The 144,179-nt window shown below is 41.6% G+C and overlaps 1 protein-coding gene and 1 long non-coding RNA gene across 2 annotated transcripts; one reads left to right on the forward strand and one right to left on the reverse strand.

Annotated features, from left to right (window-relative positions):
- The first annotated feature begins 20,488 nt into the window (after positions 1-20,488).
- MTPN (myotrophin) lies at positions 20,489-78,984 on the forward strand. The gene is made up of 4 exons (XM_008150498.3): positions 20,489-20,809; positions 59,117-59,230; positions 60,135-60,218; positions 75,747-78,984. The coding sequence occupies exons 1-4, from the start codon at positions 20,738-20,740 to the stop codon at positions 75,831-75,833; spliced, it is 357 nt and encodes a 118-aa protein (XP_008148720.1). The 5' UTR covers positions 20,489-20,737; the 3' UTR covers positions 75,834-78,984.
- On the reverse strand, positions 59,186-62,202 carry LOC129151378 (uncharacterized). Its single transcript, XR_008558066.1, has 3 exons — positions 62,121-62,202; positions 60,744-60,939; positions 59,186-59,209 (listed from the first exon to the last, which is right to left on the reverse strand). It is a non-coding gene; the product is annotated as an uncharacterized LOC129151378 (long non-coding RNA).
- Positions 78,985-144,179: the final 65,195 nt, after the last annotated feature.

Below are 144,179 nucleotides of genomic sequence, written 5' to 3' on the forward strand. Positions count from 1 at the left end.
TTAATAAAATATATTTTGGAAAAAAAAGAAAAGAAAAAGAACTCAGAGGTTAGTTCCAGACTAAGAGAAAGAGAGAAACTCCATGTATAAAAAGTGTTAGTGGTTCTCGCTTTGAATACCTAATGGGAAGAAAAACTGTAACATATTGTCTCGATTCCATAAAAAAGTAATACCAAGTAATTTTAATGAATTGCTTATTTGCATAATTGTTATGTAGCATTAGATGATATATATATATATATATATATATATATAATTGTGTGCTGCATGAATATGTGTTTATATCAGATTAATTCATAAATTTAATTTGACAATGATGCTTATTGCTGCTTGCATTACTCATATTGCATTACTCATAATACAGGTTATAGGTTTGGAACATCATATCAGAAATTTTGTTATATGAGGTTTTAGTTTAGAAGTCCATTGTTTGATCTATAATATACCCAATTAGTGAAAACTGAATCCTGTTCCAACCAGTGATTCTTTATGGAGCTTTTTATAATATTCTGTCCAATAAGGTGCCTCTCTTTCTCTGTGACCTCATCTAGAAACAGGAGTGATTAACTGAATTATTTTCAGTACACTGCTAAGAGATAGGTATATAATATGCATTCTTCCAGCAGAGGGCTCTCTCACCATTAAAGTATAAATGGAAAGAGTTATAAAAAATTATCTACTCAGTTGTTCATTCATTTACTGATTCTCCAATATCACTAAGTTCCTACTAACTACCAGATTCTGTTATTTTCCAGGGATACAGTAGGGAGAACTTTGTTCTCAAGGAACTTAGAATCTGTCTAATTTTTAGCTGCCTCTACTAGAAATAATCATTGTTTCCTAAGTAAAAGCAGCTATCACCAGGACATTCAGGTGGAGAAAGGATGATCCTGGTTGATGAGAAAGTAAGTACTTTGGAACAGACTTTGACTACACATTAAATTTGATTTTGTTCTTCATGCTGTGAGTGATGTATTTCCTCCTGCACGTGGAAGAGAGGTAAAAGCTTCCTATGCCATTAATTCCAAACTTCTAGTCTTAGAATCTATTATTCTAAGAGTGGTGAAGGTATTAGAAACAATATTCAAGCTGCAGAGATAATATCATCTAAACCAATGGTAGTCAAAATTTTATACAAGGACCTACTCAAGAAAAATCAAGATTTTTCAGATTACTTTTTTCTCTCTTCCAAATGAAAGTGACATCGTTGCATTGAATGGAAGAAAACCACTCTTGCAACTTGGATTATCCACTTTAATGAATTTTTAAACTGTGAATGAGATGATTGGTACTGTTTTATGAGCCACTAAAACATTAACATCTGAACACACAAGAGGTAAAATATGGTGGAAGTTTCTAGGTTTCTTCTTAACACTTGAGGCTGGAACTACCCCAAAGGCCAATGGATATACTTTTCTGATCTAGTGTTCAACCATCTCATTTTGCAGATGGAGGATCTAGTACCCAGAGACGAGAAAGGACTTGTTTTTGTCACACAGTGAGCTCCAAGGACATCTTTTTTTCAGTAATTATTTTTAAAGATTGTGAAATCATAGCATCTTAAAGTTAAAATGAATCTTAGGAAGTCAACCAATCCAACCTTCTGTCCAAAGTGAAAGCCACTTTGGTAGCACCCTTGAAAAGGCATAACCCAAGCAGTGACAGATGGCTACCTGCCTTCTACCCTTCTAAGGGCCCCACCTCATCCTGAAAATTCTCATCATATAAAAGCCGTACATGGGGCCCAGTGATAATTTCTCATTGTTTCTGGTTTTGTTGTCTGCACCTATATTAAGAGTTGCACTGCAATTATTTAAGTACAACAATCATAGCTCCAGTTCCCTTGCCCACGCTAAAGCATCCCCTATTTTTCAGCTGTTTCCATATACCATGGTTTCTTCTGACATCCTCAGATCTCATTCAGATCCGAAAATGTGATGTCAAATGTGAAGTGATTTCCGATTAATCTGACAAGCAGTGAGCACAGTGGGGTATACGGTACAAAGATACAAAGCATGTTCATTTCCCAGAAAATGTATTTTACCTGTGGATGAGAGAATAAAGAGTACTCACTCTGAGCAACTGAAAGAAAAACTGTCTTTTGTGCCATTTCAATCTATAAAAGGCTTTTGCCGTTTAGCCAGTTCTCTAATCTAAGGAATGAATTTATTTAGAAAAGAAAAATCAAGATATTTCATTCATATAATAGCAGTAAAAAATCAACCAAGAAGTTCCTAGCACCATTCCTCTCACCCCAACATCCCAGGGCCTGGGCTCTGGATGAACTGGGTCCAAGTGGATGAATAAATACCTACAGGTTCAGTGCTCTCTTGATAATATATTACATTGTCATGAAACACATATCCTCCAGTATCCAGAGATGTAAATATAGGGCTCTTTGGGTTCAAACAATAAGCATACTAAGAAACCCACTAAAGAGTCAGTAATGCAAATTGCTTCTATTAAGAAATAATAGAGAACCAATATGGTGGCTTAGGTAAATGCTGGTACTTGCCGCCTCCCACAACCACATCAAAATTACACCTAAAATACAGAACAACCATCATTCAGGAAAGCCTGAAATTAGTCTGCATAGAAGTCTTACAACTAGGTAAGTAAAGAAGAAAGCACATGGAAACTGATAGGAGAGGTAGAGGCACAGAACGGGATGGTCCAACACCCACGTGTGGTATGTTGTTGTTTTTCAAATGGGAGGAATATCTTGTCTGTGGAGGCCTCCCATGAGGAGCAAGGCGTCCCAGCCCCACAACAAACTGCCAGCCCAGGGTACCAGAGCTGAGAAGAGAAGTTCCTATAACTTTTGGCTGTAAAAATCAGTGGGGATTGTGGCTGAGTGACACTGAGGCCGCTGGAGACCCAGGAAGTTCCTCTCAAACACGCAGCACATGAACCTATGCTGACTCGTTCCCTCTGACTTCCGGCACTAGGCAACAGCCCTGGGGGAGCCAGGGACATATAGTGAAGAACTGGATTGTCTGGCATTGGAGCAAGAACTCAGGGGGCAGCTTTCTCTTAGACAGGGTGCCAATAGGGATCATTGTTCCTATGCCGAGACCTCCCCCGTAGCAGAGCTGATTTGCAGCCATATCTGAGTTTCCATCAGCCTGGCTCACACTGTTTGCTCCACCCTGGCGATTCCCTGAGACCCCACACCATCCAATTTGCAGCCCCACACAAACTGCAGCTGCTTTGCCATATGAATGGCCTGTCCTGGCTCAGGCTTCAGACTTTCCTAAAATCTCGCAAATAAGCAGAAGCTGGTGTCAGCATGCCCCGTACCTATAATAAGAGGCCTAAGACAGCGTGGCCTTGCCTGGGTACAAGTAGCAGCTATCTGCAGATCTCTCTGTAGCTCCTCCAGGGTGGCCCGAGGCAGTTGCTGACTTTGCACCTCCCAGGAGGCCCCAGAGCAAATGCACCCAGTGGACAGCTTCAGACCATACCAGATTACAACTTTACATCCACAAGCAACACTCAAGGGGAAGACTTAGTGAACACTAAAGCCCCACTGAAGCAAATCCTGGCTCCATAGAGGTGTCTCCTGAACAGCAGCTCTTCCACTATAGTACTGTATTTCCAGCTGGTCCTCACAGGCAATTAGCCTGGAGGTCAATTCCTCTCAGTGAAACCAACAGCAATCAAAGTTCAACTACAATAAGAATGTGCACACAATCTACACAGGGGGACATGTAGAGTACCCAGCTCAGGCACTGACTGGGGAGACTGAACCACTGAGCCCTAAAGGACACCTACTACACAAGGCCACTCTACCAATTCCAGAAGACATAGCAGCTCTACCTAATATATAGAAACAAACACAGGGAATTAGCCAAAATGCAGAGACAAAGAAACATGTCACAAATGGAAGAACAGAAGAAATCTCCAGAAAAAGAACTAAATGAAAAGGAAGGAAGCAAACTACTAGATACAGAGTCCAAAATGATGGTTATAATGTTGCTCAATGATCTTAATGAGAGCTTCAAGGGACTTAGTGAACTTTCAGGGATTACAGTAGGTCCTCTGGTTACGTTGGAGATCCGTTCCTACGGCGCGATGTAACGCGATTTTCACTGTAAGTCGGAACACACCTACATAAGCACCTACGTCACTCACATGGAGCACATACACAGCAGTAATGAAGTGAAACAGTAAAAAAATTTTAAAAGAAAGATAACAATTCCTGACCTTTACTTGTGGTAAATAAATAATAAAAAACATAAAGCACATATGTATATATGTCAAAATGACGGAACTTTTTTTTTAATATATTTTATTGATTTTTTACAGAGAGGAAGAGAGAGGGATAGAGTTAGAAACATCGATGAGAGAGAAACATCGATCAGCTGCCTCTTGCACACCCCCTACTGGGGATGTGCCCGCAACCAAGGTACATGCCCTTGACCGGACTCGAACCTGGGACCCTTGAGTCCGCAGGCCGACGCTCTATCCACTAAGCCAAACCGGTTTCGGTGACAGAACTTTTTTATATATATAAATAAATGGGAGATGGCGACATAACCACACAACGACGTAAGTCGAATCCAATGTAACCCGAGGACTGCCTGTATTTTAAATATATTTTTATTGATTTCAGAGAGTAAGGGAGAAGGAGAGAGAGAGATAGAAACATCAATTATGAGAGAGACACATCTATTGGTTGTCTCTGTATGTGCCCCAACAGGCTAGGGATTGAGCCTGCAACTGAGGAACATGCACTTGACCAGAATCAAACCTGGGACCCTTTAGTCCGCACACCAACACTCTATCCACTGAGCCAAACAGGCAAGGGCTTTAAGGATCTTAGAATTTCAAAGACATGAAAAAGGACCAGTCAGAAATTAAGCATACACTAACTAAAATAAAGAATAATTTATAGGGATTCAAAGGTAGAGCAAGGATTTGGAATACGAGGAAGCAAAAAAAACACCCTATATATATATAATATATATAATTGAATTTCTTTCCTCTATGTATCTTCTTATCTTCATGTCTGGGGAAAAAAATCATGTTTGGGAAATGCTGTTTCATTTACACCAGTGGTGTTCTTTCCAGCCCTACATCTGATCCACGTGTTTGGGTGCCTCACACCCATTTCCTCTGATTTTACACTAGTCCTGAACTGTATTCTCAGAATTTCCTTACTCAAAGTCTGCTGTTATTTGTGGTATGCCTCTTATTCTGGCTATATCCCAGATATTAGCCTTGTGCATACAGTTATCTGTAGGCCAAAGTACTCCCTTTATGGAACTAATGAAAGGCCAGGCAGACAGGATATCAGTGATCTTTATTCGCAAAATAAAAATCTGGCTTTGAAGTCTTAGAATGCTCCCTGTCCAGCCTGGCTGGCATGGCTCAGTGGTTGACCATTGACCAATGAACCAGGAGGTCACTGTTCAATTCTGTGTGAGGACACATGCCCGGGTTCAATCCCCAGTGGAGGCAGCCGATCAATGAGTCTGTCCATTCACTGATGTTTCCGATCTCTCTCTCTTCCTCTCTGAAATCAATAAAGATATATTAAAAATAAAAATAAAACAGTGCAAAGTTTAAAAGAATAAAAAAGAGAAGAAAAAAAAGCAAGGGTGGTCCTTAGAACAATCTTTTGTGCATGTGTTCGTTCATTTAAAGGTGGTGCAGCAAAAGGTCTCTAGAACAACAGTCCATTCCCAACTCTGCCAGTTATCAGCTGTGTGACCTTGGGTCACCTGTCTGGTGAGACCCCCAGTCACCTTCTGTCCCCATTACTGCCATTGTCACCTTTGAACCTCTGATGTTATGGCTTGTACCACTGACACTGCCAGGCTCAGAGGCCACAGATGGCCCACTGCCCTGAGGACCTCAGTCTTCCTTTGGTGGTCACCAGCACACCACAGAATTCAAGTCTCACAACTACTGCATGATTGTTATGGCTCTAGGTTCTCAGCTGTCACCATCTGACTGACAGATTCTCAGTCTCAGAGAGATGCCAGAACAGCAAGGATTTGGCAAATTCTTCTTCTACCATTGTGAGAAGGCCTGCCTCCTTCCAAGATGCATTAGAAAGGGAGTTTACAAAAAAATAAGATGAGCATGCCAATGCTGGATAGCTAAAGTCCACTAAAGTGGTCATTAATAATTTCTGCATGATAAGCATGATATTTTTAATCCATACATTAAAAATTCAGTATGATCCAGCAGTGAAGTTTTCTCAAGGATTTACATCCCTCATTATATTCCTTCTTAGGTTGAAATGGTACTCCTGGAGCTGGAATAAAATATTGGTTAAATACTGGTTATTTGACTGATTTATTTGCATTATTATTTTTTCACTGATGGAATTTCCTCCACAAGAAAATCATAAATTGCATATTATATTTCTTCACCAAGCCTTGTGCTCTTCTAGCCTCAGAAGCAGGGATATTACAGGCCTCTTGTCCTTTAAGAATTAAGTTGTCGCTGTTCGTGATCTCTTGGAAGAAGTTTAAAAAAGTATTGTTTGTGCTATTTTTATTTCATTTTTCTAGGAAACAATCATGACAGTTTCTCTCATGAGAAGCTTCACAAAGGACAGCTCTGGGCCCTTGTGATTTGGTACCAGTGAGCTTAACATGACGTAGAGGCTCCTCTACATGCTAGACACAGAATCCTTGACACGAAGGTCAAGGCCAAATGGTCCTCCAAAAAGATTGCGCCATTTTGCATGCCTACATGTGATTCAAAAGAAGGAGCCTTGTTAAATTTCTGCTTCAGGTTATATTCTATTGGCACTATCTCAAGAATCTGGAATTTTTCTCTAGTCTTTTATCATGAGATCATAATCTCCCCTTTTATTTTACCCCAATACTACACATCTATAGAAGTTTACTCTATAAGCATTCATTTGGCAAGCTGATCTCATTGCTTTAAAAATACTTTACACCCCTAGCTGGTTTGACTCAGTGGATAGAGCATCAGCCTGGGGACTGAAGGGTTGTGGGTTCGATTCCAGTCAAGGGCATGTACCTCAGTTGCAGGTGCAATTCTGACAAGTGTGGAAGGCAACCAATCATGTATCTCTCTCACATCAATGTTTCTTTCTCTCTGTTTCTCTCCCCTTCATTTCACTCTCTCTAAAAATCAATGGAAAAATATCATTGAGTGAGGATTAACAAAAAATAAAAATATTTTACAACAGTGTGAGAAAAAAACATGTTGAGATGCAATCCATATGCAGGTAAGTAAACTTGCAGTATACAATAAGTCAGCTTGACCCCCCCCCCTTAAATAATGGTTCTCAATCAGGGTGATTTTGCTCCTTCAAGGACACTTGGCAATGTCTGGAGATATTTTGGTTGCCCAGGTTGGAGGGGGAGAGGCAATGCTACTGATGTCTATGGGGTAGAGGCCAAGAAATGTTGCTCAACACCCTACAGTGCACAAGACAGTTTCCCACAACATAGAATTATCCCACCCAAGATGTCAGAAATGCCAAGATTGAGAAACCCTGATATGAACACAATGACTTTCATTTAACTTCCAGTTTTTCTTCCTCCCTCCTTAGCTCTTTCCCTCTCTGGCCTAGAAGTATCTCTCTGGCTCTCAGGTCTTTAAAGAAGCAAGATTCTTTCTGAGTGATCTCCCCAGAGCTCATCCTCAAGCCTGAACTGAGGAAGAGGAAGCCACACCCTGCTCTCTCATTCTGAAAATTCTTTGAACAAATTTACCTTGGTAAGTACTCCTTGATTTGAGCTTTTTCAAAAATGCTTTCACTAAATGATGGATGTGTGAACCTGGAACTTTAACAAACCCAACTCCTATTCTCACCACAGTGTGCATGTCTGGTCCCAGTTTTGCTAAACAGTGTGGACCAAAAATCCCAATGGGCACCCAGCCTCTCCAGCTATAGTCTATGCAGCCTTAGAAAGTCTCAGAACCGCTTCCTGTTTCGTTTCCACATCTGCAAAATGACATAATAAAAGTAACTTAGCAGCATAGTTTGATCAGATGAAATTATATAAAATCTTTTAGTAATCTATAAAACAGTGGAATTATTATCCATCATTATCCTTTTTCTCCCCAACTCTTCCTTATATCCTACTCCCCTGTGGTTAATATGTATAGGCCTCCCTGATAAGGATATCACACATCATACCAGGTAAGCATTTGCTTTTAGCAACAAAGTCATCATATCTATAACATGCATTTTTATTACACTAGCTCCTACTCCATATAGACAGTGAATCTACAAAGTCCCATGTTTTGAAGAGTGGAGAAGGAGATACACTGCAATTGGACTCTCCTCAAATTCAGCAGAAAAAGGAATTAACAAATGGTTCAGGATTTTTACTATAAATAAAATGAATTATAAAAGACCATACTTTCTCATAAGAAGAGTCTTATAATTTGTGGTTGAAAAGATATGGCATTAAATAAATAAAAGAAAGAATAAAGTCCTATAATCTTTAAAATGAAAATATGCTTTGAGCCATAGAAAAGAAATATAAATGTGTTGCACACATTGATATATAATATTTTTATTATTCTTAACATTTATCAGACTTTTTGTTAATGACTTTGGATAGTTTATGTTTTATGAAAACATAGCTTGTGGAAGTTTGAATTGCTATCCTCCTTTTTCCCTTAGTAAATGTCGTTAAAGTTAGCAGAAATAATCGAAGTCTTTCCACCTACCTTGGAGGACCTAGCAATGTTGAAATCATTATTCCTACTGCGGGGTCTAAGCAGTTGAAGCTTTTCCAAAGCAATCGAGTTCCCCATTGCCTCTACCCTGCAGCATTGGATGGGTAAGCAAATCACATCAAGAAAGGAGTGGCGTAAAGGACAAGTACAGCCCTTCGGCTTTGAGCATTGGTAGGTGTTAATGGACATTGAGACACACTGTCTCTCCTCTACCTCCTCCCCTGAGTTATTACCCAGAGTCAATAACATGAGGCATTACTTCAGAGACTGTGGAATGAGTTAATCTATTCACAAAGTGAATTATAGGTGTTAATTATCCAGTTACACACACACACACACATACACATACACACATACACACACACACACACTACCATCTGTCTATATAATAATAGACAAATATGCAAATTGACCACACCTTCGCTACAGCCAAGCCATGCCCACCAGCCAATCAGGACGAGTATGCAAATTACCCCAACCAAGATGGCAGTTAATTTGCATATCAAGACAGCGTAGAAAGAAGCCAAGAGCTGCAGAAGGGAGCAAAGCTGCGGAGAAGCAAGCAAGCTGGCAGGGAGGAGAAGGGAGGAGCGGAGGCGGGGCCAGGGGAGAAGGGAGGAGAGCAGACAGGGGCGGGGTAGAGTGCAGCAGGAAACCCTATTGCAGGATTCTTCCTGCAATGGCAACGCTAGTCTGTCTATATTTCCTAGTCACCTACATTTCAGTTTTCTAAAATATGGTTTCTTAACTCTATATGTATTGGTTCCCCCCCCCTTTTTTTTATTTTAGAGAGAAAAGGAGAGAGAGAGAGAGAAACATCAATGTGAGAGAGAAACATCAATCAATTGCCTCCCACACATGCCCCAACCGAGGATTGAACCTGCAACCTGGGTATGTGTCCTGACTGGGAATTGAACCTGTGACCCTTTGGTGCATAGGATGATGCCCCAAACAACTGAACCACACCAGCCAGAGCATATATGTATTCTTTAGTCAGTATATATGAAGGAGAACATTTCAGAATTATTATAGTCAGGAATGTTATAAATACAGACATTTATATGTGTGAATATTGAATCTAAAATCCAGTTCCCTCAGCCCTGGCTGGGTAGCTCAGTTGGTTATTGAATTGTCCCAATACACCAAGTTTTCGGGTTTAATCCCCAGGCAGGGCACATACAAGAATCAACTAATGAATGCATAAATCAATCTCTCTCTCTCTCTCTCTCTCTCTCTCTCTCTCTCTCTCTCTCTCTTCTCTCTCTCTCTTTCCCCCCCCTCCCCCTTCCTCTCTCTCTTTAAAAATCAATTTCCCTCCTGCTAGAGGCATGTTTTTGGAAGTGATTCCTGATGCACATGATTAGACTTCATTCTGTCTCCATATTGTGACTGTCATAATTACTGACAATTTACTGAAGCCTGCCCTTGAAGGCAAGTTGCAGTTTAATAATTCAGTAAAATTTTGGCTCTTCCTATAAGGGGTCTTTAGTTGTGTCACAAACTCAATTCAATGTGGCAGATTTTGCAAGTTAAGTCAGTCTCTTCGTCCATCCAGTCTAGTATAGTTCCCTAAGGGTCCATTTGCTGCCTCTTGGGACAGTGTGACATTTGCCTTTTCTATTACAGGTTTAGGATTACAAAGCTAATATTTCAGAGACTATTCATTTCAACCCAGGGATGTGACCTAAAATGCAGGTACTGGCAAAGGTGAGTAATGGTGCCTGGCATGGGAATCCACAGAGGTATGGATAACTAAAAGGAAAAAAACAGCATACTTTTCAACTGATAATATTTTGTCTAAACAATACGTTTGTTTCCATAATTAAGGCAATAATGTTAAATCATTCTTAATCATTAAATCTAAAAAGTGGCACATAAATCAGAACAAAGAAGAAATTCAAACTTTTCAGTAGATTAAGTTCTCACAAATAAGCATCTACAATAAGTCAGGATCCCCTCTTATCACTGAACTAAACATCTCTGTTTGGTCAAGTTTAACTCATCATCTTCCTAAAATGGCTCATCTCCAATCAGCTAAGCCAGCCAACCTTTGAGTCTGCTGCTGCCATAACGACCCAATCCTTGGATGAAAATTTCTGAAGGATCAGAGCATAATTTCCTGTCCCCTGATGTTCTTTGCCTTCCACAGCTGAGGCTATTTAAGCTCAGCCTACTCCCATTCTACAACAAACCTAGATCCTTTGAAGCAGAAGTACCAAGGGAGACGTACCTAGCACCAGACTTGATCCAGCCCAAATGTTGCACCTCCCAGATTCATGGCCACCCCTCCCCCATACCCATACACACAACCTGGCCTGTAGGCTGCCCCTATGGCCCAACTCTGGCCTTTGACTGCTGCATGTGCTACCCGAAACTGTGTGTTGATAATCTGCATTAATTTTCGAGGGTTTAACCAGGGCATGGTGGAGAACAGGGTTCCTGAAATTGTTTAACTATAAGGTTCTTAGCTGTTCATAACAGTGCATCTGCATGAGGCATGGGACCTAAACGAGAACTTGAGAGATGCAAGAGAAATGGAAAATTGAACTTCATACTCACGTAGACTTTCTGTGTGATGTTAACACCAGTTTAGCACTGCATTGTTCTGACCAAATTTAAAAAGTTTGTCAGTAATATTCCATAGGTCATACTTTCTTCTCTCCCAAAAAAATTCCTACAGCACATTTAGCAAATCCATATTATTTTGTCAGGACTTGCCATGACTTTTACACATTGCTCCTAGCTGAGCCCACCCAATTCCTGACTCTGCCAAGCCTATACCTGCCTTGACCTTTGCAACTGCTGTTCCTTCTGCCTGGAATGCTCTCCCTGCAGAAGGTTGAATGGCTCACTGACTCCTCATTCAAGTCTCAACTCAAATATTCTGCTTTCAGAGAGGCTGCCTTTGACCACCCTATCTAGCTAATATTGTCCCCTCCAACAACATTCACTAAAGTAACATCCTTATTTAGCATTAAATACTATCAAAGTTATCTCATTAATTTACTTGTTTATTATCTGTCTCCTCCACTAGAATATTTATTTCCATGAAGACAGAGATCTTGTCTTAGTTACTGATCCTAAAACAGTGTCAGGCACTGAATGAATATTTATTAAGTTAATTATTTGTTGTAAATTCATATTATGTTTTAATATCTGGTAGATCTATGTCCACTTTATTATTCTTTCTTGTCACCTCATTTTGATAAATGTATAGCAATGACTGAAACTCCTTCAATTGAATTGGACATAAGTTCTGCTTTACACAGACTTAATAAAAATAATTTTATTTTCTGATTCTTAAATTAATATTTGTTAATAGAAAATTTAGAAAATATAGCATAGTATAGGGAAGAAAACAAGAAGTCAACCATACTGCCACAACTCAGACATGGCATAATTAATATGTGATTCCTTCTAGTATTTTTTCTAATTATATGTATACATGCATACAGGATGTCCCCTAAAAAATGTATACACCCTTTATAGCTGATAACTCAATTGATTTTTTTCATATTTGACCTATTAGAATTAATAATTATTCAAAGTGTGTATACATTTTGGGGGAATGTGTGTGTGTATATATATATATACACACATATATATATATATATATATGACACAAACACACAAAATTAAGGGTTCTATATCCAATTCCACTATGTATATATTGGAGAGGGAGAGTTCCCCATACCAGCAAGCAGTACTTGATCACCAGCTACATGTCCTACCATTACACTCAATTCTGACATAAGAACATGTGGGATAATGAAAGAGAACTCCCTTAGAAGGTGGAAGGCAGCATAAAGGACTACAGAATACAATGCAGTGAAGGGGATCTACTGTGGCTCAGAATTGGGGCCTAATCAAGGAATATCCCCACCTGGTGTAGAGATGCTTGCAGTGTCTGCCTGGTAGGATTCCAGAATTGCCACAGACAGTTGGTTGCTATCTGAATCCCATTCTTCTCCTTTTTGAATGAGAGTGTTTATGGTAGTTATCTTGTTCCTGTCTACCATTATATATTAGACTAGAGGCCTGGTGCATTAAATACGTGCACTCGGATGGGGGCGGTCTCTCAGCCTGGCCTGCGCCCTCTCACAGTCCAAGAGCCCTCGGGGGATGTCCGACTGACAACTCCTTAGTGCTGCTGCAGAGGCAGCAGAGGCTCCTGCCACCGCTGCTGCACTCGCCAGCCGTGAGCTCCTGCGTTTAGCGTCTGCCCCCTGGTGGTCAGTGTGGGTCATAGTGACCAATCATTCCATCACTCGGTCTATTTGCATATTAGCTTTTTATTATATAGGATATGGAGGGGGTGGAGGAGCACAGACATTTTGATTATTAGTTCATATGCCTCCATAAAGAGAAGATACATCCAGGCTCAACTACTATGAGATCATGAACTTTGAACTTAATACTGTGATAGGAGAGAACTTTTTGGGTTATTTTCCCAGAGGAGAGTATGCATATATTTTGTATGTAAAAAGAAAGGTAAACCTAATACCTAATGATCAGAAGTGCTGAGGGCAGTAGTCACTAGTCTTGCCTGCTCATGCTTCACTCTTTGGGGTACTTTCTAGGCTCCTAGTGAGTAATAAGTCTGGGCCATGTGACTAGTTTTAGCAAAGGAGTTGTGAACATAAGAGAACACTTAAACATGTATTTGCCATTGTAAGTTCCTCCAATACACTTTTTTTCTAATAAATAGGTTGGCAACCCTTAGCCCGGGTTCCTAAGTAATGATGAGAAGCAAATTCCCCTGCAACCATAATAGACAGATAACATCAATGAGATAAACCTTTTTGTTTTAAGCCACTATGATTTGGGGAGAGGGGGGTTGTATGTTATTGCAGAATATATTTTGTTCAGAGTAGCCTATCCTGAACAAAAATACCTATTTATTGTCTGCCTTTTGTATTAGAAATAGGCTTAATGAGGACCAGAATCTTATCTTTCTTGCTGCGGTTATATGCCAGAAATTTATCACTACTTGGCTCATAGTAGGTGCTCCATAAATATTTCTAGAATTAGTGGAGGGGTGAATTCTCTTAGCATAATCGAGGTTTTTGTTCTAGTAACAAAACCTGCTGACAAAAATTTCTGTATCAGTCAAGATTGGCTCAATTTTGAGAGCATTTGAGATCTTGCTCCCCAGCATATGTTACCAGTTTGACTCAAATAAACGTGTATATTAAGAGAGAGAGAGAGAGAGAGAGAGAGAGAGAGAGAGAGAGAGAGAGAGAGAGAGAGATTGGCTCAGTGTTGCTGCAGTAATAAACACCAAAATATCAGTGCCTCTAAACAACAAAAGCTTAATTATTGTTTTACTACACATCCATTATGGGATGGCAAGAAAGCTCTGCTCACGCTTGTCCTTCAGGAACCTAGAGTGACAGTAGCCACTTGTCTTGAAAGTCGCTGGTGGCCATAGCAGAGGGATTAAAGAGTTCTGTAGGGTCTTGCATTGACTCATATTACTTCTCCTCATCGCCAATGTGACTCATATTACTTCTGCTCATAATGAATAGGCCAAAATTAGTTACATGACATTACTCAACCACAAGGAAGCCAGAAAGAGCAATTCTCTCTTGTGCCCAGGGTGTCAGACAAAAGGAAACATTTCTGAAACACCATGAATGCCTAACAAAGTAGGTAAACAACAACAAAAAAAAAGTAATGAAAATATTTGTAATAAGTGAGATGAAGGGGAAAATAAAACTGAGCTATATGGTAGAAATAATTGAGGGATCTACTTAAAGTAGGTGGTTTGGGAGGTCTCTCTGAGGGAACATTTGCATTGAAACCTCAAAGGTCAGGAGTGAGCAAGAATTAAAAGAATATTCCATACAGGAAACAACAAGCATAATGGCCCTAGGGTAGAATGAACTTGGTTTTTACTGAAACTGGCAGAAGATGAGATCTATGGGAACTAAAGAAGCAATGTAGGTAGGAGGGGCATGTCATGAAATCAGAGAGGCCATCAGGGTCAGATCATAAAGGGCCTGGAGAACCATACAAATAATCAGGCTTTTATCCTAAATGCAATAGGAAGCCAATGAAAGATCTTAGGACAAGGAGTACATGTTTGATTTATGTTTTAAGAAATTAACTCTGGCTATATGTGGAATTTTCTGGGTGGAGACTTTCATTTGCATTCAGGGATGATTGACAGAAAAGGGTTATATGACTGCATCTCTTCTGTGCATGCTCTTACCCATAATGCATACAGAAAAACCCACAGGGAGGTCAAAACCATAATGCAAATTTTATTATAATTAGTCCAGGACCCTAGTAAGGTTGCATTGAGGTCATGTGGTTTTCCTCTGAGCTTGCATCAAGAACTGGCTCATTCCAAACTTGCCTGCTGGTGGTCTGCTGGCTGCTGGGCTGCCCATAGAGAGGGGGGTCTGAAGGCAGTGTTGGTCCAATCCCCCCCTAGGGCAGGGTCCACCCCAGCTGCTCATGTCTAACTTCCTACATAACATTTCCCCCCTCAAGTTATAGGAACCTAATTCTTTGGGGACTTTTGGGTGAAGACTACTCCGGCTGCTTCAAGCTGATCGGGGTCATTGTGGAACTTTGGGTTACCATACTTGCTAGCTGTCTGCTGAGGGAGGTGGCTGCCGATGTCCATCCAGGGGCCCAAAATAAGAAGTCTGTTCCGTGGGAGTGAGGGCTTGGTATCCTTCAGACAGTACCACTTGGAACTGTATGGCTGCTATATGAGAAGAAATGAATTGTTTTAATAAATTGAGTAACATGGGTTCACATATTAGTATTCTATGAAGATAATTATGAGCATAGCAAAGGGAAGCAAGAGGAAGAGAAACCAAGATTTGGTATTCCAGAAGGAATCTCTAGTAGTCTGTATGTTGCTTGCCCTTTCAAGGCTATCTTGTATGTTTTGTTGTATCTTTCCTGATTTATTAATATAAAGTCAACATTCTTCCTTCAGGTATAAACAGGTACCATCCTCTGCCACTGTAAGGAGGTCAAGAGCTGTTCTGCTCTGAAGGGCAACACCAGCTAATGAATCAAGTTGCTCTTGTAACATTTTTAAGGTTTCTCCTGCCTTAGAGCGACCGCTATCTCTTGGGATAAGCACTATTGGAGCCCCAGTGAGGTTTCTCCAGGGGAATGAGAGGTCCTGTTCATCTATTTAAGTGTCCTCTGGAATGGAGAGGGGAAGGGTGAGTACTATTATCCCAGGCTATGGAGATGTCAGAGATGACATAGCCTCGAGAGCAAATACCTCTCCATCCATGGGGCAAAACCAGGTAGACATGGGATCTGCAGATCTAGTAAATTCCTTTGGATGGGGAAAGTTCTCCAGTTGATTGGATATCAGTTAACTGTGTGAGAGTGCCTTCCCCTGAGGCATGTCTTCCCCTTCCCCTGGACTTCTGATTGTGCAATCCACGTCACAGCAACAACAAAAAATGTTACCCAAAGAGATTACCAGCTGGGACCTCAGTTCTTTTTGTCGACGCAGAAAAGATTTTAAGGTCAAAGAAAATGGAAGTAAAGCAAAGTGGGATTTGTTGAAGATTTATTTATTTATCCAAGCAAGGAGTAGGCCAGTTGAAAGAGACAATGGCCCCATACTCCCGGGTTATATGGCTTAAATGAGGGATTTTCTGGGTGGAGACTTTCATTTGCACTGAGGGATGATTGACAGAGGAGGGTTATATAACTGCTAGAGGCCCGGTGCATGAAATTCGTGCATGGAAGGGGGGTCCCTCAGCCCAGCCTGCACCCTCTCCAATCCGGAACCCCTCGGGGGATGTCCAACTGCCGGTTTGGGCCTAAACCGACAGTCAGACATCCCTCTTGCAATTTGGGACCACTGGCTCCTAACTGCTCGCCTGCCTGCCTGTCTGATCGCCCCTAACCCCTCTACCTGCCTGCCTGATTGCCCCTAACTGCCTCTGCTTGCCAGCCTGATTGCCCTCTAACTGGTCCCCTGCCCACCTGGCCACCCCCTAACTGCTCTCCTGCTGGCCTGGTCGCCCCTAACCACCTCTGCCTCAGCCCCTGCCACTGTGGCTTTGTCCAGAAGGATGTTGGACACCTGGAAGATGTCTGGTCAACCCGGTCTAATTAGCATATTACCCTTTTATTAGTATAGATATTTCTTCTGCACATGCCCTTACCCATAATGCATACAGAAAAACCAACAGGGGGGTCCAAACCACAATGAAATTTTTATTATAATTAGTCCAGGACCCTAGTAAGGTCACACTGAGGTCATATTGTTTTCCTCTGAGTTTGGGCCAGGAACCAGCTGGTTCTGAACCTGCCGACTGGCAGTCTGCTGGCTGCTGGGCTGCCCATAGAGAGGGGGTCCGAAGGCAATATTGGTTGACCCCTGTTCAGGACCCCAGCTGCTCTTGTCTAACTTACTACCTAACAGAATTACTTGGAAAAGGATGAGAGTGAAAAGGGAAGCCTAGCTAGGAGGCTATTATAGTAGTGCAGACAGATAATAGGGCCAGGAAGGGCGGTGTATGTGTGTGTGTGTATGTGTGTATGTGTGGGTGGGGGGAGGGGGGGGCGAGAAGGACGGGTATTCAGTAGTGAAGATGGCAAGAAGTCAAGAATATAAGATATATTTTGAAGGACTTATTGGTGGATTGAATAAGAGGGAATGGTAGGATTTGTTTATGACTCCCATTGTCAAAGATAAAGAAAGACAGTCACTAGTTTTTAATCAGTAATAATTACTACAGTAGGGAAAAAGAGTCTACTCTGAACTGAACTCAACTTTGATTCATACAAAGGTGATTGGGTGTTTTAAAGGAAAAATTAGGGAATAGGATGAGCGGGGTCTCAGTAGAATCAGGGAAGTGAAAAAATTTAAATGGTTAGTGTAAATGGAATTAGGCCAGCTGTGTCTGCTAGTTGGCAATAATCTAAGGTAGAATTCTACCCTCCTACAAAGACTGGGAGACAGAGGCACTATCCTCAGGTGTTGCTTGGAACAAATGGTAAAAAAATTTTTTTTAAATAACAATAGCAGCTTTGCATTTTCTGAAGTAGGAACTTTGCTGGGGCGGGGGAGGAAGGGGGGGAGGACAAGAGTCATCTTAGTGATGTGGTCTTAAGCTGTTAGGAGCTATGTTAGTGTTTGTTCAAGTCTTTATAGACCAAGGATGAGGCCTAGTTGAGAAGAGGGCTCAAAGGATCCTGGTTAGTGTTGAGTCATGCAGAGAATCTTTGTCACCACGTTTCTGGGGTGATTGGTGGTGTCAGTCACAGAGACAGGGAAGTCTAAGGAAAACTAGGTTTAGAATTTAGAGGAGACAATCCTATTTTGGGTATATTAAGTTTGAGACATTCAAATGGGTAAGAAGTTAAATATAAGAATGGATCACATAGGAGAAGTTTGGGCTGGATCTATAAATCAAGAGCTGTCTATACCATATTTTTCCATGTATAAGACACCTCCATGTATAAGACGTCGCCCACTTTTCCAACCCAAAATTAAGAAATCAATATTTAAACATAAAACAGAACACATCTTTATTTAGTAATTACCGCAGGTAATGTTTACATACCAGTACTATGATATTATGCATCATATCACTTTATCCAGCCTCTGTTGCATCACTGCTCTCTTCTTCATCACTATTAGTTCCAGATATATAAATTTCTTCAACTTTTATTGTATCACTGCTGTCTTCTGAGTCACTGTCTATATATGTGAGATCGTCATCATAAACTAGTGGCATTTTCTGAGCTACTTTTATTTGTGTTCTCATGGCCAACCCTTCTCTCCTCTTGAAACTGAAGCACCATTTTGCCTTTCCTGTAAAATCAACAACGTTCATTTCACTTGCAAACATTCTTGCCTGACATTGAAGAAGCTTTGTTGACACACAGAAGCCACTCTGGCGCTGCTCCATAATTCAAGTCTTCAGCCTCTGCACCAAGTTTGCCCATTTTGCTGGTTTTCCTCTTCAGGCCTTCTTCTTTTTTGGCGTCTTAAGGAGTTGTTCTTCCTGTTTTCTCCACTGTCTGATCATCTACTCAGTGGAAGGAGGTCCAAATTGTCTCTCTGCAGCTCTATTTCCATGCTCTTTTGCATAGCTGATTTCATTCAGTTTGAATTTTGCAGAGTAAGACAATCGCTTACCAGTATTTATCTTTTTATTTTTTGGCATTTTTATGGGCTCAGAACGCTCAGGTCCCTGTTGCATCTGCGCACTCTCCACCTCCACCTCCAATTATGGCATCAGCTGCTGTTGGTAACAATAAGGCTCCTGATTGGAGGAAGCCTCTTTGACAAGGTATGGGCAACTAGCACCTGTGTGGCTCCCTCCTTGGCTGACTTCCATGTATAAGATGCCCCTCCATGTTTAGTCTAACGATTTTAGAAAAAAATAGTGTCTTATACACGGAAAAATACAGTAACTCAAAGATCACACAGGTCAGAGTGGGAGACAGAGAAGAGATGGAGACTTGGGGGTTTGCCTAACATATTCCTCCTTGAGATTTGTTTCCATCATTGTTAGGTATAAAGTTGTACTTCTAAAGGTCACAAAGTAAAATGAACAGAATAACAATGGTATTGTTAAATGTTTGAAGATTTTTCTTCAGATTTCAAACCTACCTCTATTTGCTATTTCTAAATGGTAGTCCCAAAATTACATTTATTGAACACTATCATTACCCCCATTTTAATTGGAAAACTGAACATTCTTACAGGGAGTGTTGTGAAGTAAGTCAGTTTGCCAAAGGTGACACAAAATAAGTAAGGGTTGGGTCCTCTATTCAAAACTAAGCAACCTGGTTCCAGAGTCTGTTCTGAACCCTTATACTATATGGCAATAAGCATGGTAAAGTAGTTTGGTTTAATAAATAGTAGACTTTATATATGTATAATCATCCCAATAAGAGTTTTATTGGACCTCGCTATGGTCACGTGTGCACATCTGGATCATTAGGGTTGAAGCATAATTCCCCTGGTGTCTGTGCCTCGAGGTACTAGAGACAAATTCTAGGAAGAATAGACTGGCTTCACTAGACCAGTCTTGAAGCTTCAAATCCTTAAAAACAAATGAACATAAAATATTAAAAATGCAATTGTACAGGGCAGTTAGGTTTGCTGTGCCCTATGGCACCAAACTGAAATCCTAGTCATGGACATAACTGCTGTCAGGGAGATGAATCAAGTTTTCCCCCAACACACACTAAAGTTTTTCCCTCCACAGAAATTATACATAGCATTGACATGCTAAATACATTAAGCATTAAAGATTTCCTTGAGCACAGGAATTAGTTTATTTCATCTCTTTCTTTTTTTTCTCCTTCTTCCTTTACTTTTTTTATTTTTATTTTTTTCTTACTATATCCTAGCGGTCTTAGGAGCCCAAGAGATGCTGACAGCTCAGAAGAGAGGGAGAGAAAGAAAAGAAAGAGGGAACTAAACAGTTCTACTGGAGACTTTCAGGTGAGCAAGATGCCTTCCAAGTTTTTCTGTTGTTTTTACTTTTTCCCATTTATGGTGTGCAGGAACGTCCTGATCCCGCCAGCAATAGAGTACTCTTAACTCTCCCTTCACTCTCACTCTGGGATTCCTGTCCTCTGATGCCTGGCCTCCTGGCCCGCCCACCCCTCCCTTCACTCCTCTCTTCCACCCCCCTCCCCCCTCTCTCTATTCCCCTCCACCCCCGGCTCCTGGTTGCCGGCCTAGACACCGCGCCTGCGCACACAGGTGGCTCCGCCGGGGCCCTGGGGCGGGGTCCCAAAGCGCTAGGAGGGAAAAAGGAAGAGGAAGTTGTGGGAGGGCCCTAGTTGGGAGTGAACCGGAAGTGTAAGCGCTCCGGCTGCTTCTCGGCCAGGCGGAACCTGCTCCGTTGGGCCCGGTGGCTGCAAAAGAACTTTCTCCCGCCCCAACTGTCGCCTGGGCCAACTGCCTCGCCCTCCTGGCAGCCTCCCCCGCCTGCTCCTCTCTCCGCTCGGCGCGGCGCTCTCCCTCTCGCCCGGCAGTATCCGTTCGCGCCTGCCACCACCTCCTCGTCTTGTGCCCGGCCCGGCGGCCCGCCCCGCTGCAGTGATGTGCGACAAGGAGTTCATGTGGGCCCTGAAAAACGGGGACTTGGATGAGGTGAAGGACTACGTGGCCAAGGTGAGCGGGCGACGAGTGGCGGGGGTGGGATGGAGCGGAGGCTGCGGGAGCCGCTGGGAGCGGGGCTGGCGGGGGCGGGGAGGGGGAGGAAGGCGGCCGGGGTGGAGGTGGCCCCGGGGGGAGAGGCGGCCCCGGGGAGAGGCCGTCGGGGAGCGCCGTAACTGGAAGGAGGGTCGGCATCGCCGGGGCGCGCTCCGTGCCAGGTAACGGCGGCGGCTGCGCCCGGCGCTCCGCGCTTTCCGGGCCCTTGGGGGAGGGGAGGCGTGCTGATCGGCGTGGAGCCTCACTTTGGAGCACTGACCCCTTGAGTTGGGCCCTCTTCCCGGCCAGAGTTGCTTAAATCTTTCTTTGAATGAAGCCAGTCTCCATCTTGAACCTGCCCTTGACTGAATGAAGTGACTTAAGTGATTAGAATCAGAAGAACTTTTTTTTTTTTTTAAACCGTGGGCCGTTAATGAATTTAACGTATTCAGTGACCGTGAAAAAAAAAAAAAAATGGGGGGGGCGGGGAAGGGTACCAGAAATAGCAATGGTTAAACTTAAGAAACTTGGTATCACTTCACCATCGGGTCTTAACTTTGGGTGTGGCCTTTTCCTCTCCCCTCTACAGCAGATACTTAATTTGCCTCCAGTGGGAAGGTTTTCGGCAGGGTTGAAGATAATCTAAGCAGTTTTCAAACAAACATGTTAACTTTATTCTTTCTTCGTGATGCCATCTGAAATGCTTACACGGGTGATAGTCACGCAGTTTTAACCACGGTATGTTTGAGGGTAAAATCATGATGAAGACAGTTCATCTCAAAACTAAACTCAACACACAAAACAGAATCCACGTTGTGGTCGATGGGTAAGATTCTAAGCTGGCCTGTCTTTGGACCCCAAAATCGTGCCTTTTAATTATGAGAGAACTTACACGCGTGATTCTGATAGGATGATCATTTAAGAAGAAATCTTCTGAAACTAAAAGTATAATTTTATTACTTAACCGTGGAGGGCGTCTTGCTCACCTAAAAGTGTGAGAACCCAGTCCAGATTTTGGTTCTTCAGACGGTATGACCACTAACCAATGTGGTGCTGTGTTTTTGCTTCAGAGATCTGTTAGGAAGCAAGGAAGTGGAAGCAGAGTGTCTTAAACTTGTAGGCTTTGCGAGGTAAACAAACTACTGGTAGTTTTTACTCTCTTTACCACTACAATTCAGCCTTTTTGCAGGCAGCTTGCTTGTTGTTGGCAGTGGATTTTTAGGACACTATTCACCGCCTTCTCAGGTAGTGGCAGTCGGAAGCCTGACTTACTGGATATTTCAGTGTAAAATTCAAGGGGAGAACACTTCAGTCTGTGGTGCACTTTCCAGTGGCGGATACCGCAGTACTCTGGAAGTGAGTGGGCTTTGTGTTTGTGTTATTATTGTGGAACCTTGAAATATGGAAAGTTGATAAATACTGAGCTTACACTTACAAAAACTAGCACAGTTTATGTAGTGTCTTCCTGACACTTTGTTTTTATGTTAATCGTCCTGGTCAACCTTGTGAAGTAAGTCCTTTCATTAGTTCCATTGTACAGATAAGATTACTGAGATGCAGGTTACTTAAGAAAAAAAATTCAAAGTTACAGAGATTAATGATGCAGCTAGAACTGCTGACTCCAAAACGTAGCCTCTTTAACTGCTCCCTGCATTCTCTCATAATCTAAAGCAGGGGTCCTCAGACTTTTTAAACAGGGGGCCAGTTCACTGTCCCTCAGACCGTTGGAGGGCCGGACTATAGTTTAAAAAAAAACTATGAACAAATTCCTATGCACACTGCACATATCTTATTTTGAAGTAAAAAAAACAAAACGGCAAAAACACCTGCGTGTGGCCCGTAGGCCGTAGAGTTGCAAAGCATCTGATACCAAGATTTCTAGAAGGACATTCCCAAGGTCCATGTCCAGGAAGATAAATTGTACAGAGTTGTCAATCACACAAACACAGTTATGAAAAAATATGTGCCAATAACAAGGGATTCGTTTATTTTCAGTTTTTTAAATTAGGTCATTATGTTCAGTTTGATTTTGGCTTTTTCCTAATGCTACGTTACTGCCTACCCTCATTAACAAAAAAGATGTGCACGGAAAGGAGAATAGACATTCAAAGAAAAGTAAAAGGAAGTATTAAGAATTTTTTATCCAGAAAGGTTGGACTGTAATGTAATCCTATAAACAGATCATTGAGCTTTTTCCTTTCTTAGTTTTTGTTTTGTTTTTCCCCATATGGTTTTATTGATTTCAGAGAGAGGGGAGAAAGATAGAAACATCAATGATGAGGGAGAATCATTGATCAGCTGCCTCCTGCACACCGCCTACTGGGAACTGAGACCATAACCCGGGCATGTGCCCTGACCTGAAGCAAACCATGATTTCCTCATCTGGTTCATGGGTCGATGCTCAACCACTGAGCCATACCAGCCGGGCATCCTTTCTTAGTTTTTATTGAGTAACTTTAGTCTCTTAAAATATTTCTTGCTTTGTTAGTGAAAAATAACAAAAAACAAACAACCCAAACCTAACTCTTTAGTTTTTACTGACTGAGCTCCCTTACTGTACCTATTCACTCTCAAGTCCTTAGAACAGGGGTGGGGAAACATTTTTTCTGCCAAAGGGCCATATGGATATTTATAACATCATTCATGAACCTAAAAATTAGCCTGCTGTATTTGGTCAAACATTTAATTAACTCACATTATCCTGATGCCTTGGCAGGGCCAGATCAGATTATTTCTTTGGCCTTTTACAGCCCTGGGGCTGGACGTTCCCCACCCCTGCCTTAGAACGTGGTTTCTCCTGCTCAGAGCCATCTCCCCTGCTTATTCATTGACTCACACTTTTTATCCACCAATTAATGAACACTTGTTACCATTTTCTGAGTTTATGTATTGTGCATTTATCTGAGTCCTATGCAAAGGAATTATATTTTAAAAAGTTGAACTTGTCTAGTTTTCCTCCTAAGGGGTTAAGAGCCTTTAAAATACTCTCCTGTGTTCTCTTGTGAAGATCTCTCATTATTAAGTGAAATATTTTAATAGGCTCCCTTTTTTAAACTAATATTTTTTTAAATCAATAATTGTATTTTTCTACCTGCTTCTGACTTTTATACAGAAATGTAAAGTATGGATAAGCATAAGTTGTTGGTTTGGGTGAGTTCCTGCACTCTGAAAAATCAGTTCAGAATTCCGAAACCATTGAAAATTGTATAGTTCTAAATGGAAAAAGAAAAACAGCATATAAAGAAAACTCCTTATTAAATGTTCATCGGTAACATTAAAACAATACCTGAAACATTTTGGCTTTTTGATTGACCCAACGACCATATTTAGTTAACTTATTGGTCCAAGGGACTTTGATGGTAAAGAAGTTAGACACAATGCTTGGGAAGTTTAAGCAATCTTTATTCAGCAGACTATGTGGAAAAGCTATCATACTTTTAAAGTAGTATGCAAGTAATAAATAACATCCAACACAAAATTTAGTTTATCCAATTGGAAGAGGAGTGAAAGCAAACAATAATAGATATTCATAGCCCTATTTTCAATTTATATGCTTCCTCTGAGGGACATTTTTTCCTTCATCTTCCATTTCTGCCCTTATGTTAATTTTCCCATTGGAATTAATTCAGCTCTTGCCAGAGCTCCAGAATGGATAGTTCTTTCTGTTCGATAAATTCTAAATTGAGGGTTCATTTTCTTTTCAAAAATTATTTCGGTGGGCTCCATTTTGACTAATGGCATCATGACCTAACCATTTATGCCCAAACTAGAAATTGGGGGTATTTTCCCAAATTTCTGAGTGGTATCAAGACTACCTTCGTAGTCTCTCTCATTCACTCCTTATTCCCCATCCTTATTGCTACTATTTTACTTTAGTTGTTGCCTCTTTCCTGCCTGGACTCTATTTTCCTTGACTAATTTTTCCCTCCTTCCTGGTCAATTCACATGTTTTAGCTGGAGCAATCTCTCTACAATGTAAATCTGGGCATGTTATCTTTTCAGCCAATCTCCCTCAGTCCCTTAAAATACTTTTGTGACCACCCCCTCTTTTTTTAAATGGCCAACTCCTCCTAAGTTTGGCATACTTGGCTGTTCCAATCTGGCCTGTTCCTGCCTCTCTAAACTCTGCTCCAGACTCTGCCATGGTGTTTCTTGTACTGTATATGTGCAGTCATCCTCCTTGACCAAGTCTGCTCACCTCAATCCCTAACCCCCAACCTGGTGAGCTTCTATTTATCCTCTTAGCTTAAATATCACCTCTTCCAGAAAACATTTTGACTTCTAATGGTGTGCTGTGCTTTTAGTGTTTCACTTATCAAATTACTATGATTTTGTCTGCTGGTCTGTTTTCAATTAGGCTCGAGCTTCTGGAGGGTAGATGTTACATGCTTTTTCTTGTCTGTATCCCAGTATAGTGCCAAGGAATTTCACACATTAAAAGCATATGTTCCAAGTAAGAAATTCTTCTTATTCGTCACTTAGCTATAGTTACAACATACTTCATTAAGTTATATAATGATAATTACCATTGACAGGATGACTTATGTTGCCAGGTACTATAAAGTACTCTGCAAGATTTTTACCTAAGTTTTTATTTGCTTATTACCACAGCATTTCAATATAGGTAATAGTATTCCCATTTTAAGGATGAGGAGATTTAAGGATTGAATTTAGAGAAATTAAGTAACTTAACAAGGTCACTAAGTAAGTAGCACAACTGGGATTTAAACCCTGAGCTGTCTGAATTTACAGCCCATATATTTTTCACCATATCAGTCTACCTTGAAATGATTATCTGGTTTCTTAGCTCACAGAAGGTTAGAATCAGCACATTAAAAAAATGAAAAGAGCTTACAAGAGGCAGGCACAAGTTATCTCTGACTATGAATGAAAAGTAGAAAAATGGCCATAATTAAACACTTTTTAATGTAACTATACTAATAAAAGGGTAATATGTTAATTAGACCAGGTCAACTGGCCATCTTCCAGACGTCCGACTTCCTTCTGGACAAAGCCACGGTGGTGGGGGCTGAGGAGGCAGAGGTGGTTAGGGGCGATCAGGTCGGCAGGGGAGGGCAGTTGGGGGCCATCAGGCCGGCAGGGGAGCGGTTAGGGACGATCAGGCAGGCAGGCAGGCAGGCAAGCAGTTAGGAGCCAGTGGTCCCGGATTGCGAGAGGGATGTCCGACTGCCGGTTTAGGCCCCTCAGGGATGGGGGCCTAAACCGGCAGTTGGACATCTCCCGAGGGGTCTTGGATTGGAGAGGGTGCAGGCTGGGCTGAGGGGACCCCCCACCCACCGCATGAATTTCGTGCACCAGGCCTCTAGTTTGAAAATAATTAGCATAGAAACAACAGCTCTGTAAACTTTAAATCTCATCAGAGGCTTTCTTTGCTCACGATGTGTCTATAAAGAGACTATTTGATAGCTTATGGAAACTTTTGTATTTATAGTCATTCATAACTTATTGTTATAGTTTGTAATTGTGATTCTATACAGTACAGAAAAAGTCAAATTGTGTCTATTTGTCTTAGGAAGAAACAAGTACAGTATTGTGACCTGTTCAGAATGCTTTAAATTAAATAAATAGCACTGTTTGAAAAAAGTATCATCTTAAAATTTTATCTATTTGAGCACTGTGATACTATGCACAGGTATAATGTCATCTATCACATCAACCCATAAACATGATCCCATTTTAGAAATTTTAGAGATGAAGAGACTGAGACAAAGATTAAATAACTTGCCTGAGGTCATAAAGCTCTTGAGTAGTGAAGCAGAGATTTTAACTCAGTCTCTCTGACTTCTCAATAATGCTAGATAACTCAGGTATTGCTATATAATTGAGTACATGTGTTAAGATGGTAATTATCTATTGAGACTACTTAGAGGTGAGCTTTGTGGAAGATTTTGAGGCTCTAGTTCACTTACAGGTGAATGCTTATGAGTTGTATTGATAAGTAATTCCAGATAATCTCCACTAGGTCTGATATGTGTACTCTTGTTTATAATGTGCTTCTATTTCACTTGCTGTGAAATACTATACATCAGGTCTCTAACTTCCCTCTGTGGTTTCCTTTCCCTCTCCAGCCCCCATTCTAATTACATCCGCCTTTGACACTCTGATAGGTTTGAAAAGCAACAAGTGTGTACCCTTTGCAAGGATAGGATCTCTTGAACCTGAGTAAAGTGTCAACTCTAATCTTTAGAAATTGCAAGACTTATTGGAATCACTTTTCATTTCCTAATAAAATAGGCAATTTAAAAGGAGTCCCTATTCAATCTATTTTGCAAATAATTAGTTTTATGAAATTTCTCTTTTTCCCTTGAATATAAAATAAAGGCATTTTTTTTTTATATTGGAAGGCAAATGTTCACTCAGATGTCATAGGCTGTTTATAGTGTTTTTCTTTGAGATTTTATTTTTTTTCCTTTGAGATTTTTAAACATTATCCTTACACTAGTACAGACAGTTAAAGGTGTAATAAAGCTGATTTATATTATAAATAGAATATATGCTTATTATTTAAAAGATAAAGCTGAATTGAATAGAATAAAGTGAAACTAGTTGCCCATTGCCCATTCTCCTTACCCAGGTGGTATCTTTCTTTAAAATATAAAACTTAAAGGTATTTTTAAGACATGTAAAAGAAGATAAAAATTGGCCCATGATTTAGTTAATTCCTAGTAATTTTAAAAGATGAAATTAAATTAATTTAGATACAGATTAGAAAATGCAACACCTATGATTCTATTGCCCAGTCCCTGTGAACAAAGCGAGCCATTCTTAACAGGTTCGCAAAATTAATTTCAGGAAAAGATAGAAAATTCACTTATTCTTTTCTCTATTTAAAAAAATTCTGTGCATATTTTTGCACTTTGCTTTTTTAAATGCCTTAATAATACATCTTAGGTTACACATTGAAATTTATTTATCTGCCACCTCCTATCTATTATTTGTTAAAATATATTTTTATTGATTTCAGAGAGAAAGAGAGAGATATAAAACATCTATATATAGAAAAGCCTAAGCAACCGGCCAACCTTTCGACCAGCCAACCTGTAGCTATGACACGCACTGACCCCCAAGGAGAAGACGCTTAGGAGCTGCCAAGCTGCGGTGACTTGGCAGCTGTGGTTTTCGGGTGATGCACCCAGAACCAGAGAGGAGGGAGTCCGATTCTGGGGTGTGTCACTCGAGAACCATCCTCTCATAATCTGGGACCCCTCAGGGGATGTCAAAGAGCCAGTTTCGGCCTGATCCCCACAGGCCAGGCCAAGGGACCCCACTGGTGCCTCTGGTCAATGATAAGAGAGTATCATTGATTGGTTGCCTCTTGCACTTCTGGGGAATGAGCTTAAAACCCAGGCATGTGTCCTGACCAGGAATGGAACTGTGACCTCCTAGTTCATGGGTTGACCCTCAACCACTGAGCCACACCAGCCAGGCTGCCCCCTCCTTTTTAATGGTACATAGCATTCCATTTTATGGATAATTTATTTAACTAGTGCTCTATGATAAACATTTTATTTCTAGCTTATTTTTGTAATTAAATGGTATTATAGTTACTACCTTTGACAACTTTGAGACTACCGTATCTGTATTACCCTCCTGATGAGTTTTATCAACTTGGACACACAGCAGTGCATGAGACTGAGCATTCCCTCAAACATTGACAGCACTGGGCATCATCACAGTCTTTAGTTTTTGCCATTTGAATAGGTGGAAAATGATGTGTTACTTCAGTTTGCATTTCTTTAATAAGGAAATTGGTATCTTATTAAAACTTTATAAGCATTTGTAGTCTTTCACCCAATTTCTTGTTTATTTTGTTTATTTTTCTATTAGGAAATTAGTTGTTGCTTTTTATTGATTTGAATGGATTATTTACAAATTAAGGGAAATCGTTTTTTTATCATACTTAGCAAATATTTTTCAATTTGTGTCTTGACTTTATCTGTTTTGTCATAGTAGTTGTTCTACAACAGACTCTACCTTTAATGTGGTTAAATATATCATGTTTTCCCCCTTTTGTGACCTGAATTTTTGTGTCCTGTTTACATAAAATTTTTTCTCTATAAGATTACAAAAAAAATTTGGTCTTACAGAACTTTTGGTGTTTTTTTTTTTATTATTTTTTGCATTTTAGACATTTGATACTTCTGTTATTTATTTTTAAGTAAGGCATGAAATAGTAATATAATTTGTTTGTGTATTTTTAACAGTTTTCACACCATTTATTGTATAATTCCTGCTAATCTGAACTGTTATCTTTATCATGAATAGAATTCTGTTATGTGTTTGGATTTCTTACTTGTTTTATATCCATATTAAGCTGTTTTAATGATTATAACTTTATATGTTTTAGTATGGGATAGAGCTGTTATTCCTCTTATATTCTCTCTAGAATTTTTGCAGGTGGGTCCTCTAAATTTTTGCCCTTTTTTCTCTTGTCTCAGAAAAAGTATGAGGATTGTTTGGACCTACCTCACATTTAACCCATATATCTTCATAAGCATAAAACTTTTTTTCTTGAATGTTAGCATCATGTGATCTGAAGAACATAATGTGTTAGCTTGTCATTCTTTATGAAGTATTTAGGATAGGAAGATATGGTGCAGTGTGGGAAAATATTTTATATAAAAGTATTTGAAACAGAGAAATGGTCAGATATTAAAAATGTTTAGATAATTAAAAGTTATTTTATGGTATTACATCAAAGGCCACCTCGTAATGAGAAATACTGCCAAAAAGTAAATTTTTTGCAACTGTGTCTTTACTGTAGTTGGTCCTTGAACAACGTGAAGTGTAGGGGCGGCAACGTCCACACAGTGGAAAATTCATGTATAACTTTTTATTCTCCCAAAACTTAACTATAGTTGTCTCTCAGTGTCTATAGGGATTGGTTCCAGGACCCCTCACAGATACCAAAATCTTCAGATGCTCAAATCCATTATATAAAATCATGTAAAACCATGCATATAGTCGGCCCTCCGCATCTGTGGATTCCCAAACTCAGATCAAAAACAATGTTTTCAATCCACAGTTGGTTGAATCCGCAGGTGCAAAATTCAGGGAGATGGAGGGCTGATTATACATTTATTTTAAAAATTTGTGTAAGAGTGAACTTGCTCAGTTTAAACCTGTGTTGTTCAAGGGTCAACTATCTAATCTAATAATAGACGAATATGCAAATTGACCGCACCTTCGCTACACCTAAGCCACGCCCACCAGCCAATCAGGATGAGTATGCAAATTGTCCCAACAAAGATGGCGGCTAATTTGCATATCAAGACAGCGTCCAAAGAAGCCAACAGCTGCAGAAGGGAGTAAAGCTTCGAAGAAGCAAGCAAGCGGGGGGGCGGGGGGAGAGGAGAAGGGCGGGGCCGGGGGTGAAGGGAAACGCGGGCGGGCTGGAGGAGAAGGCGGGGCGGGTGATAAAGGCGGAGCGGAGGCGGGGCCGGGGGGTGAAGGGAAACGCGGGCGGGCTGGAGGAGAAGGCGGGGCGGGCGAACAAGGGAGGAACGGAGGCGGGGTAGAGTGCAGCAGGAAATCCTATTGCAGGATTTTTCCTGCAACGGGAAAGCTAGTATATAAATAGTTACGATTAGCTAAGAAACTTGACTTGTTTTTTTAAGTCCACAAAACATTACAGAGGTAGAGAGGAACTGTGATCCCTGAAATCATGAGAGAAGAAATCAAAACATAAGAAAATGAAGGGGCAAAAAGTCATGTTACCTTAAAGTTCCAGGAGCACATACAATAATTAATACATATAAATGCAACCTCAAGCTTCATGAAAAGTTTATATTTGCTCAACTTTTCTGTCATTTAAAAAGCTAGATACATGTGTGGAAAGATTTCTATTTGATTATCCTATATAATAAAAGTGTAATATGCAAATCGACCGAACGGCAGAATGATCAGTCGGCAAGGGGCGGGGCCAGCGAGCAGGCGGCATCAAGCCAGCCAAGGCACATGCCAGCGGGCAGAGGGAGGGGACGGCAATGGCAGCGGAGGGGTGATGGGGGCGGCGCCTTCCCCTGATTGGCCTGGTTGCCTCCTGCAGAGGGAGGCCTGCAGTGGCAGCGGGGTGATGGGGGTGGCACCGTCCCCTGATTGCCCACCCCGTCTCGGGCCTAAGCCATCAGTAGGACATCCCCTGAGGGCTCCCAGACAGAGGGCGCAGGGCGGGCTGAGAAACCCCCCCCCAACCCCAAGTGCACGAATTTTCGTGCACCAGGCCTCTAGTATAAAATAATGAACATTTTAATACTTAGGTCAAAACTCTTGGTTACTTGAAAATTTAGCCAAAAAAGGGGGTTATAGATAATAACCTTTACCCATAGTATAATTGAAGCTATAACACTGTCCTTTAAGAACTTAAAAGTGCATTATTGGTGAAACCATAGTGTAGAGCTTAAATATATTAGCTTTGGAATTAAATCCTCCAGCTTTGGCTCTTTAAGTGTATCACTTTGAGGTGAGCTAGTTAACTGCTCAGAACTTGAGTTTCTTCCGTTGGGAAAAATGAAGGTAATAATAATAAACTGTGTACCATTTTTACTCATGTGGTGAATGCTAATAAATATTAGCCAGTTACTGATATATAGTAATCATAAATTTGTTTAGAAGCAGAACTGCTTAAAAGATCATCTAATTCAACTGCCTTATATTGTAAATAAGGAAAAATTAAGTGTTAATGGCTTGACCAGGATCATACTGCTAATTGGGACTAGGACTTTAACCCTTTGCACTTGCCTGCTTTTTTCTCGATTCCTTTATTCTAATGCTAACCGTGTCGAGTCACACTGGACATCCGAGTGCAAAAGGTTAATTCCGTTTTCATGAACCTGAACAGATGCTTTTCACACTACAATATGGTGTTTTCTAATGAAATACTTATACTAGCTGTTGCTTCTATTGGAATATTCTTTTTTTTTTTTTTTTGCCCCACTCCTATCTGCTTGGTAAAATTCTCCTTATTTTTAAAGATTTTGTTCTGCATAGCATATCCTGACTGTGCAGTTAATCCCTCATTTATGCCAGTGTGGTATCTAATGTAAAGCTTTCCTATTGTTTCTATGCTCTAGTGTAGAGTTACTTAAACTTGAGAACTATGGGCTCCTGACTTTCCTGGCAAGTCACTAGACTTGAATTTGAAAAACAATGGCTTAAGAAACTCAAATCTGTGGAATATGGTTTTTGTGTGTGTGTGTTTTATGATTTGTAATTGATTTTGAGAGAGCAAAGGAGAGGGAGAGAGAGAAAAAAATATTGATGTGAGAAAGAAACATTGATCAGCTGCCTCCTGCACAGCCCCTAGGGGCATATGCCCTGACCAGGAATCGAACCAGCAACCTTTCAGTGCACAGGGTGATGCCCAGTCAGTTGAGCCATACCAGCCAAGGCATATGTCTTTTGTTCTTAATGGCCGTTTTTTTGTTTGTTTGTTTTTAAGTGCATGTATAGATGTGGATCATTTGTTTCCATTTAAATATGTGAACAGTGCCTTTCAATAGTCTCTGAGAACTCAGAGACTCTCCCCCCATAATATTCCAACAGATCTTGGCTTAAGATGGTGTTTGTGGTGGGACATCTGTCTTTTGGGAGGTGGGGGGTTTCCCAGCATTTGAAATCCCTCCCTGTGTTTGAGGAGTTCTCTGGTACATAGGGAACTGGTACATACATTTCATGAATCTTGGTGAAGTGCAAGGCCTGGCTCCTACCATAGCAAAGCCAAAAAGGGCAAATTAATGGCTTTCTCCTGCCTACACTTAGGAAATGGGCCCCTAACCCAAACATGGCTAATTGGGTGCTTTTATCTGGAGCTAAATACAAAAACTCAAGCACAGTAAAGGATGTAGTGGCTGCAATAAAACATCATTTCCAAAAACAGAAGTAGTGGGGTGCCCATTGTGGCATCGCTTCAGTGCCCACGTCATTCTTGTGACAGATTTTGATTTTCTTTCTTTTAAACCTCCTTGGTCTTACTCATTTACTGAGCCTAGTTCCTCAACCTTCCCAGCAATTTAGAGAGCTACTTTTAACATCTGGAGGGTTGTATTACATTTCTGTTCATCAATATGAATTGCTTACTATTCTTGTACTTAAGAACCCCATATTAATTTTTTAAAAATATTTTTACTGATTTTAGAGAGGAAGGGAGAGGGAGAGAGAGATAGAAACATCAATGGGAGAGAATTATTGATCGGCTGCCTCCTGCACTCCCCACACTGGGGATCGAGCCCGCAACCCAGGCATGTGCCCTTGACCAGAATCAAACCTTGGGACCCTTCAGTCCACAGGCCGATGCTCTATCCATTGAGCCAAACATGCCCAGGGCCCATATTAATTTTTACCTATCTCCCCTGTGAGCTTTTTGAAGATATAAATTAGTTTTGTATTCCATCCCATTGTCTCTTATCTGCCATATAGTTTAGTTAAATTTAGGTTCAATGGTATTTCTAGGAATTAACCCCTTTTGTTGATTTCAATGTTGTTTTACCATATACCTTTTTGTAACAAATGTTGTTAGTATAAATGATGTGTCATTGAACTTTATCCAACTTTTCCACATTGTTACAATAGTTGTGGAATACGGTTTTAACAACAGTTGTATAAATATTAACACCAGCTTTCAGTTGTAATTTCTCATGGCCAACATTTTAGAATTCTTTTTTTTTTTCTTTTTTTTCAGTTGTCACATGGTCTTTAATTGAAATGTTTTCCTTTGTAGTTCCTAACTAGCTGGGCATTCCACTGCACCACTGTTGATGTCATCTATGTTATGATGAAGAGTGAGGGTGGTGGCCATCAACATTGCAGTCCACCGAGGAGCAATCCTCAGGATCTCTTTAATCATTGCAGAAAGTTCTCTAGCTAAAGATCAGTGCTGTATCTATGGAGCAATGTTGACCATCTCATCAAAAGTTATATTTTCACTGTGCTTAATGTTGGGTTTCTTTTGCTTTTTTTATGTCTCTTGGCAGTTCTTTGATGGTCAGGGCAGAGACAGAAGGTAGTACCTCAGTCTGGACCTGCCTGTTCTGAATGATTAGTTTCACTGTAATAATCAGATCCTTACAATCACTGGTTGCATTGGCAATGTCATCGCCAACCTCTTGGAGACAGACCCAGGGGCTCCCTAGGTCCAGGACAGACATGGCACTGACTTTCCCACCAGTGCACCTCAGGTATATGACTTGGATCTCTTGGGGTTCAACTTCTGTGGCATGGTGGAAGTGGCTGGTGTCGGATGAACCTGGATTCATGACCAAAGAAAGTTGCACCTAAGCCGTCTCAAAGCTGAAAGCTCATTTTAGAATTTCAATTAATAATTTTTAAAACCATATAGTCTCAGTAAAAGTAAAGATAGTTTTTATGCTTGTTCCTTTGTGAAGAATAAGAATTATCAGTGCTTTTTATTGTTATTAATGGATAAATATTAAAAAACGCTACTCAATGCCACATTACTTATAACAGTATCAAAGAATGTTGAGCCCTAGCCAGTTTGGCTCAGTGGATAGAGCGTCGGCCCTAGGACTGAAGGGTCGTGGGTTCAATTCCAGTCAAGGGCACGTACCTTGGTCCTTGGTTACAGGTTCGATTACAGCCCTAGTCCCATGATCAGGGTGCAATGCAGGAGGCAACCAATCGATGTGTCTCTCTCACATCAATGTTTCTCTATCTGTGTCTCTCCCCCTCCCTTCCACTCTCTCTAAAAACCAATGGGAAAATATCCTCACCGAGTGGTGAGGATTAACCACGTGATCATCAACCCAATCCAACTGAAAGCGTTCTAGCTGCAAACTTAAAAAATACCTTTATTGTTTGTTTTTTTAAAGCAGTGGTTCTCAACCTTTCTAATGCCGCGACCCTTTAATACAGTTCCTCATGTTGTGGTGACCCCCAACCATAAAATTATTTTCGTTGCTACTTCATAACTGTAATTTTGCTACTGTTAATGAATCGTAATGCAAATATCTATGTTTTCCGATGGTCTTGGGCGACCCTGCTAGCGGTTCTCAACCTGTGGGTCGCGACCCATAGGTTGAGAACTGCTGCTGTAGAGCGGTTTTATCTGTGTTTTCCGATGGTCTTAGGCTCTACAAATATCTGTGTTTCCAGTGGTCTTAGGCTCTACAGCAGCGGTTCGCCTAAGACCATCGGAAAACACAGATATTTGCATTACGATTCATTAACAGTAGCGAAATTACAATTATGAAGTAGCAACGAAAATAATTTTATGGTTGGGGGTCACCACAACATGAGGAACTGTATTAAAAGGTCGCGGCATTAGAAAGGTTGATAACACTATTTTAAAGCCTTCTATAGAATAGTAATTATACTTTCACTTCAGATTCCACTAGACCTGGGATTGACTCCCAACCGTACCACTTATTAGCCTTAGCCAAGTTATTTCATCAAACCTCAGCTTTCTCATCTGCAAATGGGGATTGTACCAGTGTCCATTCACGTCTTATCTAATTTTTAAAAGAAATAGTAGATGTAAAATCCACAAAGCAGTGCCCAACATGTTACATTCAAACTGTAAATATTTTGCCATCTGTGGTTTTTTGTGTTTTTTTTTAATGTAGATCCCTTCCTCAAAGAGGTGAATAGTTGTGATAGAGGCTATATGGCTTTGTGAGCCATGTCTGCTGTTGTGCAAAAGCAGCCGTAGATGCTGTGTAAACAAATGAGCATGTCTGTGTTCAGTAACACTTGATTTACAAAAACAGACAGTAGGCTGGATTTGGCCAGTGGGTCCTTGTTTGCTCACTTCTGCATAACATTGAAGTTGCAAAAACTGGGTTATCTAATTTCTTTTCCCCTTGAGTTCTTCAGATAAAAAATAATTTAAATTGTATGAGCAAATACAAAACTTATTTTGGGGATCAGCATTTCCAAAAGTCTGATTCAGAAACCTTTATGGTTAAAAGATACTGAACTGTCATAGAAAGCCATGTGGGGATAGGGAAGAGAAAGAGAGAGTTTGAATGAAGATCTCTTTAAAAAAAAAAAAAAGCATAAAATTTTTACAGTAAATTTGAAACTTAGGGAAGAGGCCTAGATTATTTTGAAGTTAGGAATTGTTCCAGAATTTTTCTTTCCCCAGCCCTAGTGTTAGTCCTGAAACTCAGCTTGATTTTCAACTCCAGAAGTGAAAGAGGAGGCAGTTAGCACAGTTTTCACTGGTTCATTAATAATACATTCACCTAATATCATTTGAGCACCTACAGTGCCTTCCACTGTATTCAGTAGCCATGGAAATACAATAATGAATAATTCTTCTGAGAATAAGTTTTCTTAGGTAGGTTCAGTTAAAGGGTGTATAGAGCAAACAAGATAGTTGTATGGGTTCTGAATAAATCATTTCCCTATTTAATGGATAACATGAATAAAACTTAGAAGCAACTATACAGCTGTGTCAAGAAAACATACAACTAAAAGAATAGACTAAATGAACAAATAAACTGATGAACAAAAATAGATCCAGAGACATAGAAGCATCGAACAGACTGTCAAACCTCAGAGGGAAGGCAGGGGAGGTGTAAGATCAACCAAAGGACTTGTATGCATACATATAAGTATAACCCATGGACACAGACAGTAGCAGGGTGAGGGCATGTGCTGGGGGGTGGGAGCAGCCAGGGAGAGGTCAATGGGGGAAAAAGGAGATATGTAATTTAAACAATAAAGAATTTAATTTTAAAAAAAAAAGAATAGACTATTTGTAAAAGCCAAGAAAAAGTCACATTTGGTTGCAGTGTAGAGGAGAATCAACACCAAATCAAATTCAGATGAAAATTATATATATATATTTTTTTTTAATATATTTTTATTGATTTCAGAGAGGAAGGGAGATGGAGAGATAAACATCAATGATGAGAGAGAGAAGTATTAATTGGCTGCCTCCTGCACGCCCCCGAGTGGGGATCAAGCCCACAACCCAGGCTTGTGCCCTAACCGGAATCCAACCATGATCTCCAGGTTCGTAAGTCAATGCTCAACCACTTAGCCACACCAGCTGGGCAGAAATTTTAATAGAGAGGAGAGACAACACCAAATCAAATTCCAAATGAAAGATAATGAAAATTGAGTGCTTTCTCATTGAGTGCTCTTTTAGTATTTACTCTATGCCAGATACGGCCCTACGTATAAATTAATATACATATAGATATGCATATAACTTAATTCTCACAACTACCCAGGTAGGTTTTCTCTCTATTTTATAGTTAGGGAAATAGAAATTAAGTAACTTGCCTGAGATCCTATAGCTAAGAAGTGGAAAGAAAGGATTTGATCTGACTCATTCCAGAACTGTGTTACATTCTATATTCAATCATTTGCATTGAAATGTTTCAGAACCACAAATGAAATACCGAGATTTAAAAAAACTGAAGATTAGCTTTAACCGGTTTGGCTCAGTGGATAGAGCGTCGGCCTGCGACTGAAGGGTCCCAGGTTCGATTCCTGTCAAGGGCATGTATCTTGGTTGCGGGCACATTCCCAGTAGGGGGTGTGCAGGAGGCAGCTGATCGATGTTTCTCTCTCATCGATGTTTCTAACTCTCTGTCCCTCTCCCTCTTCTCTGTAAAAAATAATAAAATATATTAAAAATAAAAATCGAAGATTAAGTATTATAGTAGATAAAGCAGAGACTGAATTAGCAAAAGACAGGGAAGAACATGTAAGTTTATTTAAGAAATGTTTTTATTGATTTTTATGTTTTAGAGGAAGGGAGAGGAGAGGGAAAGATCAAGAAACATCAGTGTGAGAGAGAAACATCACAGCACCTTGACCAGGGATCGTGCCCTGACCAGGAATCGAAACTGCAACCTTTTGGTGCACGGGACAGTGCTCAACCAACTGAGCCACACTGGCCAGGTCAAGAATAACAAGTTTGAACTGATAGAAATAGAAGTTTTAAATTGAGGGTCTCCATACTTCTATTTAAATATTAGTAAACACAGATGAGGAGCAAGACATATGCTAGCTAAAATTATTAAATACAATTTTTTTTTTAACTTGTAAACTTTTGGGCAAAATAACAGTTTCGAGGAGTGAAATTGACTTACCTTTAGATTACTTTCTATGATAATACTGGAAAACAAGCAGTTCTGTTAGGAATAAAAGATGTGAAAAAATAATTCAAGCCCTGACCGGTTTGGCTCAGTGGGTAGAGCATCAGCCTGCGGACTGAAAGGTCCCAGGTTCGATTCTGGTCAAGAGCATGTACCTTGGTTGCGGGCACATCCCCAGTAGGAGGTGTGCAGGAGGCGGCTGATTGATGTTTCTCATCGATGTTTATAACTCTCTATCCCTCTTCCTTCCTCTCTGTAAAAAAAATCAATAAAATATATTAAAAATAAATAAATAAATATTAAAATAATAATAATAATTCAAGCTGTTATTCAACAGAAAAACAATCTTAAAATATGGGGTGGGACAAAAGTAGGTTTATAGTTGAATAGGTGAAACACTTTATTGTATTATTTACTAACTAGAGGCCCGGTGGACGAAAATCGTGCACGGAGCAGGGGTTCCCCCAGCTCTGCCTGCACCCTCTGCAATTCGGGACCCCTACACCTTTTTCTTATCTAGCTAACCTCTTCACATTTAAAAAAATTAACTGAAATATCACCTACTCTAGGAAATCCTCTTTGAACAAATGTCTTTACAATCTGTATTAAGTATTTTCATAATATACCATTCTTTTTCTTTAACAGCTACTTAGAGTAAATGCAATGTGGTTTTCATTCTTGCATCTGAATTTTTTCTTCTTGCTGTTGTAATAGCAAAGCTTATCCAATTTACACTTGCCCTTCAAGGGCTTATATTTGGTTCAGTTTCTAGTTGGCTCCCTGCTTTTTTTCAAGCAATAAATTTGGGTTGTGATAGTAAGCCTCACTTGTAATCAAGCCTGTAGGTCTCTCTATCTGAATATTTCTGTAATACCTGTCACTTTAGCATACCAGAGATTGTGTTCATTTATAGAAAATAACAATAAATGTCACCTGATTATTTGATCTTCTAGTAATATTTTATAGCAAGATGTATTATTCTAGTAATTTAACAATTACAAAACAGGCGTACAGAAATAAATTACCTTGAACAATAAAGAATGACTCAAATATCAAAGCATGGTACACTTAGGGCCTCCCTTGTCCTGTGCCTCAGATATCATAGCATAGTACACATGGAACTCAGCTTCCTTTAAAATAGGAAGGGACGCCATACTCATGAAGCAGCTGATTTTTATTTAAGGGCCTCACTTCTGCACCTTTACAGAGGGGTGAGTAGGGGCTGAGGGAATTTGAGGAAACCCAGACAGAATTCTCCTCCTAAAAGATTTTGCTAAGCTGGCCACCGGGACCGCCGGGCATTTGTCCAATTAAAACCCGGACACACAGCAATAACAAAGGCACTGGTCTCCTACTGCTAATGCATAAGGATCAAACCCCAGCCTGCAGGAACTCACCACCGCAGTCAGGACCAGGCCGCTGGGGTAGACCTGGGCTGGTGCTCCTAACTCTGGGGAGAGGGAGACTTCCCATGGCTGCAGGCTAGAGGGGAACAGGTCCATAGCGCAGGTTGGTCAGCAGAGCGGCTTCTTCGCCTGGGATTGCAGGGCAGCTTGGCCAGGTTCTGCCTGGCCTGTTCACCCCATGATCACAGGCAGCTCGGCCTGGCCTGTTCTCCCCATGATCGCAGGTCAGCTCGGCCTGGCCTGTTCTCCCCATGATCGTGGGGATCAGCTCGGCCTGGCCTGTTCACCCAATGATCACAAGTCAGCTCGGCCTGGCCTGTTCTGTTCTCCCCGTGATCGTGGGGCAGCTCAGCTTGGCCTGTTCACCCAGTGATTGCGGGGCAGCTTGGACCCGGGCTCTTCGCCCTGTGATCACCGGGCGGCTTGGACCCAGGCTCTTCGCCCCATGATCACGAGCGGCTCAGCCTGGCCTGTTCGCTCCATGATCGCGGGGTGGCTTAGACCCAGGCTCTTCGCCCCATGATCACGAGGCGGCTTGGACCCGGGCTCTTTGCCCCGTGATGGCGGGGCGGCTTGGACCCGGGCTCTTCACCCTGTGATGGCAGGGTGGCTCGGCTTGGCCTGTTCGCCCCATGATCGCGGGCAGCTTGGACCTGGGCTCTTCGCTTGCAATCGCAGGGCGGCTTGGACCACGGCTCTTCACCCCATGATCGCAGGGCGGCTTGGACCCGGGCAGGTGGTGTGGCACTGACGCTGCCTGCCCGGGTCCCCATCTCAGCTTGGATCCACCGGTGGCTTCAGGCACTGCCCCCCACTGCCTGCCCATGTCCCCAACTCCATCGGCCATATAGGGCCTCTGCCTCCACCGCCTGCATATGCAAATTTACCTGCCATCTTTGCTGGGTTAATTTGCATATCACTCCTGATTGGCTGTGGGTGTAGCGAAGGTACAGTCAATTAGCATTTTTCTCTTTTATTAGTGTAGATTATTGTATTACTTTTCAAATGAACAAATGTAAGCCTACTTTTGCCCCACCCTGTATATATCCCCCTTTCCACTCAATAGATTGCCATAGAAATCACGTCAGAAACTTGAGGGCTGAATTTTTCTTTCTCTTTCTCCTTCTCTTCTTTTGCCTCCCCCATTCTCCTCCTTTTTCTCCTTCCTACTTTCTCATGGGTTTATTTACAGATACAGCCTTTAGGAATGTAAACTGTTAGATCAGAACTTGAGATATTTCCCAGGCTACTTTAAGATTTTAGGAATAAATTTCAACTGTGGAGCCATGAATTATTTTCTTGACAATAAAGCTACTTTTTGTTCATATTAGTCTTTTGTCCAAATTGAAATACTATTATAGTGTTTTGAGTGGATTTTCTTAATTTCGGTAGTTTTTCTTTCTATAAATACATGTATTTTGGTTAAATTAGAATTTTAACTTTATACCATCAGTAGAAAAATTATTCAAATACTTCACTATTTTCAGTTAGAAAATGTCTATGACTAATTGCTTTTAAACTTTTCAAAGAAGAAAAATAAAGTATGCATTTAATAAGTAAAACAGTTATATAGAACTAATTTAAATCACTAAAGTAGTTATTTTGGGAGGGAGGGGAAGCTTAAGTTAAAGTTCTATGTAGATGTGTAGATGGGGGAAATATATCATAAGATTTGGGGCCTTAACTATCATGATTTCCATTTAAAAACTTTTTTGTTAGTAAGAAAAATAGATGCTTAACACTTTTTTTTTTTTTTTTTTTTGCTTAAAAATACAAAGAGGTATGCATTACTTTTGCTCTTAAAATTTTCCCTAGCTCATTTTTTTTCCCTTTGATTTCCATTAGTTCTGTGTGATACTGGTAAGTAAGTAAAAATAAGCCTATTATTTGTATACTAGAGGCCCAGTGCATGGTTGAATCATGCACGTGTAGGGTCCCCTACACGCTTTCGCTTTTCGCGGTGGAGCTGGGTGCCTGTCCGCTGGTGCACCAGGCCTTTCAGAAGCCTCCAGCTCAGCGGAGGCTTCTGAAAGGCCTGGTTCCGGAGCAGACAGGCACCCAGCTCCCCCACTTTTGATGGTCCGCGGCCGCTGAGGGGGGCTACCCTGCTTTTGAGAGGCGCAGCTGGGTGTCCGCGGCAGGCCCCCTCAGCGGCCACGGATCTGGCCGTTGGGAGGCACAGGGGGCGGGAATTCCGCCCCCTGCGCCTCTCAACAGTAGGGTAGCCCCCCTCAGTGGCAGTGGATCCGTGCCTCTCAATGGCCGGATAGGCCACCCCGAGTCCTGCCCCCCAGCGTCCCGCCGCCCAATCATGGGCATAGCGGAGTTATGGTAATTTACATGTTACTCTATTATTAGATAGGATGTATTTTAGACCTTGAGTAGTCCTAGGTTAAGAATCCCAGAAACAGAAATATGTAGTTATATGTATAATCGTGTTAAAAACACAGCATTTTGTTTTATTTTGCAGTTTTTATTCTTAATATATAGGCTTTGCTGTGATTTTTTTTTTTAAATGTGAACAATTTTTTTTTTGCCAAAGCCTCAGCCATCACTACCATTCATGTGTGTCTTGTAGTAATTTTGTTAGTGAAAAAATAACCCTCAATTGGGAACATGTCTGACATGACGTGTTTGTTTAAGGTGATCACTTTGGTCAGGATCAGCCCAGTATGGATTTTGGTGTGTTTTTTTCATTTCAGAGAGGAAGGGAAAAGAAGAGAGAAACATCAGTGATGAGAGAGAATCACTGAATGGCTGCCTCCTTGCACTCCCCCTATTGGGGACCGAGCTCAGAACCTGGGCATGTGCCCTGACTGGGAATCGAACCATGATCTCCTGGATCATAGGTCAACGCTCAACCACTGAGCCACACTGCCAGGCCCAGAATGGGTTTTAACAGCAATAAGAAACTATTCTTCAGAACACATTTAAAGTGTTTTATGAGCATACATTATGTATTTATTAAGTACATACTCATTAAATGAGTGATTGTTACACTCATTACTTTGAAATAGATTCATATTTATAACTGAGTTGGATGCATTCATTAAGACAGACCTTTCATATTAACTTTGTAGAAAACAGAGTAACAGCAAGTTGATTTTATACTTCTTAGACCTTCTGCCTTTTATGTTGTGCCATCCATTTGTTTTTTCTGTATTGTAAAGTTCCAGATAAAGTATTATCACCTTTTTTGCTTACTTTTCTCCTCAGTAGTAGTAACACAGTAGACTCCATCACTGTATTGTAATTTAGAATTCTGGTACTGTTTTACCCACTCAGGCCACCAGTTCAGTAATATGATTCTTTTGGCAAAGTTATATCCTAAGGTAAGGACTTTTACCCTTCAGGGCCTGGGTAGAGAGCAGGGCAGAGGCAGGATTGTAGGAAAGGAGGGACCATAGCATTCATTTGATTCTCAAAAGGATCTGTCATTTAAAAAATATGAAACATTGCCTTTTTTTTTTTTTTTTTTTTTTTTTTTTTTTTGAGTGAAAGCAGTTTTATTATAGAAAAGCTCCGTGCTGCAGGGAGGGGAACCCAAGCTGGTTGCCCAAAACACTGCATTCTTAAGGAATTCTGAATTCTAAGTGGCAAAAGGTAATACTGTAACTGAATTATTGGGGACACTATATAGAATTTGTTAAATTTAATAGTTTTGCTGCATTCTACTCTGTCTGTTATCCAGTATTAATTTACTTGCAGTGCTACAAAATGGTCATACATATGCTAATTTAGTCTCCTGTTTTGTTAAGTAGCTTTTGAGGACACTGGTTTCTTGTGACAGTACAGTATGTACTTATGCCTTAGAACTCAGTTGCAGCAACCTGTACATATCTTGGAGATCAAAGGAAGAGAATTGTTTCTTTTTGCCTGAAGAATGGCTTAAAGTTCTCTGCAGGAATCAGATGACCATTTTATTTAGAAATAGTATAAAGAATGCTTTCCTATCTGAATGTTTATTATTCAAAGGAACCATATTGTGTAATAAGAGTCCTGTAAGAAGTACTGGATCTAGTAAATAGCTTCACCACACTGCGTACACTTTTGAGAAAAATATAGAAGATTTTGCCATTAAGAGCAGGAAATCGAAAACTATTAAAATATACCTCATATTTATAAATGGGTTTTTATTCCATATTAAAACTATTTAGGAGAATAGCTTTGGGGGAAAACTGAAGATTGCAAAAAGCTGGGGGGAATCTACTAAAAGAAGAGTGAGACATCTAGAAAAATAGAAATACTAAGTACACTAGACTCTTTCTGACCTACTCTATATTTATATTATAGATGTTTGATCTAACACTTATCACAGAGCCCCTTGAAATGATTTCTTTTCTTCACTAGTGTGTACCTAATCTGTTGGTCCCTTGTTTGCCTTAAACTTCCAGAAGCTTGTACTTGCAATGATAGTAATAGCAGCCCATCAGAAGAAAATTTACTGTCTGGATCATATAAGTGATTAGAATAATAATGTCATAATACAGATAAAGCAAACCAAATCTAATATGTGCCCTGTGTTATGAAATAAACATAAAAATAATAATGATATTCTAATGGTCACCATTTAATGTTAGATTATTTGCTGAGTACTTTGTCTACATTTTTGTCACTGAATTGTCATAAAATTTTGATTAAAAATAAAGGTATCTTGAAAGATCGTTTTTGCAGAAATTCAAGTAACTTGCCCAGGGTAACCAAGTTAGTAAATGGCAAAACCAGGATTTGTCTTTAGATTGTTAGATTCCAAAAACCACTCTCAATTCCATTATATGAACATGAGTACTTTTAAAAAAACGTTATCTTTCATTTACAGTTTACATTTTATATTATTTTGTATTAGATCAGGTATACAACATAGTGGTTAGGTAATATACTTTACAAAGTGTGTCCCCACCCCCACCCCCAGTATTTTCAGTACCCACCTGGCATCATACTTAGTTATTACAATACTAGTGACCTGGTGCATGAAATTCATGCACATTAAAAGGGAATTAATTAGAGGAAATATTTTAATATTGCTATTTGCCCTTTCTCTATAATAGAAGTATCAGAGATGAAAGAAAATTAGTAAAATGTATACGAAAATCTCCCTCCTGTCAGAGTCTGGGGCGCGTCGCGGGACCTAGAGTCAAGTCCCCACCCACCACCCACACGTGCTTCGAAAATGTAGGAGACCCAGACCCGACTGGCCCTACCCCTATCCAGCCTCCAGGCGGGGGGGGCGCAGTTTCAGGTCCTCCATCAAGCCCTGCCAGGTGGGGGACGCAGTCTCAGGTCCCCCGGCCCGGCGCCGAGGCGGGGCTGCGGGCTAAGGTCTCCTGTCAAGCCCCTCCAGTCGGGGGGTGCAGCCTGAGGTCCCCCATCCAGCCCCACTGGGAGGGGGGCGCGGCCTGAGGTCCCTCACCCTAGCCAGGTGCCATGCAGCCTCAAGTCCCTGCTGTTCGGTCGTGACATTACGGTGTCCTGGCTCATTTGCATATTCCTCTATTATTAGCATAGATTATTGACAATATTCTCTTTACATCCCCATGACCAGTCTCCAAACCTCCCTCCCATCTGGCAACCCATCAGTCTGTTCTCTGTGTTGAGTTTTCTTCAATTTTGTTTGTTTGTTTGTTTATCTTGTTCTTTAGATTCCACATAAGTGAAATCAGATGGTTTTTGTCTTTTTCTCATTGACTTATTTCACTGAGCGTAATACCCTCTAGGTCCATCCAGGCTATCACTAATGGGGTGATTTTTTTTTTTTATGGCCCAGTAGTATTCCATTGTCTATATGTACTACAGCTTTTTCATCCACTCTTCTTATTGATGGGCACTTGGATTGCTTCCATATCTTGATACTGTAAATAACATTGCAGTGAACATGGGGTGCATATGTTCTTTCAAATTAGTGTTTTTGCATTTCTTCCGTTATGCCCAGAAATGAAATTGGAATTGCTGGGTCATAAGGCAGTTCCATTTTTAATTTTTTGAGGACCATACTGTTTGCCATAGTGGCAGCACCAGTTTGCATTCCCACCAATAATGCACAAGGGTTCACTTTTCTCCACATCCTCACCTACACTTGTTTGTGGATTTATTGATGATAGCCATTCTGACAGGTGTGAAGTGATAGCTCATTGTGGTTTTAATTTGCATTTCTTTGATAATTAACAACATGAGTACATCTTTTCATATGTCTATTGACTATCAAAATGTCCTCTTTGGAGAAGTGTCTATTCAGGTCCTCTAACCATTTTTTTATTGAATTGTTTGTGTTTTTTTGGTGTTGAGTTGTATGAGTTCTTTATAAGTTTTGGATATTAACTCCTTATGAGATGTATTATTGGTGACTATCTTCTTCCATTCACTAGATTGTAATTTTGCTTCCTTTGCTCTGCAAAAATTTTTAGTTTCAGTGTATTTAGTTTTTAGTTGGTTTATTTTTTCTTTTGTTTTCTTTGCCTGAGGAGATACATCAGAAAAAATATTGCTAAGAGAAATGTCAGAGTTTTTGTTAAACCTCACCTGAGGATATTTTTTCTATTTATTTATTTATTTGTTTGTTTGTTTATTTATTTATTTATTGAGAGAGAGAGAGAGAGAGAGAGAGAGAGAGAGAGAGAAATATATCAATGTGAGAGAGACACATCGATTGGTTGCCTCCTGCACTCATCCAGACAAGGGCTGGGGATCAGACCCACAACCCAGGGAATCAAACCCTGGACCCTTTGGTCCACGGGCCAGTGTGCTAGCCACTGCTCAGAGATTTTACTACCTATGTTTTCTTCTAGGAGCTTTATGGTTTTGAGTCTAACAGTTAAGACTTAAATCTATTTTTAGTTTATTTTTGTATATCTGTAAGAAGGTGGTCTGGGCTTGCTTATTTGTTTATTTATTTTTCTGCTTGAGTTTGAAAAATCTTTTTAAAAGATTAAGCAGGTAAAGGAGGAATGGAGTTTCATTTTATATTTGTATGACTTAGCACAAACCTATTGCCAAAAGAGAAACTTTGGAACCACAGTGAGCATAGTCCAGCTCATGCTGAGCCTATTGGAGCAGTTACTTGACCTGATGAACTTTGTCTTTTTTGTTCACTTCTGTATTTCTACCACTTAGAATAATTTCTAGCTCATAGTGGGTGCTCTTAAATGTTGTGTGAATGACTGACCAAATAAATGACTAGTGAGTGAAAAATTCTTTAAAGCTTTAAGGTCTTATAAAAGATCTAGAGCAGTGTATACCAGGATAACATGAATTTATATAGAAAGAGTTTGCAGTTGTTCTCTATCCAGAAGGCAAAAATCAAGATCAGATTAAGCTGTATCAGTTCAAGGTGAACATCTTTGGCAAAATTTAGAGTCTGAATGGCAAGCAAATAAGATTGTCCAAAGTCTGAACAGGAAAAGGGTGTTAGCAGATACAGAGTCTGGGTGAACCAGTTCACTTCCATCTTGGCATTAACAAACTGGCAGGAAAAGGGTCTGAATGGCAGGGAGAAGGGTGTATAACATCATCATGGGCTTTACTATTGTCTGGTCTTACTTTCAGTGAATTTCACTATTCTTTGTTCTCTAAATTCATCATAATCTAATTCCGTACTTCACACTCTAGCATCTTGACCCATTCATTATATGTTAGTTTCTGTAGTAAAGCCAGGCATGGGCAATGACTGTTAGTATTTTTACAAAGCACATAATCAGCCCATAAATTCCCTTTGTCTCTCACCAAGGCCAAGTATTAAGATTTTTCTCTTTTGTGACTCAATTTCAGAGATGTTAAAATACAGGAAAACATGTGTTTTGGAACCAATGATATATGATATTGTTTTGTTCTATAAAATAAAAGGTTTAATGTTACAGGGTATTTGGTATTAATCTGCATGTTCAGAATTAAGAGAAATTTTAAGTAAACTGTGACTCATCTACTTGACAAAATATTCTGTGGCTTTCAAGAATAACAGCAAGATCTCTCCTGTGTTAAATAATTAATAGTGTCATTGTAACTTTTTTTAAGCAACTACCTTTCATAGGAAAAAAAACAAAACAGAAGTATGGCAAGATAGTAATAATGGTTGTATTTTGGATGGTAGGCCTTACTAGAAGAAACATTTTATTTTCCAAATTTTATTTAATTCATGTGTTACGTATTAAGTATGTGTATGGTGACAGTGGGATTGTTTGTAACACTTATGAAAAGAGTGCTTAGAAATAAGTCCTGCTATACTAATTTTTTTGTAGTTCTAGATTGTTAGATAAAGGAAATCTCAAACTTTCATAGACATTTGAATGTCTCAATGATATGCTTGGGGGAATGATGGAAAAGGATGATTGGATGAGTGAAATGAGCCAGATTCAAGACTCTGAATTGTAGTATCCAAATATACTACCTCTTTATATAGCAAACTGGAAGGAAGTTTACTGAGCACTGGTGGGGCTATCCTTCAATCTTACTTAAATTTTTTAGAAATACCTTAGTGACCATGATGAGGAAAGGTGAGATACAGCTGGAGATAGGGTGGGGAGGATATGGCTTAACAAATCTATATCTATACTAATAAAAGGGTAATGTGCTAATTAGACCGGATAGACTGGATGTCCTTCCGGACAAAGCCACGGTGGCGGGGGGTGATCAGGCCAGCAGGGGAGAGCAGTTAGGGGCGATCAGGCTGGCAGGGGAGAGAAGTTAGGGGTGATCAGGCTGGCAGGGGGGAGCAGTTAGGGGCTATCAGGCAGGCAGGCAGGTGAGTGGTTAGGAGCCAGCGGTCCCGGATGGATTGCGAGAGGGATGTCCGGCAGTCAGACATCTCCCGAGGGGTCCTGGATTGGAGAGGGTGCAGGCCGAGCTGAGGGTACCCCCCCCCCTCCACACACACACACACACACACACACACACACACACCCTGAGCACAAATTTCGTGCACCGGGCCTCTAGTATATATATAAAAGCCTAAGTGACTGTTACGACCGGATGACTGGCCGATAGCTATGACGCACACTGGCCACCAGGGGGGCAGACACTCAACACAGGAGCTGCTCCCTGGTGGTCAGTGCGCTCCCACAGCCAACCTCCCATGGTCCCTCCCCCTGGCCGGCCGGCCCTGATCACTGGCCAGGCCGTGGGACCCTACCCATGCATGAATTCGTGCACCGGGCCTCAAGTTCCTTTTAATAAGAATCTAGAAAGAACTTGGAGCCTGGAAAAATAAGATGAACATTATAAGATGCAATTGAATAGCAATTAATATGATGGCCCTACATATATACTCAGAAAATCAGTAGCTGAAGTGTAGGATAATAAGAAATTACATAGAAAAAATTTTGTTTTAATTACAATGTGATGTGACTGCTAAACATAATTAATAATCTAATGTGAAATAGGGACTGCTTGTTTCATGTGTCCCCAGGGATAGAACCAGAACCAGTAAATAGTGATTTTTCAGCATTTAAACAGGAATGGATTGGTCAGTAAGATCTTGAGTTGCCTTTCATTAGAGAAGTTCAGTTGCAGGTAGAGTATACACAAGCAAGGATTCAACCACAGAATGGGTAGTTGAATTAGATGGTATTCAAAGTCCTTTTCAACACAGATTCTGTGGCTTTTCAGACACTCTAGTAATGATTTTAAAATACCTCTTTGTGAAGTGGTAGTTGTTTTAGTAAGCAACAGGTTACATAGTGTGACAAAGATGGTATAAGTAACTACACCAATTCATTAAATTGGACTGTTATGCGCAAGTCGCATATAGACATAGGTGATAATATACTAGTATAAGTAAGGCATTGTCCTTTCTTTAATGGGGGTTTTCATTGAGATTCATAAATAACAAATATCTTGAATAAAGATAAATGTAGTAAGAGACATATAAACAAGAAGTATAAGGATTAAAAGGAGAGAATCCTTTATCAAGAGTATCAGGTAAAAGTTTTATATAGAAAATAAATCTTGAAGGGTTAGTAGAATTTCAGAAATTGAAGTCATGAATGGAAGTTGGGTACCATGCCAAAGAAGACAACAACAAGAAGTTTGCCAAAAGTGGGAAAGCACTGGTTTGTTCAGAGCAGTGTATGAATGAGAATAAAAAGGCCAGAATGGTAAATTGAAGATGACTTGTCACCATGAGGATTTTTGTTCAACAAAAGAAACAGTTGAATTTTTTGCATGATCATTTACTCTTTATAACACTGATGTACTTGATTTATATTGGTTGAAATGTTGAACGTAGAAAAATTGGATAGAAAGCTATTCAAGTGAGAAGTAGTGAGACCTCTGATAATAATAGTGGTTGATGTTTATTGAGTGCTTTCTATACAATCCCAAGCACCTTACATTATTTTGGTGAAGCCTCATAACAATGATATGTAGTAGATGCTTTCCAAATTGGCACCTCCTGGTTTCCAGTTGGCTTATGGGTATTCCATACACCATAATGTATTAATTTATTTCTTCAGGCATATTCTCTCGCATACACCCACCATCTCCAAATCAATAGACAGCGTGTCTAATACTGTTATTTCCTTAATTTAGCATTTTATGATATGCTATCATAATCAACAGCAACAAAGTACCAAATTTGGCATTGTGAAATGTGATTTTATTTAGAAGTAGAAGATGTAGTCTCTGACCCCCAAGGACCTTTACAATTTAATTAACACAAAATATAAATACACGAAAAGCTAAATTGCAATAAAAAATAAATTGTCAACAAGTTAGGTCATTGAGCATTCTCTTCATTGAAGCTCTTTTGTATCTTCCCAAGTAGGCAGCAAATTCATTATGTCAGACTTTTCTATTTTATCCCAAGCAAGTAACATAGTGCCTAACTTATGATAGGCTAGGTAAATGTTTGTTGAATTGTAAATAGTGTGTCTTTTTCTAATGAAGTGTTTCTTTCACCTTTTAAAATTCATACATTAGTAAAATAACTCAGAGTAATAATCGATTTAAAAGAAAAAACACTTGCCTTTGAAAAGTATGTCTATAATTTTTTATATTGTTTATATTGTTATATTAATCTTCCTGCTTGATCTAGGTTATGTGGAAAGTTAACTATACTGTAGCAGCCATTTTCAGCATCAAAACTCTTGAACTACTTTGTTCTCGTAGCCTGAAGCACAGAAAACCTATTTTCTTGATCTAGAATATGAGTGGGGTAGGGGCGGGGGGGACAATTAAAGATTGATACAATCACCAGATGCCTTTAACACATAAAAGTAAAGAGCATGAAAACTAACTGTAATTGAATTGAAAGGTTATCTTCTCCACCCACTGGTTATTCGGTGAGGAAATAGGTCTACCAAGCTTGTGAGCAGTAGCAGAGGTCACTAGAGCCAAGGCTTCTGTCTGGTATTCTTTCCACTATTTAATAATACTTCTCTTCATAAAAGTAGAACTTAAGTAGGCAGTGGAAGATAGGTAACACTGAGATACCTAAGCAAATGCATTCTAATAGAGGAATGGATTCCTAACGTCTCAGGGGTCATGACCCCTTTGAGAATCTAATGAAAAGTGACATGGACTCTACCTAGAAAATTATATACACATACAAAAGAATTTGTAGACTCTTTGAAAGTCTATCCATAGATTGTCTAGTGGTCTGTAGATCTCAAGAGGAAAGGTACAGAATCAGAAATTATCATACCATATCATGGTATCAGAAATAGATGAGACTGAATTAGATTTTAGAATATTGTGCTCTTTAATAGTCAGCTCTCTTTAAGGAAGTCTTCCAAGCCATAGAGTAGATGGCCCAAATTCCTAAAGCATCCATGGGTGGGAAAGAGGGGGATCAATAGCTATGGATTTAGGGTCGTGGCTTTTATATTAAAACAAACAACACATATATGTACATATGCTACGTGCTTATTCATGCAGAAATATTTCTATGAATTTTTAATTTGGCTATTTTTTTTCTCTTCGATTCAGGGAAGCATGTATTTTTCCTCCATTGTTATTTAGAGTACTTCAATGAAAAAGTTTGAAGTAGAGAGTTAGCAGGGCAGGCTATTTTATATTTTGTGGGTGGGTGAGATATATAGGAATTAATACTTATTTTGTGAAACCAATTAATTAGTGAAAAAGTTTTTGTGGGTAGAGACCTGCAATTCCTCTTTTTTTTTTTTTTTTTTTTTTTTTTTTGTAGCCTTAGCATGCCTAATACAAGGCTAGGAACCTGGTTTCTCGGTACATAGTAGTTGATTTATTGATATTAAAGATAGAACTAGACAGTTACACCAATAAATTGTTAGTCAAATAAGAGAATTTATTGCTATAAATGAGGCTTTCTGTTATTTAGAACAGTAGTACTTAAGAAATGAAACATATCTAGCTTTCTCAAATGCCAGTAATGTCATTTAATTTTCAGAAAGTTGAAAAACTTGTCCAATGTTCAGACCTAAAATGCCATGCTTTGACATTGGAATAAATCATAGTATAATAATTAGATTCTCTTCCCAATGTAGAACTCACCAACTTATTGATGTAAACTTGTCATGCATTATCACTTTTTTTTCTTTTTTTAATTCTAAGAATAATTCCAGTTAGGACCAGAGAAGACTCAGAAGCTCATCTTGAGTTGTTAGAATACAGAGTAATATATGACTCTTCTTGGGTTCCATTTGATTTAGAATTTCACATAGACTTTCTCCATCCCACCATAATCTAAACCTTGAGGGGCACAAGGAAGGAACACGGTCACCACGGTGGTTCTGGATAGAGTGTATTTAATTTAAACTCAACCAGAAAATATGAAGTAATATTTTCTTATCTGCAATATTACATATATACTACACATATGGAATATACCATATTTAGAGAAAATAATAACTTTAATTGTAAAATACAATTTTAATATAATAAAAATCTATGTTGTGTATTCAACAATCAATAGGCTTCATGTTGCCATGAAAGGAAGGAGAGTAAAATGAAACTGGATAAATTACTCTTGCTAAAAGGGAAAGGTGAAGCTAGAATAGGCCTGGATGTGATGACAAATTAGGTTTGCCAGCCTGCTTTACCCCAACTGTATATGGCAAATAGAAGTTATATGCAATTATTTGTGACCTGCGTGGTTATTTACACACACATCATAGTAAGGATGTTATTGCTGCCAAATTCCATGGCATATGCTATTACTGCATGATGTCTTTAAAAACATCTATAAACTTTATCCCTAAGGAAGTATTATTCCAAAAAAATTTATCAAGATATTTCTAAGTAGTTATTATAAAATTATATAAGGATAACCAAATTTATCAGCTGTTTGAATTATATATGATGACAATCTGAAATCATAACTAAGATTCTAAAAATTTGTTTTAAACATCTGGTAGAAGTGGATGAGTCAAGAGAGGAAACAGTGAAGCCCCAGGCAGAAAGTAGGAGGAAAAGTGAGAAAATGTGGTGTCACTGAAGCCAAAAGAAAGAGTGTTTAAAAAAGGAAAGAGTAGTCAACATTGTCAGTCACAACATGGAGATCATTGACATCAGCAAAAATGGTGTTCCGAGTAGAAGTCAGATTAGAATGGAAGGTGAGAAATTGGAGATAGCAAATATAGACAGTGCTTCTTTGGAAAGTTTAGCCAAGAAAGGATAGGAAAGAGAACAGTCACTAAAAAGTGGATGTCAGGTCCAAGGAGAGGTTCTTGTTGCTGTTTGCTTTTTTAGGGGAATAGTTGTGAAAAGCATATATTGATGAGCCAGTAGAGCAGGAACGGTTGAAAGCACAGACAAGAAAAGGGATAAACAAAGGAGTAAGCTTTCTAAGAAAACAAGAAAGAATAATATTTAACACATATAGGGGAGAGATTGGCTTTAGATAGACGGCTTGGTAGAGAGAAGTTCTGGAGGAATTCTTGTCTGAAGGCAGTGTTCTGTGAAAAGAAGGATATGAGGTTATCTGCTGAGAAAGAAAGTGAGGAGATAGAGAAGTTGACAGTTTATAAACAACGGAAGATATTTAAATAATCTCCATGGAGAGTGGAAGAGCAAGATACAAAGGAAAACATGATTAGATTGTCATGTAATGTTAAGGGACCTGTTGAAATTGTGCAGAAAATTTCTCTTCCCTGGCCCCAGAATCTGGGAGACAAAATTAATATGAGATTTTTGTCTAGCTGGTAATGTCTCATGAAATTAGAATCAAAATTACAGAATAGGTGTCTAACTTCCTCTGGTAATGTCACTAAGGCCTAGAATATGGATGGAGGGTACGGAGAAAGGAACTAGATAGAGTATTATCTTCCTTTCCTGTTTCACCACCACTACTGAAGTTACTGCTGAAAACCTGAAATTGTCATTCGTGCTCTCATCATTGCTCTCAAGTTACTACTGCTATTACTAGATAACAGTGTTTGGTTGAAATGGAAGATCTCATGTGTGATCTCCAAGTCTATTGTTTGAGCAACTTCACCATTTGCTCAGTCAAAAAGCTTCTATTACATAAATGTTTACTATGTCACAAACTATACTAGGCACTGGAGATGCAAAAGTAAATAATGGAGGCATGGTTCCTGACCCATGTCCATAGTGAATATAGATGCAGGCAGTTTGAGTAGAATGTTATGTGTTATGACACAGGAAAGTACAAAGTACTTGAGCACATCTGTGAGGATCACATTTCTCAAAGTTGAGGTGATTAGATATGACTTTCTAGGAGAAGTTTTATTAAAGCTGGATTCTGAAGAATTAGTAGGAGCTAGCTAAATAAAGGGTAGGGGGTAGAAATGCTGTGAGATTTGGAAAGGTCATCATGGGCTAGTATTTCCATATGTCCTAAAACTATGTTGTTTAAACTTGATCCTCTGGGAGCAATGAATAGTCATCAAAGTACTTTAAAAACATTACTAATTGATTTGAGAGAGAGAAAGACGTCTGTTTTGTTCTTCCACTTAGTTGTGCATTCATTAGTAGTTTCCTCTGTGCCCTGACTTGGGATCAAACCCACAACCTTGGTGTAAAAATAGAGCCACAGAAATTTGTTATTGAGGTATAATTGAAATACAACAAACTGCAGATAAAGTATACAGTTTGATAAGTTTTGACATGTACACACCTGTGAACCATCACCACTATCAAGTAATGGAACAACATATCCATTACTCTCAAGTGCCCCTTCATAGTCCCTCCCAGGATCTGCTTTCTATCACTATAAAATTAGTTCGAATAGTTTATAATTTTAAGACAATGCCACACTTTCTTGATTACTGCAGTTTTTAATAATTTTTGAGATCAGTTTGTGTTGGCCCTCCAACTTGTTTTTTGTTTTTTCAAAGTTGTTTTGGCTATTCTCCATTGTTTTTGTTTCCATATCAAATTTAGGGTCAGTTTGTTAATGTCTTAAAAAATACCTGCTAGGGCTTTGTTTGGTATTGCATTGAATCTATACATCAATTTGGGGAGAATTGAATCTTTACAATATTGAGACTTCTAACCCACAAACATGGTATGTTTCTCTGTTTATTAGATCCTCTCTAATTTCTATCAACAACGTTTAGTAGTTTTCATTGTATAGGTATTTCACATTTTTGTTAGATTTATTAAATTGTCTTATATTTTTGAATGCTATTGTAAATACTGTTTTAGCTTGGATTTGCAATTATTTATTACTAGTATAAAATGCAGTTGATTTTGTATATTAATCTTTTGTTCTACAACATTACCAAAATTACTTATTCTAGTAGCTTTTTGGTAGATTTCTTTGGATTTTCTGATGATATCATTTGCAAAGACAGTTTTACTTCCTTTTCAAAACGGATGCCCCCTTTTTTTTCTTGCCTAATTGCACTGGCTAGAATCTCCAGTACAACATGGACTAAAGTAAGAACAGATAACTTGTTCCTGATTTTTAGAGGAAAAGTATTCAATCTTTTACCAGTTACTAATAAGTATAATGTTAGTTGTAGTTTTTATATAGAAATCCCTTATTAAGCCAAGGAAATTTCCCTCTTTCACTTCTTTGCTGAGTTTCTAGCAGCAATAGATGTTGGATTTTGTCAGATGCCTTTTCGTCTACTGAGATGATCATATGGGTTGTTTTGGTTCTTTTTACTTTGTTAAAATGGTGGGTTATATTGGCTGACTTTTCAAATATTTAACCAACCTGTATTCCTGGGATAAATTTGAGTTGGTCACGGCATATTATCCTTTTTATGTATTTTTGGATTGTTTACTAAAAGTTTTTTTCAGAATTTGTGTTCATGAAGGGTATTAGCCTGTGGTGGCCTAGAATCCTAGTGATGCTAATCTCATGGAATGAGTTGGATGCTTCCCATTTTCTGGAATAATGTGTAGAATTGTTATTATCCTTTTCTTCTTGGCCATCTGGGGCTTGGAAGTTTCTTTGCATATTCACTTTTATTATTTTTAAACTTACTGGGCTGACATTGGTTAATAGGTTCATACAAGTTTCAAGTGTACATTTCTGTGATACATGATCTGTATATTGCATTGTGGCCCACCACTCACTCTGGCTAGAGATTTATCAGTGACTTGATCTCTAAGAATTAGCTTTTATTTCTGTTCCATTTCATTGGTTCCTGCTCCGATTTTTATTCGTTCCTTCTGCTTACTTTGGATTCAGTTTGTTTTTAAATAGACTATCTTTTAGAGCATTTTTGGTTCACAGCAATATGGAGCAGAAGCTGCAGAGATTTCCATATACCTTTTCCCCCTAGTTTCTGAAAGTGAAAAGTACAAAGGTCATTTATTTGAGACCTTTCTCCTTTTCCAATACAGGCATTTAGTACTACAGATTTTTCCATAAATACTGCTTTTGCTAAGACCCTGCTGAAGAGGATCCTTTCTTTTCAGTCAGTAACTTAAAGCTGTCATTTTTTTGTCTGCTAAAATAATTATAAAAGTCAGTGTCTGCAGGGATAAAGGATAAAGTTTAAACACAACAGCTCCATTTTGTATGCATTTTGCATGCTTGTACTAAGTAGGGAAGGAAGGTGTCAGATATTTTTTCACAAAACTATCCTATCAGTTGCATACTGCAGGTATTTCTTTGCTTTGATTCACTGAAAAGACCAGCTAATATCAGTATTGTAAAGGAAGTGTTAATAATAAAAATTAAACTACTTCTGTGAATCATTTAAGCATTATCTATCTTTAGAGTCTCACATTTCTGCAGTTGTGAATAAAGACTAATAAGGTGGTACATCAAATTGCTGTTACTATTTAAATGTGTTTCTAAATATAAAGTATTATATCATTGAATCATTTCTTTGTTTATATTTTACCTGTTATGTAGAAACAAGTTTGGATAGTCTTTTAAAACCAGTATAAGTCAACATCAGGGATCCACAGAAAGCATTTAATCTTTTACGTTTTATCCTGTGTCAGGTACTGTGTTACATACTTTGCATGAATTATGTCCTTTAATGATGCACTAAAACCCTGTGAGATATAAGTATTTTCATTCCCATTTTACAGATAAGGAAACTGATTTAGAAAATAGTCTGAGGTCCCACAACTAAGTGGTAGAGTTGGAGTTAACTGGGAGTAATTCAGTCTCCAGTGATCTTAAGCATGTAATAGACTGTTATCCATATAGAGTATGTTTGAAAGAAAAGCTCATAATAGTTATAAAATGAGTTCTGAATATCTCAGTTCAGGATATGCTTGATGAGTTGACTAAACCAAACTATAGATAAATAATACTGTAGTTTAAAAAATAAATTCTTTCAGACATTTTGCTACTCTTTAAAGTCTGAATTTTCCTTAAGATAAAAAGAGGCCCAGTCAGTATGGCCCAGTTGGTGGAGCATTGCCTCATGCACCAGGAGGTCAGCAGTTCGGTGCCCTGTCAGGGCCTATGCCCGGGTTTTGGGCTCGATTCCCAGTAGGGGATGTGGAGGAAGCAGCTGATTGATGTTTCGATGTTTCTCTCCTTCTCCCTTCCTCTCTCTAAAATCAATAAAAACATATTTTAAAAAGGGGAGGAGGGCAAATACTGAATTGGAGGCATTGTGGTAGTTTTGGGGGTTTAGATCTCTACTCTGTTACTGAGCCACATTATAAAGTTACTTAACCTCTTTCAGCTTTAGACCTTCCATATGTTAAGTGGAGATTTTTCTCCTTTTAGAATTATTTAAAGATTAGAGATAATGCATGTAGCACAGTGCCAAACCTGTAGTAGCTGGTCAGCAGAGAGGGTAATTATATTTATTACTAGAGGCCCAGTGCACGAAATTCATGCACGGTTGGGGGGGGGGGCGGGGGTTGTTCCTCAGCCCAGCCTGCACCCTCTCCAATTTGGGACTCCTCGAAGGATGTCCTACTGCTGTTTACAGGGATCGGGCCTAAATCAGCAGTCGGACATCCCTCTCGCAATCCGGGACTACTGGCTCCTAACCGCTCACCTGCCTGCCTGATTGCCCCTAACCACTCTGCCTGCCGGCCTGCTCGCCCCCAACTGCCTCCCCTGCCAGCCTGCTCACTCCAAACTGTGTCCCGTGTCTCCCCTCCCCCCCCCTGCTGACCTGATCACCTCCAACTGACCCCACTGACGGGGTGAGGGGCTGATGGCTGTTTGCAGGCTGGCCAAGCCCCCCAGTGGGGACCCTCACCCCATGGGGGTGTAGCCAGCCTGGGTGAGGAGCTGAGGGCTGTTTTCAGGCTGGCCATGCCCTCCGGCGATCCAGGCTCCCAGCCCCTCCTTTTTTTTTTTTTTTTCAGTGCCTCCTTAAGCGGAGGCCAGGGCCGGCTGGAAGCAGGTATCTGGGATTTATTTATCTTCTATAATTGAGACTTTGTATCCTGGAGTGGAGGCCAGGGACACCCCTGGCAATCCAAGCTCCCAGCCCCTTTTTGAGCGGAGGCCAGGGCCGGCTGGAAGCGGGTATCTGGGATTTATTTATCTTCTACAATTGAAACTTTGTAGCCTTGAGCAGAGGCCAGGGCCAGCCAGGGCAGCAGGAAGCTTGGCTTCCTCTATTGCCGGGGGCAACCCAAGCCTCCTGCTTGCTCCAGCTTCTTGGCTGCTGCCATCTTGCTTGGGCTAATTTGCATACTCACTCCTGATTGGCTGGTGGGCGTGGCTTGTGGGTGTAGCAGAGTGATGGTTGATTTGCATGATTCTCTTTTATTAGTGTAGATTGTTAGAATCTCTGTTAATCCTCAATGAATGGAAACTATTTTTGAGGCCTTAAGTTCATCTTATACTAACCACCTCCTGTCCATCACCAAGATTGTCATATTCCTTCTGAAAAGTATTCATGAAGCACTGAGTTCCTTTCCTTCATAGCAGTTATATTTTGAAATACATTTAAACCTGATTACACTAGATGGTAAGCTCTATGCAATAAGAAGCCATGTCTAATTTCGCTCACCATTGTCCCCTGTGTACAATGCTTACCATACAATAGGACTATGAGTGAATGAAATGAATTCTTAATAGCTAATACATTCCCTGTGATAATGGCCGACGCCATCAAAGTAGTGATGCTTTCTTTGAAGAATTAAAATACATGTCATGTGATATGTGTAAAAAAGTCAGTATTTGAACTCACCAGTTTCATGTGGCCACCTCTTGAAGTTATGCTGATTGAACTTCTTAGAAATAGAGCACTGTTCTATTTCATTACATTTAGCATTATTGCTTGTTTTCAGTTTGACTAATAGTGGTTTGAATTACTATCAAACTGTGTGCAGAATTGCAAGTTTTTGGTTACTTCACTTTGCAAGAAATGCAAATATTTCACGAAATTCTTAGAGCTTTAAGAAAGTAAAAATATCAAGCACCTTCCCTCCTTCAATCTACCATCCACATAAATACTGTTTTCTTTGGCTTCTTTTATAAGGGAGAAGATGTCAACCGGACGCTAGAAGGTGGAAGGAAACCTCTTCATTATGCGGCAGATTGTGGGCAGCTTGAAATCCTGGAATTTCTGCTGCTGAAAGGAGCAGATATTAATGTATGTAAAGAACATTGTCATTCTAGAAAAAAACATTCCTGTTGTATGCTTTAGGTAATTATTTTATATAGATGTATAAAATAGTTCTCGTGGAAACCTCATTTTAAGTTATACAGTCTGAAATTATACCATAATCTCTGTAACTTAGAAATGTATAGTTGGGATTTTAAACAACAAGCAAGCAAACTGACTTTCAAGCTGAGGATCAGGATGTTTCCCCTTGGCTGCTGCTTTTCAGGTTCTAATGCAACTTGAGAGTTGCACTACCCATAGGTAGCAAATGCTATCTGCCAGTGGACCATAGGACCCTGCAGTCATAGTAAATATGGTGCATTTTTTGACAGAGGTCAGTAAGCAAGTGGTCATACAGAAGCAGCCATCTCCTGACTCTTTCCTTTTGTGGCTTCTGCATTTCAGAGTTTTAGAAAAACGTTTTAAGTAACCATGACAGCAAGTGAGATGAACTTCTCACATTTCAGGGGACACTAAGTCACTTGGCTGAGCTGTGGCAATCTTTTCATTGGCTATTTCTATATTAGTGGGGAGTAAGGCTCAGAGAGATTATAACTAGTCACACAGTAAGTGGCAGAGCCAAGATTTGAGCTGGGGTCAAAGCCTGTTCCCTCTACTTCACTTTGCTGACTCCCAAAGAGAAACCTTGCTTGTGGGCTTGGGCCTCTAGAGCAGCTGTCACCAACCTTTCGGACCTCACGGACCACCCGTGGTCCACGGAGGCGACTGCAGCTCTCCAGAGACTAGAAATGTGTACCTATAAAGTGATTTTGGATAGAAAGGCAAATAGGTAAACATTGACTTTAAAATATTCACAAGTGTTTGCTAATTCCATCTAGAAAGAAGAAATGAAAAATGGATAAGGTGGTTTTATCTCTTTATTATTTCACAGGCTCCAGATAAACATCATATTACTCCCCTTCTGTCTGCTGTCTATGAAGGTCACGTTTCCTGTGTGAAATTGCTTCTGTCGAAGGTGAGGTCAATTACTACTTTTTATTGCCTTTTCCACTGCTGTGTGACTGTTTCAGCTAAGAATTTGGTTAATGTATTTGTTTGGCCTCAGGGACAGAAATCTAGTAGTATCTAAAATTGAGGTCTAGAATATTATAACCCAAAATAGCTGGTCCACAAACTGTTATAATGGTAATGGGTAAGAACCTTGGGCTAGAATATAAAACAACAGTCTCCATAATCAAGAATAGTTGCTGTGAATGGCTCTGGCACGGTAGCTCAGAACATTATCCCGATGTGCCGAAGTTGGGCACATACAAGAATCAATCAATGAATGCATGAATAAGTAGAACAGAAAATCAATATTTCTCTCTCTAAAATCAAATAACTTTTCCCACAGCAAACTGTTTAACTGAAATAAGTATTGTAGTTAACGATATAGAAAATGTTGTGGACTAGTAGCTGTTTACAGACCACACTTTGAGTGGCCCTGGATTGAAATTTGTAAACTTCTTTTTCTGTAGTACGTACTGAGAAGAATACATACTGGGAAGAGTATTAGAGGCAGTTTACTCTCTAAGTAAAGGTTCTCCAAGTCATCTGGTTTCTTGATTTTACTGAGATCATGGTAAATCTGGAGTTTTCCAGTGTTTTGTCTTTGCTATTATAAATTCTTAGATGGAGTTCAAAACCCAGCCTCAGGAATTAATGCACCAGTTGCAACCATTTAGCTGTATTAGGACCTGCAAATATTGGGAGACAAATCTTAATAAAATAAGGCACTAGTATTAATCCCAAGCTTATCATTTTATGGCCATACTCTCGAAAGTGTTATTTATAACATTTCATTTGGTATTTTAAAAATCCCTGCTAAAAGAAGCAAGAAAGAAATAGAAATCAAATGAGTAAAAGCATTTTGCCACCATACCTGGTACATTAGTGTTTAATAAATAGCTTTTATTATAACTAAGACTGAAGAGGATTTTATGCTTCATCAAGTCAACTTCAGTAAAATTGGGAAAGAAGGTAGCACATTTGTCTCATAATACTTTGAGAACTTTTTAAAGATACTGTTCTGAAAGTAGTTAATTCAGGTCCTTTAAAACTCAGGGTTTTTACCCGTAGCTTCATGTTAAACAGTTACTGGTGTAGTGGTTGTTTTATGAGTTTTGGGGGGATTTTGGTAAATATCAACAGTAATTTTTAGCTACTATACACATACTAATTCTCCTAAAACCAACTGGAAATAATATTTTTTGCCACTAATAGATTCAGAATGTGTGGTAGGATGTGCTCACAAAGACTTCCAGTCACTGTCTTTTCCTTCCCCCATATTCATGAAAAGATTAAAAAGCACCTTTGTAAACTACTAGATAATTTTATCCCTAGGGGATAATTTTTACTGTATTAAAAACTGGTTGTCACAGGCTACAAATATTGATGTATAGTTCATGAAAGATTTATAAAATTTCCCATATTTTATTAGTTTGGACTCTTTGTATTACAAGTTACTAACCCCAGCTCAGATAAGCTTAAGGATATCTTGTTGACGCATATAATTCTACAGTTGAGGCACTGCCTGACCCTGTGCTTAAGCCATGGGACCAGGATCAGATTTCTTTACCTATAAGCTCTCTTCCTCGAAATGGGCTGTATTCCCCTGGCCTCAACTTATCTGCTAAGCGTATAGTAAAAGAAACAGTTAACAAGACTGTTGTATATTTGAAAGTTACTAAGAGGGTAAATCTTAAAAGTTGCCATCACACACAAAATTTGTAAGGATGAGAAGTAACTAAACTTACTCTAATAATCATTTCACAATATGTACAAATATCAAATTAAACTAATACAGTTGTTACATGTTAGTTATCTCAGTTAAAAATAAATAAATTCATAAGTCAGAATAAAAACAAAAAGAAATTACCTCTTTCCATGATGTTTTTCTACCCCGCCAAGGGTGAAATTGTCTGAAAATAAAAACCTCCGTGGGATCATTTTTAGCTTAGGTCCTTAGGCTCTGGTCATTTACTAAATAAGATGCCCCTAAACATGCTCAAACTGTGGATCCAAACTATTTCTTTCTGATATGCCTCTCTTTCCTGTGGGAAAACAAAATAAGACATAATTATTCTTATGCTAGAGAGGATCTGAACCATTCATTGTTCTCTATCCCTTATTGCCAAAATATGTTCCATTGTTAAAAGGAAGGCTTGATTTACATGAAGACCCTAATATGTTATCCCAGAAGGATCGCTGTAAATATGTACTCTGTTGCTAAATTATTGGTAGTAAGTTGAGGTGTCTGACTTTAACTAGCTTATTTTTTTCTTTTACTTGGTGCCTGCAGTTTTGTTCTTTTGCTTGTGTTTGAGCCTTGATTTTTGTAGCTAAGTCAGGGACATTCAGAGATGGCTCTATTGATAGCAGATCGATTATAACCTTATAGAGCTGTGTTTTGTTTTAGATGACATTTTTTAACCTTTATAAAAGCAGCCTAGTAAAATTGAGTTCTGCTTTTTTAAAATTACTTTCATTTTATTATTGCATAAGCTTCTTTAATGGATACCCTATAGTTTTCTTAACCAGTATATTTTTTTAGAAACTTGATTGTACTCTAAAAAATCCATATCTGCTAAAATGAAGCTGTTTCAGTGCCTTTTTTACATTAAAATCAATGTTTGTATTATGAAATCTATTCTACTTTTTATCAAAAATAGAATACTTATGTATTATTATAAATTCATTTAAAAAGTATTTAGTTCACGAAGTTTACCAGATTCATTGACATTTCTTAGTATATTATTCAGGTGGTATGTGAGTAGCATAGAAAAAAAGCCAAAACAATAAACAGAAATTTAAGAACTCAGTATGATTGCAACTAATGGGGGGCGGGAAGAGAAATCACAAAAACAAAAAGGAGATTGCTGAAATTAAACTATGTAATACTTACTGGACTATTTTTAAAATTTAATGCAGTAGAAGATGAAATTTATGACACACACAAGAATTTAAAGCATTTAATTCTTGATTATCCATATAGCAAAAGAAGAAACTAACATCTATATAATATGTTTTAAGCACTTCGTGTATATAATCTCCTTTAATTTTTATCAACCCAAATACATAGGTATATTCATCTCCATTTTATGGATAAGGAAACCATTTTTCTCAGGGAGCTTAATTACTGTCAGAAACAGTTATGAGAAATTGAACATGTAGAAAAAGCTATTTGGGCTGATTTTTAATTGGTGAGCTAGCAATGTAGAGAACACCACAGGTAGGACTTACACTTCAAGGTGTGAGCACATGCCAGTGTATCCTCTCCCTCCCAACCACAGAAAAGATGTTTTTAAAATGAATGAATCAATATTTGGTTTGAACCACAAGAAGGGGTTCATTAGATAAGAAATTATAATGAATCCTTGAGAAACAGAAAGCAGGCGGGATAGGGTTATAGAAAGCATTTCCTAACATGAGCAAGAGGGTAGTTGTTAACAACAGGTAGAAGCTGATCCAAGGCTGCTCCAAGTCCGAAGTGGTTAGTGCCCCTGAGCAACAAATAAGTGAAGAGCTGAGTGCACTTCAGGTAAAAACAAAATAAACCCAGAGGGAAAGGTGAGACATAGGCAAGAAATCAGTATGTGAATAAATCTAAACAAATATTAAAATGCAAAGCACTAAAGTTTTTTAAAATAAGCTTAAACTACAAGCTTAAACTACAGAATTGTTAAATAATGTATAAGATGGAAGCAGGATGATCAAAGTTCCTGGTACTTTCACCAAATCCGGAGTATGTGAAAAACATTAATAAAACTAGTGAGAAAAGGGAAAGGAGACAGATAAAACAAGTAAAAATACAGGCTCGAGAAGCATCTTGGGAAATTCACCAGTAGCAGAGGAAGAAGAAACCCAAGTTGGAGTATGAAACAGACATTCATGATAGAGAAGTGACAACCGAACAGCACAGCAGTCAGTAAAAAGGCCAAGCAGCCTGTTTTTATCAAAGCAAAAGTAGAGTGTAAGCACATGTCATTTTGAATTGTAAGTTCAATAAGCTTCCCTTTTTCCATCCTAGAAAATCTTAACTGGGAAGTTTTTGCAATAAAAGGAAAACTTAAAAGGCGGTATAAAATATTCTGTAGTTCAGAAGTTGCAGACCTTTTTTTAGAGCATTAGGCTCAATCTTGCAACCATATGGTTTCTGTCATAATTTTGCCACTGTAGCTCTAAAGCTGCCATAGACAATACAGAAACGAATGGGCTTGGCTGCATTCCAGTAAAACTTTACTTACAAAAACAAGCATCTGGGGTATAGCTTGCTGACCCCTCTTCTAGCTCACAGCATTTCAAACTCTAACCCTCAGCAGTAAAAATGTGTATCATTCTGGATGCTTTTACTAGACTATGCTAGTGCATATTTGTTGAAAATTTTTATTATCAATTAATGTAGCCAAACAAGATACGGAATTTTCATTGTTAATTACTGAACTGGTCTTCTTGGTTAAAACCTCAGATACCTGAATAATAGAAGGTTTGCATGGTTACGTTATTTCAAAGAAAGTTAATCTTTGGAGAGGATACTGCTCTTGAACTATATTAGCCAGTGGACTTTCATAAGTCCAAAATAAATGAATTTTTCACAGCTACATACATAATTTGATATCATAATCTAGTTTCCATGATTAAAGAGATCATTTTCTAAGAGAAATAATAGTAGTCCCTGTAGCATGTAATATATTACCATGTTAGGCATTTCTTGTACTATTAACGTATATCAAAATTTCTATAATATTAATACTAAAATTCCTTATAAATTATGTAATGCCTTGTAATTTATATAATGGATAATAAAGGATTTTAAGAAGTCAAGTATCCTTGTTCCCTAATCCTAAGGGAAAACCATTTCTAGATAATTCACTGTAGCATATTGTGGGGCAAGAAGAAATAGTTAAATGTTTACCTCAGTTATCTCTGTTTTAAAGATGCTAAGTTTGCTACAGTTTAGAATTTAGACAGATAAGCTGTGTTTAGTGTGTGTTTGTATTCCATCCTTTATGAGGACATACCACTCAACTTTCTGTATAAGAACAAGAATGTTTTTAAAAAGAAAAGAATGAAAAAATCAAAATCTCGTTAATTGAAATTTTCGTTTTAAAACATAATTTATTTTACTCTTAAATTTTTTAAAAAATGGCAGCATATTAAAATTATTATATATTGTCATTTGTTATATATGAGAGGAAAATCCAAAAGAAACTTTGCTTTTTTTGTTTTCTATTCTTGCCCCGTTTCACACTTCAAAGAATATTTCTTCTTAGAAAGTCTACTGTAACCTTACAACAAAAATACACATATACATATATATAACCACTGATTATATTTTTTCCATTTAAAAATTTTTTTTTCTTTATTGATTAAGGTATTACATATGTGTCCTTATCCTCCCGTTGTCCCCTCACCCCCCTGGTGTCTGTGTCCATTGGTTAGGCTTATATGCATGCATACAAGTCCTTTGGTTGATCTTTCCCCGTTACCCCCACCCTCCCCTACCTTCCCTCTGAGGTTTGACAGTCTGATCGATGCTTCTCTGTCTCTGTTTTTGTTCATAATAATCCACAAATGAATGAGATCATGTGATATTTATCTTTCTCTGACTGATTTTGCTTAGCATAATGCTCTCCAGCTCCATCCATGCTGTTGCAAATGGTAGGAGATCCTTTTTATAGCAGCATAGTACTCCATTGTGTAGATGTACTACAGTTTTTTAATCCACTCATCTGCCGATGGGCACTTAGGCTGTTTCCAAATCTTAGCTATTGTAAATTGTGCTGCTATGAACATAGGGGTGCATATATCCTTTCTGATTGGTGTTTCTAGTTTCTTGGGATATATTCCTAGAAGTGAGATCACTAGGTCAAATGGGAGTTCCATATTTAGTTTTTTTTTTTTTTGAGGAAAGTCCATACTATTCTCCACAGTTGACCACTGATTATTGAACAACATATTATTTTATTTACTCATAGCTGGTTCAGACCACTCTTAAGTTAACTGCTCCTGCTTTGGAGATAAATGAGTGAGATACAGAACAAAGGTTTACTCAGTGCCTTTCTTTTACAATAAGTCAAAATGTTTACATCTTATATACAACTGCTATAGAGCAGGGGTGGGGAACCTCTTTTCTGCCCAGGGCCATTTGGATATTTATAAGATCACTCACAGGCCATACAAAATTATCAACTTCAAAATTAACCTGCTATATTTGGTCAACCATTTAATTAACTCACTCCTAATGCCTTGGCAGGGCCAGGCCAAATAATTTTGCAGGCCGGGCATTCCCAACCCCTGCTATAGAGTAAAAAATATTAAAAGTTAGTTTGCTAAGAAAATGTAGGAAACCACCTTATCTGATAGCATTCATGGTTTGTTCAATATTTTATCTGTGCTACATTTAAAAAAATTCATACAGCCATTTATTGATAATACATGAATACCCCTCTCAAATACCACCAGCATTATCAAATCCTCAAAGTGGCATTGGTGCAGATTTTGCTATTTGAATTGAGAATCAAATGTAATACTGTTCCAGTCAAGATGGCAGAGTAGGTAAACACTGTACTCACCTCCTCCCATGACCACATCAAAATTACAACTAAATTGTAGAATGACAATCATTGAGAACCACCTGAAGACTAGCTAAACAGAAGCCTTATAACTAGGGATGTAAGGAAGAAGCCATGTAGGGACTGGTAGGAGGGGTGGAGACAGAACAAGCAGGTTCCACACCCTACGTGTGGGGATTAAGAGTTGGGATGTGTATCTGGGCTGCAGAAGTCCCCCTTGAGGAGCAGGGATCCCAGCCTTAGCCTAGGGCACAGTGCTGGGAAGAGGAGCCCCATGACATCTGGATATGAAAACCAGCAGGGAATGCATATCACAGTGATATGGAGGGCTGCTAGAATCCCAAGTATTTTTTCCTCTTGAGGGACCCATGCAAAGATTTGGTGGCTCACAAACTTACCCTAAGCTTGCAAGGGTAGCAGTTCAAAAAGCACCAGAGATATAGGGGGAAAAACTGAATTGACTCAGCTCATATCATGGTGCCAACCAAAGGGTCTCAAGCCTGGCACCTCAGTACACAGCATAGCCTTTCCCAAGGACCTCCAAGTACAAGCAGCAACCATATGCAGATTACTTTGTAGTTCCTACTGGTCACCCTAAGCTGGACACAAACAGCAGTTGATCTTGACCTGCACCAGAGCTCTTCCTAAGAGGCTCCAGAAACAGTACACCCACTAGCTGGCTTCAGACAACACCACCCAGCCACCTCCACATCCATACACATGAAAGGCAGATTTGCCTGGCACCAGAACCCCAGTAAAGACTCCCACTCCTTGGGATCAGCCCCGAGACAACAGCTTGTCTGCTGTAGTCACCAACAGCCCTCACAGCCAGTCAGCCTGAGAGTCAATCCCACCCACTGATGTGCCAACAGAAATCAAGGCTCATCTACATCAGGAGGGTGCACACACCCACATAAGGGATGCCCTGGAGCAACTGCCTCAGGTGAACAGGGAGACTGCCACTGGGCCCCATAGGACACCTACCTGCTAAGATGAGTAGAATAAGCATATCTACCTAATACATAGAAACAACACAGGGAGTCAGGCCAAATGAGGAGACAAAGAAACATGTCCCAAATGAAAATACAGAACAAAACTTCAAAAAAGAACAAAATGGAGACAAGCAATCTACCAGATACAAAGTTCCAAACACAGATTATAAGGATGCTCAATGAACTCAGGAAGAATACATGAACTCAGAATTTCAACAAAGATTAAAAAAAAAAACCACGTATAAATGAAGAATACAATAACTGAAATGACTACATTAGAAGAAATTCACAGACCACTGGTTGGTGACCGCTGGATTAGATGAAGCAAAGAATTCAATCAGTGATCTGGAAGACAAGGTAGCAGAAAACACCCAACCAGAACAGGGGTGGGGGAGGGGGATAATTTTTTAAAATGAGAATAGTTTAAGGGACCTCTAAGGTAACATTAAGCATTCCAACATTCACATCATAGGGATACCAGAGAAGGAAAAGAGAGAGTAAGGGATTGAAAACCTATTTGAAGAAATGAGTGAAAATTTCCCTAACCTGGGGAAGGAACTAGACATACAAGTCCAGGAAGTGCAGAGAATTCTAAATAAGAGGAATCCAAAGAGGCCCGTACCAATACACATTAATATTAAAATGTCAAAGATTAAAGACAGAGAGAATCTCAAAAAGAAAAGCATTTAGTTTTATACAAAGGAGCTCCCATAATACTGTCAGGTGATTTCTCAACAGAAACATTTAGGCCAGGAGACATTGGCATGAAATATTCAAAGTAATGTAAAGCAAAGACCTACAACCAAGATTACCCAGCAAGGCTATCTATCATTTAAAGTCAACAAAGAGTTACAGTTTCTCAGATAAGAAGTATAAAGAAATTAATCACACTAGCATTACAAGAAATGCTAAAGGGACTTATTTAAATAAAAAAGATTAAAAATATGAATAAGAAAAGATAGAAATAAAAATATTTTCACTGACAAAGGCAAATACTTAGTAAAAATCAGTGGCTCAACCAGCTATAGTACAAAGGTTAAAAGGCAAAAGTCGTAAAGTGTGTAATTATAACAGTAAATTAAGAAATACAAACAAAAAAAATAATGATAAAAATATATGGAGCAGGTAAGTAAAAATGTGTTTGAACTTAAGTGGCCATCAAGTTAAAATAGACTGATATAAACATAGTTTGATAAATATGAAGTACATGGTAACCACAAACCAAAAACCTATAAGAAATTTATCAGAATAAAGAGAAATAAGTCCAAACACTGCACTAGAAAGTCATCAACATACAAGAAAATAGGGAACACAGAACTACACAATCAGAAAACAATTAAATGGCAATAAAATGCATACCTATCAATACTTATCTTTAATGGAAATTTTTTTTTTAATGAAAGTATATGAGCTGCCTACAAGAGACCCACTTCAGATTGAAAGACACGCAGACTGAAAGTAAAGGGATAGAAAAGGATATATTATGCAAATGGAAAAGAAAAAATAGCTGGGATAGCAATACTTGTATTAAAGACAAAATAGACTTTAAAACAAGGGCTATCACAAGAGACAGGAATTTCGTATATCATGATAAAGGGATTAATCTAAAGAGGATCAACTCATAAACATTACACAATATTTGCTTTATGTAGGAGCACCTACGTATATAAAGCAAATATTAAAAGGCATAAAGGAGAAATATATGTATTATCCTATCTAATAAAAGGGTAATATGCAAATTAACTGCCACTCTGTCACAAAGATGGCAGCACCGATAGCCACAAGATGGCGGTGCCCAGTCCTCTCAACCCCACCAGAGTCCCCCAGTCCCAGGGGGCAGCCACTGAGAGCGGGCAGTGTGAGCAGCCTGGCAGAATGCTTGCTTTGTCACCACGGGGACGAGGCAAGCGTTCCGTGCCCGGCAGCAGATGGGCCTCTGGGCAGCGGGCACAGAGCAGCCAGGCCCCGCAGAGAGCTGCTGGCGCACAGATTCGTGCGCAGGGCTACTAGTAGTAATAATAAGGGACTTTAACACCCCATTGACATCAATGGATAGATCATCCAGACAGAAAATCAAGGGAACAGTGGTATTAATGACATATCCGATCAGAATGACTTAATTGATATTTTTAGGACATTTCACCTAAAAGCCTCTGAATATACATTCTTTTCAAGTGCACATGGAACATTTCCCAGGATAAACCACATTAGGCCAGAAAACAAGTCTTAATTTAAGAATATTGGAATCATACCAAGCATCTTCTCCAATCATAATGATATGAAACTAGAACTCAATTACAAGAAGAAAACTGAAAAACACAATGACATGGAGGCTAAACAACATGTCACTGAACAATGAGTGGGTTAATGAGATCAAGGAAGAACTGTTTTCAGTTCTTGAGAAAAGTGAAAATGAAAACATAATGACCCCAAAGCTGTGGGACACAGTGAAAGCATTCTAACGGGGAAATTTAGCAATGTAGGCCTACCTCAAGAAACAACAGAAATCTCAAATAGACTATTTAACCTCATACCTGATGGAATTAGAAAATAGAAAAATAAGTGATACCCAAAGTGAGTAGAAAAAAGGGAATAATAAAGATCAGAACAGAAACAAAATAGAGGCCAAAAAAATAGAAAAGATTAATGAAAACCTGGTTCTTTGAAAATATAAACAAAATTGGTCAACTTTTAGCCAGATTAATCAAGAAGAAAAAAAGAATGCCCCAACAAATAGAATCAGAAATGAAAAAGATATGACAACCAACACCATGATAGACAAAGTATTATAAGGAAATACAATTATATGCCTATAAATTAGACCAGCGGTCACCAACTGGTGGTCCGTGAGGTCCGTAAGGTTGACGACCGCTGGATTAGACAACATGAAAGAAATTGACAAGTTCCCAGAAATATACATACTTCCAGGAAGAAACATAAATAAATCAGGAAGAGACATTCTGAACAGACCATAACTGCTAACAAAATTGAGTCTGTTATCAAAAAAACTCACAACAAACAAAAGTGCTAGGTCAGATGGCTTTAACTTTTACCAAACATTCAAAGAAGAATTAACACATATTCTGCCCATACTACTACAAAAATTTGAAGAGGGAAGACTCCCAAACTTATGTTACAAGGCGAGCTTTACCTTGATACCAAAACCAGACAAAGACACTACAAAAAAAGAAAATTATAGGCCAATATCCCTGATGAATATAGATGTAAAAATACTCAACAAAATATTAGCAAACTGAATTCCTCAATACATTAAAAAGATATTACACCATGACCAAGTAGGATTTATTCAAGGTTGGTTCAATATCCACAAAACTATTAACATGATATACCACATAAACAAATGAAGGATGAAAATCATATCCATAGATGCAGAAAAAGCATTTGACAACATCCAGCATCGATTTATAATAAAAACCTGTCAGCAAAGTGGGGATAGAAGGAACATACTTCAACATAATAAAGGCCATATATGAAAAGTCCACAGCTAACATTATACTTTATGGTGAAAAGCTAAAGTGTTTTCCTTATCAGGAACAAGATAAGGATGTTCATTTTCACCACTTACATTCAATTTGGTATTGGAAGTCCTAGCCACAGTAAACAGACAAAAAGAAAATACATTCACATTGGAAGAGAAGAAAAAACAATTATTTGCAGATTATATAATACTATATAGAACCCTAAAGAATCCACACATAAAAACTATTAGAACTCTCTCCCCCCTCTTTGCCTCCCTTCCACTCTTTCTAAATATCAATGGAAAAAAATATCCTCAGGTGAGGAATTAAAAAAAAAAAAAACTATTAGAACTAATAAATGAATTCAGTAAAGTAGAATACAAAATTAATATGCAGAAATTGGTTGCATTTTTATACACCAATAAACTGTCAGAAATTAAGAAAGCAATCCCATTTACAATTGCATTAAAGAATAAAATACCTAGGAATAAATTTTACCAAGGAGTTGAAAGAATTGTACTCAGAAAACTATAAAACTGAAGAAAGTAATTGAAGGGGATACAAATAAATGGAAGCATATACCATGCTCTTGAATAGGAATGATTAACATCGTTAAAATATCCATACTACCCAAAGCAATATACAGATTCAATGCAATCCCCATCAAAATACCAATGACATTATTCAAATAGCTAAAACAATCCTAAAATGTACATGGAACCACAAAAGACCTCAAATAGTCAAAGCAATGGAGAAAGAACAAAGTTGGAGGAATCACACTACCTGACAGCAAACTATACTACAAGGCTATAGTAATTAAAACAGCATGGTGCTGGCATAAAAACAAACACATAAATCAAATCAATGAAATAGAATAGAGAGCCAAGAAAAAAACCCACATCTATATTGTCAATGGATCTGTGACAGAGGAGGCAAGGATATAGAATGGAATAAAGACAGTCTCTTCGTTAAGTGGTATTGGAAAAATTGGACAGACACATAAAAAATATGACACTGGATCATTTTCTTGCCATATACAAGAATAAAAAAGGTGATTTAAAGACTTAAATTTAAGACTCAAAACCATAGAACTCCCTAGAAGAAAACATAAGCAATAAACTCTTAACATTGCTCTTAGTAATAATGTGTTGGATATGTCTCCTTTGGCAAGAAAAAAATAATCAAATGGGACTACATCAAACTAAAAAGTTTTTGCACAACAAGGAAACTATTAACCATCTAGTTCTATGACAAAATTAAAAGGCAACTATTGAATAGGGGAAGATATTCGTAAATGATACATCCAGTAAGGGGTTAATATCCAAAATATGTAAGAAACTCATACAATTTAACACCAAAAAAAAAAAAATCTGACTCAAAAATGGGCAGAGGACATACAGATGGCCAATAGACATATGAAAGATGTTCAACATCACTAATCAGGGAAATGCAAATTAAAACCACAAAATATTTTCTCACTCCTGTCAGAATGGCTGTCATCAATAAATTATCAAACAAGGATAAGGAGGATGTGGAGGAAAGGGAACTCATGCACTGTTGGAATGCAGATTGGTGCAGACACTGGAAAACACGATGGAAGTTCTCAAAAAATTAAAAAGGAACTGCCTTATGACCCAGCAATTCCATTTCTGGGTGTATATCCGGAAAAACCCAACACATTAATTTGAAGGGATATATGCACACTATGTTCATTGCAGCATTCATTATGTACAATAGACAAGGTATGGAAAGTGCCTATCGATACACAGGTGGATAAAAAAAGTGGTGGTACACATATACATTGGAAATTTACTTGCCCATAAAGAAAGAAATTTTACCTTTTGCAATAGCATGGATGGACCTGCAGGGTATTATGCTTGGTGAGATAAGTCAGAGAAAGATAAATACTATTATGATTTCACTTGTATGTGGAATCTCAATGAACAAATCAGAAATCGAACTGATGGTTGCCAGAAGGAAGGGGGTTGTGGGGCTTGGTGAAAAAGGTGAAAGGATTAAGAAGTGTAGTTGCTAGTTACAGAATAGTAATGGGGATGTAAAGTACCGTATATGGAATAGAATCTAATATTGTAATAACTAAGCCTAGTGTTAAGTGGGTACTTGAAATATGGGGGGGGGGGTTCCCCTTCATAAATTATATGATTATCTACCCCACTATGCTGTACACCTGAAACTAATATAAAATAATATTGAATGTTAACTGTAATTGAAAAATGAGTTGTTGTTCGCTGTAATCTGAGTTCTGTTGTGAGTTTGTATTGTAATTATGATTTATATAAATTTAAAAAATACTTTGTAAGCTAGATTTTGGGGGTTGCAGATAGCAGAAATTGACTAACAAGTAGAAAGAATTTTGAAGATATTGGACTAGTCATAGAACCAACAGGAAAGCTGGAGCATCAGGCTCAGAAGAGGCCAGAGGTATGACAGCTGTAGGACTCGAGAGCAGAAACTTCTCGACTGTCTCCTCTGGGTGATGCCACAGAAATAAACAGAGGAGCTCACAACTTCTTGTTCTCTCCTTTGATCTCTCCAGTCAATATTCAGAATCCTGAAGTGGATGCTTGAGTCAAATTATTCTTTGGCAAGCAAAGTACATAGCACCTTGAGTTATGTTCCCAGGAGTCCACACAATGGGACAAATGATTCCCCAAAATGAAATTAGGATGCAGTTATCAAAAGAAGGGAAATGAACTCTGGAAGCTGAAAAAGCAACAGGTGTTCACTGTAATATTTAACTTTGTGTTAATGTAGAATTATAGTTTACAGTGCTAGTCATAAAAACTATCAAAATGAAGAATTTGTTTTGAATACAGTGATCCCAATTATTGCATTTAACCTATGTTGGAGGATTTACCACATTGAAATTCTTACAGGTTTCTCTCCCACTTAACTATGAGTTCCATAAAGCAGTTATTGAATTAGAAAGTGAGGAAATAGAGACTTTTAAGATCATATTGAAGAGGACTTTGTAATAATTTCACACTTCCTAGAATTTGTCGTCATCTCCTTCCTGATTTACCTAATCATCTTGTACTTACTCATCAAGACTCAGTGCAGGCATTGCCTCATCCAGAAGGATTTTCTTTGTTACACCCTCTCACATCCCATTCTGCGTTACAGGCCATTCATCATGATGCATAACGCCATTATTGTTCTCATCCCACTGATTCATACTGGTTGATTTGTCTGTCTCCCACACCAGCCAGGCTGGCAGGTTGTCTTGTTTTTCTTTGATTCTCCAGCCCCTTAAAATGTCTACACATCAAACATTCAGCAAATATTTGTTGAGTGATTGAATGGATTTGCCAGGGAAAAGGGGTAAAACATTCCATTTGGGAACCAGCATGTATAAAGGCATTGCACATGGTATGTTCAGGAATGGTGAGAAATTCCATAGGATTAAAGCATAGAAAGATTAATGGGTGAAGAGACTGGTGAGTTTGACTAGAGTTGGTCTTTAAAAGAACCACCTATGCCAAGTATAGTCAGCTCTGTAGGCTAGGCCTTAGGAACAAATAATGAGATTTGGCAAGGACACTAGAGACTATTCGGTGACTGAATTCTGGTTGGGTGGAACTAGCAAAGAGAACCCTCAGTGGGAGAATAATGCTGTCTCTGGTAGTTAAAGAGGCTCAGGGAGCAAATTCACCTACCATGCACTAGGCACATTCCTAGGCACTGGGGACACGGTGGTGAGTAAAACACACAGTTCCTACTCCCATGGAACTTTAATTCTAGTAAAGGAAGACAGATTTACAACAGTGGGTGGACACAGAGGTATAGGTCTGCATACCCAAACCTAAAATACCGTGTTGCAAGTAAATGATCCAGAACAGCAGCTTCCAGAAGCGTTGAGGCAGGCTGGAGAGCATTTCATCCCCAGAGTGCATCCCAGAGCCCCTTTCCTAGCCACATCCCAGCCACTCACTGCTAAGTGTTTATAAGAATAATGACCAGTATTACACGTGTTCTTTAGGACTCTGTCAAAAATAAAAGTTTTGTAAGCCCCAGATTTTCAGAAATAATGTGTATAACACTTAGGTATGCTCCAAAAAGTTGCAGAGAGGGGGAAAATAATTTCGTCACCATGACACTTTCTTTTTTAGCTAGATATTTTACACTACACCTAGGGGTATTAATTTTTAAAGGTTAATTAATTGGTAAAATACATGCTAGTATAAATAAAAGCCAGTCGTTGCCAATGTTATTGGCAAGTTGTGTGTAGTTTACAATTTCTAGTGCCTGAAAAATAATCTGACATTTTTATAACTTTGCCAAGTGTTTAGGGTTTTTTCTTCAATAGGATGAACTCTGTTTAAGTAAGAGAATTTAATTCTAGGTGTAAACACTAGCGGATGCCGAGTAATCTAGTCTCGTTGTCTTCTCTCAGTTGTGGGCTCATTTAATGATAAAGGCTTTTCCCATTCTTTTCCAGGGTGCTGATAAGACTGTGAAAGGCCCAGATGGACTAACTGCTTTGGAAGCCACTGACAACCAGGCAATCAAAGCCCTACTTCAGTGATGGACGGATGGGCTGACAGCTCTGGAAGAATGACTCTCCTGTGGCCTCACACTGCTGCCTGTCTGTCTGTCACTCTCTATCTGCCAGCTTCTTCAGCTAAATACTTTAGGAGGGGTGAGGGGAGAGAGAAATTCATAACAAATCAGACTACCAGAAAACAAAAAACAAAAACAATGTTTTGGAGGAGAGGCAAAAACTACAATCAGGCTTTTACAAAGCCTCCTGATCAAGTCGGCCTCTTTTCCATTTCCAAAAATACACAGTTTATACCCAAGGGAGAGCAAAGACACATACCGTAACATTTGACCTTCTCAGCTCCCTAGCTAATTCATTCATTAGATTGTGTCGAGGGTCTGATTATACAAAGGCCAACTCTACATAATTGGTAGCCCTAACTGTGCGAGCAGTAGTGGCTGCTGTGATGTAAACTTAGGGTGCTGAGATAAGCAATTAGCTCTAGCCTTCTGCCTTAAGGTGCACTCTGGGGAATCTCCTGGTGTAGTGAAGAGCGCTGCCTGTGGTTGGTGACCAAATCTTCCCTCAGTGACTTCAGCTTTACGCGAAAGCTCAGTGAAGGTGAGGTGGGGCGCACCTAAATTGCTAGATGCCTGAACTTTGGATTTCCTCTCCCCTTTCACATGGATTTCATGTATCTTTAGGTAAAACTGACTAGTTTTATTTATAAAATCTTAAATTTTGGAAGTCTATAGGAGAAACCATTCCAGTAGGCATAAATTTTTCTCCTCTAGATTCAAATACTTATAACATTGAAACACTTTTAAACTTTGCTGGTAGTAAAAGGGGATGTAAAACTAGAATCATAGCCATAAGCCTGTTAGTATCATACAAAGAGAGACAGTTGTCTTTGTACCTATAGTTTTCTTCATTTGCTATTTGAATGGATTGACCCCGGTTATGTGTGGAGAACAAGGAACATTGTTGGAATGTCTCTTTGACCCATCTTGGATGCCGATTACTTATTGCACCAAAGCTATCACAGGGGTGAGATTTACTATTTGGACAAATTTAACCCCCATCTCTTCAAAAATATGCTTATTACCAGGTTCCCCCAGCTGTTGATAAACTTCTGCTGAACATATGCCAGCCCACCTGCACAGTATATTTTTTATTCTTTTTAAATCATGCATCATAGAAAATGTGACACTTTCAAAATGTACTCTGTGCCCTTAAATATAGCCCTAAGATGATAATTATGACCTGCAGAAAATGTTTAGACACATTTTCAAATGTTTATTTCTTGAGCAGTATGACTAATTAAAGCATATACTCTTAATATTTTAAATGCACAATAGCAAAATTTAAGATTCCTTTGACCTGCCACCCATCTAAGCTTACTAAGAATATTAGGATTTTTCCTTAGCCATGTCATGCAATAACTAAATGTACCTCAAATTTTTAAAAACGGGGTTAGGGACTAGTATTCAGATTGTGGAAAATAAAGAATTATGGATTTTTTTTTTAAGGCAATGTAGCATTCGACAGCAGAGTTAAACTATCAAAGAACCATCAGCCTGGCTAATAACAAGTCTTATTGATCAGTTGCTGATTGGTTAGTGTGTGGAGTGAGTGTGTGTGTGTGTGTGTGTGTGTGTGTGTGTGTGTGTGTGTATACGTACATGTACACTTTTCCCCATGAACCCTTTTTTATCCTGTGGCTTTTTTCACTTAAAACTAGCCTAACCCTGTAATTTTTCTTCATCTAAGAAAACAATCACAAAATGGTGGCTTAAATACTTTGATACATTTGGCTAATTCTGCTGCCTTAATGCAGCCTGTTAAGAGTCAGAGTCAAAGTCAGTAATCAGTACTTTATGATACCACTGAACTGAAACCTGGAGCCATCCTCATTGGAGATGGAGGGCACTCTATCAGTCTTGAACCATCACAAGGTGTTTTGAAATCTTTGTTTTCACCTCTTGGCATAATGTGATCTAAAAGGCTTGGATTACCCTCTCCACAGTTTTACCTTTACATCCTCAGTGTTGTGTTCTAGTTGGCTATTGCAGAGAGTGCACTGTCCTATCATTCCTGAACCTGGTCTGCTTCCCACAGTCACTGGTGTAGAAGCCAGGTGACTTTTTGTACAGTTTGCCCTGTGTTCCCTGTGATGCAGTGGAGGCTGCTTCGCCTTCTTTCCCAGCCATTTTGTAAACCCCATAATTATGAAGCGGTTGCTTGAGAAAATAACATGTAAACATAGAATAGACTGGCCAAGATGGTTTACAATTTTTTTTTAAACTAGGTTATTTATAATGTATTTCTGAACCACTTGGCAGAAAAATTCACAACACTTAATGTTCATATTTTGAGTAAAGGAAGTTAAAACCATGTCTGCTTTTTGGTACTACATACATTAGTGAAAGGTTAAGTAAGTTTTTTTTCTCCACTTAATATTTAACATCTCAGCAAAAACCTTGCATGTTCTGTAGTTTTGTATTAAGTCAGTCATTTCGTATGCACTATAGCAATTAAAAACAGGTGTATAAAAACACCTGAGTGTTTACTATGCTATTAGTATACTAACAAATTCCCCCTTGCAGCTTCAGACTGGTTATCTATAGACTTACAGTTCAGATACAGCACCTGAGTAAACCAAGTAGTTCTTCTATGCATAGCTCACCTTCTAAACCCAGTGGGGCATGAAGGGGAGGTAGGTGGGTCAGTGTGTGGAAGCTGCAAGCAAGTAGCCCCTTTATTCATTGATTCTTTCTCCCAAATAATGGAGTTCAAACCAGTAAGTACCTATATGATTTTTCTCCCTAACACTTCAATTAAGCTGTTTTCTTCCATGCAATATTGCATACTCGATTGTGTATAGAAGCTGGTGAGAGTGCCCTCCTACATAAGCAGTTGCAGTGTTTTGCATGCAAAATTTAAAAAATTGAAATTGTCCTGATTCTATTTTGTAAATGGAGAAACAATCATATCTTTCTAAGCAGTAATAGAGGAAGACTAATGCTTTGTGCATTTTGATATATTTGAGTTCATTTTTTCCACAATGTAATACTTTTGACACAATTGGGTTTCTCATATTATCCTAGTTCATGTACATCAGAATGCTAACTAATACTGTGTTTAAGTTTTGTGTTGCAAGAACAAATGGAATAAACTTGAATTGTGCTACAGCTAATATGTTGGCAGCATTTTTCACCCTCAGTTACTATCGCCTCCCTTTTCCAGTCTTCTCCACAACTGGACCAGTACTTTGATCAACTTAAACATGTAATTAATCTAAATTTTCTCCCTGAATCACATTTCTAGGGGGAAAAATAAGTGGAAAGAAAAATAAGACATAGGAACGATTTAATTGAAATAAGCTGGCTGCTCATTGGGAAGTTTTGCTTTTGTGTCAGTCTCCTGATACAAATGGTTTTTCTATAAATGTGGGGTCCATTACAAGGGACAAGGCAGCCAGCACAGCCTGGGTCACCAGGGTCTAAATAAGTGTTAAAGTTGATGGATCTTTCATGTGCTCATATAAGTTGCTGCACCGTCCTTGAAGGGTCTCCATTTTTTCCAAACTCACTTGACCCTGAGCACTTTTATAGGGTATATTCTTCAGTATAAATGTTCTGATTTAACTTTAAACCTCAAAACTGAACATGATTGTAGGTAAAATTTGTGATTCTATTGTAATCTTGTTGATACACCAAGGCTATTGTGTAGTTTACTTTGAAATGGTCCAAAAATATGTACAGGTGCTAAAACACAGCAAAAGCTGTCTTTCAGAACTTTCATGTGGTCGACAGAAGAATACACACAGGTAGTATGTGTGGTTGTAGGTGGGAGTGTCCACAGAAAAGGTTATAAGCACTGAAGTTCTCGTTTTAAGAATTGAGGTCTATAAAAGTATTTAAGTCTGGCTAAATATGTGTTAAAGGGGACAGAGCCCCCTTATATAATTGAAGAGAAGACCAGTATCTGCTGATGGAAAGTACATCTATAGGGAAGAAAGAGTTGAGGGTGAGTTACTGCGAAATGGGTGATTAGAGAGCAGCTATCACAGGACTTTCACATGGCACAATGTATCAGACTGTTACAAGATTTTGTTCCTTTCCTCCTGCATTGCCAGTGATTCTCAAAAGATGGTCCCTGGACTAATAATATCACCATAAACTGAGAACTTGATAGAAATGCCCAGCCCAGTCCTACCCAAACTATGGGGCTGGGTCCAGCAGTCTGTTGTAACAAGCCCTCCAGGTGATTCTGATGTACGCCCAAGTTGGAGGACCAGTGTACAGATCAGAAAGGGAGAAACCAATAGTCAAAAAGCCTTTGAATACAACATCAAGGCTAGCTTCCTAGAAAGTAAATGGAATCCTTTAACCTGGGAGACGGCAAAACTCTGGCCAAGTCCTGAGCTCTAGACGCCCAAGAAAATCTCAAGATGATATTCAAAGTTATGTTCAGGGCAAAAGAAGTCAGGGTAAGATGTAACAGTGGGTCCAAAGATTGAACACTGGTGAGAATAACCCCTCACTTTTCTTAGGGCTTTTTCTCTGTAGGATGTCCTCTCACGTGCTGTGGACAGTATTTCCATAGTCCAGGGTTACAGCCCCCACGCACGGCTGAATTCCTGACATTTAGGCCCTGCCCAAGTCCGCTCCTTGAATTCCAAAGGAGGGTGAGGGGAACATCAGGAATTTGGGGAGAAGCGCCATGAGTCTCCTCTCAGGCTTGCCACGTGGCAGGTGCAGGGGAACTCACTTTAGAGATGCAATATGGCTCCAGCAGCCACGGCCCCATGGGAGATGAACTTTTTTGTGACTGTTTAACTCTGTATCCTCACTCTTGGCTAACTACCCCAAATCAGAATGCCACCCAAAAGGGCAAACGTCATGCCCTCAGGAAGGAGATTAATGAAGGTACAGAGTGTAATAACGGCCTGATGTTAACTTTTCACATAGTGATACATTGTTCTCTCAGGAGGTCAACACGACTGACTACCTGCTGTCTGGTTTTGCTATTAACCCCTATTTTCCCCTTTAAAAAGGGGCCTGTACAGGGAGGGGTGTGGATTCTTCCTGCCCGCCATCACTGGATGCAGCTGCTTTGCCCTTTGCCCATGTACGTAAGTTTCTCTTATTAAAGCTCTTAGGAATTTGAATAAGGCTACATGTCAGTTCTTTGGAATCAATCCTGACCTCAGACTTTTGGGGTTTTCCCCCAAGAGCAGGCCACTTGGATTGCTACAGCCACTTAATGGCATCCCTCTGGCTTCTGCTTGCCAGTCCGGCAGCAGGAGAGACCCCTCTGGGAGGCCAAAGGCTTCTCTCTCCACCCCACTGCCCTGCGCTGGCGTCAGTGCTGTGACTATGGATTCTCCACTGCAGTGGGTGCAACCTCGTGCCAAGTATATAAAGTTTCAGGTCAACTCTGTCCCAAATGCCAGCCAGATCATCGCACATCAGTATTAGGATTTTTTTCCCCAAAGCTTTTACTTCATTGAAATATAATCACTGATTGAGAAAATTTATCAGCAGCTTTAATAGTACCTGACACATGGTAAATGTTCACTGTATTTGTTCTAAACCATTATACAGTCAAGTGTGAGATAAGCTTTGTTTCAGTGACGCCTGGCTAAAGGATTGCTGCCGTTAGGACCGTGGGGCCTAAGTGTAATTGTACCTAAATATTGGCCAAGGAGCCTAAATACTACTGATACTGCAAACCACAATCAATGAAGGAAAGACAAAGATCACAGTCACAATGGTTCTCTGAGGAAATGCTGCCCATGGGGTGGGGTGCAGGTCGCTGAGCCATTGTGGCATATCCTGAAGCACAGCTATAAAAAGCAGCAAATGAAGGCTTGTCTTGCCACCCTAGCAACATCTACGCATTGCATTCCGCAGCGGCAGCCGCAAGGGGCGTCTCATTTACTGGGCTGGGGTAGAATGCTGGCTCACATGTCGGGCAACACTCATCTCTCACACAAAGGAAAGTATGCAAAGACGATTCCTAGCCAGAGGATGCCGGTTTTGAGGATACACTAGATAATTAACATCATTTTTTTAAGAAGCTATCTTTTTCTAAGGTTTTACTAACAAGTCTGAAAATTTCTTATATGTCCCTTCCTGACGTCTAATGTTCCATGTTTCTGTATGTCCCTTGTGGGTGTTCCCAAGTCCAGCTATGTCGCCCTGCTCATGATTCGCCAGTCCAATTTCAGCAGGCTTGAAGGTACTCAGATCTCAGCTAATTTATGTAATACTTTTAAAAAATGAAATAGAAAAATGTTGACAATATGCTGTAATAAAAGTTATGTGAATGGCTTTGGGGACATTATTAAGTACTAGAGGCCCGGTGCACGAAATTCGTGCACGGGGTCCCTCAGCCCAACCTGCACCCTCTACAATCCAGGAGCTCTCAGAGGATATCCTACTGATGGCTTAGGCCCACTCCCCATGGTTCTCTGCTCTCTGCAGGGCCTGGAGGTTTCTCTGCAGCCATGAAGATGAAGTCCCCATGCCCTGCTGTCGCTCTCTGCCTGCTGCCACCATGTGCCATGTGAAGGAAGCCCCAATGCCCTGCAGTGTGCTCTGTCTGCCGGGCCTGGGGGCTTCCCAGACATGGACACACTAAGGAAGCCCCCATGCCCTGTTGTCCAGGCTCTGTCTGCGGGGCCTGGGGGTGTTCCCACCGCCACTGCCCACTAAGGAAGCCCCCAAGCCCTGCTGTCTGGGCTCTGTCTGCCATGTCTGGGGACTTCCCTGCCACTGCCCCACTAAGGAAGCCGCCATGCCTGGCATGCAGGGCCTGGTGGCTTCCTGGCTGCCGAGATCAGGAAGCCGCCATGCCCTGCTCTGCTGGCACTGGAGTCTTCCCGATAGCCTGCCGGCTCCATGTGCGCAGGGCCTGGCGTCCTCCCGGTCGCCGCGGCGACCAACGGGAAGACCCCAGGCCCTGCTCCTCCGCCGGCTCTGTGTGTGCAGGCCTGGCGGCTTCCCGCTGCTGCAGCACTAAGGAAGCCACCATGCCCTGCTCTCAGTGCTCTGTTTGCTGGTGGGACAGGCCAGACACTCCAGCAGCGGGGCTGGGGGGACTGGGCGCCGCCATCTTGTGGGTATGGGGGCCGCCATTTTGTCGTGGAGTGACGCCTAATTTGCATATTACTCTATTATTAGATAGGATAATGAGGGTGACTTAAACACAAGTACTATGATACCATGACAATTGACTTGATAACTGGGATTACTACTAAGTGACTAACAGGCAAGAGTGTGTGTACGGTGGAGAGATGATTTATAGCCCCAAGCAGGACAGGGTGAGATGTCATCAGCTACTCAGAAGAGTGCACAATTTAAAACGTATAAATTGTTTATTTCTGGAATTTTTCATTTAACATTTTCAGACCACAGTTGATTGCAGGTAACTGAAACCTCAGAAAGCAAAACCATGGGTAAGGAGGGGACTACTGTAATTTAGATTTCACATATAAGTGAGATCATGCATTTTTTGTGTGTCTGGCTCATTTCACTTAGCATAATTCCGCCAAGGTCTATGTTGTCTCATATGGCAGGATTTCCTTCTTTTTTAAGGCTGAATAATGTTACATTGTCTGTATACAGGATGGGGCAAAAGTAGGTCTACAGTCGTTTGTATAAAAAATACAATCATTAATAAATAATAATATAAGAATAAACTTTCTCATATTTACAACTGTAAATCTACTTTTGTTCCACCTGTTCCCCACATTTTCTTTTATCTATTTGTAAATTGATAAGCATTTAGGTTGTTTCCATGTCTTGGCTATTGTGAATAATGCTACAATAAACATGGGAATGTAGATCAGATCTTTTCGAGATTTAGAATTTAATTGCTTTGGGTATATATCCCAAAATGGAATTGTTGGGATACTATATATCAGAGGCAGGGAACCTTTTTTCTTCCAAGGTCCATTTGGATATTTATAATATAATTTGAGGGCTATACAAAATTATCCACTTAAATATTAGCTTGCTATATTTGGTCAAACATTTAATTAACTCACCCCTAATGCCTTGGCAGGGCCAGACCATATGATTTCTCGGCCTTTAAATGGCCCATGGGCCAGACGTTTCCCACCCATGCTATAGATAACCCTAAAGAATCCACCAAAAAAAATTATTAGAACTAATAAATGAATTCAGTCAAATAGCAAGGTACAAAATTAATATTCACAAATCGGTTGCATTTTTATAGACCAATAAAAAATACCAACAAGGGAAATTAAGAAAATAATCCAATTTACAATTGCATCAAAATAGAATAAATTTAAGGAGGAGGTGAAAAACTGTACTTGGAAAACTATAAGACATTGAAGAAAGAAATTGAAGATACAAATAATTGGAAGCATATACCATACTCATGGATAGGAAGAATTAACATCATTAAAATTTCCATATTACCCAAAGCAATCTAGATTCAAGGCAACGCATACCAAGATACCAATAGTGTTTTTCACAGAGCTAGAACAAATAACCCTAAAAGTTAAAAAAGAACCACAAAAACCCAGAATAGCAAAGGCAACCTTGAAGAACAAAGAGATATCACTTTATATCAAAGCATTCTACAAGGCTATCATAATCAAAACAGCATGATACTGGCATAAAAAGTGACACATGGAACAGAATAGAGAATGCAGAAAAAACCCACACCTATATTGTCAGTTAATCTATGGCAAAGGAGGCAAGAGCATACAGTGAGGTAAAGACAGTCTATTCAATAAATGGTGGTGTAAAAATTGGACAGACATACTAAAATAAGAAACTGGAACATTTTCTTACACCATATACAAGAATAAACTCAAGTAGATTAAAGATTTAACTGTAAGACCTGAAACCATAAAACTCCTAGAAGAAAACACAGGTAGCAAACTCTTTGACATCACTTTTAGTAATTTTTTAAAAATATGTCTCCTTGGGCAAGGGAAACAAAAATAAATAAATAAACAAACAAATGGGACTACACCAAACTAAAAAGTTTTGCACAGTGAAAGAAACCATAAAAAGAAAAACAATGAAATTCACCAGTGATACATCTAATGAGTTAATATCCAAACTATATAAGAAACTCATACAACACCAAAAAAACCTCAAACAATCCAATTTAAAAAAATGGACAGAGGACCTGAATAGACACTTCCCGAAAGAGTACATACAGATGGCCAATAGACATATGAAAAGATGTTCAGCATTACTAATCATCGGGGGAATGCAAATTAAAACCACAATGATATCACCTCACACCTGTCAGAATGGCTATCATCAATAAATCAACAAACAAGGGTTTACAAGAATGTGAAAAGGGAACTCACATGCATTGTCTGTGGAAATGCAGATTGGTGCAGCCACTATGGAAAACAGTATAGAGGTTCCTACAAAAGTTGAAAACAGAGCTACCATATGAGCCAGCAATTCCACTTCTGGGTATTTATCCAAAAGACATATGCAGCATTACTTATAATAGCCACAATATGGAAGCAACTTAAGTGTTTATCGCTAGACAAATGGATAAAGATGTGGTACATATGTATATTAGTATACAATATATGCAATGGATGTGGTATAAATAAATATATATAATGGAATATTACTCGGCCATAAAAAATAATGAAATCTTACCATTTGTGGCAACATGGATGGACCTAGAAGGTATTATGCCAAGTGAGATGAGACAGAGAAAGACAAATACCATATGATTTCATTTACATGTGGAATGTAAAACTAACAACAGCAACAAAAAAATAGAAACAAACTCATAGATACAGAGAACAAATTGAGGGTTCCCAGATGGGGGATGGGGAGGGATGGGTGAAAAAGGGGAAGGGATTAAGAAGTATAAATTGCCAGTTATAAAAACAGTTATGAAGAAGTAAAGTACAGCATGGGGAATATAGTCAATGATATTGCAATAACTATGTATGGTGTCCATCAGGGTGGTCACTTTGTAAGTTATACAAATGTCTAATCACTATGTTGTATACCTGAAGCTACTACATAATACTCTATGTCAAGTGTAATTGAAAAAATAAAATTAAAAAATAAGAAATGTGATTGCTGGATCAAATGTTTATTTTTTTAATATTTGGAGGAATCTACACAGGGTAGGGCAAAAGTAGGTTTATGTTGCTTGTATGGAAAATACAATAATTAATAAATAATAACACAATAATAAACTGTGCTTCACGTACTCACAACTGTAAATCTACTTTTGCCCCACCTTGTATTGTTTTCCATGGTGGCTGCACCAATTTGCCTTCCCACCAACAGAGTACAAGGGCTCCCTTTTCTCCACTCCTCCTTGCCAACACTTGTCCTTTGTTTTTTTTATAACAGCCAACCTAATGATGCCACATTGAGGTTTTGATTTTCATTCCCTGATGGTTACTGACATTCAACACTTTTTCATATACCTGTTGGCCATTTGTATGTCTTCTTAGGGAAAATTGTCTGTTCAGGTCTTTTGCACATTTTTTCAATCGAGTTATTGGGGGTTTTGCTATTGAGTTATAGGAGTTCTGTATATATTTATATGTTAATTCCTTATCAGAGATATGATTTACAAATATTTCCTTTTACTCTATAGGTTGCCTTTTTGTGTTGTTGGTGGCTTCCTTTGCTGTACAGAAGCCTTTTAGTGTGATGTCCCACTTGTCTATTTTCCTTTGTGGCCTGTGCTTTTGGTGTCATATCAAAGAAATCATTGTCCAGTCCAATGTCAATAGCTGTTTCCCTAAGTTTCTAAGAGTTATTTTTTCAGGGTTTAAATTTCACTTTTTATCCATTTTGAATTGATTTTTGTATCTGATGTGACATAAAAGCCCAATTTCATTCTTTTATATGTGAATATCCAATTTTCCAACACCATTTATCAAAGAGACTATCTTTTCCTCATTGAGTATTCTTGGCTCCACTGTCAAATATTACTTGACCATATATGCAAAGGTTTATGTCTATCTCTGTAGTCTGTTACATTGGTCTATACGTCTGTCTTTATGATGGTACCAATCTGTTTTGATTACTGTAGTTTTGCAATATCTTTTGAAATCTGGAAGTGTGATGCCTCCAGCTTTGCTGTTCTTGCTCAAAACTGCTTTGGCACTCTGGAGTCTTTTGTTGTTTCCAAATGTATGTTAGGATTGTTTTTCTAGGTCATTAAAAATGTTATTGGGATTCTGTTAGAGACTGTATTGAATCTATAAATCACTTGGGGAAGTATGGACATTTTAACAATATTAATTCTTCCAACTCATGAATATGAATTGCCCTTCTATTTATTTGTGTCTTTTTCCTTTTGTTAATGTTTTGTAGTTCTTATTATGTAGTATAAGTGTTTCATTTCCGTGGTTAAGTTTATTTCTAAGTATTTTATTCCTGTTGATGCTATTATAATGAAATTGTCTTAATTTTCTTTTTGTGTAGTTGTCAGTATATAGAAATGCAACAGATTTTTATATCCTGTGATTTTACTAAAATCACTTATTAGTTCTAACAGTTTTAAGTTAAAATTTAAAATTCTTGAAACTATACCACAACACTTTGAACCTGGAAACTACCCCAAACCTCTGCTTATCAAAAATTACTATTTAAGAAAGTTAGAGTTTTATGATATTTTTATTTTTTTCACCATTTTAACAAAGCATTTACTATGATTTGGGCACCATTCTAAGTTGTTTTTTTATGTAAACGAATTTAATTTGTATAATAACCCTATGAGGTAGCACTGCTGTCATCTCTATTATCAGATGAGAAAACAAAACCCAAAGAATTGGCCTGTGATCATGCAGCCAGTTAGTGGTAGAGCCAGGGCTAGAACTCAGGCCACTTAGTTCTGACTCGATGAAGGTTGCTCTCTCTACACCTGTTACATTGTCCCTCCCACTGAACCAACTCACGGCATTTCATTTTATTAACACAGCTATTCCCAAGTTATTAAGAAGATACGTAGAACACTTTTTACGGACTTGTTTATGATGTTAAATATTGTTACACGTATCTATAACATAATTATGTTATTTCATGATGAAATCAAATTCCACAAAGACATTTCATTTTCAAGTTTGAGAAGTAGCAATACTTTAGTATAATGTACATTTTGTTAGCAGTCTAAAACAGTAGGATATAGATCAAGACTCAGCAAAGCCAACCATGGCTCACAGGCCAAACCTGGCCCGCCAGCTGCTTTTGTGAACAGTTTTACTGGAACACAGCCATGCCCCATTCACGTCCATATTCTCTGTGGCTGCTGCCACACCTCACAACAGATGCAGATGATTGTAACAGACTGCATGGCTCACAAAAGCCTGAAGTGTTTCCTCTCTGGCCCTTCGCAGAAAAAGGCTGCCAACTCCTGATACTGATGGAATCGGTTAAGAAAAACTCTAGGATTGGCCAGGACCTAGTATGGAATGATCAGCAAAATCAGGGGAGAGGATAATGTGTTAGCTGAAGCAAGTGAAACGCCACACCCACAGATAACGCACCTCTCTTTCTAGCTGTGGTAGATGGTTACAGTGATGACCCCAGTGAACCGTGCCTCCCTTTATCCATGCCCCTGTGTAACTACACCCCACACGGACTCCTGAGTTTCGCCATGTGATTTGCTGGAGCCAAATGGGACATAAAACACAAACCCAGCAACAACCAGTGCTTCCTCAGTGGGGCTTGCCCCTTGCATCTCAGCATGGAAAGCAGCCTGGAATGTCCCAGCCAACAGCCCCGCTAATTGCCAGGCCCACGTGGGAGTAAGGCCATCTTGGGCCGTCCAGCCCCAGTTGAGCCCCCGGATGACTGCAGCTGCATGAATGACCCCAGGTGAGACCTGCAGAAGAACCACCAGCTAAACCCAATCCAAATTGCAGAATCAGGAACAAATAGTGGTTGTTTAAGCCACTAGATTTTGGGTGTTTTTTAATTTTTATTGTTGAAAGTATTACATATGTTCCCTTTTATTCCCCATTGACCCCTTCTAGCCCTCCCCTGCCCCCCACCCCAGGCCTGCACCACTCTATTGTCTGTGTCCATGGGTTATGCATATATGCATGCAAGGTCTTTGGATGCTCTCTTCCCACCCACCCACACCTGCCTTCCCTCTGAGATTTGTCAGTCTGTTCCATGCTTCTATGTCTCTGGACCCATTTTGCTCATCAGTTTATTTTGTTCATTAGATTCCGCATATGAGAGAGATCGTGTGATACTTGTCTTTCTCTGACTGGCTTCTTTCACTTATAATACTCTCCAGGTCCCTCCATGCTGTCTCGAAGGGTAAGAGATCCTTTTTTTCATTGCTGCATAGTATTCCATGGTATAGATGTACCATATCTTTTGTATCCACTCACCTACTGATGGGCACTTGGGCTGTTTCGAGATCTTAGCTATTGTAAATAGCGCTGCTATGAACATAGGGGTGCATATGTTCTTTCTGATTGGTGTTTAGGGTTTCTTAGGATATATTCCTAGAAGTGGGGTCACTGGGTCAAATGGCAGTTCCATATTTAATTTTCTGAGGAAACTCCATACTGTTCTCCACAGTGGCTGCACCAGTCTGCATTCCCACCAGCAGTGCATGAGGGTTCCCTTTATTCTTCACCAGCACTTGTCATTTGTTGGTTTATTGATGGCAGCCATTCTGACAGGTGTAAGGTGGTATCTCATTGTCATTTTAATTTGCATCTCTGATAATTAGTGACATTGAGCATTTTTCCATATGTCTCTTAGCCATTTGTATGTCTGCTTTAGAGAAGTGTCTATTCAGGTCTTTGCCCATTTACTGATTGGATTGTTTTCCTTTTGCTGATTTGTAAGAGTACTTTATATATTTTGGATATTAACCCCTTAGCAGATATATCATTGGCAAATATGTTCTCCCATATAGTGGGGTCCCTTTTCATTTGGATGCTGATTTCTCTTTGCTGTGCAGAAGCTTTTTATTTGGATGTAGTCCCATTTGTTTATTTTTTCCTTTGTTTCTCTTGAGCTAGGCATTGTATTCGTGAAAATTTTGCTGCACAAGATGTCTGAGATTTTGCTATGTTTTCTTCAGTGGTTATTATGGTTTTATGACTTACATTTAAATATTTTATTCATTTTTGGGTTTATTCTTGTGTATTGTGTAAATTGGTGGTCTAGTTTCACTTTTTACATGTAGCTTGGGGTGGTTTTTTATGCAGCAATAGGTAACTGCTACACCACGCTCTCTGAATGACATATACTATGAAGAATCAGTAGCGTCTCCTAAGGACAAGGAAATATAGCTGAAGAGTAAGAGGAAAATGAAGTTACACACACACACACACACACACACACACACACACACACCTGTGGGATAGCAAGCAAATACCTTTAAGGGCCCAGATTTCCTTTTCTTTCAAACTCTTGAAGGAAATAAAAATACATTAAAAACAAAAAACCTTTGCCTTCCCTCTGGGAAAGTTTAAGTACCATAAATAATGAACTCTTGTGTTTCATTAGCATCTTTTTTATCCCTTTCTATCTGCACAGACAGAAAAAAGAGTCTCTCACATCCTTGAAGGTGTTTCTTTTTCCTCCTGCAGGAATCAAAGGCTGGTGGGGATTTGCTGGTGGGAGCCACTTAGTGGTTGTAAGACAAAATATGGTAACAAGAAAAAGTTGTGGCTTAAGTAGTGCTGGCAGGGGCTGGTAGGTTGCATAGAGAGAGCAGCATAGCACGGGACAAAGAGGAGCCACAGGCTAAGACTCACCAGGATTCCCACGCTAACCACTGAGCAACCCAGTGTCGGTCTTCCTGCCAAAAATGAAGGCTGAGGAGAGGGGAGGGCCTCAGCACTATCTTTCTTTCAACCAAGACTGAAATCATTTCAAAGCAGCCTGCTTGAGACCCATACCAGCCACAGTGGCTCCAGAAGCTAAACATTGCCTCCAGGTACAAGAGCAAGAAGGGAGGGGAAAGTGAAAAGGTCAGGGAAGAGAGACATGCCTGATACAGGAGCCACAGGGCCTACGAGATGCCCAGAGAATCCAACTGCAAAAGAAACCGGGGGCAGTTCAGCTCAGTGTGAATTTCATGAAAGGAGGTGGTGAGGCTAGCCAGCTCTCTAAATGGTGAGCTCCTTCATTCAACAAATATGTATTGTCTAAATATGTACCGGGCACTACAGTAAGTACTGCTGCCATGACTCCAGCCCAATAGGGCTTAGGTGCTGGGAGGAGAGAACAAACAGAAAAGAGTCTACTCCTAACGAAATCATTCCGGTCCTGATGTGTGCTGGCAGGGAGTGAGCAACCCGAGCTAGAAAACCCACGGCGGGCGGCAGAGAGGGCCTGCTTCTCCTGGAGGGCAAGCCCCATGTCCTACTCCGGTTGGCGCCCCTGGTGGTGCCTGTAAATTTGCAGGAAATGTTATGGCCTCAGGTATGCAAAGCTCCACCCGGCTGGACTTGCTCCACTGGTAGCGTGTGGGGTTGTGTAACCCTGATGCGGGCGGAGACACGGGAGGGGGGTGGCAGGTGGCAGCAGCACCGAGACCCGTGTACATGCCCAGCAGGCCCCTCGGGGCATTGCCTGGCACCCTGCTAATGACCCTGCCTGCAGGGCAGCGATGCCCAGGGCACCTCTCTGCACTGTGTCCACTCACTCATCAAGGAGCAGCGACAGGCCCCACCCTGATGGGTTCAGCCCAGAGCCCTCTGACCCGATTGTCTGACAGAGCCACGCAGGGGATGGAAGCCCAGCGCTCTCTGTAGGGAGCGGCCACATCCAGGGAGAGGCTGACCAGTGTTTCGTTTGCTGCACGAAACAGCAACGTGGTCCCAGGCCTGCTCTCCCCAAGGAGGACGTGCTTCCTAGCATCCACTCCCTGCACTGAGCACAGAAGCATTTTCTTACTCTTCTTTTCGAATGTGCCATTACAGACCGCCTGTGGCCCATCCCCTGACCATAACTAGGAGTGTAGATCTTGTTTCATGCCACTATTAACAATTCTCTTCATAATGATAACAATCAATTTAAAAAAAATTAAAACCTGGATGTCTGCCACCCAGTTCCTGCAGGCAAATGAACGACTCACTCAGGAGATATGACTGTGGTTTGATGATGGGAAGAAAAAAGAAAAAAAGGAATTCTTCTCTGAGGATAACCAGACCAAGTGCCTATGTTTTGGTTGTGACACATACTGGTTACCTCTTAAAAGTTTCAACTCCCTCATTTCAGAAGATTAAAAGGGCATGACTTTAAAAGGAGGTCTTACTGCCCTAACCTGTTTGGCTCAGTGGATAGAGCGTCGGCCTGCTGGACTGAAGGGTCCCGGGTTCGATTCCGGTCAAGGGGCATGTACCTTGGTTGCGGGCATGTCCCCAGTAGGAGGTGTGCAGGAGACAGCTGATCAATGTTTCTCTCTCATTGATGTTTCTAACTCTCTATCCCTCTCCCTTTCTCTCTGTAAAAAATCAATAAAATATTTTTTTAAAAAGGAGGTCTTACTGATTAAATATCAGGGAGTCAAAAAAAAATCTAGTACCTCTGATGTGAACCAGAACATTTTCATTTGATTGAATTTATTTCTGTTTTTATGAGATATTCACTATTTTATTATGAGAGTCAAATACATGCCTGCTCAATTGGGGAGTGATGAAGCAAGGGAAAATCTCTTTATTCTTTTTCTCTTGCCACAGTCATTTATTTGGGTTAAAGATTGCTGGTGCTTCCTGACATATTTTAGGAAAGAATTATGTTTACAGTTTTGCATGTCAACTTGACAATCTTTTTTGCCAAAAATGGCATCTATGGTTTTGGCCCCATTCTTCCTCTTTGAAGTCGCCGTCTCCTTAAGCAGAAAGACAGCTGTGCTTTCGTAACTTCTGGGCTAAAGATGTCAAAGCAGAGGGTGTGCCAGCAGATTCTCAATGCAGGGTGATGGGCGGCCCGTGGATGAACACCCTGGCGTAGCCTCATCTCCTTCCCTCACATCGTGTGATGTTCTCCTGTGCACACACTGAACTTGCACCCTAGGTCAGTGGTCGGCAAACTCATTCGTCAACAGAGCCAAAAATCAACAGTACAACGATTGAAATTTCTTTTGAGAGCCAAATTTTTTAAACTTAAACTTCTTCTAACACCACTTCTTCAAAATCGACTCGCCCAGGCCGTGGTATTTTGTCGAAGAGCCACACTCAAGGGGCCAAAGAGCCGCATGGGGCTCGCGAGCCGCAGTTTGCCGACCACGGCCCTAGATCAACTCGTCCATGTTTCTTGTGCTCCCACCTGGCTGAGCTGAAATGCGTCTGCCGGGAACCCAGAAACAATTCTGACACCAGTGATGAAGTTCCTTGTATCCAAAAGTAAATCCATCCAACGAAAATTGAAGATCTGGGCTCAATCCTGCTTTCTCCCCCGATGATGCTAATGGGCCTGAAGAGGTACAGTTAAGACCACGGACTAGCAGAGTAGCTGATGAGCAGCACAGGTGAGCCAAATTTAAACTAGATTGACTAATGGAGTCGGAAACACTTGTGGATAATCAAGTGAGAAGCAAGTGCTGAGAGCCCTCAGCTAACACCGATCTGCAGCTCAGAATGATGGTAAAGGATTCAAATGTTTCAAGACAGACACTATGTTGTTTTAAGAAGGCAGTTGTGCTAAGTTTTAGGAAATCTGAAAACATCCCATTTCTAATCCAACAAGTGAGGGCTCCGGGAGTCTGGAGGCATAAGCAAGGATACCCTGGAAACAAGAATGTCAGGCAACTGATGTAGTCCTTCTGCACCCTAATCCGAAAGCCCTTTACTCTCACCCCCAAGGAGACAGCCCACAGTCAGCCTGTCACACCATCGACAGTGTCCCTCGTATTCATGTGTTGCACCCCGCTGGAGAGAGAACTGGGCGATGCTTAATATCAAAACAAGAAACAACCCCAAAGCCAGGTCCAGGATACAGGAAATAGCTCAAAGGCTCCAGGGCATCCCCCACCCCTCGGGAATGACTCCCAAATCTACATCTTTCTTGAAATCTCATCCAAGCTCTGGGCCCTGCCCTCCAAGTACCTTCTACAACGAAAACTAAACTCACAATCTTCACTGCTCACCCACTCTCCCAAAGAAAACATTTCTTTCCTTCCAAATATAATGCTTATTAGAAATCAACTGATTGAACATGTCCCAACATCATTCTTTTAATCATGTAGACTTAACACCTAGCCACGCTTGTTTGATTTCACACTTAGTTTCATCTTCTCTTGCTGTCATGGCTTCCGTGAAAACTCCCATGGCCATGCTTACCTCTCCCCCGACTGCCCCTTACAGGCCCTGAGACGGCCGCAACCACCAGCCCAAGTCCCTCCCAATCCAACCCATCAACATGCTCCATTCAGACGAACCTTATCAATATCCCACTCCCACCAACTCACCAGTCTTATGGGTTGAATTGTGTCCCCCCAAAATACGTTGAAGTTTTAACCCCCAATACCTCAGAATGTGACTTTCTTTGGAAATAGGGTTGCAGATGTCATTCATTAAGATGAAGTCATACTGAAGATGGGCCCTCAATCCAATACATCTGGTGTCCTCAAGAGGTAATGTGAAGATTGGAGGGATGTAACTTTAAGCTAAGGATGGATGGCCATCACCTGATGCTAGGAAGAGACAAGGAAGGATTCCCCCAGAGCAGGGGTCCTCAAACTTTTTAAACAGGGGGCCAGTTAACTGTCCCTCAGACCGTTGGAGGGCCGGACTATAGTTTAAAAAAAAACTATGAACAAATTCCTATGCACACTGCACATATCTTATTTTGAAGTAAAAAAACAAAACGGCAAAAACACCCGCATGTGGCCCTGCGGGCCGTAGTTTGAGGACGCCTGCCCCAGAGCCTCAGAGAAAACATGCCCTGCTGACTCCTTGATTTCTGACTTCTAGCCTCCAGAAGGCGAGCCAGTACATCTGTGCTGTGTTCAGTGACCCAGTGGGTGGTTTTTGTTATGACAGCCCTAGGACACAAATACATTCCTCTCCTCTTCTAAGACCCTCAGTGGCTTCCATGTCAGGTTCAATATTTGGCCTTGCTCCTGAGCCCTACATTTTTCCACCTCATCCTCCCTTTAGAAATGAGTCTCCCACTGTTTCTTCATGACTGAAGTATGGTAGCAACCATACTTAGGTAAAAACTGCTGTTTGAGTTTTAACCCTGCTATTCTGGCTTCTGCACTCACTTACTTGCTTAAACAATAGGGTATTTACCTCAGCTTCCAGACTGAGACCTGGAAACTCACAAAGGTTATTTTCCTTTGTGCCTGTGGACCAGAACCACAGAAGATTGATTCCCACTGACTCAGTAGCTCCAGGAGTTGAAACTGCAGATAACCCTTAGAGTAAGGTGACCAGATCGTCCCGCTTTTGGCGGGACAGTCCCGATTTTTAACAATTTGTCCCGCGTCCCACGGCGTTTTAAGAAAGTCCCTATTTTTGGAAAGATTCTTTCGCAAGATAGGGCCACATTCCAATGTCCAGCAGGATGTGGCTGGGAACCCCCCTGCGGGCTGTTCCCAGCCTTTAGAATTTAGAATTTAGAACAAAGGAAAATGTTTGTGGTTTAGGCCTTTAAAAGGACTGCCTACACCTGGAACGGCGCGGTCGTGAGGGTGGACTCCACCTGCGTGTGGTGCTCTCGCGGCCGTCCTGGCCAGTTCAATAAATCCTTGCCTGCTTTTTTAATCAATCAGCAGCCTCCGGTGGTCTTACTCTGACTCCAGGGTTCGACCCCACAACAATGACCTTCTCTAAACTCCAATCCACACTGACCTCTCCTTTTTTCAAAGTCCTGCTGCCCAAGTTTTCATTAAATATCCTGTTACTATTCCATATTTATTTTTGCCTTCCCTATTAGTCCCATGAGAAAATAAGCTATGATTTTTTTTTTTAAATCTCCCCCAAGCACACCAATACTGCAAAAGTACTTATAGATTAATTGATCTGGCAACATTTGCATTGCTTTGCCCTTGGCCTGGCATACCCAGATAGGCTGTGAGCTATATGCCAGGGACCATTGTTTTAAGTTTTGTGTCCCCAATGCCTCGAGCAGTATCTGGCATTTCACGGACTTTCAATAGGTCTTTTACTTAATTTGCTTTAAAAATCCAGCCTCAGGTATATATGTTCTGTGTCCATCCAGGCAAAGCAATAGCTGCCTTCTTATAAAGAGCTTGCTAATGAATTACCTTGAAGTTCTTCAGACGTAGGTGGCTGAAGAGGGGAAAATCCATTCTCTTTCCCAGTAGCCTCACTGAGAAGTCATTAGAAGGGCCCACACCTAGGGCCTAGGGACCCTATTAGTCCGATGTGGCCCCTGCCCCTCCCAGTTATCAGGCTTTCTGGTTATTAATACCTGGCAGGGCTTGTTCTTCCACCCCATTGCTACCTGTTTCCAGCGCCCTTGGAAAGCATAAATAAATGATAACTGGCTGAGCGCCTTTCCCCAGGATTTTCTCAATGCTGAGAATCTTGACCGCTTTCCCAAACATGATTTGTCTTTAAAATACCCAGTGGGGCCCTCCTGTCCTCCCCTGTGCATAGAGATGCTTGATAACTCAAAGTGTCCACTCCTCCCAACAGAGGCAGACAGATTCATGAGCAAGACTCCAGGTAGGAGAGCTGGGCAGTGGGCTTTTCCAAGAGCCTGAGCCTTCTTCCCAGGGCAAGTCATTCGGGTCTCCAAGACGCCAGGTCTAAGAAAGAGCCTCAGGGGCCACCTGTGACGCTGGGAGTCCGAGCCGGGAAGAGCCCTGGACGCTTGTTGTTCCAACTCGGCCGGCCATCGCCCCTGTCCCCACCTCACCTCTTCCACCCACATTCTCCAGAGCATGTCAACCAGCCTCTCTGAAAAACAGACTGCTCTTTCCTTGGCCTTAATGTTGACTCTCCAACTCCAGCTCCACTGGATGTTTACAGAGGCAGGGTCGGGGAGGAGAGGTGTGGTGTGGGGGAGCCCACATTCGGAAGGTAGGTAGAAGCTAGAGAGACGCCTCCAGCGTCCAGTTCCACACATAAGGAGCTTAGAAGTCACCACTCCATCCTAACAAGTAAGAGCTGCCCAGACGGAAAATGCAACAACTCTGCCTGGTCTGTAAGGGAGGGGAGAGCACAGGGCAAACTGCTGCCCCCCAAGACTGGAGAGACAAAGAGGGGGGACAAAGGATGCACGACTTACCCACTCGAGCGGAGACTGGGGAGCAGAGCTGGGCTGGAAAACCTGAACCCAGCCACGGCCCGCGTGCTGGCGGCCGAAGCTCCCGGAGAACCCCGTGGTAGGCGAGCTCCCGCGCTGCAGGCACACCTCTTTCATTGCGCTTCACAGATGTTGTGGTTTTACAAATTGGAGGCCAGACCCTCCACCAGCAAAAAGATTGCAAGTCTCATTACAGCTACACTCACTTTACAGCTGTGGCCTGGAGCCAAACCCGCAGTACCTCCGAGGTATGCCTGGGAGGTGAAATTTACCTCCAGGAGCTCAGCCACATTCCCACCGTCAGTGCCTGAGACAAGCTCCCTGAGTTCCCAGGAGGCAGAAGGGAAAGGAGCCATCTTTAAATACTCCAGAGCAGGCTGTGCTCAGGTGAGACTAGTTAACCAGAGGCCGGCCTAACAAACAGAACCTAATTGACGGGGGAAGGGAGGGAGGGGGAACACCATCTTCTGTGGCTCTAGGAATCCTGCCCCACTTTAGGGAAGAGAAACACAGTTACAAACACTGTGAAGCTCACAGTCCAGAGGCATAAATTCACCGAAAGACTGAGACCTGGTCACAGGACGGCAGAATGCTTCCCTCCCCGCACACCACACCCCCACATCACTAACGGTCTATTTACAGCTGTTCCTTTTCCCTGGTACCTCGTGTCAAGCTCTCAAGCAAAAATTATCAGGCACACCGAAAGGCAAAAACACAATTTGAATAGAGCAAGCATCAGAGGCAGACATGACAGAGATGTAGGACTTTAAAACAATTTTGATGAATATGCTAAGGGCCCTAATAAACAAAGAAAGCAGCATGCAAGAACAGATGGGCCATGTAAGCCGAGAGATGGAAATCCTAAGGAACAACCAAAACAATGCTAGAGATAAAAACAATTGCTGTAACTGTGTAACAGAAGTGAAGGACGTCTTTGATGGGCTCGTTAGCAGATTGGACATGGCTGAGGAAAGAGTCTGTGAGCTAGAGGATATATCAGGAGAATCCATCCTCAAAACCCAAAAAGCAGAGAACAAAGACTGCAATAAAATTTAAAAAACAGAATAGAATATCCAAGGACTATGAAACAACTACATAAGCATAATGGGAATAACAGAAAGAAAAGAGAAGAAAGAAACAGAAGAAATATTTGCAACAATAAATGACTGGAAATTTCCCTAAATTAATATCAGACACCAAACCACAGATCCAAGAAGCTCAGAGAACATCAAGCAGGATAAATGCCCCACCCCACCCCCAGTACATACCCAGGCATATCATTTTTAAATTATAGTAAATCAAAAATAAACATTCTGAAAGAAGCTGGGGCGGGGGGGGGCACAGTGCGGGGGCACTTTACCTATAGGGCAGGGGTGGGGAACCTTTTCTCTGCCAAGAGCCATTTGAATATTCATAACATCGTTCACAGGCCATACAAAATTATCAACTTAAAAATTAGCCTGCTATATTTGGTCAAGCATTTAATTAACTCACCCCTAATGCCTTGGCAGAGCCAGACCAAAGGATTTCCCAGACCTTATTCAGCTGGACATCCCCCACCCCTGCGATAGAGGAACAAATATAAGAATTACTCTGACTTCTCAGAAACCATGCAAGTTTGAAGAGAGTAGAGTGAAATGTTTAAAGTGTTGATAGAAAACAATCACCAACCTAAAATTCTGTGCCCTGAAAAATTTTCCTTCAAAAGTGAAGGAGAAATAAAAACTTTCTCAGAAAAACAAAAACTGAGAGAATTGGTTGCCAGCAAACATGCCTTGCAAGAAATGTTAAAATAAGTTCTTTAGAGAGAAGGAAAAGAATATAGGTCAGAAATTCAGATCTACATAAAGAAAGAAAGAGCATTGAAGAAGGAATATGTGAAGGTAAAATAAAAACTTCCATTTTTTTCTTAATTGTTCCAACAGATAACAGTTTGTTCAAAAGAATAATAGCAACAATGTATTCAGTTAGATATACTTATGTATATAACATATATGTTATATACACTGAGTGGCCAGATTATTATGATCTCTGAATGCATAATAATCTGGCCACTCAGTGTATATAATAAAAGGCTAATATGCAAATTGTCCCCTTGACCAGGAGTTAGACCAGCAGGCAGGCCAGCCAACCACCCATGTCCCCCACCCATGCACGAATTCATGCACTGGGCCATATATATATACATACATACTGAGCGGCCAGATTATTATGTGTTCAGAGATCATAATAATCTGGCCACTCAGTGTATATATGCTTATTTTGCTTATATATAAATTAATAACAGCAATAACACAAGGGAAAGGAATTAGGGTTATTATAAGGTATTCACACTACCAATGAAGTGGTATAGTATAATTTGAAAGTGGACTTGAATTTGTTATAAATATATGTTGTAAACTCTAGGACAACCACTAAAAATTAAAAAAAAAAAAAGCATAACTGATATGCTAAGAAAGGAGGAAAAATATAAAATGCTCAATTAAAACCACAAAAGGCAATGTTGTACACCTGAAATGAATAGTATATGTCAATGATAATTAAAATTTTAATTAAAATTTTTTAAATAAAAATAGATGAGAGTGGAAGACAGAAATAGTAGCAAAGAACAAGGGCAACAAATAGAAAACAGTAATGAATATGGTAGGTATTAATTCATCTATATCAATAATCACTTTGAACATCAATGGTCTAAATGCATTAATTAAAAGGCAGAGATCATCAAAGTGGATCATAAAACAGTACCCAACTATATATTGTCTATAAGAAATTCATTTTAACTACGAAGGCACATACTGTATAGTAAAAGTAAATGAATGGAGAAAAATATACCATGCTAACACTAAGAAGAAAGGAAGTGTGCGTTATCAGAAGAGTTTATAGTTGATCAAACATACTTGAGAGGAGAAAATGGAGCTGAGATCAATTAAAGGACCAGAATTATAAGAGTAGGGCAAATAAGGGACAAAATTTTGCAATGGAACACATTTTAGAAAGTGGATATGAGCTTGATATAAGTTAGTGAAGATATTACCTAGATATTTTTTGCCAGTTCTCAGCAACTTTCTGATCCCAAAATACTTTATATATACCCAAAATGGAGAGTGAGGGAGTACTGCTCTCCGTTTTAGGGATGAAGGGGAGATTTGGCCTTAGGGAGTTTGTGAGTAGCTGTAACAGTCACAGGTGAACACCCACTTCCTCTTGCAGGTCCCTCCCTGTCCCCGGTGTGGTGTCTGGGCTGACCTCAGGCCTGCGCCGCTCCTGGGCCTCCTTCACAAGGAACCTGCTCTCACCTGGTGCTGCTTCCTCCTACAGCCCAGGGATGTTTGCATTTTAACTGGGGACCGAAAAAAACCTGCCGGATGTAACAGTCCGTCTCTAAGGCCGCTGGAGGGTAGTGGGATGCCTTATTTCAATCGCACGGGTTTCCAGAAGACAGAATCTCAGGCACTATGGCAGATGGGAGGAAAGAAAAATATTCCTGGAAAGAAAATATGTCCCTTCCTCCCTGGCACCCCAGTAGCCACAAGGACACCCAGCACTCAGATCTTGCTTTTTAAATACTGTTCCAACAATAGGATCTAAGGCTCCTTGAAGCGGTTGATTCGAGGTCTGGGCAAGAAAAATACGAGATGATTCTGGAGCGTTTCTTGGTAGCAGGAAGTAAGGAAGTGCTCAAAAAGTCTGAAAGAGCATAGAAACCAACCTAAAAGAGTTCCCAATGGCCAAAGCCAGAACAATTGAGCAATAAAATAAATAACAACATCTAATTGTAATCCTAGAATAAAATAAACATGCGTAAGTCTATTCAGATATTTTAAAATAATTAAACAAATAAGTAAATTGGCAAGAAAATATATCACTTCTTCACAAAAGAATTCCAATTAATAAATGTAGAAGGTCCTAGCTGGTTTGGCTCAGTGGATAGAGCGTCGGCCTGTGGACTAAAGGGTCCCAGGTTCGATTCCAGCCAAGGACACATGCCTGGGTTTTGGGCTCGATCCCCACCCAGAAGGGGGTGGGCAGGAGGCAGCCAATCAATTATTCTCTCTCATCATTGATGTTTCTATCTCTCTATCCCTCCCCCTTCCTCTCTGAAATCAATAAAAATATTTTAAAATAAAATAAGTGTAGAAGGAAAGAAGGAAATACAAGATCACCAGTAGGACTTCACAATAATGATTACTGCGGGCAAAACCCCACCAATGGATGCTAAACTCAGTGGGGAAAAGTTCGAAGAAAACGAGATACTTAAATAATCTAAAAGTATCTCCCCTCAAAATATTTATTAATTATAAAAGGAAACATAGTACTTTACAGTGGAAAAAAACACACACACCTTCAGACATGCTTTAAGCCAACTATCAAGGAAAAAGGACCAGTAATTAAGACCTACTGACCTCATGTGCCCCTGATATCAGATTAGGGCCCCGCCCTTCTGACCTCATTTGAACTTGATTACCTTCTAAAAGTTCTATCTCCCCAGAGTCACACTGGGGTTTAGGACTTCAACATATAAATTGTGGCCGGGGGACACAACTTAGTCCATAGCACTTGCCAAAAATACATCACCACAGTGTAATCATGAAAAAACATGAAAGCATCCCAAATTGTCCACAAAATTGGACACAATCCTTCAAAAGTGTGAAGGTCATGTGACTGAGGAACTGTCATCGATTAAAGGATACTAGGAGACATGACAATCACATGCAATTTGGGGTCTGGGATTGATTTCTGTACCAGAGAAAGGACACCCATGGGAAAATGGGTTAAATCTGAATAAAGTCTCTAGTTGAGTTGCTAGTATTGTTATCAATGTTAAGTCCTTGGTTTTGATCTTCGTACTATGTTTTATGTAAGATGGTAACATGAGGGTACCCGGGTGAGGGGGATCCTGAAATGCTCTGTTATTTTTGCAGCTTTCCTCTAAGTCTAAATTATTTCAAAATAAAAAGCTTTTTTAAAAAAATGTCCCTGCATATCACATTCCCTGCAATAGTGGTGGAGCAGGAACATATATCATCAAGCATGTTTTCTTTGGGGGTTGGAGGGAGATGGCACAGAAGGAAGTAACTGCACAGTTTCTCCACCAACAGGAGGAAAGAGGGGGCCAGAGTTGGGACGTTTCAGAGTGAAAGTCACATTTCATGGAGACAGATGTGGAGCGTAGCGTCCGCAGTGAGGGAGGTGGGGGCTGGCCTGTTTCCGGGTGTCCAGCTCAGAGGCAGGCCGGCGCCTGTATTCTGAAGACTGTCAGCCGTTTGTGCCCACAAAGGAGAAGAGAGGACTGTTCCACGAGGCAGCGCAGCGGACACCCACCGCTGGCATCTCGCCCTCCCTGCTAGCGGATTCTAGGCTCCGAGAGCTTCGAGGGGATTGTTGCAGGGATTAGCACCTGCCAGACTGGGCAGCCCAGATAATTCCTCCTAGTTAGGCGATCCACCACAAAGTGGATGGCCAACCCCACGCCCCCTACACACCCCAGCCTTCTTTCAACCTTGTAGTTCTAAGCATTTTTATTGCTGTTCATTTTATAAAGTTTTCCCCCAGTATTTACCTTGTTTGAGGCATAAATGAGCTGCAGAAGACAGAAAAAAACTCCTGGGTAGGAATGGTCACTGACACATAACAGATGCTCAATAAAGAACTTGCTGAATTGGCTAGAGTGCCCTCTGTGGATTATACCCAGAATGCTTTTCTCCACTTACATTGTGGCATTCCTAATTATCCCTAATTTCTCTCATGCATAGTGGCCATAATGTAATACAAATTGCTGGGCGAAGCAGTAGCTGCAAACATTTCTAAAGGCATACTCTTCAGTGGAATGACTCCTCTGCACTAAACGGACCATAAACATTGGATTAAAAAAAACAGAAATAATAATTAGCTTTTACTGCATGTTTGCCATGTGCCATATTTGTAAACCTCCTGACAATCCTATGAAGTAGGAACTACGTATTATCATCCCCAGGAGGCAGATGGCCAGCAAATGAGAGAGCATTGATGCAACCCAGGTAACTCTATTGGAGTCCGTGCTCTTAACCATCAGGTTCCCCTTCCTTCCACATCCCTCAGTCCTGGCCCTTCTTTACTGTGGGGCTTTGGACAAGTCTTTACAATCCTCTGGGCTCCTGACGACCTGCCTGTAATATGGAGACAACAATCCCATTTTGCATACTTCCAAGGATCAGTTACACACGTGCACATTTACGGACATTGAACATAAAGTAGATCACAAAAGACAAAGTTTCCTAAAATTTCATGCACTCTGTAGAGAGACCACATCTTTGGCCATAATGCAATTAAATCAGAAATCAGCTAAAAAGAAATTAGTGAAACTTGTTTTAAACTAAAATACTCATAAATAAGTTACTGGTTACAGAAAGTACGTCTCATTAAAACAGCAAACTGATTTTTTAAAAAGATATAAATGCACAAAATTCAGTCCTAAGCTGCAGCGGGGAAAACTGAGAAGCAACCTGCTTTTTTACTTCAGGACAGTCAGGGGGTCCTCTCATCCTAAGAACCAGAGGCTCTGGGAGCGAGGCAGTCAGGTGTGTATGTTGTAGGCAAGGCTTTGAAAGAGGCTTCACTGGGGAATCTGAGACTAGAATGAGAATTGTTCTCAATGCTAGACAAATGGTAATTATGTGACATCATAGAGGCATTAGCTAACATATACGTTGTACACCTTAAACGTTCACCATGTTGAATGTCGAATATGCCTCAATAAAAATTTTTTAAAAAGTAAAGAAGGTTTCCCAGAGTTGACACAGGTGAGAAAGGAACCACCGTGTGTTCAGCACGAAGGATGAACTCTGACCCACACCAGGCACATCGTGGAGCCTCAGAACACTCAGGACTAACAGAAGGTACGACAAGCTTTCAGGGAGAAGAAAACAAAAGCACTTAGAAAAGGTCTCAGGCAAAGAAGCATTGAACAGACTGTCAAACTACAGAGGGAAGGCAGGGAAGGTTGGGAGGGGGGTGCTGTAAAAGATCAACCGAAGGACTTGTATGCATGCATATAAGCATAACCAATGGATACAAGACACGGGAGGGAAGGGGCAGTGAAGGCATATGCTGGGAGGTAGGGGAGGCTGGGGGGAGGTCAAGGGGGGGAAAAGGAGACATATGTACTACTATTTGTAATACTTCAAACAAAAAAAACAAAAATAGAAAAGGTCTCAGGGTGGTCCTGACTTCTCCCCAGCATCTCCGGAAAGCAGAATGTAACATCCTCAATATTCTTGGGACCGTGGTTTCTCACCTGGATCTCCATTGTTAGGAAAGGCGCTTGCACTCCACGTGCGCAGATGTGAGATTTCACGGTGGCAGTATTTTTGCAAAAATGCGGTCATTCACACACTACTGTCACGATTTTTCCCATAGCCACAAATGGCTTGTACTGTTGTTTTTTTTTATTATTATTAATGTTTTCCTTAAATTGAGTCATATTTAAAATTTATTTGGGGAATTTATTATGAGAAATCAGCTATCACTTCTGATAAATAAAAAATAAATAAATATAATAAAAGCAATGATTTCAAGTTCTGACTGGCTCCCCAAGACTCTGAGCCTGGAGTTCTTCTCTGCATGAGAAAGGACGATTAGCGAGGATAAGAGGTGCTGAAGGCCAGCACCTGGGGTGTCTTTTGCTGTAAGCAAGAAGATTGAAAGAGAACTGGAAGAGCGAATTGTCTCTATGATTCCACATTATCTAATGCGGCCTCAATGCACCAACCACACGCCACGGCCCTGCCCATCCCACCAGCTCCTCTTGGGAAGTCTGCACTGAAAGGACACGGGGCCCCCCACCAGCGGGTCTTGGGGATGGCAAGGCGGCCTGCCTGTGCCCATGTGTGGCGGAGCACTGAGGGCCTTTAGACACCCCCAGACTCAACAGCTAAGGCCAGACAAGAACACTAGCCCTTGTTCTGATTTTAAAAATCTGTCTGAAACCAAAGGGGCACTTCCTGCCAAAAGGCAGGTTTCCTCTTGCGGGTTCACACCGGGGCCTGCGTCAACCGACCCTCCCCCTGCACCTCCAGCTTCATTAAGTCATGTCAGTTGGCCACTTAGAAATGGCTCCCACCGGCTCTCTCCCTGCAGGGCTGGACGAAAGTAAATGGTAGCTTCGTGGTCCTCTCCAGGCCTCTGGCAACACCGGTGGTCCCCCTCTGTGTTAGCACAAGCGGCGAGGCTGATCTCCAGAGAAATAAAGACTTGCTGGCCCCTGATAAGACGGGCAGCTTCCTGACTGTGTGTGCTCAGCACAGTCTCTGGCAAGGCTAAGCCAGGTCTCAGTCTCCAAGACTCCGTGTGTGGCCTGCACTGTGTGCCTTCCACGCCCCACTCCAGCCAGGAGACAGGTACGAGCAAGGTGTGGTAGGCAAGAGACCAAGGAAAGCTTGTGGGGGCTGTGGTCCTCTAAGTCAACAGGAAACCACAGAAATGGCTCCTGGTCTGACTATTAACAATAACCCCCGCAGCTCAGATGGTAACTTGGAGGCCTAAGAGGAGCGTGACCCCTAGAGCCCTCTTTCATCTGGATTTTTTTTTATAAACGTTGGCGAACCCTGGAATTTGTCTTTAGACGATCTCCCCTTTTGCATTTACCCTCTCTCCCTTGTCATATCATCCGGTCTCATAGTCAAATAAAATCTGTAAGCTGATGGCTCCCAAACATTTATCTCCGTACCGGAACCTCTTGCCTAACAGCCACACTTGCATCTTCACTCGGTATTTCCATTTGGAATTCTTATAGGCATCTCAAACCTCACTTATCCTCAACTGGCTCCTCATTTCCCCCCAAAGATCCTCTAGTCTCCCCATCTCGATAAAGAGCCATTCCTTAGTCCCACTTGCTCCGGCCCCAAATCTTGCAATTAGCTTTGACTTTTCTTTTTCTCTCACCCTTCCATCCCATCTGATCCAGCTGCAAATCTTGTCAGTTCTTCCTCCAAAATCTACCCAGAGTCTGAGCACCCCCACTGCTACCACCCTGCTCCCCAAGGTTACTGCCGCAGCCGCTGCTTCTGCTCCATCTCATGGTGCTGTAAGTTAGACCACATCGCTCCCCTGGCACCCACCTCCCTAGGAGAAGACCAAGTCCGCACTAGGACGGCAAGCCCCATTCAGTCAGCCCTGACTCTCTTCCTGCCCCTCCTTTCCTCTTCCCTTGGCTCCAGCCACACGAGCTTCCTTGCTGCTTATTAAAGAAGCCAGGCAGGCTCTCATCTCAGGGCCTTTGCACATGCTGTTCCCTCTGCCTAGAATATCCTTCTCATCATCCCATGCTGGCTTCCTCACCTCCTTCAAGCGCTTATTCCAAAGTGTCGTATCAATAGGACTTTCCCTGGCCATGTGTTATAGGCTGAATTGTGTCCCCTCAAAACCTATGTGTTGAAGTCCTAACCCACAGTAGCTCAGATCGTGACTGTATTTGGGAACAGGGTCTTTAAAGATGAAATTAAGGTTAAGCGGGGTCATTCTTATAGGCCAGGGGTGGGGAACATCCCGGCCACGGGCTTCATAAGGCCCGCAAAATCCTTTGGCCTGGCCCTGCCAAGGCATTAGGGGTGAGTTAATTAAATGTTTGACCAAACATAGCAGGTAATTTTTAAGTTGATGATTTTGTATGGCCCATGAAGGGTATTATGAATATGGGGGGCAGAAAAAGGCTCCCCACCCTGGTGTAGACACCTACCCAATAGGACTAGTGTTCTTATAAGAAGAAGAGAGTAGGACATAGACACGCACAGAGGAAAGACCCTGTGAAGACACAGGAGGAGGCAGCCACCTCGAAGCAGAGAGAGAGGACTCAGGAGAAACCCCCTGCCAACACTCTGAGCGCAGACTTGCAGCCTCCAGAATGGTGAGAAAGGGAACTTCTGTTGTGTAAGCCACCCAGTCTGTGTTGCTTTGCTATGGCAGCCCCAGCAACCTAATGCATCACCCCCCCTTCAATGTCAAATGCCCCCCAGAACACTTCCTGGTCCCAGCCCCTGCTTTATTTTTCTCCGTAGCATTTGTTATTAGTAAATACACTATACATTTTTCTTCATTAGTTTATGATCTGTTTTTGCATTAGAATGTGGTCACTCCACAACTCCTTCCTACTCGCCAGCCTCCTCACTCTGGGCCCTGGGCTGGGGTAAGCAGCCTCACCCGCCAGCAGCCGAGGGCGGTGAGCTCTGGCCCTGAAGTCTAAACAGCCATCTTGTCCCAAGGGTGTGCCCAGCACTCGGCCAACACCAAGCCCTGGCGGAGACTGGGGGCCCAGAATAGAAGCAGTCGCAGGGTTTCACAGTGGCTTTGGGGGACGAGGCCCCCACAGTTACTTTGAAACAATCTTTGCTAATATCTGTGGCTAAACCACGTGTCATGGCAAGAAGTGCCAGTCGTGGCAAGAAGTGTGCCTTTCCGAGCCAGCGCGGGCTGCTGTGTGACACCTCCTGAGTGTTGGTCAGCAGTGAGAATGAGTCACAACCACACAGGAAGCACCAAGTGAGGACTTTATCTCTGTTGCTCTTAACATTTTAAAGGGAACTAATGTCTAATGAGGGCCTATGATGTGCCAGGCCCTTGTTGTTGGTGCACTTCCTCTCCAGAACCTTGCGAGGTAATTGCCTTACTTTGCAAATGAGAAAACTGAGGCTCTTTGAGCTTGCAACCGAGGGCCAGGGTCGAAGAGAGCTGTCTGCAGCCTAAGCTCAGTGGGAGCTTCCTGCTACACGAGTGTGCCGTGAGGAAGACAAGAGCCCTTTAACTCCAGGAGAACTCTGCATCTCAGGCAAGGAATATCTTTCCAACCAGATATGGCCACAGTACCAGCCAAGTTACCAAAGTAACTTTCCTGTCTGGAAGAAGAAGGCGTTTGCACTGGAGAACGCTGAACTTGGAGAAGAATGTCCTGAACGGGGTGTGAAGAGGTGGTTCCCCTGTGGTAGCAAAAGTCCTCCCCACACTAGAAAGCTGCTCCTCATGTCTTCCTCTGCACGCGAGAGGCGTTCCCTTGGGTCATGGCTGCAAGAGCCTCTGCAAGGTCCTCAAGATAGGCTGACCCTGGGGCAGGATTGACTCACCTGGTTTCTAACTGCCGAGGCTGCTGGGAGGGGCTAGTTCAGTTATGGGAAGGGGGCAAACGCATTTGAGATCTGAGGCGGTCATCAAAGTTGGTCTTTCCCGCTTTATAAACTTTGCCCGTGCACAGCTCTGCCTTCAATTCACCGAGTCACAATGCATCTCAGTCAACGCTGTGTATCGGGACCGCTGTCTCAGATGGGAGAATTCTCAGCAGCAGTCTGGTTTATTATCCCCCCAGTCCAGAGGCCAGCAGGGGGAAGGGGATCCCATTCTTGAAGGTGGCTTCGTAGCTGTGCTATAAGCACCTCCCAGGGTCCAATCATCCCACAAAGAAACTCTTAGTTATATCTGATTTCAGTTTCTCCAGGGAAATTCCAGCACATTTTGTTCTTCATGAAGATTGAAATCCTATTCTTTCTTTCTTTTTTTTTTCATAGAAACGTAGGTTTATTTCTTTTTTACTTGATTGATTAAGGTATTACATATGTGTCCTTATCCCCCCCTTTGCCCCCTAACCCTCCCAAGATAGAAATCCTTTTCACAAAAGATTTAAATATATTCAAATAGCATTACAAAACTAGGAAAGTTTGTAAAATGTTCACTCATTATCCTACCAGCCTACTTTAAATTTCATTTCTTTGTATGCACTTCCAAATTTTATCCATTGGTATAAATATTTGCAATAAACCATAACCTATCATAGGCACTATTTTGTAGACTCCTCATTAAAACACTTCTTCTCACACTGGTTAATTTTCATCTCCACTTTTCAGGCAAATCCCAATAAACGTGCTATCCTTCCTGCACAGATTATTCCTGGAGTCCTCATCCACACTCTAGAAAAGATAGAATGAATGTTTGAGGGGGGTGTGTATCTTTCCATTAAGAAGATGGGGCTCATTGAGCCCATTGACCTAGTCTTGCCAGATTTCCCTTGAGCCTAACAACATTCATATAGAAGATGGATGGGTGAGTTTATGTCAAGCTTTGTTTTGTTTTGTTTTTTTTTACCTTTGGGTAAGGGTCCCTGTCCCTTGCCTCCTAATTAACCTACACACATACACATAATTCACCTGCAGAGTTTCCAGTAATGACAATAACCTTAGGGGCTGCTCCATGCTGTCCTGGGAAGGGAACAAAGAACTGCAGGGCTATGCATTATACCAGACTTCCTGCCCAGTCTTCACCAAGACATTCAGTGCTTGGCATCTGCAAATTGAGCTCTATCTTGACATTGCAGGTGTGCAAAGCTCTTGGTCTATTGATATTTCAGTTTCACTGAGGACCAGGCCCCACTTGACACTGGTGTCCCCCTTAGGAGACAGAATATGAACAGAACACCGTTTCTACTTCAGGTTCTTGGTTAGACAACATACAGGCCATGTTCCCATTATCACTCACTGGCTGCTGCAGAATTGAACCTATGACCTTCCATTATGCTTTCAATTACGATTAAAGAAGTGTGAAATATTAATCTCTCTCTCAGCATATCCTGGGATTTTTTTGTTTTTAACAGAGCCAGAAAAATTGAGAGTACTAGCCCTCAGAAACATTAACAAGAGATGAATGCATACCTGTAGGAAAAGGGATGCCAGCCCAAAATAAAATGTTGATTTTAGTTAATGAGCATAAAACTAAATAGGAGAGACTCCACTCAACATGATCTTGAACACCACCCCACTCCCAAACTGTCTCCTATCTGGCACAGAAAGGACTATCTCTCTACTTGGAACACTTCTTATTGGCAATTTAATTTCTGAGTGTCATTGTATGCCCTCTACAAGCATAAAGGAATGATGCATTTCTGGCAGAAGGCCTGGAGAGAGTTGTCAGACATCCTGATAAATGGGAATCATCTCTATTCTCAGTGTTTGACCGCACATTTCAATGCCAATCTTCTATAATTTTCTGATGTCCACACTGACCTTTCCCAATAGCCAGGCATAGAGCCAAGATGATGAGCGAGCATCTCTGCCCCTTACTGAGTGAGTCCTGCTTCTCTCAGAATAGACAAGGAGGCTTGTTCACAATGGTGTGTTGAAGTCAGTTCACAGAACCTTGTAAGGTCTGACTGTTAAATTTTCAGAAATTTAATGAGCAGGTTGTTATCACCTTGCTAGCTGGAAATCAGCCATGATGAGATTATTTACACCATGGAAATTGGCAAATACTACAAATCAGTGCCAGTTGTGAAACATTTACCAGCACACCACTGCTTGTCATTAAATCACTGGGATTTTGTAGACATTCAAAAAGGGTCAGACCTTGAGCATTTCGGTTTTTTAAGCCTCCCCAGAAAAGACTGGGAAGTATAGAAACAGTGTCCTAAAATGTTGGTGTTAAAAGAGGTGCTAGAGGCCACCTAGTGAAAATACCGTGGCCAAGAGAGGTGACAAGGATGTCACACTGCCAGTTACAGATAAGGAGGACAAGACCCAGACCCCTCACCTCCAGGTCACTGCTCTTTTCAATGTCCCACACAAACTCTACAAAAATAGTAACAGCAAAAGATTGAACATGTTTTTACTCTATTGTTCTGGGAGTGGATTTTCCCATCTTAAACATGAAACATTTGCTTTTCACCATAATGTTCCTCAATCTGAGAAGCAGGTGGGTAAAGAACTTCCCAAGCATTTTATGGGAAAGAGCTACTTGCTGTTTCATTCAGGTGGAAGTGAGAGCTGTTCTGAGCTGTCAGCCCCTGAGAAGGTGAAGCATCTGCCTCCAGGCAATGGCCTCTCGTATCCCATCTGGCTACTAGGACAAGCACCATAGGTTGGGTGGCTTATAAACAACAGACATTTATCTCCTACAATTCTGGTGTTGGAATTCCATGATCAAGGGTGATTGGGTTCTGGTGAAGTGCCTCTCCCAGGTGGCTGACTGCTGACTTCCCATGTGTCCTCACCCGGTAGAAAGGGGGTGAGATAGTTCTCTGTGGTCTCTTTTATAAGGTCACTAATCCCATTCATGAGGGCTCCACCCTCATGACTTAATTACCTCCCAAAGGTCCCACCCCCTAATACAATCACATTGGGTGTTAGGACTTCAACGTATGACTTTTGGAGGACACACACACTCAGTCCATTGCAGGGCTAGTTAACGTTGCTGGAGACGTAGAGTTAATATCAAAGAGATGCCTCTGAGTTCAAGCAGCACTGAATTCCCTAAGGAGATAAGGTAGTTGTCCCTTCTTCTACTACAAGGTGACCTGGCAGCTATCCTCAGGCTCTAGTGTTGACCACTCATGCCTAGGGGACACTGAGTAATCAGAGTATGAGGGCCTGGGGAGGAAATCAGAATTGTTATGTGTGTGAGCCCTAAATCTTCATCACCCTGAGGGCCTGGGTAGGGAATAGATTGTTAATCCCATTTTGTAGTGTGTGACCAAGAAGGTATAGTAACTTAACTAAGTTTATAAGAAAGAGAAAGAAAAATTGGAATCTTTTGAACTTATGGATTTATTTAGGCTGCAAAATAATTGAGAGCATTTCAAAGAATAACACTAAAGTGTTGATGGACTCATTAGCACTGTGCATTGTTTGTTAATAGTTCAAATATGAACAGAGTACCTGCCTTTGGTACTTAGAAGTTTGTTCTCAATAGTTAATTAGAGTATTGACTATTCAAAGGAAAAAGTTAGGTGTTAGATTACATGGCAACTTTGCAAAAAAAAATTACAGAGTATTCTATAAGAAAAGTACATTTGAGTCAATCCAGCCTGAAACGGTTGACACGCTAATTTTTATGCTTGAAGTAAATGTAACACTTGTCATGTGTTACTTTAAACTAATGCCACCAGCCCCGTGGTGATAGACACTTTCAATACATCCAAAGCATCTTGTAAGGGTTTAATCCACCTCAAAGAAGCTAATGTCATGACTTGGATCTATTTCAGCTAAAGGAAATCATTATTGTGCTCTGAAGGAGTCTAGATTGGATTGCTGGTTCTTTTCAGTTCAATATTCAGTGAGTGCCAACTGCATCCAGAAAATGAGCCAGCTTCTCACACTGTAGGGTGGGTCCCCTGGAGATCTCATGACTAAAAAACAGATTCAAACAAGCTCCCAGCTGATGCCTACATGGCTGGTCCAAGAACCTCACTTCAAGTAGCAAAGAGCCAGACAATGGAAATAAAATGATAAACATGACAAAGTCTTCACACCTTAGGATCCTATAGACACATACAGAGAATTTCAACACAATGTTTCAACAGCAAATGCCCAAAGAAGAGACAAAGAACAGCGAGGGAGGGAGGGGGGCCAAGGAAGTCTTCTGGAGAGAAACGCAGGAACAAACCGGGGTGGCCTTCTGTCTCTGGCTACAGTGTTTAGAATTTGTTTGATAAGCAGAGAGGAAATACCAAGGGTTACTGTTGAATCGTGGAAGAAATATGCCTTGAGTTGTGTTTGGAAAATCACTCTGGAGCCCATGATGGAGGCTGGAGGAGACTAAATTAACCTTAGTTCTTTCCTTTCCAAGTCCTATTGACTCTGCATCAAGTTACATTACAATCCCATCCACTTCTTTCCATGCCTGCTAACCCCTTAGGCCAGCCATCACCAATTCTTACGTAGAATCATTCATTCACCTCCTAACCACTTCCAACTGTGCTCCTGCAACCTGTTTTGTATGCAGCAACTGGAGTTATCTGCTTGGAAGGTAAATCAGTCATGTCAATCTCCTGATGGAAGTCCTCCAATGGCTCCTCATTACAGTCTGACTTCCCAATCCCATTCCATGGCCTAAAAGGTCCAACACAATCTGCCCCATCCCAGACTATCCATCTCTTCTCCTGATATGTTTCAGACATACCAGCATGGACCTGCCTCAGAGGCCTTCTACTTGCTGTTCACCTGCCCAGAATGCTCTCCCTTCAGGGTCTGGTCTTTTCATCATTAAAGTCGCAGCCCAGATGTCACCTGCCCAGGCAGGCCTACTGGGAATATCCAAATTTAATCCACTCCATTGGTCAGCTTCTATCCTAGTATCTTGTCTTTGGAGCACTTACTGGTATCTGAAATTATCCTATTTAATGTAGATTCAATTACTTAGCCACTTATATGTCTCACACACAAGTCACAATTACCATAGTGTAAGCTCAGTGTCCCCAGCCCCTAGCACAGTGCATATGGTAGGTGTGCTGTAAATATGTGTTGAATGAATGGGTTTGTTGGAGGTAAGATGGTCGCCAAGGATACCTATCAGAAAGCTTTTAAAGTTATCCAGGCAAGAATAGAAGAGATATTGTTAACAGAGAAGGAGAGATAATAGGTTGAGAAATATTTAGGAATAGAATCAATAGGACGTGGTGACTCAAGAGAGATGGAACACATTAATGAAGGAAAAAATAAAAAAGATTTGATGACTTCTATCTTGCACACCTAGTGAGTGGTGTGCCCCTAAATGAGATAGGAAATCCCAGAAGTAGGAAAATGATGAATTCAGTTATGAATATGATGAATTTGAGGTTCTCCTAGAACATCCAGATGGAGATGAATACATGGGTCTGGAGCTAGGGAGAGATGTCTAAGCTGAAGATATAAATTGGGGAGTTATCAGTATCCAGATAGTGGTTAGAGTGCTCAGATGGATTATATATAATAAGATGAGTGCACAACAGACAAAACCTTGGGACATACCAATAATTAGATAGTGGATGAAGAAAGTAGAGCCCACAATGAATTAGTCGAATAGAAATGGTGAAAACCACGGTTTTCTTCTGTCTGTCTTGGAAGCCCAGGGAACATAAAAGTTTCCAGGAAGCAGGCGTGATCAATGGTGTTAGATTTATCAGAGAGGTCAAGAAAGATAATGAATAAAAAGTGCCCATTGGATTTAGCAATTAGGTGCTCATAGGCTCCTTACAGTCAATAGAAGTCTATAGGTGGAAGCCAAATTGCAATATAATGAAGATCGAATTGGAGGTGAGGAGATGATTAAAAGTAAGTCTTTCAAGAAGTTTGAATGAGAATGGAAGGAGAAAGAATAGCAGCTGAAGAGGGCACAGGAAGGTTTTGATTTAGCATTTTTTTAATGATGGGAAAAACTTAAATACAATATATTTATGTTCTCAGAGTAAAAAGCCGGTACAGAGGAGGAGGTAAAATACAGGAGAAGAGAGATAAGTGAGGGAGCAAGATCCTAGAGATGGGAGAGGAGGGTTAGAGGATGGAGTCAAAGACACAGGTGGTGACATTGGCCATCAGCAGAAAGAAAGATCCTTTATTCTCTGAGTCAAGAGAGAAGAAGGGAAAGGTAGATTGAGATAAGTAAATAAGGTTAATTAAAAATAATAACCTTGACTTTCTCAATAAAACAGGCAATAGACAGGCAGTTTAGGGTTGTTTTTTGTTTGTATGTTTGTATGTTTGTTTGTTTGTGGGGTGTTTTTTTTTTTAGCACAAACAGCAACATAAGAAAAATGGAAGCCAAGTCATATCCTGGCAGCCTGTGCAAATGGACTGTGGCAAGTGGGCTGCAGGCAGGGAAACTTGAGAGTTGTTCCAAACTAGCATGAACAGCAGTAAGTAAGAACCAAGAAGACAATGTTGCATGGGAGGCAGAGTGCAGTACCACATTGCATCATCCCACTGGTGTGTGTACATTGAGATGTCATGAAAACTCACAATACATACATCACAAAACCACCCTGGCCTGTATCTCCCGCCCTTTATGTTATGCCCTATCATTCTTCTCCTCTTGATTATTCAGATGTCTCAGAGTAGGGGGATGTATAAAACAGAGTTAACATGTCAGGCTCAAGACTGCTACCTTTAGAAAGGTCTGCTTGCAAGGCTGGAGTCTGGGAACGAGACAAACAGTTCCCTAAGTGATAAGGGGAGTTTATGGTGCCTGAACAATGTGGCTTATGATAAACACCTGCCTTCCTTCTGGGAGCCTGGAATTTGGTCCATGCTATGCATTGGGTGCCTACATGACCAGCCCTCAACAACAACCTGGGCGCTGAGTCTCTAATGGAATTTCCTGGGCAGAAATATCACACACATGTCACTGTATTTCACTGATGGGAGAAGAGTGAGCATTTTGTGGCCCCTCATGCCAGGGAGAGGGCATGAGGAAGCCTGCATATGGGTTCCTCAGGACTCCGCCCACGTCTTTTCCCCGCATGATTAGATATCTACCCTTATTACATTATTTTAATGAATCCTTGCAATGAGTACAATGACATGCTATTCCCATGAGTGCTTCTAACAGATCTCTAAACACCGGGGCCTTGAGGACTGTTGATACTTGGTCTACACCTGCCTCTCACTCTGACCTCACTTCCCATTTACTCCAAATGCAATCCTGCTTCATCCACACCACTCCCTGGAAACAGTGCCTACCACACACATCCCTACCAAACAATACTCCGGATCTGTACGAGTGTGGGTGCCATGGGTGTGTCCTGAGTGTCAGTGAGGCCAGTCCCAGCATGGCTTTCTGCCTTCTGGATCGTGTACTTTTGTGTACAGTTTTAAATATGTTTCAAGAAGCTTCTTTGGAAAACTAGATGGCCTTCAGTGAATATCAGTCCCATTATTTGAAGCTAAAGTGTAGCTCCCGTGACTTCAGTGAATGCTGGCAATGGATTCCAACCCTAGAGCAGGAGTCAGCACGCTATGGCACACAGGCCAAATGCAGCCCAATGCTCGTTCTTATACATAAAGTGTTATTGGGACCCAGCCATGTCCATTTATATACATACATCAGTGGATGCTTCAGCACAACAGCAGGATTGAGTAGTTTCAAAAGAGACCCAATTGCCCAGCAAGCCCAATATTTACTATCTGGCTTTAAAAAAAAAACAAACACACACACACACAAAAAGCTTGTTGATTCCTGCCTTAGATGAATAGATTAAAGTTCTGCAGAATAGGAGAGAGAAAAGGAGGATGGACGTTAGAGCCAAACTTTTCCCATTTACATGTGGGTCTCAGCCTAGATTTTAAGCCTTATTCCCAAATTTTCTGCACTATTGAGCTCACAAAATGTAACCTTAAACAAGAGGGAAAGTCACAAGAGATTGGTGTTGCTCAAGCGGCATGAACTGCCACATTTTAGATTTATTCATTCAATAAATGTCTACAGAGCAGTGACTCTGTGTGAGGCACTGTTCAGAGGTTCTGTCAAGGCACAGAGATAAACCAGACACAGTTCCTGCCTTCTAGGGACTCCCTGCCCAGGATATAGGCTCTTTAAGCCATGGCTTAGTCACCTTTGTATCCCCAGTACATAATACTCAGTGCACCCACATTAAGTAGGTACACAATAACTAGTAGACAAATGAAGTAGCAATTTCCAATGTCTGGTCTTGACCTAGGCCAAAGGAATTATTCAAAATCCATTTATGCACCAAACGATACCTTTAGATGGAATAAGATGTCTTATACATACATCTTTTTAAACTTATGTGTAATTGATTTTGATTATTAAGTATATATTCCTTATCACTACTGAATGGCAAGTGATTTGGACTGAACATGCCTCCCCAAAATTCATATGTTAAAGCCCTACCCCCCCCCCCCAAAGTGATGGAATTTGAAGATGGGGCCTTTGGGAAGTAATTAGGGTAAGATGAGATCGTCAGGATGGGGCCCTAGTCTGATGGGATTAGTGCCCTTATAAAAAAAGACTAGAGAGCACCCCCCTCTCTGAATGCACAAAGGCCAACTCATGTGAACACACAGTGAGAAGCCTAAAAAAGAGTCCTCACCAAAACCCAACTATGCTGACACCGTGATCTTGGAATAAAAATGGTGAGAACAGACATCCTTGCCTGGTTCCCTGTCTTAAGGACAAAGCATTCAGTCTTTCACCATTAAGTATAATATTACCTATAAGTTTTTCGTAGGTGTAGATTTTTCTTAAATTGAAGTTCTTTACTCTACCTGGATTGCTCAGGGTTTTTATTATAATGAATATTAATTTCATGCATCTCTTGTTTTATCCTTTTCCTTCACTATTTGTTGAATTCTCAGTTTCCATCAGTAAATCACCATAACAAGTTTTATTGGGAAACATTTTTGTTACTCATAAAAGATACCTAATCTTCAGTATTGTCAGTATTTTTTTACAGGATTTAGGAATAGCAGAAAAATCAAGTGGGAATTTTAAATTGTAATTTAACATCCATATATTTGATTGCACATGATTACTATATTGCTTGATTTATTTGAGACATAAGCACTTTAGAAAGCTCTGTATAGCATTCTGGTAAATAATGGTTTATTAAATACCAGTTTTGATCTTTCCAGGAATTCTGTTAAGATAAATAGGAAAAGAACACAATTAGATATAAAGAATTTATGAAATATTACCCATAAAACTGCATGGGTCTTTAAGTTTCTGGACTGGGAAAGATTCCCAAGTACATATCAAGTACTGCTATCTCTCAGTTCTTGCTAGCTCATAGAAAATTAAATTCTCAAACTCTACTAAACTAAAAATTGAGTCAGGCTTGCAATAAGATCCAAAGAACCTTGAATACCTTATATACATTTTTCAGATTAGTTTTCTTTGGGAGAGAGAGATTGTCTGGGGTCAAAATAAAAATAAAATGATTATCAAAGAATTCAAATTTATTCCATCACCTAAATGCCATATCTAGATTTGGCAAGATGTCTCCTTATTGTGCTAGGGACTCAGTCCACTGAGATAAAATAAAAATGATTCCTGTTCATCAGCATTCAGGAGCCTGCAGAGATCTGCCACTGCAGCAGATCAATGAAATGTCCATTTCCCAAAACAGGGCAGTCATGTGAGTGGGAGAAGCAAAGGCCTTGCCTCCATCAGTCACTTCTTTCCTCTCAGCCTTGCACTGGCTTGGGGACTATGACATAAACCATGGGGAAGGAATCTTTCTCCACTCCAAACTTACTCCACCCAGGGCTGATCTCTGGGATTTCACTCATGGAAAACTTTGATGATCTGGGATGGAGGAGGCAGGAAGGGGAATGGGTCAGATCAGCCACCTGGACTGGAATTCCCTTGACAGCTGCCCTTCTGACCGCCCGTTGCATCTCTGGGCAGTTCTGATTCAAAGAACAGCCATCTTCACATGGGGCAAGAACAAAACAAAACCATCTCCCTGTACACTTCACTGGGTGATGTAATATTGAACAGGTCTATTCTTTCCTGAAAGACATTTCTCATGAGAGGCAAGGAGGTTCTTCAGGCCTACTGGATCTGCTCTTAACCCTTCACCGATCCAAACGGATCCCAATAGGTCTGGGTATCTCTTAAAGCAACAAGTCCAAGACCACATGTAGAAACTCCAAGGGAAGTTTGATCCCCATGCTGTCAGACTGGAATTCATACGCTTCCATGCTTCATAGCGTGGCCATACTAATGCAGCTTTCCTAAGGCCATCACATCTACCATTACTTCTTCCCACAATTAATGTAGAACAGCCCAACTAAATATGCCATTTCATTAGGAAGCAATTCTTTTAAAATGCAAATTCTTCCTTTTGGGAGAATTTACAAATAATGCTATAGAGAGAAACCTAGTTGTGAATTGAGTTCTCAGATTTAGTTCATCAGTGCGAAGTCTGACGGTTGGGTGCCACAAGAATATTCAATTTGAGGGAAGAAGAGGTAAATTTTCTGAGAACTGAGGAAGTCAGGCCTATTGGGGAGGGTGGGGAGTGGACACAAAAAGAGGAGGTGGCTTTGTGTCAAGGACAGAGTCCAACTTCTCTATAGATTTTCCAGGGCTTAGAATGGCCAACCACAGCAAGGCTGCTCTTACTTCTGGTGAATTCTCTGAGAACAGAAATTCAGTGACTCAGTTGACCGTCTCCCATGGAGAAGGGACTGTCCCCCTGGCTGTGTTCAGCAATTTCGAGTTTTACACCATCTTCTGGCAGATTCTAGTCCACCCAGTCTCCCCTTTAAGCCTTTTTAAAATTCTCTCCACTTTTCTCCTAACCAATGTAGTCATGAAAAACAGCCTGGCCCCTTAGCCAAGGAATTAATCACAGCGGGGATGGAGTGGGAGACACACCAGACAAACCACCTAAGAAGCCAAAATAACAGCTGTTGTATCCCAGCCACAACATTACAAAAACGGAAGGATCTCAGAGGAGTCAAACTGCTGGATTAGCACCTAGAAGATGAGGTGCATCGGGGTGGGGTGACAGCAAAGATCTGGCAGCTAGCTCCGGAAGGATCAGGAGAAGGAGGGAGAAAAATTCATATAGTTTGAGCATCTCCAGACCCAGGCTTCCCATTTATTTAACACTCACACTAACCTTGGGAGCCTGCATTTTACGCCCACTTTACAGATGAATGCACAGACATTAAGCTCACAGACCTTGGCCAAGGCCTCCTGGCTAATGGATGGATGAATAAGATTTGAGCAGCACACAAGTCCATCCGATTTCCACCTTACTGGACCTCAGGAGAACTGCATCTGAAGCCTTCTCTTCCACTCGATGCTCGGTTGTCAGGCATTAACGCCACGAGCTGAAAACCAGAGATACAACTGTGCACTCCTGTAACACTGAGAAGGAAAGAGGTTAATGTTAAGAAAAGGCTCCAGTTCTGCTTGAGGCTGTGGGGCAGAATCACAAACGTCTACAGAGCCTGGGAGCAGCAGTTTCCATCTGCAAGCTAAGAAGCCACCAATGGGCGAGCAGTGGGAGGGCCAACGGGTACACATCAGTCCAGGTGTGTCTTCCTTATGTGGGCAAAATTAATCACTTCAGCGCACACCTCAAAACAGGGATGTTAAGTACACACACAGGCACACACAAACATCCCAAACAGTACATCACTGTAGCGTAGTTTCCCAACTTGCGCCTCATTTAGGTACACACAAAAGATGCACGGGTGCCATTTTTGCTTGGGAGAGTGAAGCCTGGAGTTGGTGGTAATGTGGGAAGAGAGCCACGGAGAGCTGTGGTTGGAGAGATGCGGTGATCAGTAGACTGGGGGATGGAGAAAGGGGAAGGAATGGTTGACTGCCTTCCCCCAAGGTGACCTGGAAAATACTGGTTCCTAGTGAACCTCAGAATAATTAGTAACTATGAAGTAGTAACCAGTTGATTCCAAACACTGTGCCCACAAGAAAAGGGAAAAAAAGCAAATTAGTAAGGGCAAAGTCAAATGGCACATCTGTCTCCTTGTGACTCTATCTTCTAGAACTCTGATGTACTCACTTGCTAGGTCACCTCACAGTAAGTAAAACATGTAAAAAAGAAACACTGAAAGTCATAGTTGGACACAAAACTAAGATAAACATCTCTGTGCAGAAATTGCAAAGCCAAGCGATCAGCATTGAAGACAGAGGCACAGACTAAAAGCCCCAAAGCCGGGGCAGCGAATGCTAATGCCTGGGTCACTGTGGAGGAAGGTCTGCTCAGGCTGCCAAGATGTTTCTGGTGAGGGCTCTCTTCCTAACTTCTCACTGTGTCCTCACACTGTCCTTTCAAGAGAGAGGGGGGGGGGGGCTGGTATCTCTTCCTATAGGGGCCCCACCCTTATGACCACATTTAAGCAACTTACTTCCTTAGAGGCCCCACCTCCCCATACAGCCATACTGGGGGTTAAGCTTCAACATATGAACTCAGGTGGAGACACAGACTTTCTGGAGTCTTTGAGTCTATGTCTTTTTCTGCTACTGATTCACAGAAGATGGGTTTCGGTTGCTGTTTCCTCTCCCGTTCTTTCTTTATACATACACATTGCAGGAGAGGAGAATTGCAGATACTCTTCAATTCTCTTACGCACCTTTTGTGTTCCCTGCTGTGCCTGTTCTGGGTATTTTCTCATGCATCCCATGAATGAACATTCATTTGACAAGCATTGACCAACATCTCGGAAAGATGGAACATCTCAGGCTTCCGCATCCCAGTGCCCCAGGTTTGAATCTCGGCTTGGCTTCTACGGTTTGCATGTCTGAAAGAAACCAAATGACTGTTCTGAGCCTTGTTTCCTAATCCATAAAGGGATTACTGTGAGGAGGAACTCCGGAGGCAGATGGGTGTGATAGCTTTTAACTCATCTACGTGCAAATTGAGTTAACATGTCTATTTCTCCCTCTAGATTATTAGCAAATTAAGGGAAGGAAATGTAACTATTTCATCTTTGTATGTAACATCTTCATCCCCAAGGCCTAGCACAGTGCCTGGTGGTGCTAGGAAAGTGCAGGCGCTCCCTAGCACCGGGAGGAAGAAGGGGGAATGAGAAGGAAGGCGGGAGAGGAAGAGGAAGATAGAAATGAGGATTGCCCTTGCTGAGCTGTACTGGGCACTGTACTAAACACACACTCTCATTGAATCCTTTTACTTGCCTGTGTCCCCAACTGTACCCTAACCATGCTTTAGCAATGCTATACCTTCTGCACCTAGAATGCTGTCAGGTACATAGTGGAGCTCCGTGTAGACTTCACACACACAGCCAGCCCAGCCATACACCCTTAGATGTAATCAACATCTCCTCTTCTCATATCAGAGGAACTCTTCCCAACAGACAAAGGCAGTGGGGAGTCAGATGTTATTGTAGAGCCACTGGAGAAACTGAGACCCGGAGTTATGAAGTGGCTCATCCACCACCCTAAAGTCAATGGTAAAATGCTATTCTCTGCTCCCATATCCATTCCCCACCCAGAGAAAAGAATAGTAAGTCCCTGATGGGAGGTGAGAAGTAAAGAGACAACTCCTATGTCCTAGGACAGTGGTCGGCAAACCGCGGCTCGAGAGCCACATGCAGCTCTTTGGCCCCTTGAGTTTTTAGCAAAGGCCAGCTTAGGAGTACCCTAATTAAGTTAATAACAATGTACTTACCTATATAGTTTAAGTTTAAAAAATTTGGCTCTCAAAAGAAATTTCAATCATTGTACTGTTGATATTTGGTTCTGTTGACTAATGAGTTTGCCGACCACCGGCCTAGGATGAGCATAAGAACAAGGGCAGCCATTCACCAACCTTCATGGAGCACAGAGAGCCAGGGGGATGGAGATTATAACCTGGGAAACACATATTTAACCCAAAAAGCCAAGGAGTGAACTACCCTTTGGGGGAGGGATCCCAAGAAGTAGATGGTGAGACCTGTCGGGGGGTCTCCCAAATGTCACTCCTCAAAGGCACCTGTCACTCCCAGAGGTGCTTGGGGACCACCACAGGAACCAGTGAGCACTTGCATCTTCCTCTCAAGCACCCATAGAGAAGAACTGTTTTGTTTCTCGGATGCGCCTGTTTCTGTAATTCCAGAATGTGCTCAGGCTGTCCAAGGGTGCCGTGTCAGAGTGCAGGTCATACTTGATTCCAGGCCTGGGGCTGCTCTTCTCTCTCCCACTAACAACAACAAAACAAAAAATAACTGGACAAAGGGATGGAAACCTTGTTGGTTTTATGGAAGAGAATCTCACTTGAAAAAAATAAGAAAACAAAGGGGACCGTGAAGACCTAAGGGCTGCTAATAAAATTTGGGATAAAGACTGCCAGCAGGTGCAGTTCCTGCTCAGAGCAATTTGCATCCCATTCATCAGAACAGCATGTCTCTGTTGCAGACCACACCCTACCCTGGCGGCTCCTTCACAGATCTGTGCCAGTGTCACAAGGCAGCAGGTTGGTGTTACTTGGTCTCACAACTAGAAAAACAACCCAGAGCATCATATTCCCAAATAAGGACAAAACGCTGAATAACAGGCCAGCCAAGGGGTCTTTTCGTGCTTCTGGAAAAGAGCGGTGTGGCTCCGTTCAGCACACGGCCATGGATGAACCCCTGGGCACCATGAACTGTGTTCTGGGGCCAGGACTAGGTTGAAGCAAGTCCTGAAAATTTTAGTAACAAGGTAAGTAATATTCTAATGCAACGTATTAATATAAAAGCTGATTCCTCAAATAATTAAACATAAAATTACCATATAATCCAATAATTCCATTTCTGGGTACACCCCAAACAAACTGAAACAGACTTGAACAGTTATTTGTATCCCCATATTCATCACAGCATAATTCACAATAGCCAAGAGGCAGAAACAGCCCACATGTTCATCGATGAATGAATGGATAAGGGATATGTGGTGCATACATAAAATGGAATGTTATTCTGCCTTAAAAAGGAGAGAAATTCTGACGCATCTCACCGTGTGGATGAACCTTGAGGACACTGTGCTAAGTGAGATAAGCCAGTCACAAAAGATAAATATTGTATGATTCTACTGATATAAGGTACCTAAGCAGTCAGAAGACAGAAAGTAGAATGGTGGCTGCCAGAGGTTGGAGGGAGAGGAGACGGGAGTTAGTGTTTAATGAACATAGAATTTTAGTTTGGGAAAATGAAAAGGACTCTGGAGATGGACGGCGATGATGATCCTATATAATAAAAGCCTAATATGCTAAGTGCCAGAATGTTGGTTTGACCGTTCAACCAGTCACTATGACGGGCACTGACCACCAGGGGGCAGATGCTCCAACTAGTAGATTAGCTTGCTGCTAGGGTCTGACCAATCGAGACTGAGCAAGATGGGACAAACATGCCCTGGAGTCCTCCCATGGTCCCTCCCCAGCCCTGATTGTGCACCAGTGAGGTCCCTCAACCTGGCCTGCACCCTCTCACAACCTTGGACCCCTTGTGGGATGTCAGAGAGCCCAATCCCCACAGGCCAGACCGATGGACCCCACTGGTGCACAAATCTGTGCACCTGGCCTCTGGTTGTATCTAATATTATGAATGTATTTAATGCCACTGAAGTAGGCACTTGAAAAATGTTTAAAATGGTAACTTTTGTGTTATATATGCTTAACCACAAAAAATTGGGGGGAAAATGCCCCAAAAAATCATGTTGAACAAAATGTCAAAATTTAAATAAAGACAGAATCGATATTAATTTTTCCCTTTGCCTAAGGCTCTGATATGGCTCCATACCGCATTGTTACTAATCCAGTCTTCCTTTAATTTGTCATTTTGTTCAACACAGATTATTTTTGCAGTAATGTTAATCTTTGTAAATATTGCCTTGAAATATTATTTATCTTGATTTCTCAGATTTGGGGCTCCCCATCAAACTCTGTGACCCAGAAAAGTGCCTCCCTCTCCTCACTGGCCACTTCCTAGTTCCCACCACCTTTCTACCTTCCCTCTGACAGGCCTAACTTCTCTCCGTTTCCGGTTGGACTCTAACCTCCCCTTTGTTGTGTCTGGACAGAAAGAAGGGACCCAGGATCTGGAGTGTCTGCATCATCAAAGCCATGCTTCCTGACATTCCTGAGCCTTCCTGTCATTCCCTGGTTTATCACTATATTTTGGGCTTGTTTTACATGCCAGTTACTCTCGCCCTAATCCAGTCACACCTGGAGCCTGTCAGCCTGTGACCCCAAGTTACCTGGAGCAGAAGGCCCTCCGGTGCCAGCTGTTTTTTTCCTCTTCTGGAGGAACTGATTCCTCGTGACCCTCTGAGCTGTAATCTCATCAGGCTGGAATAACCTGACACTCCCATTGGTCTGAAACAGAAGTCATTTGTCTTCCAGACCGAGGGGCTGGGGCTGTTGCGAATTCCTCCCCGTGGCCTCCAGTTAGGGGACTGTGACTACTTCACCAGCTGTGTTTGCCTTGCCCCTGAGGCATTCCATGACTAGCAAGGAAGGAGAGTGAGTGAGAGCTACAGGCCAAGAGTGGGTCTGGGAATCAATCCACGGCTCTGGTCTTGCTGGGAACTCCTCTCCACCTTAGGGGGGGAGCCTGGCTCACATGATCTGACCCCAGATCTGGGACAGAGCTCAGGCAGGGGTCTGCAAACACCACGGGAGACACGACTGTTCAGAAGGAGCTGGATCTTGGGTGACTGACTTCATAGCTGCACACGTCATCGTCATTAGAAGCTGACAGCAGACATACAGTCCATGGAGCGCCAAGGGAGGTGTAAGGAGAATTGGGGCCAAGTCTAGCCCTTAGCAGCCTTGTGACCTTGGGCCCTTTGGGCCTCAGCATCTTGACTCCATGATGGAGATAATAATGGCTCTTTTAGAGAGTGACTAAGACGATAAAATAAGATAATCATTATGGAAATGTTTGAAAATCCTACAGCACCAAACAAATGCAATGCATTATTTTGATAATATCTTCCCAAAAGTAAGGACTAGGCACTTTTCCAAATGAAACACCAAGACAAGTGATCGCCACCTTGTGATACAAGGCAGCATGGGCCATAGTTTTGAGAGGACTCCAGTGGACCATCCCCACCCCGCCCCAGGAAGTATAGGGGTGCAAGGACCCAGTCCTTGGTTTCTTATACCCTTTTGCCTCCTGGGACTACATACATACTATGGGCTGAGCAGGGGGAGATCTGAGTGATGGGAAAGAGGAAGCACATGACGCAGCTCACCCAGGAGGAGCCCAGGTGCTATCCTGAGGGTGGGTAAGAAAGAATGCAACAGGAACCAGATTGAACCAGCATCTCCTCCAGACTCACCCCTGAGCCTGCAGAGGAGGAGAAGAGGCTCAGAGAGCGTCCTGCTTGGAGAAGAGGTGGCACAGTGAGCAGTGGTCCCACAGAGCCACAGATAACTAGAAAGTTCCCATGTACCTGGGAACATCCCAGCTGACACCTGAGAGCATACAAATCTGAAGAGCATATGGCCAAGTGTCACGGACATTTGATTTTTCTTTTTTGGCCACCCAGCCCGAATCCCCTACCTTCGTGTGCAGGACGCCCCCCTGTGCTTTTCTGTGGAAAGCAGAGCCTTCTTTCCACTAGCGATCCTGAAAAAAGCCAAATAGTCTTTTTCCCAGGGCACCTCACAGCTCAGCAAAGGCTAGTGGCCTGGGCTCCTGTGTGCCAGACTTTGAGTCAGGTCTTCGCACAACACACAAGTAAAGAGGCAAAGGTGCCCGGAGTTCAGTGATGGCAAAGGCAGTTGCAGGGCCTTCACCAAGCTGTTGTTTGGAATGTGACTGGGTTGTAGTCCTAGCTGATGCCTAGTCTCTTTCCAAACCTGCTTCTATAGCCTTCCTAAGGGTTCTTGGACCTACCAAATCTCCATTCAATAAATCTCTTCATTATTTACATAAGCAGAGGTAGAATCTCTTGTTTGCCTTGATGAATTCTGGATGACACACCAAGTAAAAGAAATATCACACCCCCTAAACCATGATCCACGCTCAGGAACACCCCCCACACCAGCCCATTCCTCCTGGCCCTTGGGTTGCCAGCACAGAGACCCTGAGCATTGACTTGGGACATTGATACAAGAAACGTGCCCTCCAGTCATGGGGCAAGATGAAAATCTCCTGCACATGAGGGACAAAAATAACAAACATTCCATTCCTGTCAAAGTTTAAAGAAGTTGCATATTTTTGGTTTTATCTTTCAGAGTCTTTCTCTTAATAAAAGAATTCTTTTATACAGTGACTTCAGCCAGAACGTGGATTAACAGAGAGAACTTTTCAATGTTATTATGCATTCCTGGCACACACTACGTTAGAGTGAATAAATGAGGACTTGGCTTGTTAATTCAGAAAGGTTGCCAACCCCTGAGTTAGAAAAATGCCAGAAACTTCTGGCCTTTGAACCAAAAAAAAAGGTTTAGCAAAAAGTGCCTGGTTCCAAAGAGCCAGCTCATCAGCACGAGGCCTGGTCCCTGTTCCAGTCATGAGTGACACACTGAGCTTGCAGTAAATACACTGTCCAGTCCCCAACTTTACTACTTAAGCAAGGAGGCAAATGGTGTCTTCACCATCTCTTATCTCCACTGCCCAGAATGGACACTGATGAGAATAGCATCGCTTCTTTTAAGATAATAGCACAAAATCAATGTACAGTCACAGAATTCTGAAGCTAGGATGGTGGTGTGCAGGTAAATACTTAACAACCACCTCTCAAAAAAAGGTGAATACATGTAATACATAGAATACATAAGGCTATCTATGCTAATAAAAGAGTAATATGCTAATTAGACCGGACATCCTACAGACAAAGCCACGGTGGCAGGGGCCAAGGCAGAGGTGGTTAGGGGCAATCAGGCCAGCAGGGGCGGGCAGTTAGGGGTGATCAGGCCAGCAGGAGAGGGCAGGTAGGGGCTATCAGGCCAGCAGGGGAGCAGTTAGGGAGCAATCATGCCAGCAGGTAGAGGCAGTTAGGAGTGATCAGACTGGCAGGGGAGCAGTTAGGGGCATCAGGCTGGCAGACAGAAGCAGTTAGGAGCAATCAGGCAGCCAGGCAGGTAAGCAGTTAGGAGTCAGCAGTCCCGGATTGCAAGAGCAATGTTCAACTGAGGGTGGGATCAGGCCTAAACAGGCAGTCGGACATCCCCTGAGGGGTCCTGGGTTGGAGAGGGTGCAGGCCAGCCTGAGGAAAGCCCCCCCCCCATGCACGAATTTCATGCACCGGGCCTCTAGTTATAAATATTACTGATAGGAAAAAATATATATTTACAATATGTGATTTATAGATAGTGATAAAATACAGTCTTTATTACAGTACAGTCTTTATTACAGAGCCCATACAGTTGATTTTTATCCCAGGATGCTTTTGTTGATTTTTTTTTTTTGGGGGGGGGGTGTTAAAATTACAGTTGACATTTAATATCATTCTGTATAAGTTGCAGGTGTACAACATAATGGTTAGACCCTCATCTACTTTATAGAGTGGTTCCCCCAATATTTTAAGTACCCACCGGGCCTCACACACAGTTATTACAATACTAGAGGCCCGATGCACAAAATTCGTGCACGGGTAGGGTCCCTAAGCTTGGCTGGTGATCAGGACTGATTGGGGTCTTCCTTCCTAAGGCCTTCCTTCATTCCACACCAACCCCTGGTGGTCAGCGCACGTCATAGCAAGCAATCAAACTCCAAGTCAGTCCAACTCCCAAGGGGACAATTTGCATATTAGCCTTTTATTATGTAGGATTATTGACTATATTCCCTAAGCTATAATTTACCTCTCGGTGACTATTCTGTAACTACCAACTTGTACTTCTTAATCCCGTCTCCTTTTTCACCCAGCCCCCGACAAAACACCCTTCTCCTCTATCAACAATCAGTCTATTCTCTGTGTCTATGTGAATATTTGTTTGTTTGCTTGTTTATTTTGTTCTTTAGGTTCCACATATAAGTGAAATTATATCGTATTTGTCTTTCTCTGTCTGACTTATTTCACTTAGCAAAACACTCTCTAGCTCCATCGATGCTGTCTCAAAAAGATGAGAGTTCATTCTTTTTTATGGCTGAGTAGTATTCCATTGTGTAGAAGTTCCACAACTTTTTTATCCACTCATCCTTTGATGGGGCACTTGGGTTATTTCCATATCTTGGCTATTGTAAATAATGCTTCAATGAACATAGGGGTGCATACATTCTTTTGAGTTAGTGTTTTGGATTTCTTCAGATATATTCCCAAATGTGGAATCCTATCTAATAATAGACAAATATTCAAATTGACCATACCTCCGACACACCCACAAACCACGCCCACAAGCCACGCCCACCATCCAATCAGAGCGAGTATGCAAATTAACCCAAACCAAGATGGCTACAGCCACAGAGAGCAAGGTTTCCTAGGTAATAGAGGAAGCCAAGCTTTCTGCCAGCCTTTGCAGGCCTAAGCCTCCACTCAAGCTACAAAGTTTCAATTATAGAAGGTAAACAAATTCAAACAAATGGCGGCAGAATGGAGCTTGAGAGAGCAGGCCAGGGTTGCCGCCGGCAACAGGGGAAGCAAAGCTTTCCGCACACCCTGGCCGGGCCCACCCACTTAAGGCAACAAAGTTTCAATTATAACCCCAACACAAATGGCTGCCGGCCTCAGAGGGAGCCCCAGGCTTGGCTCCGCTCCAGGCTACAAAGTTTCAATTGTAGAAGGAAAATAAATTCCAGATACCAGGGCCTCTGCTTGCGTTGCCAGGGGGTGTGGCCGGCCTGCAAACCACCACAGGCCCCTCACTCAGGCCGTCCCACACCCCAAGGGAACCCGCACCTGATCCGGGATGCACTTCAGGGCAAACCAGCTGACCCCCACCCCTGTACCAGGCCTCTATCCTATCTAATAAAAGAGTAATATGCAGATTGATCATCACTGCAACACTCAATATAGCTGCCCCCATGTGGACAAAGATCCTGCCCCCATGTGGACACAAGATGGCCACCACAAGATGGCCAGCAGGAGAGGGCAGTTGGGAGGCACCTGGCCTGCAAGGGAGGGCAGTTGAAAAGGACCAGGCCTGCAAGGGAGGGCAGTTGGAGGTGATCAACCCTGCAGGAGAGGGCAGTTAGGGGTGACCAGGCCGGCAGAGGAGGGAAGTTGGGGGCAAACAGGCTGGTAGCAGAGTGGTTAGGGGGTGATCAGGCTGGCAGGCAGAAGCGGTTAGGGGCAATCAGGAAGGCAGGCAGGCAAGCAGTTGGGAGCCAGCAGTCCTGGATTGTGAGAGGGATGTCCGACTGCCCGTTTAGGCCCGATCCCGGTGGGCAGTCGGACATCCCTCGAGGGGTCCCAGATTGGAGAGGGTACAGGCTGGGCTGAGGGACAACGCCCCTCTGTGCACGAATTTCGTGCACCGGGCCTCTAGTGATTGTATAAACTATATTTATTGAGCCAAGTCCTCATTCACCTTCTGCTCTAGGCATGATGGACTTTGGGGTTTAATCTGCATTAATATTTTTTCCTTCACTTTCTTAAGTCTAGACGACCAAACAATAAATCAAGCACTGATCTATAGCATTTTCCAATTTCCTTGGTGTAAATACTCCCAACATGGCTGATTTTAAGCAACCAAAGAAACGACACCAACCACTACTTGAGAATAGACACAGAGTAGCACACCATTACATAGTGTGTCCACCATATAGGTACAATGGATGTAAAAACTCAAACACAAAAGTAAAATGTATAATATTTAGATTGTGATGTGTTTTGAGTATTTATAACCTTTGCTTTGAATAAATACACTTATTTGTAAACTTACGTAAGTTTCAATAATGGCTATATTTAACCACCAGCTCACAAAATTCCTAAAAATTTAGCAATCAGCTCTCAAATGATATAAGCCAACTCCAGCATACGGCTGGCTGGGGAAAGATGGAGGGGATCACATCTATTTGTCCACATGTACAAAATATTTGGAGATGGGAGGCTGTGATGGTGGATATTTGGATCAGGACATTGACCTGTCTACAAAGATGTGCCTTCACACATGATTCTGGATATTAGAAGGGTGAAGTCTGGACTCGACTCTGGTATGACTGCCCGGCATGAAGCTCTCCAGCTCCTCAATGACTTTGTGGATTTGACCTATTTTCAGGTCTTAAAAAAGGCTGATTAATTCTCCAGTTGCCAACTCTGGCTGCTGGTTGTACAGACTTCTCTCTCCCTCCAGACACACCCTTGGCTTTGACAGCATTTCCCATAGCTCTGCTGGGCCAGAAAGAATGACACAGCTGGGGATCACTTTGAAGACAATTAAAGCTAATGAGTTGACTCAGCAAAAGCAGCTAAAAAGGCAGGAAATGGCTCTGGCTAAAGAATAGTTTTGTCTCTGTAACTGGGGAGAGACCAGTTAGGAAGCAAAATGAGAGATCTGATTTAGTAGCAAAAATTGGGACTTGCTTAACCAACCCTTGACCAGAGCTGAATGAAAGGATACTTTCAGCAGGGCTACAGGGAACCAGGTACTTTTCTATACCTTTGGGAGGAGTGCCCAGTGGTTCACCTCTACAAAGCCTATATATATATATAAAATTATTGATTTCAGATAGGAAGGGAGAGATCAACTGCCTCCCCCATGACCCAACTAGGGATCGAGCCAGAAACCTGGGCATGTGCCCCCAACCGGGAATTGAACCATGACCTCCTGGTTCATAGGTGGACGCTCAACCACTGAGCCACGACATCTGGGCATATACACAGCCAATTTGACATTGACTTTCACGGTTTTAAATGGACATCCTCTTTGGCCTAAGTGCTTCAGGATTTTCATTGCGGCATTGTTTGTATTAATATTGGCACTGAATTAGAAGCAAATTCAAGATCTATTAATAGGTGGCTTGCTAAATTATAAATGATAATAAACCCAGATGGAAGTACTACATAACCACTAAAAAGAACATGACAGCTCTTTATTACCTGTTGTTGAACAATCTCAAAGACATCCCGTTAAGCTAAAAATAAAGGTGACAAACACTGTACCTAGTATGTTACCATTTGGATATGTTAAATAATATATGATACACCTCACTGTGTATAAATGTCTTTGGGAAGATATACACAGCACTTGGTCATAGCTTGCCTTTGAAGAAAATAACTGACAGAAGCCAAGAGTGAAGAAAGACCTACTTATCAACATGCCCCTTTAAAATGTTTTAATTTTGTGTCGCTATTATCTCTTTTTTAAAATAAAATAAATGATAAAGTGTGTGGCTATTTTTAAAGAGCAACAGCAACTACACTGCTATGGTTCCTAACCATGGTCCTGAGTTTCTCGAGTTTTTCTCGGTCAAATTAAAGGAGCTCCCCCATTCAGGTTGCCTGGAATGCCTGGGGTTAAGCAGGAAGTGCTGTGTCCTGGGAGATCCTTCAGTCCTGGCAAACCAGGGTGGTCGGTCACGCTCTTCCACTCTCTGAACCAATGTGGTGCCCTCAGGTGAGCTCACCAATGTCTGCCTGGTGGCTCCTCCTCCCTTTCCCCTCTCCGGGTGCTTGCTGCTGGCCAGGCCCAGCCAGAAGCCAGCAGGCAGGATGACATGTGGCTGCAGCCCCAGCAGGCCAGCTGGGGCACAAGCAGGGGGAAAGGATGGAGACCCGTCCTGGAGGGAGCTGGCCTCTTACAGTCCTCACTTCAGTGACATGAAGAAGGGTGATGAGTAGGAATTACGAAACCTGGATTCTAGCCTCAGCTCGGTATTACATGACCTTCAGTCCATCCTTTCACCTTTCTGGGCCTCAGTTTTTTCATTTGTAAAATGAATGGGGGAATGTGGCTACTGATCCCGGTCTTAGGGGCCCATGTCCCCACCTCTCAGGCCTGTGGCTCACTACCCAGCCAGGAGAGAGGTGAGTGCTCACACATGCTCAGGGGTCTCCCAAGGACTAACCCAAACCTGAAACTCTCACTCAGATTTCACAGGTGTAAACCAGAAGTTTCTAACCAGAGAGATACCCATACTACTCCAGGATCCAACTAAAAGTGGCCTTCTCTTAAAGTAGCATTTCTCAACTCTCTGGGAGCTTGTTCAAGATGCCAGCCATGGTGCCGAAACCGGTTTGGTTCAGTGAATAGAGCGTCGGCCTGCGGACTGAAAGGTCCCAGGTTCAATTCCGGTCAAGGGCATGTACCTTGGTTGCGGGCACATCCCCAGTAGGGGTTGTGCAAGAGGCAACTGATCGATGTTTCTCTCTCATCGATGTTTCTAACTCTCTATCCCTCTCTCTTCCTCTCTGTAAAAAAATCAATAAAATATATTTTTTAAAAAGAAAAATATGCCAGCCATGGGCCCCACGGGTGGAGATGCTGACTCCTACATAGGTGTAGGGTAGGAAATCAATGCAGGTTTCCCTTGTAACACACGTTGCAGCCCCATCTTAAAGAACAATGCTGCAGTCAAGTGTCAGAATGCTCCAGTTCATTTTCTCTTTAATGAAAACAAGCTATTAATCTGTAATGGTTAATTTTTTTGAGAACGACAAGAGTTCTGATGCATCCAATCCACTCAATACATTGCAACAAGGAACAACACACTAAGTAGTAAAATCGCATTTCAAAAGCGTGGGCAAACATCAGCCTCATCAGCCAGGTGTGAGACTGTCAATCACAGGCCTCAGAAATGTCAGTAAGCAGGTGTTTAAAGTGAGGATTGAGATAAACAGTTGCCTTTGTGGTTACATGGGAGGTTTTGCAACATTCAAATGGAGTGCCTCACACTCCAGCCAGCCCGACTTCAGAAGCTCCGGCTCAGTAAATCCAGGCACTAATTAGCACTGGAGATTTCAAATGGATGGCAATCAAAAAGCTTTGAGCCCCACTGACGAAATCTGTATCCTTCCTTTGTTTCCACTGTCTGTAAGGTGTTGCCCTTGTGGGTGGAGACAGCTTTAAAAGTCACTAGAACACATTTCACTTTGTTCAGACTCAAGATGTTTCTCCCTTTAGAGAAAACTGCGTGCAGATCACACACACACACACACACACACACACACACACACACATCCAGCACCACGATGCCAGGGGCCCACCCCACCTTCTCCCCAACAGGACTGGGAGTTCTGAAGAAAAAGCAAAGTTCCACTTCAGTCGTTAATTTTCATTTTTCCGCACATTCAAAGTGACTTCTCAGTGGCCCAATAACTAGCCCAACATAACCCCATAACATTCACTGAAATACTTGGGAGCAATTTAAAGTGTCCCTCCTCAGTAGAAGTGCCATTTTTTAGACCCATATTAATAAGATGAGCCTTCACTTAGGCTGAGCAGAGTGTGCCCATCTGATTTGATTTTTTTTTTTAAGCCAATGCTTCCTGCTTAAAATTGTAGCTCATTCATTTCCATTCATCCCCCCTGGTTGTGAGTAGCCATTTAGCTTTGAGGGAATTTCTTATGCTCCACTTTCTCTTCCCTCTTCCCCTGGCCTTGGGTTACCACCAAAATATTAGTTTCAGTTCTCATAATTTGATCTCTGACAGTTAAAGGAGCTGTTACGGCGCTTGGCTACCCATACCAACCTAATAATAAAGTCCCAGTCACCCTTACCATTCAATAGCGAGAATGGTGTTGGAGACATCTAAAAGTTTCACCATCAAACACGGTTATGCACCCCCTGCAACAAAATCGAGAGTGTTTCTGCAGGCCTGAACAAATCACAAGTTCTGAGGCTGTGGATTCTGAGGTTGAATCCACTCAGAGGACTTCATCCTTCCCTCCCACCAGTTCCCAAAACCTGTCAGTAATTGCAGGCCATGAGGACTTGTTTTTCTTACCATCTTCCTCTTTGGAGCTGTTGGATTCAGCGGGGTGCTGGGTAGTGTACAGATGGGGGTTTTGTGACTCAGGACATTCAAACCTGAACTTTGAGTCTATTTGCAAAGATAAAATGTTTCCTCTCTGCACCAGGGAGTCGGGCTATCTCCGGGCTTTCTGGTCCTCCTTTGTCAGGTAATACCCTTCCTTCTTTGGTATATGTCTCCCCTTTCCTCCCGTGACAGCGACAGGAAGTGCTAACCCAGGGGAAGTGTTGACCTAGACTTCTCCATATGCAGGAGGACCCCATCGGCCCTCTCAGCAGCCTGCACCATCAGAGTGGGTTTTACAACTTAAAACTGGACTGGAAATTTCTCAAATTCCATCATACAAGTGAGGCAGACCCATCAATCAAGACTTTTCCTCCCCACTGTGCTTCAGTAAACCTCTGACCCCGTATTTCCTGAAGATATATATAAATCATCAGATGGGAGGGAGGTCTGTCAATTCTTCCAGCGTCTCCTCTTAATCCCCTTCCCTCCAGTCACAATGGGGAAGAGGCCCCTCCTTCCCTTGAGACCAGGTCCCCATCAAGGCTTTGGACCTCAACCCCATCAGTCTCAGCCCCAGGCCAGCCAAGGCAGATGCAAGTGGGAGCCCCCAATCGTCCTGCTGGTCGCCCCACAGATGGGCCCTGATCGCTGTCCAGGCCTAGGGATCCTACCCATGCATGAATTTCGTGCACCGGGCCTCTAGTTTATATATAACAAACTGGGAAATTAGAAGTTGGGACTGAAGCACCCAGATATAATGAAGACCACACTCCAAAGGGTGTGCTGGATGCATGTGAAATGTCAAAGCAGAGTAACCAAGAACCATTACTACAACTTGGAAATTCCCGCACTCACTTGGAGGATAAAAAGGGTCAAGCGAGTGAGGGTTGTAAGGATTTTTGAATAGAACCAGTAGAATGCTGTGGGTCTCATTGCCTGAGGATGGACAAGTAACGGGATGTCTGCCTTCTCCTCAAGCCCAGTGAGGAAACTTTAATGCGACCATTGGAGAGAGTGATGTGTTTTCCTGGGACCTGGCTCAGGCCTGAGAAGTCAGACTAGCCTGTGGCAGATAGCAGGGTGGAGGGCTGAGTCTCGGAGGTACCTTCACTTCTAGGGACCAAATGTAAGAATCCTGCTTGGAGAGAGGCTACCAGGAAAAGAAGACCTCAGAAGTAACAGTATTAGCAGCCCTGGGGTAGGTGGGTAGGTTTGAGGGCAGAACTGAGGATGGATCAGGGCAAAAAGGCCAGCTAAAGAGTTGCAATGGGCCCAGACTCAGTGGGTAGAGCATCAGCCCATGGACTAAAGGGTTCCAGATTCGATTCTGGTCAAGGGCACATACCTTAGTTGCAGGCTTGATCCCCAGTCCTGGTCAGGGCACATGTGGAAGGCAACCAATTGATATATTTCTCTCATATAGATGTTTCTCTCTGTCTCTCCCTCTCCCTCCCACCCTCTCTAAAACTCAATGAAAAAATATCCTCAGGTGAGGATTAACAACAACAACAAAAAAGAGTTGCAGTGGGAAGGGCCCACCAACTGAACCTTCCAGGAACCCATGGAGCCCACCTCACCTCTCATACCTACTCCTGCTTCTGACCTGGTGGCAAAAGCACAGTTACAAGCAGGGAAAAAGGAGAAAGGTTGGGGGTGGGAGGGATGGGGATGAGGAGGCCCATGTCAACCCCCACCAGCACAGCAAGGGGCCAGCGGGGGAGGGGGGAGCATTAAACCCGGTTCCAAGCTTTGATTATTATCTGGCAGCAAACATTCTAAATTAACTGAGATTGAGACTGTGACCTAATGTGATTCGGAACTTTCTACACTAATAAAAGAGTAACATGCTAATTGACCATACCTTCAGGATGCCCACCAGCCAATCAGGAGTGAGTATGCAAATTAACCCAACAAAGATGGCGGGTTAATTTGCATACACAGGCACCGAGCAGCCAGGGGCGGGGCGCTTGCGTTGTTGCCATGGCGATGACGCAGGCATTCCGCACCACCCCAGCCGCTCCAGGCCTCTGGGCAGCATGGGAAGGCAGAAAGGCAGGTCCGGGCCGGAGCGAAAAGGTGGCTCCAGCCAGAGCCAAGGCGGTGCTGGCAGCCAGGGGAAGGAAGGCCCATTTTTGCACAAATCTTCATGCATCAGGTCTCTAGTATGAAATAAGATGAATTGATAATAATTGAGGCTGAATGATGGACAGGAGTGTTCATTGTGGTCTTTTGTCTGGGTTTGAGTCTGGCTAAAATTTTCTACATTAAAGTGTCCTTTAAAAAAATAAATTGAAAAATATAAAGATGTATAAAACAAAGAAAGAGCTAGCTACATAGATAGAAACAAATCTAATACTTTTAAGGAACATCATTATAATAAGATATAATTTTTCTTGATATAGAAATGTCTTAAAAATAAAATAAAAACAGAAACCATAGGGCAGGATGGTAAAATTTAATTCTTTTAAGCCTTTCTATCAAAAGAAAACATACATAAAATTTATGAGAATTGACAGCTTCAGGAAAACCTTGCTATATTTATAATAATAAAAGCATAATATGCTAATTAGACCGGACGACTTTCAACCTTCCAGACAAAGCTGGGGCTGCAAGGGAAGCCCGGATCTGGGTGCCAGAGGGAAGTCGGTGCCTGCAGCTGTGGGAAGGCAGACCTACTCTTGCATGAATTTCGTGCATCAGCCTTTTAGTCTTTTACATAAGAGGAACCAGAGAAATGACCAATTCCTAGCTCGAATTTAAAGGGACAGTGGAAGATGGAAGTAAGACTGCTTTTAGGAAAACTCAGCGTGAGTGTAATGTTTCACAGATGGACAGATGGGCCTGCGTAGAAAGAAGCATAGACCTCCCTTCAACTCTACATCAACTTCTAGTTTCATGTTATCTTTTGCCTCACCCTCACTGGAGGTCATTAAATAAATCTTCCCTGCTCCCTGCCTCTGCTTCATCATCTCCCACATCCATCAGCTTCTGCCCCTGTTATTACTGCTTGAAAACATCTCTGACATAACATCTTTTTATTTTTCACCCTTAAAATAAATGTTTCCTATTATAAAAGCAAATATGCACACTATAGACAAATTAAACACTTCAGGCCACTAAAATGGTCATTAAGAAATAAAATTCATAAACCTACTCATCCACATCACCCAGACACAGCTTATGGGTTACCGTAGATACCACATTACCTTCTGTGCATATATTCATGTATAGATATAGAGATATGTACACAGAGAATACACACGCATATAAAACATTTGAGCTACTTCAAGTTTTTCATTATTACAATGCTAATTAGAATAAATTTAAATTCATATATCCTATATAATAAAGAGGTGATATGCAAATTGACCATCACTCCAACACACAAGATGGCCACCTCCATGTGGTCAAATATGGCCGCCCCCATGTGGACACAAGATGACCACCACAAGATGGCCAACAGGGGAGGGCAGTTGTGGACAATCAGGCCTGCAGGGGAGGGCAGTTGGGGGCAACCAGGCTGGCAAGAGAGAGCAGTTAGGGGTGACCAGGCCAGCAGGGGAGGGCAGTTATGGGCAACCAGACTGGCAAGGGAAGGGCAGTTAGGGGTGACCAGTCCAGCAGGGGAGGGCAGTTGGGGCAATTGGGCCAGCAGGGAGCAGTTAGGTGTCGATCAGGCTGGCAGGCAGAAGCGGTTAGGGCCAACCAGTCAGGCAGGCAGGTGAGCGGTTGGGAGCCAGCAGTCCTGAATTGTGAGAGGGGTCCCAGATTGGAGAGGGTGCAAGCTGGGCTGAGGGACACACCTCTCCCCCTCCCCGTGCACAGATTTTGTGCACCAGGCCTCTAGCACATATATATTTTTTATTGCATATGGCCCATGATTTATTTAAGCATGTTCTTAAGTAATATATATATATTTATATATATATATTAAAATATATATATATATATATTTTATTTTTTTTTTACTTAAAATATGTATGTGTATATGTACAAATTACATATGTATTTGCGTTAAGTACTTAGCAAGTTTACATAGATATCTCACCAAAAATATCTAACAAACAAAAACAGGATTATAGGAAATGCAAATAGCTTATTTATACAGGTATATTACTTACCCAGAACTGTCTTTTTTTGCATAGTGAGCTTGTAAAATATTATATTCCACAGCTGCTTTCTTTCTTCACTCAATCTTTTGCTGTTTTATCTTTGCATATCTTACATAAATCAAAACTGGTTTATTTCCTGCTACTTGTGTGTTTTCCAAAGATTTATGAATGCACTGGCTTCTGTTATTAAAGAAGCAGCTCTGTGACAACTTGGTACATCCATTTACATGTCAGAAAACAGTGGGAGCTAAAAGATGTGATATTCACTTAACATTTTACCAAATAATAACGTTATTTCATTTATATTCTAAGTACATATACTGTGATATTGAGATAGGAAGAGACAATGGTGGAAATTCTAGGCAGATGATTTTGACATAGTGAATATATTCACACTAATAATTTTAAGTCCACCTTTGCCAGTATACAAATATATAATGTATATTACACCAAGTAAATTGAGACACATGTCACTATGTAATGAATGAATAAATGAATGAATGAATGAATGAGAAACTAAAATCCCCACTCCTGGGAAAAGACAACACTGAGTAATTTTATGTAAACCTTTCAGACCTTTTCCTAAACGTATATAAACCTATATACCAACAAATAATTTTATTTTGTTATTTTTACAAAGTGAGATCATATGAAACAGACTGTTCTAGAATTGCTTGTTTTGCTTAACAATGTCCTAAACAATTTTTCAAATCAAGACATGCAAATTGACCTCCTTCTTTTTAATGGTTTATATTGTTTTATTGCACATGGCCCATGATTTCTTTAAGCATATCCTTGTTGAGAAACATTTATTTCAAAGTTTTTATTATCACCAACAATGCCAGTCCCAAGATAGTCTTTGCTTCTAATGCAACTCGATGCCTCTTTGAAATTACCTGTGGGGTTTTTAGATCCTTCCCATCTTACTTCCCAGGCCCTTGTTCTCATTTTTTATATCCCTCCCTCTACTCTGCACAGCAAACAACATCCTAGGGACTTTCTGAGGGTCTGGCTTAATAAGTAACTAGAGTTAGCATCTCCCAACTAAGAATTTTGCTGCCACTGGGTATGTTTGATAGCAATGACTAAGCATTTTGGCAGTTCTAAAATTGTACAAAAGAAACTCAGATAACATGATGAATTGTTAAGAACAACTGATGAAAAAGCAATTAATTATGAATAAAACGTGAATTAGTGTGTTCCATATGAAAACAAGAGGAACAGGAGCTGCTATCTGCTCCGGAGATGTCACTGTTCAGCCTCTGTCATCTGCCTCCAGCTCGCCGACCCTGTCCTGTTCCTTCCTTGGCGTCAGCTTGATATACTATGTGAATGTACTCCCAGCTGAACCCATGCAGAGACAGTACCTCTTTAAATGAACACAGACTCCCAGTTGCCAGTCTACCCAACTTCCCAATCAGGCCAGCCCCAGAGGTACTTTTGTAATTTTTATTTTATTGATTTCAGAGAGGAATGGAGACGGGGAGATAGAAACATCAATGATGAGAGAGAATCATTGACCAGCTGCCTCCTGCATGCCCCCTACTGGAGACTGAGCTCACAAGCCTGGTATGTTCCCATGACCAGAATCGAACCTGGGACCCTTCAATCCGCAGGCTGATGTTCTATCCCCTGAGCCAAACCGGCTAGGACCAGAGGTGCTTTCAAATGGCACATCCCTCAAAGGATCATATTCCCCTTACCTTCCCTACATGTTACTATTGGGGTGGACAGAGCGACCCTGGGAACCAACAAGTACCGTACGATCTTGCCTATGGTACGTACTGTTTCCCCCCAACTGGAGAGATGGAGGAAAAGAACAGCAGCAACTGTACAACGAAGCCCAGACGGCATCCTGTCCATCTCCAGCTCAACTAGAGTGAGCAGGGAATGCGTCTTGTAGATTAATGACAGCTGGTAATCACATGGGAGGAGGGGTCAAGCCTCCCCGCAACAGGGAGCTTCAGAGACCTGCATAATGTGACTCTGAGTTGCAATTTTGAGAACACAAAGCCAAGTACCCTTCCCCCCCCACACACACACACATCATCTCATTCTTCTGCCTTGGTGACATGGACTCTATCAGTGTTAGGAGCCTGTTGGGGCCAGTTTCTCAAGGCTGTGCCACAGAGAGGCCCTGAGCGGCTGTCCAGTCTGATCGTGACTGTGGGAGCTGCAGCGAAACAGCTTCCCAGGGCTTTAGAAGGAGCCTCATAACCATGACCAGCGCCAAACTGTATTGACGTTGCAATGTGTTAGAATAAGCAAACCAGCCCTTGTGCTTGGCCTGGGCTCAGTGCTCAGTGTGATGAGGGAATGACAAAAGGAAACTCCCTGCTGTGGAGGCCTTGGTGACCCAGCTAAGAAAGGAAGACCTATGCCTAGAGAATTATGCCCAGCTGATGGGACCCTGTTGTGGGTGAGCCACCGCCTGAGGCCAAGTTCTGCTCACCTCTGGGTGTCTTCCCCGGTACTGCCCACAGACCCCACCTCTTCAGATCCCAGCCTGCTTTGCAGTCATGTCCACAAAGCCATGACATCATCTCTAACATTTTAACATGTGTTTCCGTGCATTTAAAGCATCCTGTGTTTTATCTCAACCCAACACAACCGTAAATTGCACGCTGACTTCCCAGCCCTGGCTCCCACGTACACTGGGCATTCGATAGATTCTATATCGGTGACAAAGGGCTAATTTAAGGGATATACATTATTAAAGAGAAATATGTGCTGATATTTCAAGCAGAATAAATGTTTCATGACCTGTAGTCCCCACAGAAGCGGACAGATAAACCTAGGGAGGTGAAATAAAATAACTTTCTATTTGCCCCATGTTGTCTACCTTCACCCTTTTTATGCTGCATCAGGATGCATTTGGATCTGACACCAGAAGGAACTTTCCATCGTGGCTGCATTTCAGAAGGCTGCCTGCACCACCCGCACCCCATCTTGTGGGCAGGGAGGTATTTGCATAGCCACCCTCCCTACCCTGGAACATGCTGACAGCACCCCGGGGGGAGTCAGCCAGCCCTGCGACTGTCCTACCCCATTACTGTCCTCGGTGGGAGGGGGGCCAGGCCTCCGGTTCGCTCCCCTTCCTTCCGTCCTCCCCTGCTGGGCTCCCTGGCCAGGTCTGTCATCCTAACGCACAAGACACAGCTGAGACTCCATTAGCATAGAGAGCGAGGCAAGGAGTGCAGCCTGTGGGAAAAGCCTTCCGCTCTCTCCTTTCTCTGCAATTATCACTCACCTGCTTCAGTAAACAACAAAATTGCCCCCACACACATCATTACCGTTTACAAGATTAGAATAGTCTGCGGCCGGGACCGTGAACACGGCGTAGTTGGAGCTTGCGAAATGAATTGCTTTCCCTGGCTGAGCCTCCCCTCACCCCTTTTGTTCCTGGGGAAAATCGAGGACAAGAGTCCCGATAGCAGTTAAAGTAGCAGCTCCCTCCCCACACAGGAAAAGCTGAGGGAGACACCAAGGGAGAAGGTGCCACCTGCGTGTGGGTGAGGCAGGCAGCGGCTCCGGGCCTCCAGCCACAGGACCGGGCACCGCGGGTGCCTCCCCGGGCCTCCGCCGCTGTGGTTCAGCCTCCTGGGGGCTGAGGAGCCGGTACTGTTGGGCCCCCAGCTCCAGGCAAAATAAGGAGCCCGCCCAGGCCAGTCTTGACTTTGTTGCCCCCACAGGAGCGGAAGCTTTGACATCACCGGGCAGAGTGACAATGGCCCCACGTGACGGGCTGGAGCTGAGAGCATCCTTATGACCTGGGTCTCCGTGCGCTCTGCACCCTGGAGGTGGGTCACACCACCAAAGCCCTAACTGCCAGGGAAGCACCTGTCTGACCGTGGGCAGCCTCCAGGTGAAGGGATGCGTGCCCTGATCCTAAAATGTGTCCTGGAAGGGTTCCTGAGGACAGAAACAGACAGCGTCAGGGGGGCAGATGGGTCCTTGCCTGGCATAGAGTTGACAGGACTTTATCAAGCCAGTGGATGTGGGGACAGGAAGGAGGGTGGCTCCCTGGGGCACGCATTTTGAGGTTCACTTGGAGAATCTGTTTGCAGACAGCTGGGAAACAGAAGGCTACAATGAAGGAAGGGAAGGATAGATGACATCCTTTGGTTAATAATTGCTGCCATGAGCCTCCCACCCTGCACCTCAGCTGCCTGGCTCCCTGGCTCCCTGGCTGTGTGCTGTTGAGGGCCCCCCTGGCACGCGCCAGCCCACCAGACACGCAGCCTCCCACCACAGCTCCTGTCCCTTCCCCACAGGCCCCCACTCCCACTCCCACCCCCCACCCCCCGGGGCCAAACAGGCCCAGACTGCAGGGACTCGGTGCCCATCTGATCCCCCAGGCAGTGGCTGGCTGGCTGACAGCCTGCACTCCCCAAGGTCGCCCTGCCGTGGCCACCATGGGAACTGCAGCCTCTGCAGGAAAATTGAAAAGCCTGGGGATCTGTGCATAGCGGGGAAATAAAGGCTGAGATGATCACAACCAAGACAAGAAAAGAAATGCCAGCAGGCTTGTGAAATTTCACATACACCCGGGGCATGATCGACTCTGCCTTCCTCGGGTGGCCATCGAATGCAGAGTCAGATGAATAGAGTCCCAGGAGGCGACCCTCCCATTTTCTGGATTCTCAGTGCTGAGCACACAATAGAAGCTCCATCAACACATCGATTCAAGCTGACTGGCTTCCGCTCCAGAACACTTGGGCTTAATGGAAATAAATTACTGTTCCAAAGAGAACACCCAGGCGAGAATTCGGGTCTTCCTCCAAGGGAACAACACAGCGGCCCCGCAGGTACCCTGCTCGTAGGAGATGAAAGCATGCCTGAGGGAAACCATTGCAGGGAGCCGAAGGGCCCAGGCCACAGCGTCAGGCTTAAGTCAGAACAGGTCTTGAAACAAATAATTGTCTTTAAATTAATGAGTTTCTTTAAAGGGTCTGTCTGATGTCTTATCCAGTCTTGTTCCGTTTAAGCCAACACGTAGCAGGAGTAAGCCCTGTGCCCTTGACAGACTGAGTCCCGGAATGGTCCTTGTGGGAGAGGGGGACCCAGGGCCTGCGCCTGCAGAGTTCGCTTTCATTTGCTCAGCAAATTGTAGGGACAGGCTGTGGCGAGGACGGGTGAGCTGGCCAGCGATTGGCTAGATTAGTGTTGCTGACGGGAGCAGGAGTCATGAGCCAGGGGAGTTGTCAAGAGGCAGGAGAGGAAGTGGCACGAGGGGGCAGAGAGGGGTTCAGAAGCCTGGGAAGCAGACAGAAGATGCCAGAGCCCAGGTGGCAACGCTTCCTTTGAGGGAGTGGAGGACAGGAGAAAGGGCGGGACCCGAGCTAACCCTCCTGTGAAAGCTGTCTCCAAGAATAAACTGCACGGCCCTGCTACCTCCCTGATCCAGGCTGCCATTCTGTCACGACAGATCCATGGTTCTCAGCCTTGACCGACGCTGGAATCACCCGGGGGCTTTCATTACTGAGGCCCACACTCCAGCCCCAAAGACTCTGATTTAATGGGGCCAGGTGGGGCCGGGGAACCAGAATTTTTAAAAGCTCCTCCAGGTGATTCTCGATTCTCACGTTTAGCAAGGCTGAGAACCACTGGTCACTGGTCCTATATTACAGCAGGGCGCTGAGCCGGTCTCCTTCCCTCTGGCCTTGCTCTCACCCTCTCCCGCCTGTTCTCCTGATGCAATTGAAGGAAGCCGATCAGATAACACTACTCGGCTACCTGTGAACCCGCAGATGGCTTCCCATTGCTCTCAAGGTAAAGTTCAGGTTCTATTACACGGCATGCACGTAGCTTCATGATCTGGTCCCTGTTCATTTCTTAATACGCACCCCACCCCAATAGGTCTCCATTCATTGCCATTTCCAGCTCCCCAGAGAAACCACACTCTCCCTCACCACCGTGCTCTCCCCAGAGCGCTCCTCCAGCCCTCAAACCCAAGCTCTCCTTCACCAAACTGCACTCGGCATGTTATCATTTGTTCACGCAAC

Source organism: Eptesicus fuscus, chromosome 14 (assembly GCF_027574615.1).
Source record: "Eptesicus fuscus isolate TK198812 chromosome 14, DD_ASM_mEF_20220401, whole genome shotgun sequence".
Classification (NCBI taxonomy): domain Eukaryota; kingdom Metazoa; phylum Chordata; class Mammalia; order Chiroptera; family Vespertilionidae; genus Eptesicus; species Eptesicus fuscus.

Bases quoted from the DNA above. Each gene is read 5' to 3' on its own strand.
- MTPN (XM_008150498.3), top strand. From the start codon at position 20,738: ATGTGCGACAAGGAGTTCATGTGGGCCCTGAAAAACGGGGACTTGGAT. The intron at 20,810-59,116 runs GTGAGCGGGCGA...TTCTTTTATAAG, and splicing joins TGAAGGACTACGTGGCCAAG to GGAGAAGATGTCAACCGGAC. The intron at 60,219-75,746 runs GTGAGGTCAATT...ATTCTTTTCCAG, and splicing joins TGAAATTGCTTCTGTCGAAG to GGTGCTGATAAGACTGTGAA.